The 144,179-nt window shown below is 37.7% G+C and overlaps 1 protein-coding gene and 1 non-coding gene across 2 annotated transcripts; both read left to right on the plus strand.

Annotated features, from left to right (window-relative positions):
- Positions 1-16,961: 16,961 nt before the first annotated feature.
- IBTK (inhibitor of Bruton tyrosine kinase) lies at positions 16,962-96,882 on the plus strand. Its single transcript, XM_015136835.3, has 29 exons — positions 16,962-17,145; positions 24,715-25,394; positions 31,106-31,202; positions 33,456-33,580; positions 37,970-38,080; positions 39,635-39,805; positions 41,103-41,220; positions 41,663-41,843; positions 44,517-44,637; positions 47,069-47,246; positions 48,955-49,129; positions 50,679-51,281; positions 52,837-52,923; positions 54,059-54,141; positions 54,232-54,269; positions 54,732-54,828; positions 60,634-60,735; positions 62,929-63,046; positions 64,084-64,144; positions 64,859-64,980; positions 65,318-65,430; positions 69,117-69,265; positions 70,914-71,077; positions 73,692-73,784; positions 74,356-74,499; positions 85,361-85,510; positions 93,743-93,814; positions 94,660-94,792; positions 95,592-96,882. The coding sequence occupies exons 2-29, from the start codon at positions 25,074-25,076 to the stop codon at positions 95,721-95,723; spliced, it is 4,059 nt and encodes a 1,352-aa protein (XP_014992321.2). The 5' UTR covers positions 16,962-17,145; positions 24,715-25,073; the 3' UTR covers positions 95,724-96,882.
- Positions 55,205-55,307, plus strand: LOC114677831 (U6 spliceosomal RNA). The gene has a single exon (XR_003729270.1). It is a non-coding gene; the product is annotated as a U6 spliceosomal RNA (small nuclear RNA).
- Positions 96,883-144,179: the final 47,297 nt, after the last annotated feature.

Consider the following 144,179-nt stretch of genomic DNA (forward strand, 5'->3'; position numbering starts at 1 on the left):
CCTGGGCAACAAGAGCAAAACTCCATCTAAAAAAATTATTTTATATATATATATATATATGGAATCACATGATCCATACCAGTGGGGAAGTGGAGGGAGTGAGACAGAAAACGGAAGGTTCTAAGTAAGACTTTTGCAGACGGCTGAGTCTGAGTCGGGCAAGCATTACCTTCTCAGCACTTGCAGAAAGCCACAGGGGCAGGCAAACAAGACTTCAGGAGGCAAAGTCTTCAGGCAAAGAAATGCAGTTGTTGGCTGCTAAATTCAGGGTAGCATGCCCTGAAGTGGTAGGGTGAGGGACTGTGGAGCTCAGGACCAACAGCTTCTCTTACACAGGCTTAAAAACAATAAACAGGCTGGGCGCAGTGGCTCACACCTATAATCCCAGTACTTTGGGAGGCCAAGGTGGGTGGATCATGTGAGGTCAGGAGTTTGGGACCACCTTGGCAAACATGGTGAAAACCCATGTCTACTAAAAATACAAAAAATTAGCCGGGTATGGTGGTGTGTGCCTGTAATCCCAGCTACTTGGGAGGCTGAGACAGGAGAATTGCTTGAACCCAGGAGGCAGAGGTTGCAGTGAGCTGTGATGGCACTATTCCACTCCAACCTGGGCAACAGAGCAAGACTCCGTCTAAAAAAATAAAATAAAATAAAAACAATAAACAAGTAACAAGCCAGTGTTCAAATTTTCCTTAGTATGTCATACTATTTGGTTTTACAGCTTCTCTGTCCAAATCATGATTCAAATAAGGTCCATCTATTGTAACTGATTTACCATCACATACTGTAAAACAACACTTTGGTCAAAGACAGCACATAATACAACAGCGGTCCCAAAATATTATAATCCAATTTTTACTGTACTTTTTCTATGTTTAGATATGTTTCCTCACACAAATACTTACCATTGGGTTACAATTGCTGGCATTATCCAGTATAGTAACATACTGTACAAGTTTGTAGTCAAGGAACAATAGGCTATCCCACATGGCCTAGGTGTGTAGTAGGCTATACCATCTAGGTTTGTGTAAGGATACTCTATTATGTGGGCACAATGACAAAGTTGCCTAACAACACATTTCTCAGAATGTGTCTCCATTGTTAAGTGACGCATGTCTGTACATGTTTTTTAAGTCTCTTAAGTCTCTTTTTCTTTCCATTTTTTATGTAGAAATTTTGAAGCATAGAACAAACTTAGAAGAATATTATTGTGAACACCTATATGTCCACCGAGATTAAACCATTAACATTTTAAATATATTTGCCTTATCACATATCTACCCATTTGTTCAAGCCTTTATGCATTTTAGATTTCTTGATGCATTTCAGAGTAAATTGCAGATATTGATCATTTATCCCTAAATACTTTTACCCTGAAACACTTCAGTATAAAAATCATTACTAAGGTTTATATATATATATTTTTATTTTTTTATGTTTTTTTTTTTTTTTTTTTTTTTTTTTTTGAGATGGAGTCTCATTCTCTCACCCAGGCTGGAGTGCAGTGGCGTGATCTTGGCTCACTGCAACCTCCACCTCCTGGGTTCAAGTGATTCTCCTGCCTCAGCCTCCCGAGCAGCTGGGACTACAGGCATGTGCCACCACCCTGGCTAATTTTTTGTCCTTTTTTTGGTCTTTTCTTTTTTTTTTTTAAATTTTTTGTATTTTTAGTAGAGACAGGGTTTTACCGTGTTAGCCAGGATGGTCTCCATCTTCTGATCTTGTAATCCGCCTGCCTCGGCCTTCCAAAGTGTTGGGATTACAGGCATGAGCCACTGCGCCTGGTCCATTTTTTTCTTTTAAGGTAAAATTTGCAACAATGAAATGCACAAATTTTAAGTGTATATTTGTGGAGTTATGATAAATGCATGTACCCTATGTAACCTACCCCTCCATCACGATATGGAATATTTCTACAACCTCAGAAAATTTCCTCATTCTCCTTTTCAGTCAATCCCTATCCTCAACTTCTCAAAAGCAACTTTTTTTAACCTAATGTTGTTCACAATGTTCTCTTACTTTATTTTATTTTATTTTTTTGTTCTAATGTCTGTGGTATCTGTGGTGATAACTACTTTTTCATTCCTGATATTGGTAATTGGTACTCTTCCTGGGAACAAATTTCCTGTGGGTTCCTTCATGTTTCTGCACATTCTGTGAGTACAGGCACTGACAGCCATTGTTCTGGGTTATCTTTTAAAGATGTTTGTATTGCAAATAGCTTGGTAAATGGCCACAGTGGAGCCCTCTAGTGCAGGGGACAGGTATTTTTTTTTTGTTTTTTTGTTTGTTTGTTTTTTTACTTTCTGGTACAATAAAGATAATTTCTGCCTCAGGGGTAAAAGTCAGGCAGGTTTGCGTGCAGTCTACTGTAAAGGAATAAGTTCCTAAGCCTGGGTTTCCTTAACTGAGGTGCCAACCCACTACATTTATAACACCTACCTGGGCCACTCTGTGTCTTTCTCATAGGACTTGAGGGTCTAAAAGAACTAATGCAAATGTGAAGCTCATGCTGCTTGCTGGCTGTGAGTGGTAAAGTGCTAGTCTCTAATTTAGGAATCTCATTTAGCAGGCCAGATTCCATGAAACTCTGGCAGATTAACTCGTTAGCTTTAACAGGAGGGTACAATCTCAGACTCCTCTTGAAATTCTTGATGGTTGTCAATCTTTCTTTCTTTTTCTTTTTTTGAGATGAAGTTTCACCCTTGTTGCCTAGTGCAATAGTGTGGTCTCGGCTCACTGCAACCTTCGCCTCCCAGGTATGAGCAATTCTCCTGCCTTAGCCTCCCGAGTAGCTGGGATTACAGGCACTTCCCACCACGCCCGGCTAATTTGTTTGTATTTTTAGTAGAGACAGGGTTTCACCATGTTGGCCAGGCTAGTCTCAAACTCCTGACCTCAGGTGATCTGCCCACCTCGGCCTCTTTGTAATCCCCTGCTGGGATTACAGGCATAAGCCACCACGCCTGGCCTCTTTTTTTTTTTTTTTTTTTTTTTTAAGTAACTAATTCTAGCAAGGAGTTTATCAATTTTGCTGATCCTTTCAAGGGGCAATTTTCAGCTTTGCTAATTTTTTCTATTACTTTGCTACATTTTAGTTAATTGATTTCTGTTGTTATCTTTATTTCCTCCCACTTACTTTGGGATTTACTTTGCTCTTTTTTCCCTAGTTTATTTATGTGGAACTTTTGGTCATTGATTTTTAGACATCTCTTCTTCACTAACATAAGCATTTAAAGCTATGTATTTCTGAATAGGCATTGCTTTGGATGCATCATACAAATTTTGATATGTTGTATTTTTATTCATTCAGTGTGAAATACTATCTAACTTCCTATGTGATTTCTTCTTTAACCAATGGATTATTTTAAATATCTTGTTTATTTATACATATTTGAAGTTTTCCCAATCTTACTTTTATTGATTTCTAATGTAGTTCCATTGTGATCAGAGAACATGCTCTGTATGATTCCAATTTTAAAAAATTTATTAAGACATTTTAAGATCCACTGTATGGTCTATCTTGCTGAACATACCACATGCACTTGAAAATAAAATATATTCTGGAGTTGTTGGATGTAGTGCTCTATAAACATCAATGAGGTTGTATTAGTCAGAGATCACCAGAGAAAAAGAACCAGTAGGATGTGTAGATAAGAGAGAGGGAGGGAGAGAGAGAGAAAAAGAAAGAGAAAGGGAGAGAGGTTTATTATAAATAATTGGCTCATGTCATTGTGGAGGATGATAAGTCTGAGATCTGCAGTCAGCAGGCTGGAGATCTAGGAGAGCAAATGGCATAGTTCCAGTCCTGGTCCAAAGGCCCAAGAAGTAGAGAGCTGATGTTGTAGTATCAGAATGAAAGCCAGCAGGCTCAAGACCCAGGAAGAGCCCATGGTTAATTCTGAGCCTAAAAGCAAGAAAAAAACCTGATGTCCCAGCTCTAAAGCAGTCAAGTAGGAGGAGTTCCCTTTTGTTCTATTCAGGCCTTTCACTGATTGGATGGGGCTTATTCACCTTAAAGAAGGCAGTCTGTTTTACTCGGCCTACCAATGCAAATGTTACTTGAACCCAGAAATACCTTCACAGACACACACAGAATAATGTTTGACCAAATGTCTGGACACCTTGTGGCCTAGTCAAGTTGACACATAACATTAACCATCATAGAAGTCAAAGTGGTTTATAGTATTGTTCAAATCACCTATGAATTTCTTGATTTTTTTTTTGTTTAACTATTCTATCTATTGCTGAGAGCAGAATGTTAAAATCTCCTGCTGTGATCATGAAATTGTCTATTTCTCCTTTTAGTTCAGTTGATTTTCACTTCATGTATTTGGAAGTTCTGTTATCAGGAATGTAAATCTTTATGATTAGGCATATACAAAGTATTTTTTTTCTTTTACTACATCTATAACAAAACTGCATACACATTACTTCTTCTGAAGAACTGAGCCGCCGCCTTCTTTTTTTTTTTCTTTTTCTTTTTCTTTTTTTTTTTTTTTTTCCGAGACAGAGTCTGGCTCTGTTGCCCAGACTGGAGTGCAGTGACACAATCTCGGTTCACTGCAACCTCTGTTTCCTGGGTTCAAGCAATTCTCCTGCCTCAGCCTCCCGAGTATCTGAGACTACTGGCACATGCCACCAGGCCCAGCTCATTTTTGTGTTTTTAGTAGAGACAAGGTTTCACCATGTTGGCCAGGATGGTCTCAATCTCCTGACCTCGTGATCCACCTGCCTCAGCCTCCCAAAGTGCTGGGATTATAGGCATGAGCCACCACGCCTGGCCAAGAACTGACGCTTTTATTATTATCATCAAATAACCCTCTATCTGCGGCAACATTTTTTTTTTTTTTTTTTTTTTTGAGATGGAGTTTTGCTCTTGTTGCCCAGGCTGGAGTGCAATGGCGCGATCTCGGCTCACCACAACCTCTGCCTCCAGCTTCAAGCAATTCTCCTGCCTCAGCCTCCTGAGAAGCTGGGATTACAGGCATGCACCACCATGCCTAGCTAATTTTGTATTTTTAGTAGAGATGGGGTTTCTCCATGTTCGTCAGGCTGGTCTCGAACTCTTGACCTCAGGTGATCCACCCGCCTTGGCCTCCCAAAGTGCTGGGATTACAGGCGTGAGCCACCGCGCCTGGCTAGTGGCAACAATTTTTGTCTCAAATCTGCTTTTCTGCTATTTTAATAGTCACTCCAGCTTTATTGTGCTTAAATCTTTTTCCATGCATTTCTTTTCTTTTATTTTTTTGAGATGGTCTTGCTCTCTTGTCTAGGCTAGAGTGCGATCTTGGCTCACTGCAACCTCCACCTACCAGGCTCAAGAAATTCTCATGCCTCAGCCTCCTAAGTAGCTGGGATTACAGGAGTGTGCCACCACACCCAGCTATTTTTTTTTGTATTTTATTTTATTATTATTATTATTTTTGAGATGGAGTGCAAAGGCTCAATCTTGGCTCACTACAACCTCTGTGGGCCTCTGCCTCCTGTGTAGCTGGAATTACAGGCACCTGCCACCATGCCAGGCTAATTTTTTGTATTGTTAGTAGCAATGGGGTTTCACCATGTTAGCTGGGCTGGTCTTGACCTCCTGACTTCAGGTGATCTACCTGGAATTACAGGCGTGAGCCACTGTGCCCTAGCTCTGCATCCTATTTTATCAGCAGGTTCTTCCTGTATCTTGTGCCAGTCTCCTATCTCATCCTGAGGCTATTCTTGCCTAACCTTCTGAGGATGCAGCCCAACAGATCTCAGCCTCATTTTACCCAGTCCTTGTTCAAGATGGAGTCACTATGGTTCAAATGCCTCTGATATCCCCCTACATCAGTCAGAAGTTCAGATCTCTGGAACTCCTGACTGATCGGCTTCAAGTTGGGGTTCCCATGACTCCCTCTTTGAGTCCTATTAATTTGCTGGAGTGGCTCACAGAACTCAGGAAATACTTATATTTACTGGTATATTATAAAGGATATTGCAAAGGATATAGATGAAGAGATGCATAGGGTGAGATATGAAAGAAGGGGCATGGAGCTTCCATGTCCTCCCTGTGTGTGCCACCCTCCAGGAATTTCCACATGTTCACCTATCTGGAAGCTCATGAACTCTGTCCTCTTGGATTTTTATGACATCAGTATTCCTTCCCGCAGGGTATAGGGTGGGACTCTCTCATGGGAGGGTCTTAAGACCCAGAGTCAGAAAGGTGGGGAAACATTAGAGTGGAAGAAGGGCAGGAGAAGGTCAGAGGCCTGTTCCTGAGGTCTAACACACCCAACTTTATAACAAATGACTGTAACAAGGGCTATGGGAATTATAAGCCAGGAGCTGTGGATGACAACCAATATGTATCATGACACCACAGGCTGTTACTTCTTCCAATCCAGCCTGTTATTCATTTTTCAAGAACTCTTCATAAGTTCTGGACCTTCAATGGCCAAGGTTCTTTTTTTACAATGCACTGATGATTTTAATTATGTTAAGTCTGTTTTCTTTTCTTTTTTTTTTTTTCTTTTTGAGACAGAGTTTCGCTCTTATGATCTTGGCTCACTGCAACTTCCATCTCCTGGGTTGAGGTGATTCTCCCACCTCAGTCTCCCGAGTAGCTGGGATTACACGTGCCTGCCACCATGCCCGGCTAATTTTTATATTTTTAGTAGAGACGGGGTTGTACCATGTTGGCCAGGCTGGTCTCAAACTCCTGACCTCAGGTGATCTGCCTGCCTTGGCCTCCCAAAATGTTAGGATTACAGGTGTGAGCCACCACGCCCAGCCTAAGTGTGTCTTTTCTATCAGTCCTAGGGATTTATGGCATGAAGAGAAGGCTCCAATCACTATGTATCAAACTCACTCTTTTTCTTTCTTCTCTCTCTCTCCGGGTCAGCGGGACTCCTTCAGGAGACCAGTCCCCTGTCCTCACCCTCACTCCATGAAGAGATTCACCTATGACCTCGGGTCCTCAGACCAACCAGCCCAAGGAACATCTCACCAATTTCAGATCGGATAAGCATTCTTTTCACTCTCTTCTCCAGCCTCTCTTGTTACCCTTCAATCTCCCTGCCCTTCCAATTTCAGTTCTTTTTGCTCTCTAGTAGAGACAAAGGAGACACATTTTACCCGTGGACCCAGAATTCCGGTGCCAGTCATGGCCTCGGGAAGACAGCCTTCCCTTGATGTTTAATTATTGCGGGGACACCTGCCTGATTATCCACCCACACTCCATTGGTTTCTGATCACCGCGGGGATGCCTGCCTTGGTCATTCACCCACATTCCCTTGGTGGCAAGTGAATTGCGGGGACACCTGCTTTGGCTGGTCACCCACATTGCAGCCCAGGGCTGCTCCCCACCCCACTTCTCTATGTCTCTACCCTTCTCTTTAAACTTGCCTCCTTCACTATGGGCAAACTCCTTCCACCCTCCATTCCTCCTTCTTCTCCTTTAGCCTGTGTTCTCAAGAACTTAAAACCTCTTCAACTCTCACCTGACCAAAAACTAAGCGTCTTATTTTCTTCTGCAACACCGCTTGGCCCCAGTAGAAACTCAACAATGTTTCTAAATGGCCAGAAAATGGCACTTATGATTTCTCCATCCTATGAAACCTAGACAATTTTTGTCGAAAAAATGGGCAAATGGTTTGAGGTGCCAGACGTCCTGGCATTCTTTTACACATTGGTCCCTCCCTAGTCTCTCTGCTCCCAATGCGACTCGTCCCACATCTTTCTTCTCTCCTGTCTGTTCCTTCAGTCTCCACCCCAAGCTCTGAGTCCTTTGGATCCTTCTTTTCTACAGACTCATCTGACTTCTCCACTTCTCCTCAGGCTACTCCTCGCCAGGCGGAGCCAGGTCTCAATGCTTCCTCAGCCTCTGCTCCCCCACCCTATAATCTTTCTATCACCTCCCCTCCTCACACCCGGTCTGGCTTACAGTTTCATTCCGCGACTAGCCCTCCCCCACCTTCCCAACAATTTCCTCTTAGAGAGGTGGCTGGAGCTGAAGGCATAGTCAGGGTACATGTGCCTTTTTCTCTATCAGACCTTTCCCATATCAGCCAGTGTTCAGGCTCTTTCTCATCAGACCCTACTAAATATATACAGGAATTCCGATATCTAACTTTGTCCTACAATTTAACCTGGAGTGACTTAAATGTCATCCTAACTTCTACCCTCTCCCCAGATGAATAGGAAAAGTTTTTCTCTAGCGCGGTCTCACGCTGATAACCACCAGCTTCATGAGCCAGACCTCCAGGAAGGCATTAGAGCAGTTCCCCGAGAGGATCCCCAATGGAACCATCAGGCAGATTCCCCAGGTATAGCTAGGCGAGATTACATGGTTTCCTGCCTAGTTGAAGGGCTTAAAAACGCAACTCACAAAGCTGTTAATTATGACAAACTTAAAGAAACTACCCAAGGTAAAGACGAAAACCCAGCCCAGTTCATGGCCCGCTTAGCAGCAACCTTTGGACACTTTACTGCCCTAGACCCAGAGGGGCCAGAAGGCCGCCTTATTCTTAATATGCATTTTATCACCCAGTCAGCTCCTGACATTAGAAAAAAGCTTCAAAAATTGGAATCCAGCCCTCAAACCCCACAACAGGACTTAACCAAGCTCATCTTCAAGGTGTACAATAATAGAGAGGAAGTAGCCAGACAGTAATGCATTTCTTAGTTATAGCTACTTGCCTCTACTGTAAGACAACCCACAACCATGTCTCCAGCATACAAAAACTTCAGAACACCCAAGCCACAGCTCCCAGGGGCTCCTTTAAAACATCCTCGTGGACCTTGCTTCAAATGCCAAAAGCCTTGCCACTGGGCCTCAGAATGCCTGCAGCCCGGCATTCCTCCTAAGCCGTGCAGGCCCCCACTGGAGGTCGGACTGTCCAACTCACATTGCTGCCGCTCCTAAAGTCCCTGGACCCCAAACCCAACGTTCCTCGGCTGACTCCTTCCCAGATCTCCTCGGCTTAGCAGCTGAAGACTGACGCTGCCCGATTGCCTTGGAGGCCCCCTGGACCATCACGGACACTGAGCTTCGGGTAACTCTTACAGTGGAGGGTAAGTCTGTCCCCTGTTTAATCAATATGGGGGCTACCCACTCCGCATTATCTTCTTTTCAAGGGCCTGTTTCCCTTGCCCCCATAACTTTTGTGGGTATTGACAGCCAAGCTTCAAAACCCCTTAAAACTCCCCAACTCTGGTGCCAATTTGGACAACATTCTTTTATGCACTCCTTTTTAGTTATCCCCACCTGCCCAGCTCCCTTATTAGGTCGAGACATTTTAACTAAATTATCTGCTTCCCTGACTATTCCTGGCCTACAGCCACACCTCACTGCCGCCCTTTCCGCCAGTTCAAAGCCTCCTTCGCATCCTCTGCTTGTATCCCCTCACCTTAATCCACAAGTATAGGGCACCTCTACTCCCTCCTTGGCGATGGATGATGTACCCCTTATCATCCCATTAAAACTTAATCACCCTTACTCCGCTCAATGCCAATATCCCAACCCACAGCAGACTTTAAAAGGATTAAAGCCTGTTATCACTCACCTGCTACAGCATGGGCTTCTAAAACCTATAAACTCTCATTACATTTCTCCCATTTTACCCGTTCAAAAACTAGACAAGTCTTACAGGTTAGTTCAGGATCTGCACCTTATCGACCAAATTGTTTTGCCTATCCACCCTGTGGTGCCCAACCTCTACACTCTTTTGTTCTCAATACCTTCCTCCACAACCCACTATTCCATTCTTGATCTTAAAGATGTTTTTTCACTATTCCCCTGCACCCCTCATCCCAGCCTCTCTTTGCTTTTACCTGAACTGACCCTGACACCCATCAGTCCCAGCAGCTTACCTGGGCTGTGCTGCTGCAAGGCTTCAGGGACAGCCCTTATTACTTCAGCCAAGCTCTTTCTCATGATTTACTTTCTTTCCATCCCTCCACTTCTCACCTTATTCAATATATTGATGACCTTCTACTTTGTAGCCCCTCCTTTGAATCTTCTCAACTAGACACCCTCCTGCTCCTTCAACATTTATTCTCCAAGGGATATTGGGTATCCCCCTCCAAAGCTCAAATTTCTTCTCCATCCGTTACCTACCTTGGCATAATTCTTTATAAAAACACACATGCTCTCCCTGCTGATTGTGTCTGACTGATCTCTAAAACCCCAGCCCCTTCTACAAAACAACAACTCCTTTCCTTGCTTGGCATGGTTGGATACTTTTGCCTTTGGATACCTGGTTTTGCCATCCTAACAAAACCATTATATAAACTCACAAAAGGAAACCTAGCTGACCCCATAGATCCTAAATCCTTTCCCCACTCCTCTTTCCATTCCTTGAAGACAGCTTTAGAGACTACTCCCACACTAGCTCTCCCTGACTCATCCCAACCCTTGTCATTACACACAGCTGAAGTGCAGGACTATGTAGTCGGAATTCTTATACAAGGAACGGGACCACACCCTATAGCCTTTTTGTCCAAACAACTTGACCTTACTGTTTTAGGCTGGCCATCATGTCTGTGTGGCGGCGGCTGCCACCCTAATAATTTTAGAGACCCTCAAAATCACAAACTATGCTCAACTCACTCTCTACAGTTCTCATAACTTCCAAAATCTATTTTGTTCCTCACACTTGACACATTTACTTTCTGCTCCCAGGCTCCTTCAGCTGTACTCATTCTTTGTTGAGTCTCACAGTTATCATTGTTCTTGGCCCGGACTTCAATCCGGCCTCCGACATTATTCCTGATACCACACCTGACCCTCATGACTGTATCTCTCTGATACACCTGACATTCCCTCCATTTCACCATATTTCCTTCTTTCCTGTTCCTCACCCTGATCACACTTGGTTTATTGATGGCAGTTCCACCAGGCTTAATCGCCACACACCAGCAAAGGCAGGCTATGCTATAGTATCTTCCACATCTATCATTGAGGCTACCTCTCTGCCTTCCTCCACTACCTCTCAGCAAGCCAAACTCATTGCCTTAACTCGAGCCCTCACTCTTGCAAAGGAATTTTGTGTCAATATTTACACTGACTCTAAATATGCCTTCCATATCCTGTACCACCATGCTGTTATATGGGCTGAAGGAGGTTTCCTTACTATGCAAGGGTTCTCCATCATTAATGCCTCTTTAATAAAAGCTCTTCTCAAGGCTGCTTTACTTCCAAATGAAGCTGGACTCATATACTTCAAAGGCCACCAAAAGGCATCAGATTCCATCGTTCAGGGCAATGCTTATGCTTATAAGGTAGTTAAAGAAGCAGCTAGCATTTGTCCCTCACGGCCAGTTTTTCTCCTTCTCATTGGTCACTCCTGCCTACTCTTCCACTGAAACTTCCACCTATCAAGCTCTTCCCACACAAGGCAAATGGTTCTTAGACCAAGGAAAATATTTCCTTCCAGCCTCATAGGCCAATTCTATTCCATCGTAATTTCATAACCTCTTCTGTGTAGGTTACAAGCTGCCAGTCCGCCTCTTAGAACCTCTCATTTCCTTTCCATCATGGAAATCTATTCTTAAGGGAATCAGTTCTCAGTGTTCCATCTGCTATTCTACTACTCCTCAGGGCTTGTTCAGGCCCCCTCCCTTCCCTACACATCAAGCTGCAGGATTTGCCCCTTCCCAGGACTGACAAATTGACTTTACTCACATGCCCTGAGTCAGGAAACTAAAATACCTCTTGATCTGGGTAGACACTTTCACTGGGTGGGTAGAGGCCTTTCCCACAGGGTCTGAGAAGGCCACCTTTTGTCAGACATAATTCCTTGGTTTGGCCTTCCCACCTCTATACAGTCTGATAACGGACCGGCCTTTTTTAGTCAAATCATCCAAGCAGTTTCCCAGGCTCTTGGTATACAGTGGAACCTTCATACCTCTTACCGTCCTCAATCTTCAGGAAAGGTAGAATGGATTAATGGTCTTTTAAAGACACATCTCACTAAGCTCAGGCTCCAACTTAAAAAGGACTGGACAGTACTTTTACCTCTTGCCCTTCTCAGAATTAGAGCCTGCCCTCAAGATGCTACAGGGTACAGTCCATTTGAACTTTTATATGGATGCACTTTCTTACTCGGCAGCAACCTCATCCCAGACACCAGCCCTCTAGGCGACTATCTTCCAGTCCTCCAGCAGGCTAGACAGGAAGTTTGCCAGGCTGCTAATCTTCTCTTGCCTAGTCCAGATTCCCAGCCATATGAAGACACCCTAGCTGGACGATCAATTCTTGTTAAGAATCTGACAAATGCTCCTTCTAACAATCCCACAATATCACCCCTTACCCCAAAAATCTTTCTTCAGTTGAAGCTCTCCCACTGTAGGTTCCCACGCTGCCCCTAATCCCGCTCGAAGCAGCCCTGAGAAACATTGCCCATTATCTCTCCATACCACCCCCAAAATTTTTCGACGCTCCAACACTTCACTATTTTGTTTTGCTTTTTTTATTAATATAAGAAGACAGGAATGTCAGGCCTCTGAGCCTATGCTAAGCCGTCATATCCCCTGTGACCTGCACCTATACATCCAGACAGCCTGAAGCAAGTGAAGATCCACAAAAGAAGTGAAAATAGCCTTAACTGATGACATTCTACCATTGTGATTTGTTTCTTCCCCACCCTAACTGATCAAGGGTACTTTGTAATCTCCCCCATCCTTAAGAAGACTCTTTGTAATCTCTCCCACCCTTAAGAAGGTTCTTTGTAATTCTCCCCACCCTCGAGAATGCACTTTGTGAGATCCACACCCTGCCCCAAAAACATTGCTACTAACTCCACCGCCTATTCCCAAACTTGTAAGAACTAATGATAATCCCACCACGCTTGCTGACTCTCTTTTCAGACTCAGCCTGCCTGCACCCAGGTGAAATAAACAGCCTTGTTGCTCACACAAAGCCTGTTTGGTTTTGTGTGACAACACAGATTTAATTATTATTTAGCTAAGTAGAGAAGGAATAGGAGCAATTCTCAGTAAGATAGGCTGAGAAAGGAAAATGATACATTTTTCAGTCATAGTAAAGGAAAGAGTTTTGGGAGTTCAGTGTTCTGATTATAACAGAATGCTAAGCCTGCTAAGTTTATAAGTTTGATTTATCTCAAATTTCTGCTTATTTCATTCAGGCTTTGAATTTGCCTTGAATTTCTCCAGTATTTGCCTTGAATTTCAGAGATTTTTTTGGTGGACTATGCTTTTAAACATAAGATTCTAAAGTTATATTCAAATACTGCCACCTTGTGGGTTATTCTTTGTTTCCCCATTCCACCCTTTAATTTGGTGGAAACAGATTCATCCAGAAGTTCATTTCAGGTTATGTCAATTAAGTTGCTAAGAGTTGTACTAAGAGCTTCATATCTATAATATATATATTGTATCTACATAATCTCATTTAAACTTCTTAGGAACTTTATGAAAGCAATACTATTAACCCTATTTCAGAGATGAGGAAACTAGGCTTAAAGGGTTTATGTAACTTGTCTGACATCTCACAGCTAGTAAGCATAGCAGTAAAATTTCATATCCGGGCAGCTTGCCTCTAGAACCCTTGTCTCCATTAGTAAAACTAACAAATCTAAAAATAAAACAGTATGATACATTATATGACTAAGTGATAGAAGCAGTATAAAGGGCATAATTGTTAGGAAAGGCCATCTGGAAAGGCTTCATAGATATGTGGGGAGGTGGCCCTCTGTAAGTAAGGATTGGAAAGATAATGATTCTATAGGAAGAATGCAGCTGGGATCATACACCTGAATCCAGAAGAACACAAACATCCTATGTGGCCTATTGTTTTGTCTGCCGCACCCTGCTTTCTTTTGGAGAATTATTCTTCACTCTGCTTTAACCGTGACTCTAATGGAGGCTGCAATCATGGTATCCTTGATTCCTCACCTAATCCAAGCCGACATGGTGCCTAGAACTTTTGTGCTTGAGATAATAGGCTCAGTGCTATCTTCCCTAGTGGCAAACCTGAGGGGAGATATGTGATTTATGTAAGGTACTTAATTTATGTGCCAGAAAGTTGTAGTCAACCAGTGATGTCCTGTGGAAGATGGTGTGGAGTAGAAGAGAATGAGGCCAAACAATAAGGTTCCAGTCATCTCTAGGCCAGCTGCACTACTGATCATCCTCTAATAATCATTCTTGCAGACCGTAATCAGGTTTGAGTTTCTAATCAAATTCTAGTATTTTCTCTTCCGCCACCAGCACTGTCATTTCCCACTCCTATACAACTTGAAAGACAGCAAAATACACATAATGATGTTAGTACTTTTAATTATAAAGGATAGTACTACCAATTTATTTTGGAAAAATGGTATATGGGGAGTTTATTATAGATGCCATGTGGCTTAGAAACATTTCTGCAGTGCTCCACTCTTGAGGCCTGTGCTATTCTTTTTCTACTCCCTCCCCCCATCACTGCAATCTTTTAAAGCCATCTCTGGTTTTTTATTTTTTACTTTAAAAAATAAAACTACTTTAGAAACTCTAGTCAATTATTTTTCCAAACTTTGATTTTTTTAATCATTCAAGTAATATTTAAATTATTGCAATAAAAATTACAAAAGTCAAAATGATAGAAATTAAGAATCACCCATAATTCCACCACAGAAAAATCATTGTAGATATATTTTGACCTATTCTTTAATGTGTAAACACAAAATTTTTTAAAAAAATCAAACAAAATGGCTCATTTTGATTTCTTCCTCCCTTAACCACATCTACAATATATTTTTCACTTAATTGTATTTCATTTTTAATATTTCCTACTTATTTTAATATTTTGTCTTGCAAATAACCAGTCAGTACTTTTGAAAGCGTCTAACTTTCCCGGGAAAAGGGGAGCAATTCTATATCCCTTCGCTTGGAAGGTTATTTCTTTCCTGCTTCATCTACTTATCTCCTTGTTATCTAGTTATCTGAGTTATCTTCTACTCATTCTTTACTTCATGTGTCACATCTCTTGGAAGTCAGATTAAATCTATCACAGTATTCTTTGTAATACTTATAAATGTTGCAATTTATTATGCTTGGGAATATCTGGATCTACATGTATTTTTGTCCACTGTTGGATCCCCAATGCTTACCACAAATTGTCCGAGACCTGGTAAGTTTTACTTTTATTTATTATTATTTTTTGAGACAGGGCCTCACCCCAGTTGCGTAGGCTTATGCAGTGGCCTGATCTTGACTCACTGCAGCCTTGATCTCCCAGGGCTCAGGGTATTCTTCCACTTCAGCTTCCTGAGTAGCTGGGATCACAGGCGTGCACCACCATGCCTGGCTAATTTTTTTTTAATTTTAGTAAAGGCAGGGTTTCACCATGTTGTCCAGGCTGGTCTTGAACTCCTGGGCTCAAGTGATCCACCGGCCTCTGCCTCCCAAAGTGGTGGTATTACAGGTGTGACTCACTTTGCTTGGCTGTCATTTTTAAATTAATGAATGCCTGCTTGGAATAATTCAGCCACTAAGGTAATACTTCATTTATTAGCACTATTTATGAAGTATTATTGTGCGCTACTAAGGCCCTCTGCTAAGTGCTATATATTATCATTACATTTTCACAACCCCAAAATAGATTATTTCTCCTATTTTGCAAATGAGGAAACTGAGGCTTCAGAAAAGTGAATTAACTTGCCCAGATACAAGAAAGAGAGAGAAAAGTTATGAACTCAGGTCAATGCGTTTATTTACACTAGGAGCTTTATTTGCTTTTATTGGCTTCTTTGTTCATGAACATGAAAGTCATTATATGTAGCTTCTTTTTTAAAAAATATCTGGAGATACAACTTAAGCTTATTTTCAAAATCACTCAATTTTTACATTACTAACTGGTTTTTGTTTTGTAGGAAGTAGGGTATTCAGAATAAAGAGCAAAGAAACAATTATGTGCTGGGAAGGGCAGCAGGAGGGCTGGGTCCTAGTCTCCCTTTCTCTTTCGCTAAGCAGCTGTGTGGCTTTGGGCTAGTAATCTACTCTTCCACAAAAAAAGCTTCAAAAGAGAGCAAGCAGAGCTCAGTGGGCATTAAGACATGCACAACTCCTTTCTTTCAGAGATGAGATGAGGCCAACTCAATGGCTTGTAAAATTCACAACGTGGCAGAGCTGTACAGCCAACTTGTGATTCCTAGTGTCGTTTGTTCTGAGTCACACTACCCCTCCTTGAACAATCATTTACTGAGTGCTTACTATATTAGGCATTCAGCAGCAGTATGTTTCCCATTCAGTACCCTAGTATTGATTATTGGCTACTGTCCCTCCTAGTTTTTTCACTCGACCACTTTCTAAATGGCCTTTAGATTCAGAGTTCAAGTGGAAAAAGCCTAGTGTAAGCCTGGTGTCAGGCACTGAGTGGCGTGACCCGGGTCGGCAGCTAGTCCCACTGTGGTGATCTAAGAGGGCAGTGACGCCTTCTGACCAAAGGAGTGACTGCCAGATAATCCGGGTGTATAGCGATCCAGAGAGGGGTGAGGCTGGGTTTACGTAGACTACACCTTCGGCTTTGCAGTAACCCCACTGCTAAGGCCACGGGAAGAAACTCTTTTGTGCAAGACGCCTATGCACCTGGCTTCTGCTGCGTAGTGACCGGGTGTCCAAGGCATCCGGCCAGGTCTCCTTCTCCACTCCGGTTTAGCCTCCCCTCCGAGTCTCCAGCTGCCTGGAGAGACGTTTCTAACTAGGAGATGGCTGGCCTGGAAAGCGACACTCCCATCACCGCTATTGGCCTAGAGTCCCCCGCTGCGGCCTTTCTCCCTTCCCCGCCCCTGGCCTGAGTCAGCCGCCCCAAGGCCGGCGAGGTCAAGCTCCTTTGGGGCGTCAGGGAAAAAGACCATGGCAGAGGTGCTGCCACGCGAAACCTTCTGGGCAAGCACCAGCCAATCATCAAGAGACATACAGGAGCCCTAGCCAATCAGCGCCCGCCTTATTACTGAGTACCGCCCGCTCGGGCCCTTCCTCCACATCCCCCTTCCCGATTCTTGTAGTCGCGGCTGGGTTGCAGCCGCCTGCCGAACTGACCCGGCTCTGGGGACCGGCCCCTCTGGCGCCGTTCGGTTTCTCTTATTGCCTTCACTGAGGATGAGTCCCTGTGTGGCTCTGTGTGGACCCTGCGGAATCCACCGGCGCAGTTTCATCTAGCGACTGGTGAGGGAGGGCTTGGCGCTGCCCGACTGTGCGGAGCGGCTTCCCTTCAGTCCGGGGGCAGGGGGAGAGTATTCGCCTTCCGGAGGGTGCGGGTGGCTGCGGACGGCTGCGCGGGGGGACCGTAGGGAGGGGACTCTGCGGCCCTGAGGCTGCCGGGCTTCGCGCGAGGCCGCGCGGAGAGGGCCGAGTGGCCAGGGTCCCTACCGCCCCCCTTAGCTAATGAATGGCCTGTCCCGGCGATGCGCTAAGCTCCCGTCCTGCGGGACACGCCCTCCAGCGACATTGCCTTCCTAGTTGTGATAGTTGTGTAGTGTCACTTTCCTTCGAGTCTTGGATTTGAAGCCATTCCTAGGGGCGCTCATGTTCTTTATCCCCTTCCTGGAGTCACAAGTTTGAGTCCACTCCGCGGATACCGACTCTGTCGGGAAGCAGGTGGTGAACTCTGATATGTGGACATTCACTGTTATGTAAAAAGGAACTGATTCTTTTTGGAGGGTGGTGGGGGGTGGTGAGAGAGACAGAGAAGACATGCCTTTTGTTTTTGTAACAGGCAGAGCTGTCTGGCTCAAAGAGTTTTAGTTCAGCTGCGAATTAGGTAACACAGGCCATCCTTGACTCCTATTTTCCAACGTGGTTCATAAAACTTGGCTGTGTTAGCCAGAGATTCATGTAGCACCTTTTAACTTATGCTCGAAGTAGGCCATTTGAAATTTATCAGAAATACTGAAAGGATGTGACTTTTATGAGTAGTAGTGTTTCAATGCCCATAAAGTGGTGTAAATTCACAGACTTGCCAGCCCCCTCTTGATCATTTCTCTTTTTGTATTTTGAATTCCTTAACTTTTATTTGTTTTGGAAATTGAAGGAAGGTAGATGAGGACAGAACTGATTTCTAAAAATAATTACATTTGCAAATATTTGCAGAAACTTTTAGTCAAACCGGAGTTTACTTCAAGAAATTTTTTAGGCCGGGTGCGGTGGCTCATGCCTGTAATCCCAGCTACTCGGGAGGCTGAAGCGAGAATTGCTTGAACCCGGGAGGTGGAGGTTGCAGTGAGTGGAGATCGTGCCACTGCACTCCATCCTGGGCGACAGAATGTGGCTCCGCCCCCCCTCCCCCCAAAAAAAGATACCTGTAATGCCAGCAGTCTGGGAGGCCAAGGCGGGCGGATCACTTGAGGTCAGGAGTTCGAGGCCAACATGGTGAAACCCCGTCTCCACCAAAAATACAAAAAAATTAGCCGGGCATGGTAGTGTGTGCCTGTAATCCCAGCTACTTGCGAGGCTGAGGCAGAATCGCTTGAATCTTAAGCTTCGGAGTCTCCAGCTGCCCTACCAAACTGCTTTTGAATTCAATTATTTTGAATTGAATTCCATGGTACTTTTTTCTACTACATTATACTACTATCATTAAAAGTTTTCTAACTGCCTTTTGGGAGAGTAGTTTGGTAGCCTAGGATAGGTAGGATCAAGAGCACTTTTCTGTTGATATTATTTTAGGTAGGCTTTTAAAATTTTCAGGTGAATTTCCTCATCAGAAAATGAAAGTGATCACATTTACAGGGGCAATAATAAGGCTGAAATAAGGATTATATTTATGTAGAGCACTATCTATAATGTATAAAACAAAATTTCACCTATAATTTTTGTGTTTGTTCTGTTGTTTAGTTTTGTTTTGCTTTACTGACTTCCAAAGTATTGACCCCTTACTCTTCTTTCTAGTTTCTCTATCTGTTATCCAAGCAAGAAACCTGGGAATTACTACGACATCTTGTCTTTGGATTGCCTGCCTTTTTTTTTTTTTTTTTTTTTAATCTCTAAGGAAGGGCACATAAGGCTGTCCAAAATCTGGTCTATCCTCGTGTGTTGTTAGGCCTCACTTCTGTCTTCTGAATTATTTAGAAATTTTGGAATGGACCAAGGTGATTCTAGTTCTTTTATATTTACTATCCCTCTGCTTCAAATGTGCTCTCACCCAGAATTTATCAGGCCATCGCATATGGTACTCTTTTTTTTTTTTTTTTTTTTTTCCCAAAGAGAGTCTCGCTCAGTTGCTCAGGCTGGAGTGCAGTTGCATGATCTTGGTTCTCTGCAGGCTTGACTGACCAATTTTAAGTGATCCTCCCACCTCAGCCTCCAGAGTAGCAGGGACTACAGGGACGTGCCACCACGCCTAATTTTTGTATTTTTTTTGTAGAGACGGGTTTCACCATGTTGCCCAAGCTGATTTCAAAGTACTGGGCTCAAGTGATTTGCCTGCCTCAGCCTCCCAAAGTGTTGGGACTACAGGCATGAGCCACTGTGCCTGGCCGGTACTCATCTTTTAAGTCTTAGTTTATACATAGTTTATATATCTCCTGTAGAAAGTCTTCCCTGGACCCCTCTTCTGCACTCCTCATTCCTGTGTGTCACTTGTTTTATCTTGACCATAGGTTTATAATCATGATATGTTTTAGTTACTTGCCTAAATAAAATTACTCTCTTGAGAGCTTGTTTGGAGGTTCTAGCAGGGGAGTGCAGCTACTCGTATACCCTTGACTGAAGACTGGCCCTCCTCTAGCGGGGATGGTCGTCCTCTTCGACCGTATAAAATTGCTCTCTTATACCAAACTGTGACCCTTTGATAATAGGAACTGTGTAATAGATCATAAGTTTTGTTCAGTTAGTACATATGTTTAACTAGCTATGCATCCACCTGAGTATTATCCATGAACCTGTATTTTATTTTATCTAAAATATTTAGGTCCTAATTATTTTCGTATTCCCAATGCCTTGTGACCTACTGTGGATGTGCTGAAGAAGACAGTGTAGCGTAGCAGAAATAACATGGACCTCATCATTAAACAGATCTGTATTTGAAGTCTGACTCCCTCTTTTCCTGGTGGTATGATTTGGGTGGTTTACTTGACTGGTCTGATGTAAAGCATTCTGTATGTATTAGGTGTTTAAATGCTTATTTCCTTTGCTTTCTTCCCCCTTCAATAAGCAGTTTTTGAATGCATAGATAAGAAGTACAATAGACATTGGAAATATGGGCCTGGAATTTAGGACAAATATGTGAGCAAGAGACAGATTTGGGGATTTATAATCATGTGTATGGTAGAGTTAAAAGCATGAAAAGGATTGAAACTATCAGAGAGAATATGAAGTAGAGGACTGAGGATCATTTGAGAGAAGCCAGTATTTGAAGGCCAGGAGAAGCGATAATGCCCTGGGAAGAAGTGGTTAAGAGAGAGAGAGAGACCATGCTTAAATGCTTCTGTGACTTCCTGCCCTTCCAGTATCTCTTTTAGACTCCTTAAGGGAAAGAGGTTTTAAAGACATAAAAGCAGGGAAAGCAAGTAAGATAAGAATTGAAAATATCCAAAAGTGTTTGGTAATTTGGAGGTCATTAGTAACTTTAGCAATAATGGTTTCTTTGGAGAAGCGTTAACAGTGATAATGAAGCTCAAACATGAATTTTGGAATTAAAATTTATTACCTTTTTGTGACTGAAGAAGCAATAGTAATGAAAACTCTCATTTGTTGAATGCATATTTAGTGCCAGGTACCATGTTAGGTAGTTTCATTTATCATTATAGTAACCCTGTGAAATGGGTGAATTGTCTCTATTTTCAGATGAAGGAACAACTTGGAGAGATTATGTAATTTTTTAGTTATATAACTGATAACAGCTGACATTGCTATATTTGAATCTATATATGTAAAACTCTAAGAAATCCTAGCTCTTAATCGTTTCCATGTTTATGTTCATAGTATTCTGTAGTTGCTGCTTTCTCTGTATGATAGTATGGAATAACTTTTTAACATTCTTGTTTTCCCTTTTAAATGTTTAAATTATATATACTAATGAATTAAGCAATTCTTTTCTGTTGCATCTTAATTCTTTAATGTAAGGTTTGAGGGATTCACCAATAAGTAGTTCCTTCCAGGTATTATGCATACACTGAAAATACAAAGATGGTGGGATTTTAGAGCTTTAAAAGAGTGAAGTTAACTGGATGAACTGTTTTGCCACATGCAATAAATAGTCACTACTTATTCAAGGACACATTCTAAAACCCCCAGTGGATGCCTGAAACTGCAGAGAGTACTGAATCCTCTATATGCTATGTTTTTACAATTTGATAACCAAGAGAGCTACTCAGTGACTATCGAGTTGGTAGCATGTACAGTATGGCAATGCTGGACAAATCGATGATTCATGTCTCAGGCGAGGTGGAGTGGTTTGGAGTGGGACACTATGAGACTTCATCATACTGCTCAGAATGTTATGCAATTTAAATCATAAATTATTTATTTCCAAAGTTTTCATTTAATATTTTTGGACTGTGGTTGATTGTGGGTAATAGAAATTGTAAAAAGCAAATAGATAATGGGTAACTACAGTATCATGCTTTCCATTTTTAACCTTTTAAACTACTTGAGAATTGGTACCTTTTTTTCCTCTTTGCTACCAAATACTTTTTTGTTTGTTTGTGTTTTTTTTTGAGATAGAAGTCTTGCTCTGTCACCGAGGCTGGAGTGCAGTGGTGTGATCTTGGCTAACTGCAAGCTCCGCCTCCTGAGTTCACATCATCCTTCTGCCTCAGCCTCCTGAGTAGCTGGGACTACAGGTGTCCGCCACCATGCCGGGCTAATTTTTTTTTTTTTTTTTTTTTGTATTTTTAGTAGAGACGGGGTTTCACTGTGTTAGCCAGGATGGTCTCGATCTTCTGACCTCGTGATCCACCCGCCTCGGCCTCCCAAAGTGCTAGGATTACAGGCGTGAGCCACTGCGCCCGGCTCACTTTCTTTTTTTTTTTTTTTTTTTTTTGAGACAGAGGCTTGCTTTGTCCCCAGGCTGGAGTGCAGTGGCGGGATCTCGGCTCACTGCAGTTTCCACCTCCTTGGTTCAAGCGTTTCTCCTGCCTCAGCCTCCCAAGTAGCTGGGATTAGAGGCGTGCGCCACCATGCCCAGATAATTTTTGTATTTTTAGTAGAGACGGGGTTTCACCATGTTGGCCAGGATTGTTTTGATCTCTTGCCCACCCCGGCCTCCCAAAGTGCTGGGATTACAGGCGTAAGCCACCGTGCCTGACCTCAAAACACATTTTTATTTGGTTCTGTTATTTTGTTGTTGTTCAAATCAACATTTTAAGGGGGGGATGATTTTTATGAGGACTATATCAAATTACACAATGTATAGATTAGTAGAAACAGATCTGGAGCTATTAAGTTGGTGCAAAAGTCATTGCAGGTTTTGCCATTAAAAATAATTGCCATTACTTTTAGAGGATTGGTTGTTGTGTTGGTGGTGGTGATATAGTTTTAGGGGGTATAGGTTTGGGATCGGACTCTTAAATGTAATTGCCATTAATTTTTTTTTTTTGATACAGAGTTTTGCTCTTGTTGCCCAGGTTGGAGTGCAATGGTGCGATCTTGGTTCACCACAAACTCTGCCTCCCGGGTTCAAGTGATTCTCCTGCCTCAGCCTCTTGAGTAGCTGGGATTACAGGCATGTGCCATCACGCCTGGCTAATTTTGTATTTTTAGTAGAGACAGGGTTTCTCCATGTTGGTCAGGCTGGTCTCAAACTCCCGACCTCAGGTGATCTGCCCGCCTCCGCCTCCCAAAGTTCTGGGATTACAAGCGTGAGCCACTGCGCCTGGCCATTGCCGTTATTTTTAACAGCAAAACCAGCACCTACTTTTCACCAACCTAATAGACAGGATTATAATCATCTAGTTCAATGTTTTCATTTCCAGGTGGCGAAATCAAAGTAGTTTAAGATCAGAAAACTAGTTAGATCTCAGATTTCTGACTCTTGGTGTGGTATGAAGTGGGAGTGGGAAAATACAGATTTAGAATATTTCGGGCCGGGCGCGGTGGCTCAAGCCTGTAATCCCAGCACTTTGGGAGGCCGAGACGGGCGGATCATGAGGTCAGGAGATCGAGACCATCCTGGCTAACCCGGTGAAACTCCGTCTCTACTAAAAAATACAAAAAAAAAAAAACTAGCCGGGCGAGGTGGCGGGCGCCTGTAGTCCCAGCTACTCGGGAGGCTGAGGCAGGAGAATGGCGTGAACCCGGGAGGCGGAGCTTGCAGTGAGCTGAGATCCGGCCACTGCACTCCAGCCTGGGCGACAGAGCGAGACTCCATCTCAAAAAAAAAAAAAAAAAAAAAAAAAAAAAAAAAAAAAAAAGAATATTTCGTACTTCTCTCTAATACATAGAAGCTTTCCCTGTACATATAGTAAACTCATGTATGTCCTTCTGAATAGTCTTCTTATAGCTGATTTTCTCTGCTCCCAAAGACTATACATTAAGGAAGAACTAAAAAGACCATATATATTGAGGGAAAATTTTCTCCTTTTGTCTTTAAAAATTTTTATGTAATTTTTAAACTATTGAATTAATCTTTTATGACTTTTGGATTTCAGATCCTACTTAAAAAGGTGTTTTGTACTCTGTGATTATAAAAAAAGAACCTTCTGTGTTTTCATCCAGTGCTTTCGTAGTTTTGTTTTTTTGTTTGCCTTTGAACCATCTAAAATTTATATTGGTATAAGATATAAAGTAAGTACAGTATCTAAAGTTGTTTTTTTAAAGATAGCTATCCAGTTGTTTGAATACCTTTAATTATCATCTCTTCTTATGATGAAGGATCTTTCAGGCAGAAGTAACAATGTTAACACTGTGCCTGGGTACTTAGTAAAAACGGAATAACTGATGAGAGTGTTGGTTATTGTTGTGTTGGTGGTGGTGATATAGTTTTAGGGGGTATAGGTTTGGGATGGGATTCTTAGAAAGATGGTAGATTTAAGCGTATTCAAAGCTTGTGGGGACATAACTAGTAGAGTGTAAAAATACAGCATAGAAGGAATGAAGGACTGGAAGGAAAAGATAAACTCTAGAGTACAACCAATATAGGTTAACTTTATTTTTTATTTATTTATTTATTTATTTATTTTGAGACGGAGTCTCGCTCTGTCACCCAGGCTGGAGTGCAGTGGCCAGATCTCAGCTCACTGCAAGCTCCGCCTCCCGGGTTTACGCCATTCTCCTGCCTCAGCCTCCCGAGTAGCTGGGACTACAGGCGCCTGCCACCTCGCCCGGCTAAGTTTTTTGTATTTTTAGTAGAGACGGGGTTTCACCGTGTTAGCCAGGATGGTCTCGATCTCCTGACCTCGTGGTCCGCCCGTCTCGGCCTCCCAAAGTGCTGGGATTACAGGCTTGAGCCACCGCGCCCGGCCCAAGGTTAACTTTAAACATGAGAGTGGAAAAATGGAGTAAGGATGATTGATATAAATATAGGTACCATAAATATGAAAGGTCGATAGATTTAAGAAAAAAATGAATTAACCCGTTTATGCCAGAGGTTGCAGATTTTTTTGTGAAAAATGAGACCTTGGCGATGACCTTGAGCATTAGGATATAAATAACTCCCGCAACCTTAGTGTTCCAGTAATGGAACACTAAGCATAAATGGGTTAAGGGTATCTAAATATGGAGGTAGTTGTGTTCTAAAGTACTCAAGGAGAGCGAGAGACAGATTTTGAATTTTTATTTTCTCTTCTTCTCTCATAGGTCACCCTTGCAATTATGGATATTTAAAAGGATCAGATAGTGTGGAGGGGGAGTTCCCCTCCTCACTCCCCCTTGGTGCTTGACTCCAGGAATAATTTATAAACTGTGGAATTTTTTTAAATGAAGAACTTGTATTTGATATGAACTTTATAGAGCTATTTATAATTTTTTTGATTTAAGTGCCAAAAAGTTGTATAAAGATATATAGTTTTATACTATTGTCGTGAGGATTTAAATTATCCTAAAAAGGTCATTTATTCTCGGTAACTCTTCCTCAGTAGCACCTTTGTGTCCTGGCTTTTTCATTTTTTAAAATTAGTTTTCATGATTCTGAAGTAAGCGGTATAAAAACAATTAGGATGAATTCACCCATGCCTGACTGCACATCAAAGTGTCGATCCCTGAAGCATGCTTTGGATGTCCTTTCTGTGGTAACAAAGGGGAGCGAAAACCAGATTAAGGCCTTTCTCTCCAGTCATTGTTACAATGCTGCAACTATCAAGGATGTTTTTGGCCGGAATGCTCTCCACCTTGTTTCCTCCTGTGGAAAGAAAGGAGTGTTAGATTGGCTTATTCAGAAAGGAGTGGATCTGTTGGTGAAAGACAAAGAGTCTGGATGGACAGCATTGCACAGAAGCATTTTTTATGGACATATTGATTGTGTTTGGTCTCTCTTGAAGGTAAGTGTCATTTGTTTATTTTAAACATATTTAGTCTGGAATATGTTTTTCTTAATCATTTTCATACCTCCTACATGCTTTTTGGAAAAGATTTGCCTTTTTTTTTTTTTTTTTTGAGACGGAGTCTCGCTCTGTCGCCCAGGCTGGAGTGCAGTGGCGCGATCTCGGCTCACTGCAAGCTCCACCTCCCGGGTTCACGCCATTCTCCCGCCTCAGCCTCCGAGTAGCTGGGACTACAGGCGCCCGCCACCACGCCCGGCTAGTTTTTTGTATTTTTAGTAGAGACGGGGTTTCACCATGTTAGCCAGGATGGTCTCGATTTCCTGACCTCGAGATCCACCCGCCTCGGCCTCCCAAAGTGCTGGGATTACAGGCTTGAGCCACCGCGCCCGGCCGATTTGCCTTTTTTCTTACTTGTTTGCTATCGCTTACTACTGTAACTGATCTTTGGAATTAAAACTCCATATATCCTTTTACTTAACTTTTTTATGATGTAAAATTTTAAACATTTATCAAAGCTTACTATATATAATGAACTGTTGGCCAATTTTATGTTATTTGTACATCTCATATCATTTTGAACTAAATTCTATACATCATTTGATGAGTATTATACATTATTAAAGGAAATGCTTTACATTAAATAAGCAAAATTTATTTGAGCAAAGAATGATTTATGAATCAGGCAGCGTTCAGAACGAGAAGAGGCTCAGAGAGCTGTGCTGCAGCCTGAGCAGTGAGCTTTCATAGGCCGATGAAGAAGAAAGACAAAGAAAATATATTTAATTGGTTAGATTGGAAAGACCTTAGTTAGAGGTTAGTTGGTAGTTTCTGATTAGTAAAGACTCTAGTTTCATTTTACTGTTTACTGGTTTTCTGTTTACTTACAGATGAACTTAAAGTGCTAGAGCTGCCCCAGTCTGATGGCATCCCATTTTATATTTTCGTAACAATATCTTTTAGTATTTTAAAATGGTTTATTCTTAAATAACTATATTATTAACTTTAAAAGGGCACTAGTTGTTGAACATTATTTAGGAATTGTATTTTTGAGTAGTATGTTTCATTTCTTGTTTAGTTAGCATATGGTGTTTGTAAGTTCTAAAGAAACTGATGAGGCCAGGTGTGGTGGCTCATGCTGTAATCCTAGCACTTTGGGAGGCTGAGGTGGGTCGATCACTTGAGGTTATGAGTTCGAGACAAGCCTGGCCAACGTAATAAAACCCTATCTCTACTAAAAATACAAAAATTAGCCAGGTGTAGTGGCGTGTGCTTGTAGTCTTAGCTACTTGGGAGGCTGAGGCATGAGAATCGGTTGAGCCCAGGAGGCAGAGGTTACCGTTTGCCAAGATTGTGTCACTGCACTCCAGCCTAGGCGACAGAGTGAGACTGTCTCAAAAAGAGAAATTGATAGCCAGGCAAGGTGACTCACACCTGTAATCCCAGCACTCTGGGAGGCCAAGGTGGGTGGATCACCTGAGGTCAAAAGTTCAAGACCATCCTGGCCAACATGGTGAAGCCCTGTCTCTTCTAAAAATACAAACATTATTAGCTGGGTGTGGTGGCACACGCCTGTAATCCTAGCTACTTGGGAGGCTGAGGCAGGAGAATCACTTGAGCCTGGGAGGTGGCGGTTGTTTTGAGCTGAGATCGCACCACTGCACTTCAGCTTGGGCATCTGAGCAAGGCTCCGTCTCAAAACAAAAAAAAAGAAAAAACACTAGTCTTTAAAATTGCTTAATTTATTTAAAATTTTCTTTATAGTAGATTAGGTGTGTTGTACTGACTAGGCAAATAATAAAGTATTTTGAGATGCACTCCAATGTCATTTCACTAATGAATGCAAATTAGAAACTCACTGTAAGAAGTCATAAGTTTTAAATTTAACAATTTTTTTTTTTTTTTTTTTTTTTTGAGACGGAATCCCGCTTTGTCACCCAGGCTGGAGTGCAGTGGTGTGAGTGATCTCAGCTCACTGCAACCTCCACCTCCCAGGTTCAAGTGATTCTCTTGCCCGAGCCTTCCCAGTACCTGGGATTACAGGCACGTGCCACTATGTCCACCTTATTTTTGTATTTTTAGTAGAGACGGGGTTTCCCCATGTTGGCCAGGCTGGTCTTGAACTCCTGATCTCAAGTGATTCACCTGCCTCGGCCTCCCAAAGTGCAGGGGCGTGAGCTACCGCGTCCGGCCTTAAATTTAACAATTTTTTTGTCATGTTTGCGAAGGACCTGGAAAAGAAAAAAACATTTCTGGGCCTTAAGGAACTTCTGGTCAAATTCAGAAGCTTATCTTCAGTGTCTTCATTTAATTTTGACTTAAAAAATATTTCTATAGTGGCTTTTATGTAGTAACATTTACTGATCAGAATAATTTTTAATTATATACTAATAGTAAAATATTCTTTTTTGGAGTTAAACTCCCTACTGATCTACTACTAATACTGCTACTACTACTTCTTACTGAATCATCGTGGACGCGTTATTAAATCTTGAACTTCAGTTTTGTCTATAAAAAGAGAATAATAATAGCCCTTTCCTTATTTTTTTTTTCCCCAGGGACTCTCCATGAAGAAAAGCGTTTTTAAGTTTGTTAATGGTAGAACTGATTCCTCTTATATCTGAAACCTTGGGGTATCTGTTTAATTTCCGTATTGTCATTATAGGGAAACCTAGGTTAGTAAGAGTTAAAGCATCTATCAGCTCCATTCTTACCCTTTTCCAACTGTAAAACCTTGGGTTTTTTTTTCAGTTTCTACTGGAAAGTTGGATGACTGCCAACCCTGTTGAGCTTGAGAAGGTCCCTGGGTTTGGTTTCCTGCCATCCTAGGGGTTGCCATTTAGGTGTTAGCATTTAGGGCTACAGTTTGAAGTAGTTATGGTATGTACTGAATTTTGGTCCTTTCCTTCCTGTGGGATTTTATTGCCCCATTGAAATCCTCAATCACTCTAACCACCTTGGCTAATAGAAGCCTGGAAATTGTGCCTTTGCCACCTTGCCCTTAGCTTGACTGTCTTGTTGGCGTCAGAGCCCTGCTGATCAGTGATAGATATGTAACAGTGGATGTATTCCACTGATGGTTTTCCCCTAAATCCTGTATTGACCCTTCAGCATTCTCATGTTGGTAGGCTGTCTGCTTTTTTGTTCAGCATATTTTTTTCCTTTGACCTTCCAACACTTCTTTAATTGGAAGGGGTGCAGTGATAGGTGTCTTCCTGTCAGTTCCATCTCTGATGCCAGCTGTAGCACTTCAGGTATTATGGATTATCAGGAAGAAACCACACACATTTTAAGTGAATTTGCATTTGATAAAACTTTACAGCTATAACATTTCTAAATTGCACAGTAAATTGTCAGTTTCTTATTGCCAAAGATGTAAAACCTTAGCAGAAACTTGTTGCCTACAAAAAGCTGGAATGGAGACAGATTATCTCATGCAGGTTTTTTGGGGCTTCTTGATTCCATGACAGGATGCATGGCTGGTAAAGACTGTTTATGCTTGTGAAGTTCTGCTGTATCTGTTGTTGCTAAACCATTGCTCTTTTATACTGGTGCTTTACTTACTATGCTGAAAGAACTTGCTTTAATGTTTCCCATTGGTAAATAGAAGACTTAACAGAATCATAGGTTATATGTATTAAATAATATACCATCGGTGAGGTATTTGCAAGAAATATTTTTTGAGTGCCTGATATGTGACAGGCAGTAATCCAGGTGCTAGGGATATTGCAGTGAACAAGACAGAATCCCTTCTTTAAGTTTTTATTCTACCAGGGGGAGATAAACCAAAACCAAGCAATTAAATTAATGAACAATGGCCGGGCACAGTGGCTCACATCCGTAATTCCAGCACTTTTAGAGGCCGAGGCGGGCAGATCACCTGAGGTCAGGAGTTTGAGACCAGCCTGGGCAACATGGCAAAACCTCATCTCTACTAAAAATAATAAAAGTAGCTGGGCGTGGTGGCACATGCCTGTAATCCCAGCTACTGGGAAGGCTGAGGCAGGAGAATTGCTTGAACCCAGGAGATGGAGGTTGCAGTGAGCCGAGATCACACCACTGCACTTCAGCTTGGGCAACAGAACTAGACTCCGTCTCAAAAACAGAAAGCAAAAAAAATTAATGAACAAATAGGAAAATGCTTGATAAATATTGGTATATTCGAATTATTTTTGCATGCAATTGGAACCAACTATGGTAACATAAACAAAAGATATTGAAGGGATATCAGATACCTCACAGAATAAACAGGTCATAAAGAATTAACTGTAAAATAATAAATAACAAAAAATTCCTCAAACTAAAATAGAGTAAGTATAAGCTAAATATAATAAACTGATTTGAAATTTTATGTCTCTCCTTCCCCAGATAGTTTTTTTTTTTTTTTTTTTTTTGAGATGAAGTTTTGCTCTTGTTGCCCACGCTGGAGTGCAATGGTGCGATCTTGGCTCACTGCAACCTCTGTGTCCTGGGTTCAAGTGATTCTCATGCCTCAGTCTCCCAAGTAGCTGGGATTATAGGCATGCACCACCACACTTGGCTAATTTTTGTATTTTTACTAGAGATGGGGTTTCACCATGTTGGCCAGGCTGATGTTGAACTCCTGATCTCAGACAATCTGCCCACCTCCCAAAGTGCTGGGGTTATAGTCATGAGCTACCGTGCCCGGGAGAGTATGGCTCCTCAAACACAAAAAGAGTTAAATGTTTATGTTCACATGTAGTCCCACACAGACACAAACCCAGAGCTAGGGACTTGTAGGGACAATGCATTTATGGGGTGTTAAAGTGGTATCAGACCTGCTTTACCATCAAAAATGTTCACATGGCCGGGAGCGGTGGCTCACACCTGTAATCCCAGCACTTTAGGAGGCTGAGGCGGGCTGATCACGAGGTCAGGAGTTTGAGGCCAGCCTGGCCAACATGGTAAAACCCCATCTCTACTAAAAATACAAAATTTAGCTGGGCGTGGTGGCGGGCACCTGTAATCCCAGCTACTTGGGAGGCTGAGTCAGAAGAATCGTTTGAACCCGGGAGGCGGAGGTTGCAGTGAGCTGAGATCGTGCCATTGCAATCCAGCCTGGGTGACAAGGCGGGACTCCGTCGCAAAAAAAAAAAAGTTCACTTGTAGTTAATTTTTATTTAAAGTGTTAATTTTGTATTTCTTCACATGTTCTGGTCCTTCCTTATTCCAGCAAGAGTTGCATATGTGATTTTTCTTAATTATTCTCTGCAGTATGTGAGAGAAAAATGTGTGTGAATATGAGAGATAAGTGATTAAATTTTTTTTTCAGTGTATTTATGGGATTGATTATCTGACTTTTTGGTGTATAAGAATAGGAAGATGGCCAGGCGTGGTGGCTCACACCTGTAATCCCAGCACTCTGGGAGGCCAAGGCGGGTGGATCACCTGAGGTCAGAAGGTTGAGACCATCCTGACCAACATGGAGAAACCCCGTCTCTACTAAAAATACAAAATTAGACGGGCATGGTGGCGGATGCCTGTAATCCCAGCTACTTAGGAGGCTGAGGCAGGAGAATCGCTTGAACCTGGGGGGTGGAGGTTGCAGTGAGCCAAGATCGTGCCATTGCACCACTCCAGCCGGGGCAACAAGAGCGAAACTCTTTCTCAAAAAAAAAAGAAAGTTACTGATTATAGGTAATTGATTTTATATATATATATTTATGTATTTTTTTGTTTGTTTGTTTTAGCATGGTGTTAGTCTGTATATTCAAGATAAAGAAGGCTTGTCAGCTTTGGATCTTGTAATGAAGGATAGACCAAGTCATGTAGTATTCAAGAATACTGGTAAGAAAATTTCACAAATGGGTTGGGCGCTGTGGCTCACACCTGTAATCCTGGCAATTTGGTAGGCTGAGGTAGGCGGATCACTTGAGGTCAGGAGTTCGAGAATACTGATAAGAAAATTTCACAAATGGGCTGGGCGCTGTGGCTGACACCTGTAATCCCAGTAATTTGGTAGGCTGAGGCAGGCGAATCACTTGAGGTCAGGAGTTCGAGCCTGACCAACATGGTACAACCCCGTCTTTACTAAAAATACAAAAATTAGCCGGGCGCGGTGGCAGGTAATCCAAGCTACTTGAGAGGCTGAGAAGCAGGAAGAATCGCTTGAACCGGTGAGTTGAGATCTCACCACTGCACTCCAGCCTGGGTGATAGAGCTAGATTTCGTCTCAAAAAAAAAAAAAAAAAATTCACAAATGTATTCCATTAAGGTGCAGCTTAGCTTAGAAAATTTTAATGAAATTTTATTCTTCTTAAAGTAGTTGGGAAATTTATTTGTGTGTGGTTATCTGCAAAGAAATTTTACTTTGATATATGTTGGATGTTTTTTGTTTGATATTCAGAACACATTTTGCATTTTAAAATTTGAATCCATATTTATGTCTATAAAAGTACAATCTAAAATGGGAGGACTGTTACAATCATAACTACTGTAAAGTAATTGATATATATTCAGAAAGTAACATCAGCATTGAGGTAGAAGGAAAAAGGAATGGAAATTGTTCTTCCTTTTGTTGTTGTTCAGATAGGGTCTCTGGAAATTATCATTATTTTTGTGGTTGTTGTTGAGATAGGGTCTCGCTTTGTCAGTCAGGCTGGAGTGCAGTGGCATGAACACGGCTTATTGCAGCTTCAGCCTTCTGAGCTTAAGCGATCCTCTCACTTCAGCCCTCCAAGTAGCTAGGAATACAGACCCATGCCGTCATGTTCAGTTAATTTTTTTTTTTTTTTTGAGATAGAGTTTCGCTCTTGTTGCACAGGCTGGAGTGCAATGGTGCGATCTTGGCTCGCTGCAACTTCTGCCTCCCAGGTTCAAGCTGAGAGATTCTCCTCTCTCAGCCTCCCGAGTAGCTGGGATTACAGGCATGTACCACCACACCCGGCTAATTTTGTATTTTTAGTAGAGATGCAGTTTCTTCATGTTGGTCAGGTTGGTCTCGAACTCCTGACCTCAGGTGATCCGCCTGCCTTGGCCTCCCAAAGTGCTGGGATTACAGGCATGAGCCACTGCATGCGGCCAATTTTTATATTTTTTTTTTTATAGAGATGAGGTTTTGCCATGTTGACTGGGGTGACCTGGAACTCCTGGACTCAAGTGATCCTCCTGCCTTGGCCTCTCAAAGTGCTGGGATTACAGGCGTATGCCACCGTGCCCAGCCCCAATTATTCTTTTATTCGCACATTCTCAGATTCACTTATCCCTCCAGTTTGTTTGCACTTTTAGATTTGGAAGTGGGAATTGGCAGAAAAGAAAAGATTTAACTGGGGCAGTGTATAGTTTGCATTTAACTAGTGAGCAAGCTGAGTAAGGACACATTCTGTATTTTCATTTCTACCCTGGATGCTGTGTTGCAGGTAACAGTGATAATTCCATTCTAGGACTTTATTCATCTTCTAAAATAAAAATGAAGATTTATATCATGAACTTAGCTGTGATTTCTATTCCAGTTTAATGGGCTTTACCCTAATCACTATTTTGATTTTGTGTCTATGAAAAACAAAGTATTGAAAATTAGTGTTCCTGTACAAACAATAAAACCACATTTGCTACGTTTAGAAACTTTGTCTGCATGGATTAATAATATCTTACATTTGATATAGGTCTATATATTATTTTCATGGAAACTAAGCAGATATGACCGGTGGTATTTTACTCATTTGGCAGTTAAACTTTAGCTGCTAAAGAAACAAGGAACAGCCTGGGCAGAGTGGCTCATGCCTGTAATCCTAGCACTTTGTGGGGCCGAGGTGGAAGGATCACTTGAGCCCGGGAAGTGAAGACCAGCCTGGGCAACATAGTCAGACCTTGTCTCAATTGTTTAAAAAAAAAGAAAAGAAGCAAGGAACAAATGTTTGATTGCTTGCATTTAGACAGGCCTGTACTATGATTTGGATTTTCTATTTCTAGAATTACCTAATATTATATTAATAGATTCCTTCACAAAAGAGTGTTGGCATCTTTCAAATATTGTAGTTAAATTAGTTCTTATATTTGTTTTAAAATATAAAAAAGTATAAAAACTAATTTTTATTTTAGATCCTACAGATGTTTATACTTGGGGCGATAATACAAATTTTACCCTGGGTCATGGAAGCCAGAATAGCAAACATCATCCAGAGGTGGTGGATCTGTTCTCCAGGAGTGGGATTTATATCAAGCAGGTATTTTGAAGTACAATCTGCATACTTTTAGAGATGAGAAAGAACTTTTGTATTTGATTGTTCAGCTTTTCATGTGAATTATGTAACTTTGTTTAAGGTACGGTAACATTTTAATGTTGTAATCAATCAATAGAACTTTACTAATTTTATTTTAGATATTGTTAGCCTTAACTATATTTAGACTTTGTAAAATACCCTAAAATATAAGATATTTGTGCAATTAGTGTTAGAAATTAGAAAATGTTATACAGATAGTAGTTTAAGAGGGTAGAGCTGCTCTTGATTTTCTAGCTTTTCTATTTAACGAACATTAGAATTCTGTAAGCTGTTTCTCAAGTGAATTTGTTGTTGAAGCTCAGTGTTATTTTTGATAAGTGAACAACAGTTTTTTTTTTTGGTGGCATTAAAACAAAATAATTTCAATTTAGAAAACAACACACTTCTTTCATTTTTCTGTAACAAAATAATGTTTTTAGGTTCCAAGCTATTTATCATGAAGAGAATATGTTTAATCTGATGTGAAGTTGGATGACAGCAGTCTGGAAAGGCTATAGAGTTTTATAACTGACGGTCTGGTAAACTGCCAGTCATTCTGTTTATTTATATTCTCACTGACAAGCAATAAATAATTAAATGTCTAAGTCTCAGTTCTCAGATTGGATAGTAGATAGTAGAACTAAAATTTCATCACTTGTGGAGACAGGTAAGCAATGTTTTGGAAGTGTGGAGTTCAAAAATTTGCCCTCAGGTGCTTTAGGCACGAGGGATGCTTTTTGTGAACCTGAGTTCTTAAATGTAAGTAATTGTAAAACTTTAATAGATACAATTGTAAAGATTTGGTCTGTGGCCTTACATCCTTATAATGCATGATATCTTCTGCTTCCCTAGATACAGCTACTGTTGACAAATCTTTCTATATAACATTGTGTATACTTGTGTATGTATGTGTATCTCTAGCCCCAGTCTTTCTCTTGAACTTTATTTGTCGTACTGTGTCTTTCAAGATATTTAAATTTAGAATATCTAAAGTGTTATTTTTGCCACTCCTAAACTACCCTATTCAATTTTTAATGCTATAAATCTCAATTTATAAATCCTGAAGATGATACCTCAGAGCATGTCTATTTAGTTCTTCTCTGTCTCATGAACCTTTTTTTGGACAGTGACAACAGTGTCCTAATTTGACTCTTTGGCTCCATTCATTTCCAACCCCGATAATGTTCTTCTCCAGAATTATTTGTCTTAAAAAAGAGGTAATTATGTCTTTATAGCTAAATCACCTTTGGATAAAGTCCAAACTCTGTGACTTGGAATGTAAGAACTTTTTCAGTCTTCCTAAATTACCGTTTCAGCTTATATTTCCTACAACTTCCTAGTTATATTCTTTCTGCATTTTGAAGTTCATAAAACTTCTTTGATCCAGAATATGAGCTTGGAGTGTTTTTATCACTATAGTACTGGCTCTTTCTAACTTTCACCTATTATTCATATATGACATATATAACAACACTTAGCTTATATCCTGAGATTGAATTCTTAGACAGTTTTTAGAGCTATTTGACAACATATCCCTAGTTTGCCCAGGACAGTTCTGATTTATGATTATTTTCCTAGTGTAATTGTTAGTATCTTCTTTCATTCTCAAAAATGTTTGCATGATAAACTATATGACCACTATATTTAGGGTTCCATAGAGCACTGTTTTTTAAACTAAAAGTCGCAACCTAATGTATCACAACCACCAATTGAACAAAAAAAGCAATAGAATTCTTAAACTCTAGAGAATATTAAATTTTGAGAGAACAGGAATAAAAGCCCATATAGGAATGAAAAGTGGCTAGAGAAGTAGGGAGTAGAATGGTATCATGAAAGCTAATATTCTAGTGGGTCATCTACATAGACCTGGAAGGAACTTAAGATAATGAAAGGACTTGTAATGGGCAAGAATCAAGCTTGGTGTCCAAGTCTTTAGTGAATGTGAGGGGGGTGAGCAAGATGGTGAGAAATCAGAGCAGGGGCAGCAAGTATACAAGCTGCTCACACCTAGTCTAGAGCTTTTTGCAGACATGCTAATCAAAAAATTTTTTTAATGCTGAGCTTGAGCGGGTCCTCAGACTCCTCCTTAAAATGGTAATCCAACCATTAGCAGCCACTAATGATTGATTGGAATTGTGGCACAAGAAAGACACCTGTTTTTCCTTTTCTGAGGCAGTACGTGATATACCTTTATTTCATGAACCGTTACGGAGCAGGAATTTTAAAGACAAAAGTGAAGGAATCATGATGGCATTAGGAAACCAGAGGGTGATTGAAATGTCTGATTCTAAGAAATATGTAGTTTGGAATATTTGAGTATATTCCATTTGCGAGGGTTGTGAGTGAACTAGTGTACTCAAAGAGAAAGCCACATTTCAGGTAAGGCAAGGCAATGGGTGTATTTTGTGAAGGTATTAAGGATCTAAGGGATTTTATTTACCGCAGAATGAGGGTGAAGCAAGCATAGTGGATAGGTTTGAGAGGAAAGAAATCAGTATAAATTTCAGTCAGGGAAGAGAAAGCAAGTATGGGAATATTAACTGAGTACCAGTTATATAGAGAGCCCCATTAGTTATTGAAAAGGGGCTGATTCTGTATTATGCAGTACCAAATGAATTAACTACTATGAGATAGAGATTATTAATGTTAGTATTATATATTCCAGATAATTAAAGTGAAAATCCATGCTCAGTTCTCATTTAAAAATTCAGGGGTATTAGACCGGGCGCGTTAGTTCACATCTGTAATCCCAGCGCTTTGGGAGGCCGAGGTTTGCAGATCACAAGGTCAGGAGATCGAGATCATCCTGGTAATACAGTGAAACCCCATCTGTATCAAAAATACAGAAAATTAGCCAGGCGTGGTGGTGGGCGCCTGTAGTCCCAGCTACTCGGGAGGCTGAGGCAGGAGAATGGCGTGAACCCGGAAGGCGGAGATCGCAGTGAGCCGAGATCGCGCCACTGTACTCCAGCCTGGGTGACAGAGTGAGACTCTGTCTCAAAAAAAAAAAAAAAAAAAAAAAATTCTGGGATTTTAAAGTTAGATGACTTAAAACTGTCTAGTATTGTAACTGTTGTTTAGTAGTAGAAGCCAGCAACTGTAGGATGGCATTCTAATATTGAATATAAAATTGAATGAAATGTATTCTTTCTCATTTCATAAAATGAATTTCACTGACAAATTGTAAATTTAAAATACAAATTTGGATTTTATTTTTAAACTTTTTAGGTATTTGTGGTACAGCTAAATCAGATAATAATCTTTGCATTACTTTTTTTTTTTTTTTTTTTTTTTTGCTAGCTATACTGTGCTTACAAAATTCCGAGTGGTCTAGGATATGTGTAAATATTTAGAGCTTGTTTAGCTTATAATTTTTTTGTTTTCCAAATCACCTTGACTTTCTGGAAATGATTTTAGGGTTTCTTTATTTCTTACTCATCTTTTTATATCCTAAGTTAGAAATATTTGCAGATGTTGTAAGAAATATGAATGCAAACAATTTTCAAAAATGAGAAGATTTAAAAAATATTATTAAGGTAAAGCGAGTATAATGAATATCAGAGCTTGGAAAATAGCAAAATGTGGCCCGGGGTTAGATATGTAAATATATATATATTTAAAACTGCTGATCATTTCCTGTATTGTGTTCTGCTGAAGCAGTCCAACTGTTTCAGTGTCTTTGTCTTCTGTAGTATGTGAATGGTAAGTCTGTGTATCAGGGGCAAGGGAGGGTACTGAGATTGAGGCAGATAAGGAAAAAGGAAGTGAGAAAGGAAAGAGAAAAACTTGAAAATAAATATAAAATTATTTATTAAAATAATTATAAATGTATAATATTAAAGATGTGTTGATAAAACTAGAGATAAGGTAAAGGACATCGTGCCCCCCACACTATGTATAAATGGCATTATTGTTTTTTAAAAACACTCTGAAGATGTTTCTGTTATTTTTATTAATACCATATATCACTATTCGGTAATCTTATACTTCCTGTTGCACTCTGCTCATTTCTTTCTATTTGATATTTCATGAAATTGGAAAACAATTGGCTACTAAGTTTTGGAATTGAAGATTTAAAATTATATTTTCCTTTGAGTAATCTCTTCTGTGGGTAACATGCTTAATTCTTTCTTTGTTCTGTTTTTTCATGTTAATGTTTTCAGACATAATTTTAAAACAAAGCATATATATCTTTTATTTTTATTACAGAAAACTTAAAATGTGAAAATTTAAATCTTATGAATTCCCCTTGTATCCATTATCCTGTTTAAATAATTAACAATATTCTATTTCTTTTTCATAAAATATATTTTATTCAGAGATGTTTACTAATATTCTCTTGTTTTCCCTTAGGTGGTGCTTTGTAAATTTCACTCCGTGTTTCTCTCTCAGAAAGGGCAGGTTTATACCTGTGGTCATGGTCCTGGAGGGCGATTAGGACATGGAGATGAACAGACATGCTTGGTAATTGAAATGTCATTACACTGTTTAGGTAACTTTAGAAAAGTGCTGATAAGCTGAAAGAAACAGTTAACTAAGTTTTTTTTTTCAACTGTAAGGACGAAATAATACACCAATTGATAATAGATTTTAAAAAATCTGTTTCCTGGTATATCACGTTCAAATTAAGGGTTTACATACAATGCAAAAGGATTAAAAAAGTAATACTTTGGTTATAGCAAATACTGAGTCAGGAGTGTATATAAGCTTTAAAATGTTTCTACAGTTGAAATAAAAGAAGGCAGAGTAGGCCAGGCGCAGTGGCTCATGCCTGTAATCCCAATACTTTGGGAGGCCGAGGCAGGCGGATCACCTGAGGTCGGGAGTTCGAGGCCAGCCTGACCAACATGGAGAACCCCTGTCTCTATTAAAAATACAAAATTAGCTGGACGTGGTGGCACATGCCTGTAATCCCAGCTACTCGGGAGGCTGAGGCAGGAGGATTGCTTGAACCTGGGAGGCAGAGGTTGTGGTAAGCCGAGATCCCACCATTGCACTCCAGCCTGGGCAACAAGAGCTAAACTCCATCTCAAAACAAACAAACAACAACAACAACAACAAAAAGAAGGCATACTAATTGTAAAACACTTTTCCTGAAGTAGTTCTGGTTTTTGTTTTTAACTTTTCATTAAGATTTCTGTGGTCTAAAAACTGAGCCAGTATTTTCATTATATAGTCACAAAATTGATATTAATGCTACTGAAACTTAGTGCTAATTAGAAGAGACCTAGTACATTACCTATCAGAAAATTGGTTCACTAGGTTATTTTAATTTTTTTTTTATGTGGGGACTTCTGGTATACTTATCTATTAAATGGTGCTTTAAAAAAGGGGAAAGCTATAATGATAATAGCTTCCATTTTTGAGGGTTTATTTTGTTCTAAGTATTGTTTGTGCTTTTCATATATAATTATTACCTAAGCCTCACAACAGCCCTGTGAGGCACAAGTATTGTCTTCATTTTATGCATGATGATGATACTAGTAATAGCAATCATTTATTGACTGATTACTGTTTTCAGATGAAGAAAATGAGGTACAGAGAGGTTAAGACATTTGGTTGAGATCAAATAGGTAGTGACAGAAGTAAGATTTGAACTCAGGACATTTAAATGACTCCAAAGGAATATGATACTATATGTTTGGTTACTCCCTGAAGGGAAGCATTGATTCTGTATTTTTGTTTTTTTCAATGTACCAGTGTATACTTTGATGAGTTCCCTTTATTCATACCAAACAAATTTGCACTTGGTGTATGGTAAAGGCTCAAAAATCATTTGTTGAATTGAATTATTTCACTGAAATGTCTTACTGGGCTTTTGTATTTTGCTGATAAACTTACAACCATATTCTTTTAACTCATCTACCCTTTGCTGAAATGTAGAATTTACCTATGATTGATACAGCCATGTATCAGTCATGTCATTTCATGTCATTTTAGATGTAGCATCATCAAATTCTACTTGCATATCTGTATAAATGGTTAATGTAGTGTACTAAAGTTCATTTTATTTTGTAGGTCCCTCGGCTTGTGGAAGGACTGAATGGTCATAGTTGTTCCCAAGTGGCAGCTGCTGAGGATCATACTGTTGTGTTAACTGAAGATGGATGTGTTTATACATTTGGTCTAAACATTTTTCATCAATTGGGAATTATTCCTCCACCTTCCAGTTGTAATGTACCCAGACAGGTAAGCTTTACTCCTTTAAATAATAAGCTTTTACATTTGCAATAAAACCTATATGGACAAAAAAATGTAGGTTATTGACAGAGCAACTTATTTTATTTCTGTTATTTAGCTTTATCTTCAGTGGTATATATTGTCTTTATTATTTATTATTATTATTATTATTTTGTTTGAGACAGAGTCTTGCTCTGTTGCCCAGGCTGGAGTATAGTGGCATGATCTTGGCTGACTGCAACCTCTGCCCCTCGGGTTCAAGCGATTGTCTTGCCTCAGCCTTCTGAGTAGCTGGGATTACAGGCACACACCACTGTGCCTGGCTAATTTTTATTTTATTTTTTTGTATTTTTAGTAGAGACAGGGTTTTGTCATGTTGACCAGGCTGGTCTCAAACTCCTGACCTCAGGTGATCTGCCCGCCTCAGCCTCCCAAAATGCTGGGATTACAGGCGTGAGCCACCGCACCAAGCCTGTTGTCTTTATTTTTAACGGGAGAAATTAAACATAGTACGTATTAGCATTTGTTTGGAGGAAGAAAGAAAGCACTTGGGAAATTCTGCATGTGGGAGATTAGCCACCAAACTGCATCTTTTAAGTATTCATAAGCAAAGGGAGGTCCAGATATTTTGGGTTTGAAACTTAAACACTTTTAGGCCCTCCTTAAGAAAAAATATGAAATTTATCAATACCAAATGGGTTCAGGCAAGTGAGGAACCCAGAGACATAAGTTTTATTTGCTTCATTAAATCTGCCTCTGCATAGATATCACATGTGACAAGTTGATGTTAGGGGACATGGGTTCAAAAACCAGTATTCTTTATTCTACTGTTTTACTCTCATGTGTACAGCCATCTCCAGAAGGTGCACAGTAGTGCACAGGACAATCTCATGACAAAAAAATCATCTAGCCCCAAATGTCAATAATGCCACTGTTGAGAGACCGTGGAAATATCTAATTTAAAAGTACTGTTTTCTATTAAGAATGAGACTGGCTGTTTTGCATATTGCTTGTTAGAAAAAGAAAAATAGCTAAAAGTTTAATAATTTGATTCTTATACCATGCCAATTTTCTGTATGTTAAAACTGCTGACTGAAAGTGGCTGCGTCACAATGTTTTGTGTTCTGAGAAGGATTCAGGTCTTAGTACGAGTGCTGAGATCTATTAGTGACAACTGCCATTTGCACTTGAGGGGTGGGCCACTAACAGCAAGTATACCATATATTTGCTGGTCTGCTAGCTCTTTAAAAAATTGTAGTAGGTCATAGATACATAGTAAATTGCAGTTTTATTTGTCTTTGAATAGATACAGGCAAAATATCTGAAAGGAAGGACAATCATTGGCGTTGCAGCAGGCAGGTTTCATACAGTCCTATGGACTAGAGAAGCTGTTTACACTATGGGACTAAATGGTGGACAACTGGGTAAGAAATCCTTGATGACAATATCTGGAAATTAAATTGGACTCTTTAAAAAATTATCTTTTCTTTTTAATTTTTATTGATTAGAATGAGATTATGAGTGACTTTTTTTGTTTGTTTGAGACAAAGTCTCACTCTGTCATCCCAGCTGGAGTTCAGGGTGCGATCGCGGCTCACTGAAGCCTTGGCCTCCTGGGTTCAAACTATCCTCCCATCTCAGCCTCCCAAGTAGCTGGGACCACAGGCCCTTACCACCATGCTGGGCTATTTTTTTGTAGAGATGGGGTTTCACCATGTTGCACAGGCTGGTCTCGAGCTCCAGGGCTCAAGCGATCTGCCTACCTTGGCCTCCCAAAGTGCTGAGATTATAGTCATGAGACACTGTGCTTGGCCAAATAGCTTAAAAGAGCTATTTTGTGATTTGCTTATTTGTATCATTTTTTAGGTTGTTTGCTAGATCCCAATGGAGAAAAGTGTGTAACTGCTCCTCGTCAGGTCTCTGCCCTTCACCATAAAGACATCGCTCTGTCTTTGGTTGCTGCAAGTGATGGAGCTACAGTCTGTGTTACCACAAGGGGAGATATTTACTTACTTGCAGACTATCAGTGTAAGAAGATGGCTTCTAAGTATGTGTATTTCTGTGAAAGAAACATAACTTTAATAATAATTCAACTCTTCCAGCAAATATCTGAGTGTCAGCTTTAGGCTATGTTCTATAAATGTCAAATGGAAAATATTGAATGAGGAGAAACATCAGGAATTTTTGTCTTTCATTTTTGTCTTTTGGCATGGATCTAGTGAATATATATAAAATTTCTGTGTAAGTTGTAAAGTGGTATTTCTGAATTATGTTTAATATGTAGTTATATATGAGATATATGTTTTTTCTTTTTTTATGCTTTCAGTGCACAGAAATATATTAATCTTAATTCTTGATTTGTGACACTCTTATCATTGGTTTCTCTGTAGCCTTTTTTACATTATACGTGTATTTGTCTTTAAAATATAATCATATGTCATGAGCCCTCTAACCAGACTCAGTGTTTATAACTGATAAGTATATATATATTTAAAAAATGTTATAATGGAATGCAGTAAAGTAGCAGTTGGTTGACAAGTCAAAGCAGAGAATCATAAAGTGTTTTTTTTTCTTTTTAATTGAGACAGGTTCTCGCTGTGTGGCCCAGGCTAGTCTTGAACTCCTGGGTTCAAGCGTCCCTCCTGCCTTAGCCTCCCAAAGTGCTGGGATTATAGGTGTGAGCCACTGCTTCCAGCCTTATAAAGTTTTGAGTATGGGTGGGTGCACCAACTGGAATTCCCTGTCTTTTCATATAAACCATACTCATAATGTGTCATCTGTCATTTCATTTTGAATGATTTAAGGAACCAGTGCTTAAAAACAATTGTGCAGTAATGTAAGTGCAGAATTCTACATTTTTAATACATTTTGAATCTTTTATAATTGATAATTTATTGACAGTTTTTTGCTGCGCATATTTATTGTGTCATTCCAAAGTATTCAACTTTTATAGACAGGTTTCAGACTAATATTTTACCATTTATATAGTGTTTTACTATGAGAAATTCATTATAAATATATACATTATTAGTTTAAATAAATACAAGTACTGAAATAGGTCTTCGTGCAAATATAAATGATTCTTGGAAGTGGATAGCTCAACTAGTGGAAGCAGTTGTGTACAGGATTTCTAGAGAATAGCTGTCTAACTTTTAAAACAATTAGGGATTTAAATTTAAATGCAACAAAATACTTTTGATAATGTAAAACAGATACCATCCATGAAGGTACTCATGAACAGAAAATGTCTATCAGTTTGTAAAAACTTACCTTCTTTGTATAACAGTTCCTTTTTTTTTTTTTTTTTGAGACATTGTCTTGCTCTGTTGCCCAGGCTGGAGTATAGTGACATGATCTCCGCTCACTGTAACCTCCACCTCTCAGGTTCAAGCGATTCTCCTGCCTCAGCCTCCCAATTAGCTGGGATTACAGGCACCTGCTGCCATGCCCAGCAAATTTTTTTGTATTTTTAGTAGAGATGGGGTTTCGCCATTTTGGCCAGGTTGGTCTCGCACTCCTGACCTTTCATGATTCGTCCACCTTGGCCTCCCAAAATGCTGAGATTACAGGTGTGAGCCACTGTACCTGGCAGAAAGTTACTTTTGACTTCAATTTTAGGTTATATTTTAGTTATATAAACATGAAAATGTGAATATGTTTCTTAAAACTGAGTAAATAGATTTTTTCCTGAGTTTGAGGTGATATGTAAGATATTAAGTTGTATTTTTAGTTAACATTTATAAAACTTGCCTATATAACATTAAATCACATAAATATGTTATATCCAAGTTTACATTAAGTAAATTATTTTGTTACAGATTAAGTTATACAATATAGTAATTTTGAAAAGTTTCTTTTTCCTTTAAAAGGGAGAACAGTCATTGGAGTAGCAGCAGGCAGAGTTCATATATTGCTATGCACATCAAATGTGCAGATATAATGAAATGTGTAGCTAATGAATGAGTTATTGAATAGCAGTACAGATGATTTTCATGGTAGCCATATCTGTTTAGGATTAGCCGTTTTTGAAATTAAGCATTTCTATTTTGAGGTTTAAAATTTGTCTTTTCTGTTAAAATACAGATGCACTTAGGAGCTTATAGCTATACTAGTTATTTGTTTATTATTTATTAATTTTTTAAGACAGAGTCTCTCTCTGTCACCCAGGCTGGAGTGCACTGGTGTGATCTCTGCTCACTGCAACCTCTGCCTCCCTGGTTCAAGTGATTCTTCTGCCTCAGCCTCCCGAGTAGCTGGGACTACAGGCGCGCATCACCATGCCCGGCTGATTTTTGTGTCTTAGTAGAGCTTGAGTTTCACCATGTTGGCCAGACTGGTCTCGAACTTCTGGCCTCAAATGATCCACTGGCCTTGGCCTCCCAAAGTGCTGGGATTATAGGCGTGAGTCACTGCACCCAGCCCATACCAGTTATTTAAACTCCAGAGTGAATGTTTGAATTAGCAAGTGGAACTTCAGGCATTTAATGTGTGTGTTTGTGTGGGTAAAGGCATTTGAGGGAAAAAGACTTGCCATAGAAAGGAACAGCCACCTTGTAGGGGAAATTTACAGAATGGAAGCCTAGAGATACCAAAGACCAAATCATTTTACTTCACCTTTCACAATAATTGCCTGTAGATTGTTTGAATAGTAACTTCCTTGAAGTTTAGGCTTGTGTACTTTAGAGAACATATTAATCTAGAATTTTTTTTTTAAATCTAGACAATTGAACTTGAAGAAAGTTCTTGTGTCTGGGGGTCATATGGAATACAAGGTTGATCCTGAACATTTGAAAGAAAATGGGAGTCAAATTTGCATTCTTGCAATGGATGGAGCTGGAAGGGTAAGTATATATTATGTAAAAGTATAATCTTACTCTCGGTTGATAGCTATGGCAGACCTGGTAACATGAAAATGTATTGCTATGTTAGTGACGATTCCTGTTGACTTTGATGATTACTGCTGGGTGCCAAAATAAGTATATTTGAGGCATCCATTACTAATTAGTATGGAGCTGGGATTTAGAGATAGTATGACAGACAACATTTAATCTAATGTTGCACAATACTGATTTGTTAAACTGTAATCAAAAAATTTATTTATTGTGCTTAAAATGAAATATTTTGATGTTATTTACACTGAATACTGATAAATGATGCTGAATTGCATAAATATGAGATATGTAATGTAACTATAAATTTTTTTTTTTTTTTTTTTTTTTTTGAGACAGTCTCGCTCTATTGGCCAGGCTAGATTGCAGTGTCATGATCTTGGCTCGTTGCAACCTCCACCTCCTGGGTTCAGGCGATCCTCATGTCTCAGCCTCCTGAGTAGCAGGGATTACAAGCACGCGCCACCATGCCTTGCTAGTTTTTGTATTTTTAGTAGAGATGGGGTTTTGCCATGTTGGCCAGGCTGGTCTCAAACTCCTGGCCTCAAGTGATCTACCCTCCCCGGCCCCACAGATTACTGGGATTACAGGTGTGAGCCACTGTGCCTGGCCTCACATAACTATTCTTAAAAAAGCAAAGATCAGGCAATATGATACATTTGTTGCATAGTTGGAAATTTTTTTCCAGATTTAATTTTATATAAATGTATGCATTATAATATGTGTATACATTATAACTATCCATATTATATATGAAAGATTTTCAGATCACTAGTGTGTAAGGAATTTCTTATCTCTTAAATGAAAAGTTCTAATTTTAGTTCCTTATGCAAACATACCAATACATTTCTCTAATAAATTTATTAATTTGAAATATTAAAAAAATTTTCTGAAATATATACTTTAATTGATGTATTTGTATATTATATAAAATACATCTCTAAATTTTTTTTGAAGGGTGGGAGAGTGGGAGCCATCTCTAAATAATACAGATTTTAAAAATTATATTTAAAAGTATATATTATACACTAATGATACTGAAAAACACACAGTGTGGGTAGAAAAACACAGATAACTTTCTGGTTTTACTTATAAAATTAAAATAATGTTTTCCAAGGTTTATAATGTGCTGTAAAGTTTGACATTTTAGAAATTGAGGAATTAATCATAAAACTCCACCTACTGGGTCGTTACAGGCATACATTATAGGGATGGAGAATGAAGATGATTTTAATAGTAGTAACTGGGTTTAAATATTAGAGCTCTACATCAGGAAGAATAGCTGTTGGATGGAGGGCGTAATACTTGGGTGATGTGATGCTCTGTGCAGCAAACCACCATGGCACACGTTTACCTATGTAACAAACCTGCACATCCTGCTCATGTACCCCTGAACTTAAAAGTTGAAGAAAAAAAGGAATTAGAGCTCCAATTTGTACTAGTGGAAGGAAACAAATGGGGTTACGTAAAATAGTTGAGTATAAAAAGTTATATTTGATTTTGGGATGTGTATCACTTAAAATGGATATAGCTTATACTTCTGGGTGTTTACTTCCTGCAAACTAGAGTCTCACTAAGAAAACCAAGCTCTAAAAGCATCAGTGTCAATCAGTATAGTCTTTTTGTGTGAATAACTTTTTAGTGACCTTGTCAGATAACCATTTTGTGTTCTAGTTTTCTTAACTTGATTATGAGGGAATTGAACTTTTAAAAATTAGCACTTCTAATTTTTCAAATGAAATTGTGCTTGGAGTACCAGTATATGAAACAGATAAAACAATTGCTACTGTGGATTGGGAAGCCTGATACTCCATCCCTCATCATTCTCCATCCCTTAGCAAGTTCCCTGGAGCTACTTTTCAGGGACTCTGAGGTTTGCAGAACCATTTACAACCATTGAATTCTGTAATGATTTTTCTAAGATTTTGTTTTAGTTATATAATTGAGTTATGCATACATTTACTTTTTTCTTGAGAGTAAAGTTTGGATTTTCATAGGGGGATCATTCTTCTTGTAAAGAGATAGTACTACAGGAAGCCTGACTTGTAAGTTGTAGCTTTAAGATTTTGTTTTTCTTTAGCATTATAGCAGATCAGTTTGCCCCAAACAAGTAATACTGGAAATTGCTACTTCTTAAGAGGAGTGCCTTTGAAATAATTTCTAATGCTTCAGGCTTGCTTAATATACTTTTCTGAAAGATATTTCTTTAAAATCATCTTGATTTTTATTATAGTATTTGTCTTTTCTGTGGAAGAATGAACATTGAAACATACTAATGAGAGCTTTTATTTTAACAGCATTGTCTCTTGGTATCTTGATTTAAGGTTTTGGTTGTTCAAATGCTACTTGCTTTATATTTCAATATGATTTGGTTTTGTTTTAGGTGTTTTGCTGGAGATCAGTCAACAGTTCTATGAAGCAGTGTCGATGGGCCTATCCACGTCAGGTCTTCATTTCTGATATTGCTTTAAATAAAAATGAAATTCTGTTTGTTACGCAAGATGGAGAAGGATTTAGAGGGAGATGGTTTGAAGAAAAAAGAAAGAGTTCTGAAAAGAAAGGTCAGTTCATATATGTGAACGATACGTAAAAGTACCTTTCAATTATCCTTTAATTTGACAAGTATTAGGTTCAACTGACAAGTATTATTAGGTTTTACCTTTATGTATTTATCTTTGTGATTAGTTTTTTTAATGCCTGTTTCCAATTATAGTGTAAGGTTAGTAATGGCAAGGGCCATGAATATTCTTCTATATCCTTAGCCTTTGGCATATTTCCTGGCACATTGTAGTCACTCATTAAATCACCTGTTGTATGAATAACTCAGTTATCGTGTGCCAAAACCAAATCAAGAATGTTTATAATTACTCAGAAAATTATAAATGTGTTCTTCAAAATCATAAAGCCACAGAGAAATGACTTTCGTAAAGTTTAATGATTTAGTTGTATTTCTTTTATTTCTTTATAGATTATTCAAGTCTGTAAACATTTAATATATATTTACTATGTGCCAGATATAGGGGAAAATATTAAAGATGCAAAAATATATAAAATGGGCCTCTATTCTGAGGCACTCATAGGCTTGTAGGGGCAATAGACATGTATATAAATACTTGCAGTTCACTGAGACTAATGTTAATATCCACATAGTAAGTTTCTTGAGAGCATAGAAATTGGAATGACTGAGTATCAGAGGAAGATTAGTAAAGCCCCATATGACTAAAATGAATTAATTTGTGAGAGTAACTAGAACATAGGTTCAACGTATGGAAGTCTTTAGAAGTGTGTCAGACATATTTAGTGATCTGAAACTGAATTCATGATCTCATGCTCCAACTTCTGCTTCTCAGTGTTTTCTATTTCAGTAAATTATTATCTTTGACACTCAGATTTCCCTTACGCTAGAATTAATCAGTCATCAAGTTTTGTTCTCTTTCTCAAATGTTTCTTATATCTTTCCACTTTTTTACAGATTCATTGCTACAACCTAGTCTATATCATCTTTTAATTCTTTTCCTGGATTTACAGTAATTCCTTAAATGGCCTCTTTATATCTATTCTTTGTTTACCTTAAACATTCTTCACACTACAGCCAGAATCATTTCATTCATGTAAATTTCGTATCTTTGTGGAAGCACTGTATCCTTTGCCTTCATAACCTTGATTTTACTTGCAATGATATAATAATTTGTGTAATGTCTATCTTCCCTGCTAGATTGTGTACTCTATGAGAGCAGGAACATGTCTGTCTTCTTCACTACTGTATCACCAGACTGATGATACCACAGTAGCCCTGTTTGGTCACTCACATATTTTCTGAATACATGCAAGAAAGGGGGAAGAGAAAGGCAGGAAGCAAATAAACAAGCAGATTATGAAGACACTAGATTTATATATTTTTAATCCAAGTTGGAGAATTTTTTTCCCTTTGGGCAACAGGAAGTTTAAGTTGAAGAATTTTAAAAGCTATTATGACACTAGATTTGCTTTTTAGAAGGGTAACTTCGGTTGCAGTATGGAAGATGTGTTTGTTGAAAGAGATGGAATCATGGATATTTTAGAATCGATCCACCAAAAATTTCCTATATAATACAACCAATATATTCAGTGCAAAATGTGTTGAAGAGAGGATGTAGTTCTTCAAAAACACTGAATATATATGAAAAAGATTTCCATAGTTTTCTAACTGCTTTTCTATTCCATTTACTTCTCAATCATTTTAGTGGTTTCAGTAAAGCCTTGATTAATGGTAGTTTTTTTTTTTAACAGAGATTTTATCAAACCTTCACAATTCCTCATCAGATGTGTCTTATGTCTCTGATATAAATAGTGTGTATGAAAGAATTCGACTTGAGAAACTTACCTTTGCACATAGAGCTGTTAGTGTCAGCACAGATCCAAGTGGATGCAACTTTGCAATCCTGCAGTCAGATCCTAAAACAAGGTATACTTGTATATATTAAATTTCACTTTTTAGAAGGAACAATCACTGAATTTTCTTGCTTTCAGTAGCTCCTGGTGCAAATTTAATTGAAGAGCTGTTGCCAAGACCTATAGAGACCTTAGACATAATCGTGTTTACAGGGTAATCCAGAGGTAGAATTTGTTATCCTCAGAGTGATGAATATTTCCTTTAGTTTGTAAACTGACATTTATTGAAAATATTGAAAATATCTATACATGCACTCACAAAGTTTATTTTTTTAGTTTTTTTAAGACGGAGTCTTGCTCTGTTGCCCAGGCTAGAGTGCAGTGGCACAATCTTGGCTCACTCTAACCTCTACCTCTCAGGTTGAAGCGATTCTCCTGCCTCAGTCTCCCAAGTAGTTGGGATTACAGTTGCCTGCCACCAAACCCAACTTAATTTTTGTATTTTTAATAGAGATGGGGTTTCGCCATGTTGGCCAGGCTGGTCTTGACCACCTGACCTCAGGTGATCTGCCAGCCTCGGCCTCCCAAAGTGCTAGGATTACAGGTATGAGCCACCGCACCCCGCCTGACTTGTCTTTCATACTTTATGATGTACCCTAGGTTCTCAGATTCTGAAAAATGTATTATAAATATTTCTTAGGCAGTTTGCAAAAATTTCTGACCCTTGAATATGATGAGAATTGGCAAAAGAAGTGTTGTGGCGCCATCTGTAAATCCCAGTGCAAATCTCCTAAGTCACATTAGCAGAGAGGTATCAGGTTAAGATAAACATCAAGGGTACTGTTGAAGAGGGAGGAAATTCTGCAAGTAGGGTGATCATCCATCCTGGTTTGCCCAGGCCTGCCCCAGTTTTAGCGTTGAAAGTCTCATCTCCTGAGAAACTTGTCAATCCAAAGCAAACCACAGGAAGGTTGGTCTTCCTACTGAGAAGGGTGAAATGTTGGTTGGGACAGTGTAATTGCATTCCCATAGTACTGTAAGAACCAGGGATACAGACAACTTAGTTCTTATCATTTTTTTTTTTTTTTTTTTTTGAGACGGAGTCTTGCTCTGTAGCCCAGGCTGGAGTGCAGTGGCCGGATCTCAGCTCACTGCAAGCTCCGCCTCCCTGGTCCACGCCATTCTCCTGCCTCAGCCTCCCAAGTAGCTGGGACTACAGGCGCCTGCCACCACGCCCGGCTAGTTTTTTTTGTATTTTTTAGTAGAGACGGGGTCTCACCGTGTTAGCCAGGATGGTCTCGATCTCTTGACCTCGTGATCCACCCGTCTCGGCCTCCAAAAGTGCTGGGATTACAGGCTTGAGCCACCGCGCCCGGCCAAGTTCTTATCATTTTAATTTGAGAGAAGAATAGAATATAAATATAAAAAGGAATAGAAAACAAATTAAAGGATGATACAGTATCTAGAGCTTTGTGCAATATTCCTGTATTTTAGGAAATGCCATATTTAAAATTTTCTAAATACTGTTTAAAAAATTGCATTTTAAAGGAAAATTGGCTAGGTATGGAAAAGGATTTCCTTCATTTTTTTTGAAGCATAATTTGTTTTTATCTTGTTTCTAGCCTTTATGAAATTCCAGCTGTGTCCTCATCATCCTTTTTTGAAGAGTTTGGCAAACTGTTGAGGGAAACAGATGAAATGGACAGCATTCATGATGTGACATTTCAAGTTGGCAATAGACTCTTCCCTGCACACAAATATATTTTGGCAGTGCGTTCTGATTTTTTTCAGAAATTGTTTCTTTCAGATGGCAGTACTTCAGAATTTACAGATATTTACCGGAAAGATGAAGATTCTGCAGGGTGCCATCTCTTTGTGGTAGAGAAGGTTCATCCTGACATGTTTGAATACCTTTTACAATTTATATACACAGATACTTGTGACTTTTTAACTCATGGCTTCAAACCAAGAATACACTTAAACAAAAACCCAGAAGAATATCAGGGAACTCTGAATTCTCATTTGAATGAAGTGAATTTCCATGAAGATGATAACCAGAAGTCTGCATTTGAAGTTTACAAAAGTAATCAAGCTCAAACAGTTAGTGAAAGGCAGAAGAGCAAACCTAAATCTTGTAAAAAAGGAAAAAATATTAGGGGAGATGATCCTGTAAGAATGTTGCAAACTGTTGCAAAGGAATTTGGCTTCAGTAATTTGAGTAGTAGGTATGATTTCTCCTTTATATCTGTTCCTGTACGTCATTCAGTCCTCCTTTAAAAAATTTCCCACCCTTTTTTCCTTGCTTTTCTTTTCTTTCCCCTCCCGCAGTCACCTCTCACTTGTTCCATCCCCTTCTCTTCTCTTTTCTCTCCTCTTCCTCTCTCTCCCTTTCTCCCTACCCCTCCTTTTTTGGGGGAGGTACATGGATGTGTCTTTCCTACATTTGCTGGCAGAGCTATCTCTGGGACTTCTTGGATTACATTAATGGATGGGAAAGCTGTTATTGGGTTTGAACTCTGGTTTGGTTGGATTACATTAATGTATGGGAAAGCTGTTGGTGGGTTTGAACTCTGGTTTGTGTATGTAACAGGGATCTGGAGTGGCAGGCAGTGCGGTATGCTGGAAAGGTCTTTCAAGTTAGACATACGTGTCTCTTAGCTTTATTATTCCTGGCTGGGACAATTTTCTTTCTTTTACCTCAGTTTCTCAATATAAGAAATGGGAAAGATAATATTTATCTCATATTGTTGGTATGGTTTTGTCATATTTAAATTGCCTAATACCATAGTATCATATTATGAATCAGATTATTTGAAATTCTCTCTCTTTTTAAGGTATTTATGTTGCTTGTGGCAGTTAAACCTTAGTTGTAGGGTGGGAACAGAGGAGGGGGGTGTATCATGTTTTCTGTTTAGAAGTAATGAAGGGGCTGGGCGCGGTGGCTCACACCTGTAATCCCAGCACTTTGGGAGGCTGAGGTGGGCAGATCACCTGAGGTCAGGAGTTTGACACCAGCCTGGCTGACATGGCAAAACCCCATCTCTACAAAAAATTACAAAAATTAGCTCCGCATGGTGGTAAATGCCTGTTGTCCCACTTACTGGGGAGGCTGAGGGAGGAGATTTACGTGAACCTGGGAGGTGGTGGTTGCAGTGAGCTGAGACCACACCACCGCACTCCAGCCTGGGTGACACAGCGAGACTTCATCTCAAAAAAAAAAAAAAAAGGCCGGGCGCGGTGGCTCAAGCCTGTAATCCCAGCACTTTGGGAGGCCAAAACGGGTGAATCACGAGGTCAGGAGATCGAGACCATCCTGGCTAATACGGCGAAACCCCGTCTCTACTAAAAAATACAAAAAACTAGCCGGCCGAGGTGGCGGGCGCCTGTAGTTCCAGCTACTTGGGAGGCTGAGGCAGGAGAATGGCGTGAACCCGGGAGGCGGAGGTCACAGTGAGCTGAGATCCGGCCACTGCACTCCAGCCTGCGCGACAGCGCGAGACTCCTTGTCAAAAAAAAAAAAAAAAAAAAGAAAGAAAAAGAAAAACTTTGTGCTATGGCTTTGATTGTCTTTTGTCAGTAATATTTAATCTATTTTGAATTCTAACTAAAATAGAAGAAAAAGTATGATACTTCTTTATCTCAGAGTAGGGGTTTGTTGAGATACTTTAGGATATAGTATTATATTTAGGTGTAAGCTAATTTGTTGGATTTTTTGTTGTACGTTTATTTTTGTAAGGGAATTATATATATCAATTGTTAATTTTTATCTCTCCTTGATAGGTTAGATGGAGTCAGATTTGAAAATGAAAAAATTAATGTCATTGCCAAGAAAACTGGTAATAAACTGAAGCTAAGTCAGAAAAAATGGTAAGTAAGGAAAGGAAGATTAACATTTCATCTCTAGATTTTGGCATTTAAATGTGGAAATAGATCTCTGCTTACCCACATATGAAGCAAAATGTATGGGTAGATACCCTCTTACCTTTTCTAGTATTCTGCATTTTTGGAAATGTTGGGGAGCTGTTGAAGTAAATTGATAAAATACTAACTGCTGAAGACATCAAAGGAGTTTTTTCTTTCTGATGACTTTCTAATAGAGAGAGGAACTTTTAATTTTTATTTTTTCTTGCCTGAATTTTGTGCCTTGTTATAGTTAGGAAATGTTGTGAGCCCTCAAACCAAATTAATTATATCTCTTCATCATTATGATTATTTCCTTTAGTATAAAAAATGTTTAATAATAAATATACTATTCTAAATATATTGTTAAAAAGTTTTATTTTTAGGGCCTGGCGTGGTGGCTCACGCCTGTAATCTCAGCCCTTTGAGGGGGCCGAGGCGGGTGGATCACCTGAGGTCAAGAGTTTGAGACCAGCCTGATTAACATGGTGAAACCCTCTCTCTACTAAGAAAATACAAAAATTAGCCAGGCATAGTGGCGAGTGCCTGTGATCCCGGCTACTCAGGAGGCTGAGGCAGGAAAGTCGCTTGGACTTGGGAGGCAGAGGTTGCAGTGAGCCAAGATTGCGCCATCGCACTCCAGCCTGGGTGACAGAACAAGACTCCGTCTCAAAGAAAAAAAAGTTTTGCTTTTAGCTATTCATACTTTCTGTGTAAGTGGAAAGATTTTGGAGAAGGATAAACTGTGGCATTGTTTCAACTGTGGTTGGCCCAGATAAGCTACTACAAATAAGTGAATTACAGAGACTTAAATATGATATCACTTAGTATTATTAACAGTTTGTCTGAAATTAGAAAAAAAGGAAAATCAGAAAAATACTTTTTGAATATTTGTATTTGACTCCCTTTTCAAATACTGTCTTTAAGGCCCTTACCTTCCCTAAGGTGGAAGAAGAGGAAGTATTTTATTGTATGTATTCCTGCAAGTTATTTATTCTCTGCCACCTTTAAGAGAAAATTGAAAGTTAAGCCAAATCCTATAATCTTTTTCATTAAATATGTAAAGAAATTGCACTTGCTTCAATTAAACATTTTCTTCCAGTTCATTTCTGTGTGACGTGACCATGAAATCAGTGGATGGAAAGGAATTTCCTTGTCATAAATGTGTTCTTTGTGCTAGACTTGGTAGGTGTACTTTTTAAAGCTGCTAATTTATTTGCTCTATTATTGTTTCACTATTCTTATTGCATTGAACTTTTTTTTTTTTCCTTTTAGAATATTTTCATAGTATGCTGAGTAGCTCATGGATTGAGGTAAGATTTAAGTAAAAAGCGCCTAGGTTGGTAACTATGTTTCTTTATATTTTGTGGAAATTATGTAGTAAAGAAATTCAAAATCAGAACTCGATATTTTAGTTCAGTTCTTCATTTATATTAAACTTTATTTATGCTTGAGGCTGCTGGAAAATAGCAACTCTTAGAATTTAAAATTATTGCCAAGAAGCTACTTAAATAAAAATTTCCCTGTTATTATTTAGAAATGTACTAGGAACACCACTGTGTTTCTTGTTTTCTGAATTTTTTGTTCCTTTTTCATGTTGTGTTTTAAAATTAAATTTAATATTATTTTAGCCATGTGTTTTGTAAATTTTATGTTCTTTTGCATTTGATGTGATTTCCTGTTCAGAGTGTTTTGTACCAATAACCCAAATTAGAATGTAATATTTTATTGTTTACAATGAATTATTTTACTTTATTTTGTCTTATTTTATTTAGGCTTCCAGTTGTGCAGCTCTGGAAATGCCAATACATTCTGATATATTAAAAGTTATTTTGGACTACCTCTATACTGATGAAGCTGTGGTGATAAAAGGTATTAATAAGAGTTAGGACATTGTAGATACTTCAGATATAATGGAATAATGGTAAAATCAACATGAATCTTAATTTCTAATGAACAAAAGCCACCAATAAAGGCTTAATTTGTTTTATTTTTAAAATATTTAATTTATTTTTTATTATTTGTGGAGACCAGGGTCTTACTATGTTGCCCAGGCTGGTCTCAAACTCGTAGGCTCAAGGGATTATTCCACCTCAGTCTTCCAAAGTGCTAGGATTATAGCATGAGCCACTATGCCTGGCCAATAAAGGCTTAATTTAGAATAAGCAATAGGAATGATTGCTAATAGTAGAGGAGCAGAAAAAGAAGGTTTTCAATACCCGCGTGAAAATGAACTCTTTGAGAATTAGTGCTCACTTCGGCAGCAAGTATACTAAAACTGGAATGATACAGAGATTACATGGCCCCTGTACAAGGATGACATGCAAATTTGTGAAGCGTTTCATTAAAAAAAAAAAAAAGGAATTGTATGTAATGGTTGAAATTAGATTTAGCAGTTCAATTTCCAACTACTTCTATGATGGAGGTGAATGAATTGACAACAGGGATAGTTTTGACAAATACTTGCGTTAAGTTCTTTCTTACTTGTTTTTCCCCTTTGTGGTTACACATCTTGAAAGAAACAGATTAAAAATTGTACCAAAATTTATGAAGAGAGGTGATTTATATACTTTGTTAGGCAAAACACTAACTTTTAGTTACAAAGTATGTTTAGTCATTGGAGTGGTACCGGATGTTCTGTCATATTCCATTAGTTTTTTTTAACGCCAGCTGTATATTGGGGATTATAAAAAAGTGAATAGACCTTTTTCTATATTCAAGAAACTCAATTTAGTGGAGAAGACAAATGTATAGAAAACAAATATAATCCAACAGAGTAATTCTCTAAAAAGCTGGTGCATTTTTAAGAAGCTAGCCTCTGAGTCTGCCTAGGAAATCTGGGTAGTCTTGTAAAGGAGATAGAGTTTAACCGAGGACAAGATTTCTGAAGATTTGTATACTTAAGAGTAAGATAACTGAGACATGGTATGTTTTTCTCTACTTCTTTCATTTCTTTTTAAGAATCGAGAAATTATTTGCATGATAAAACTTACACTTTTAAAGCATACAATAAGTAGTTTTTAGTATGTTTACAAATTTGTGCAACTATCATCACTGTATAATTCTAGAACATTTTCATCACCCCAGAAAGATACCTTGTACCCATTAGCAGACACTTTCCACTCTCTCTTATCCCCAGTCCCTAGAAAACCCCTGGTATGTTTTCTGTCTCTATGGATTTGCCTATTCTGGACATTTCATATAAATATAATCAAACAACATGCGGCCTTTTGTATTTAACTCATTTTACTTAAGTACGATGTTTTAAAATTTTTTCCGTGTTGTAGCAGGTACCAACACTTCATTCTTTTTTATTGCCAAGTAATATTTATTATGTGGATATAACACATTTATTCTTCAGTTGATGGATGTTGGGGTTGTTTTTACCCTTGTCTATTAGGAATCATGCTGCTGTGAACACTCATGCCTGTTTTTGTGTGGGCCTATGTTTTCATTTCTCTTGGGCATATACCTAGAAGCGGAAATGCTGGGTCACATGTTTAATTTTTTAGGAACTGCCAAACTGCACAGTGGCTAGCTGTACCATTTAACTTTACCACTGACAGTGTGAGGGTTCCAGTTTCTCCACATCCTTGCCAACACTTACTAATATCAACTTTTTTTATTATAGCCATCCTAATGGGTGTGAAGCTATACAACATTGTGCTTTTGATTTGTATTTCACTAATGACTCATGATGTTGAACATCTTTTCATATGCTTTTTGGTCATTTGCATGTCTTCTTTGGATACATACTCACGTCCTTTGAACACTTTTTTTTCTCAATTATTTGTTTTTTTAAGATGCTGCTAGAGTTCTTTGTATAGTCTGGATATTAGTCCCTTATGGGATATATGATTTGCGAATGTTTTCTCTCCTCTGACTTGTTTTCATTTCCTTGATAAAGTGTCCTTTAAAACACAAAAACTTTTATTTTTATTTTATTTTTGAGACAGGGTCTTATTCCATTGGCCAAGCTGGAGTGCAGTGGCATGGTCATGGCTCACTGCAGCATTGGCCTCCTGAGCTTAAGTGATCCTTCCCACCTCAGCGTCCCAAGTAACTGGGACTACAGCTGTGCACCACCATGCCTGGTTAATTTATAAACAGTTTTGTAGAGACAGAGCCTCCCTATATTGCCCAGGCTGGTCTGGAACTCCTGGCTCAAGTGATCCTCCTGCCTCAGCCTCCCAAAGTGCTGGGATTACAGGCATTTGATGATATCCAAATTATCTATGTTGACTTGTTACTCATGTTTTTGGTGTCATATCTAGGAATTCATTGTCAAATCCAAGGTCATGATGATTACCCTATATGTTTTCTCCTAAGAGTTTTATAGTTCTGTCTCTCACATGTAGGTCTTTGGTCCATTTTGAGTTAATTTCTCCCCCTAGTCTTATTAAGGTGTAATTAACAAGTAAAAATTATGTATAGTCACTGTGTATAACATGATGCTTTGAGATATATATATATAATATCTATATTTATATATAGAGAGATAATTACCACAATCAAGCTAATTAGCATATCCATCACCTCACATAGTTACCTTTTTTTTTTTTTGTGGTGAAAGTACTTGAGATCTAGTCTTTCAGCAAATCTCAAGTATGCAGTACATTAGTATCAGTGTAGTCACCATGCTGTATATAAGGTCTAGATCCTATTCATTCATCTTATAACTGTAATTTTGTACTCTTTGACCAGTATCTCACCATTACCCTAATCCCCTGTCCTCTAGTAACCACCATTCTTATTAAGTTAATTTTTGCATTTGTTGTGAGGTATGGGTCCAAGTTTATTCTTTTACATCTGTATGTCCTATTTTTTCAGTACCATTTGTTGAAAATATGTTTGTTTTCCCATTGAATTGTTTTAGCACCTTTGTCAAAAATCAGCTGACAATAAATTTAAAGTTTTTTTTCTGTACTCTTCAATTCTATTTCAATGAACTCTGTTTATGCCAGTATAGCACTCTCTTGATTACCATTGTTGTAAGTTGTGAAATTGGGAAATGTATGTTTTCTTACTATGTTCTGCTATTTCAAGATTTTATTGGCTATTTTGGGTTTCTTGAATTTTCATGTGAATTTTAGGATTAGTTTGCCAATTTCTGCAACAAAGGCAGCTGGGATTTTAATACGAGTCACATTCAATTGGTAGATCAGCTTGGGGATTATTGCCATTTTAATATTTAAGTCTTATAATCCATTAACACTGGCTGTCTTTCCATTTATTTGTCTATTTATTTAAGTCTTTTATTTCTTTTAATGATTTATGTAGTTTTCAGTGTACAAACCTTGCTCTTTCTTAGTTAAAAATTATTAAGAATTTTTAATGCTATTTTAAATGGAACTTTTTTAAATTTTATTTTTGGATTGTCCTTTGCTGGTGTTTAGAATTACAATTGATTTTTGTATATTGATCTTATATCCTGCAACCTTGCTGAACTTGTTCACTAATTCTCGTAGTTTTTTTAGTGGATTCCTTAGGATTTTCTATATGCAATATCATGTCATCTGCAAATGGAGATGGTTTTACATATGACTTTCCAATTTGGGTGTGCTTTATTTCTTTTTCTTGTTTAATTGCCCTGATTAGATGAATCTCTAGTACTCTGTTGAATAGAAGTGGCAACAGTGGTCATCCTTGTCTTGTTTCTGATCTTAGGAAAAAGCATTCAGCCTTTTTACTTGTGGGTTTTTTGTTGTTGCCATTTATCAGGTTGAAGAAGATTATTTCTATTCCTGGTTTATTGAGTGTTTTTATCATGAAAGGATGTGGGATTTTTGTCAAATGTTTTTCTCTTTCTTAAGATGGTCATGTGTTTATTATGCTTTATTTTTGTGTATTATATTGATTGATTTTTCATATGTTGCATCATCCTTTCATTTTGGATTTATTCTGCTAGGTCATATTATATAATTGCTTTTTATATGTTACTGGATTTAGTTTTGTAGCATTTTTTGAGGATTTTCACATCTTTAATTGTAAGGGATATTGGTTTAGTTTTCCTGTGATGTCCCTGTCTGTTTTTAGTGTCAGCATAATATTGGCCTCCTTGTCTAAGTTGGAAAGTGTTCTTCATCTTCTACTTTTTGAAGAGTTTGTGGAGAATTGTATTAATTTATCTTGTAATAATGCATCAATTATATTATTCATCTTTAAATATTCAGTCAGATTAACCAATTAAGCCATCTAGTCTTGGAGTCTTCTTTGTAGAAGTTTTTTGATCACTAATTCTATATCTTTACTTTACTTACTGCTAATTGTTTGCCCCCAGATAAAAGGCTGTTGTCACTGGGCAAGCTTTGAGTCAGGTCAAATAAAGATAAGCATTCTAGTGGGATTTTCCGGGAACTAGCAGACAGGTCAAATAAGGATACTATTGCTCTACAACTGTTCTGTCTTCTTCTGTGGCTACTAGGCTGTCAATGTGATTCACTATGATTATGGAGCTGTTGGTTTTCAGTACTGCTGTGGAGGAGGGGAGAGGAAGATCTGAATAGGAAAGGCTGCAGTGTCCCAGATCCCACTGTTCTTAACAAGATTCAATTGCTTTTCTTAAGTAAACACTTCCTAGATTATTATAAGCTTTTGGCTGATTTCAGAATTCTGACAAAGTTGATTATGACAATTTTCCACAGTTGTCTTACTGTTTTTTTTTTTTTTTTTAGAGGAGAGAATTAGAAGTTCTTAGTCTGTCATTCCTAGTGACTTCATCTTTGCCTCGTATTTTAAAGCTCTTTTCTATTTCAGATTTTTTTCTTCTTAATCTTTTTTTCCCTTTCTTCTCTTTCTCTGTTGTTGTTATTTTTTTCTTTCAATTTATTTTATTTTGGCAGTGGCTCAGGGGTAAAAAGCCATTAGTAGTACTTAGGACCAAGAAAGTTGTTTTATTTTTTATTATTTTTTATTTTTTTGAGATGGTGTCTCACTGTGTTGCCCAGTCGAGTGCAGTGGTGTGATCTCGGCTCATTGCAACCTCTGCTTCCCATATTCAAGCAATTCTCATGCCTCAGCCTCCCCAGTAACTGGGACTACAGGCATGTGCCACCACACCTAGCTAATATTTGTATTGTTAGTAGAGATGTGTTCACCGTGTTGGCCAGCCTGGTCTCAAACTCCTGGTCTTAAGTGGTACATCTGCCTCCACCTCCCGTAGTGCTGAGTTTACAGGCATGAGCCACTGCACCTGGCCAACAAAGTTGTTTTAAATTAAGGAACTCCTATAGTTACAAAAAAGCACTCTTAGATGACAAATTTTATTTTAAATAAGAAAGCATAAGAGCATTATTTCCCCACCCTATATATATTAAGTATGATGCTGAGATTTGAGTTTTCCCTCTTTGTATTAGTTTGAGAAGTGTTTTTCTAACAACATGGGAGATTATAAACAAGTCAGGCATTCTAGTAGCCTTCTAGACTGAAATGATCAACTTAAGTTGGCCATTTTGTGGTCCTAGTGTGAGACCAAGACATTTTGGTGTAGTTTTGTCAGCTTTCTACCTAAAAGGTAGAAATATATTTTGATGTATTTACTTTTTATTATAGTTGCCCTTTCAACATTTAGAAAATAATCTTAAATTTCTTTTCTAGTGTCCTCATTACTTCAAATTTTTTTTTCTAGATATAATGTATGCAAAGAAAGAGTGATGTGTGTTTTCTTCTTCTTTTTAGAATCTCAAAATGTAGATTTTATTTGTAGTGTTCTTGTGGTGGCTGATCAACTTCTCATAACCCGATTGAAAGAGATTTGTGAAGTAGCATTAACTGAAAAACGTGAGTAATTTTGAATTTGAGTATTAGTATGTTTTCAGGTTCATCAAGGATTACTTTACTTTATTGACTTTATGATTCCATGTATGGTAAAATAGACCATTTTTTTGGTACCATGAAAACCTGCCAAAATATGTAAATTACTACATGCCATCATTTGTAAGTGAACTTTTATTGTAGAAATATGTGAAAGTATATACGACTTAGAATTGAAATGTAATATTTTTATTGAAATGTCATAAAACCTTGAAGAATAAAGATGGTGTCAAGTTTATTTGCTAATTTCCAGGGTGAGAGTTTGAAAGTGAAATTTTCGTACTCTTGCCCTGATCTTGCCTTTAGGTGTTTTTAGCTACCCATTTTCTACTATTTGCAACGATTTTTAAAATTTAACTTTCCCATTATATATCTGAACAAAGCACATCTCTTTTTTTCTTGAACTCTTCTTTCTTACTCTCTTCATTATTTTAGTTAATTTCATGGCTGTCCTCCTGGACACTCTGCTTTGAAATCCAAAATTAGTTTTTCTTTGTTATTTTGGTCCTGACACTCAAATTCATTCAGCTGTCAAAACTTACTCCTCTTAACTGTGTTGGTCACATTTCGCCTACCTTTGGGTTCTTACTGTCACTATGCAGTTGAGGTCACTGTTATCTGTTCCTTCTGTGTAGTGTCACAGTAGTGTTTTAAATGCTCTTTCTCTTGTCTACTTCTGTTTCTTTAAGGAGGTAATTACGTCTTCCCCTGTTTACATATTTATAATTGCTTACTCTAGAGTAAAGGTTAACTTTGCTTAGCTTCCACATGACAGCCTTTCTGGCTTTCTAATCTTCTATCTGTTCTGCTTCATTGCTACTTCAGGAAGTGTAAAGGGAATTCCTGTCAATTTTTTTCTAGTTCATTCTTGCTAGGAGTTTGTCTTGGCTTTGGCATTTTAGTTCTCACTTTTCTTGAGCTCTATGGACTGTCTACTCCTTGGTTATTAAATAGAGAGCAACAGCCCTGATCTTTTAAGCAACAAAAGAAAAATATTTTAAAATAAAGGACACAGCATACAACAGGTATAAGACGTACATATAAGTGATATTTTACACTTGTACAGTTTTTCTTCCTCAATGTTCTTTCATGGCTCTGGCTGCACAGTTGCCTTTATTAATTCCTTGATGTTCCTAGAACCTAGGAAAAGGAGGCTACCACTTCTTTGGTCTCTGATTATTAGGAATATGTGGATACTTGTTCCCAAGTGAACAACTCTAAAGAAGTTTTTATATGATCTGACTTTATCATTCCTTCCATTTCTGTGTTCATCATTAGTTGAAAATGTAGGTTAGTCAGGAGTGAGACAGAGACCATTATTGACTGCAGCAGTTGCAACTTTTGATAGAATTACAGGGGAGAAAGAAAAAGAAATGCAAGAAGCCAAATGTAGAAAACAGCTGTGTTCCCCTATTGGCTGGTACTGATAGAGTAATTAAGAAAAATAGTGGAGGGAACAGGAAGCTGAAAGTTACCTGTTACATAGGTAGAATATTCTGGGAGAGTCTCTAGGAAAATGGGTACTTTATATATAATATTACTAGGATTGTAACTAAATCCAGAATCTTTTGCACAGTATATCAGATTTTTCACTGGCATGAAAAATATTATGGTATGATTGTGATGTACATATTTTCAAAATATGTATATATTTATATACTTCATATATATATAAAAATATACCCACATAAATTCTGATAGATAACTCAATGTTAATATATTTTATAGAATTATTTCATCAGTTTTTCTTAGTTTTATATCTTTTTTAGTTTTATGGAAGAGGGAATAACTGCTATGTAAATGAAAAGGAAAGTTGTTCATTAATGAAAGCTTTTTAATAATATTCAGAAAATGTTAGGTGGAAGATTGTCAGTTCTTATGTGTTTGCTTTTGGGTGGCACTATGCCCCTTCTGTATTTTATTTTGCTTAGAATATTCTTGTGTGTGAGCTTATTTTTCCTCATAGCCAATCTTTTGAAATTATTTTGGCATATTGGGATGGAAGAGTTACATAGCCCCAGAATTGACTTATTTTTGGCAAGAATTTTTTTTTCTTTATTCCAGATGTTCAAATCTTAGAGCTTTAGACATAAATGTATTTTATTTTGCTGTGGTAATGTGCCTTTTATCTAATTTTGCAAATCTTGTCTTTCTTTGTAGTTACCCTGAAGAATGCTGCTATGCTACTGGAATTTGCAGCAATGTATAATGCAAAACAGTTGAAACTGTCTTGTTTGCAGTTTATAGGATTGAATATGGCAGCTTTACTTGAAGCAAGGTAAGTAAGGTACATATATTGTATGATTGTTGCAAAAGGAGATATTTATATATAATAGCAGATATTATTAGTGATTTAAATGTGAACAATGATGTTTACCTGGATGGAAAGAATTTGATAAATGCTGATGATTTAGAAGTTATGTACATTTTAGAATTAGAGAGCGCTTGAAAACTTTTGAAAGTTTTTAACAGTGATCTTTTTAAAATGAAATAAATTTATACTTTTTAAAAAATATAAGGTCAGAGTATTTTACTTGCTATAAAATCATTGACGAGAACAGGAGAATACGGAAATTTGAGATTAGAGTTCCTGGTGTCGGTTTTTATTTTAAAGCTTCATTGTGTAGTTTGTTTTTATATTTTACTTTAATAGTAATGACTATTAACTGTATGCTAGACAGTGTTCTAAAAGCATTACATAGATTCATTTAGTTGATTTTTATGAAAACCTTCTCAAGTAGAGAAGATTCTTTGTACATTAATTTATAATAGTTGCTTGAGGCCGCGTGTGGTGGCTTATGCTTGTAATCCCAGCACTTTGGGAGGCTGAGGCAGGTGGATCACCTGAGGTCAGGAGTTCAAGACTGGCCTGGCCAAGATGGTGAAAACCCTATCTCTAATAAAAATACAAACATTAGCCAGGTGTGGTGGTGTGTGCCTGGTAGTCTTAGCCACTTGGGAGGCTGAGGCAGGAGAATCACTTGAACTCAGGAGGCAGCAGTTGCAGTGAGCTGAGATTGCACCACTGCACTCCAGCCTGGATGACAGAGTGAGACTTTCCCCCCGCCCCCCCCAAAAAAAAAGTTGCTTGAGTTTTATTCAAGATATTTGTGTAATATGTTTGCTTTGCTGTTTATTTGAAATACGTAATATATAACCACATCTATTTCCAAGTTTGTAGCAACTGCTATATATAATGCTTAAAAAACAACTTTGTTACTTATCTGGCAATATGAAATATCTACATATGTGAACATCTTGACGGTTATCAAGTAACTTGAATCTTAAGATAGAATTTTGTATCCTTTATTTTAGGTCTCTTGATGTTTTAAGTGATGGTGTTTTGAAGGATCTTTCTGAGTTTTACCGGAAAATGGTAAGGTTTATGTTTTAATTTTTTTGTGGCTATGATATTACCAGCTTAAGCAGTATATTAGATTAGACTTATCAATGGAATAGTTTCCTAATGACTTCAAGTACATTAAGATCTTTTAAAACTGAGGATATAGGATTCCTTTACAGATCTCACAGATAAGTTTGATAATCAAAATTCAAGATATTTAATAATAAAGTTAATATTTATTAATTTATTTATAAATGAAAGTTACTGAAAGCTTCAGAGTGAGTCTTCTGTTATTTACCAAAGGTCAGGACAGTGCAAAAAGATGAATTCATATGATCCTTAAGAAATGGATTACTCTATGTTTAATAATAAAGTGGAGCTTTTTCTAAAGTTTCTTTTTTTGGCAGGTTTATGGAATAAAGTTTTTATTGAATTGAATCAAAATTCAACCCACTCTTGTAAATTTCGGAAGTTATTGAGCATTTAAGGCTGTTCTAGTCAATGTCACCAAATATGAAAGATAGAATATCTTACATAATTTAAAAAACATCCTTAGGCTGGGTGTGGTGGCTTATGCCTGTAATCCCAGCATTTTGGAAGGCCAAGATGGGAGGTTCGCTTGGGACCAGGTGTTCCAAACCAGTCTGGCCAACGTGACAAGAGCCCTGTCTGCACAAAAAGGCAAAACAAAAACAAAAACAACTTCACAGATTTTGTATTTGAAAAGTGATATCTTCAATTCTGCAGATTCCAGCAATGGATAGAAGAGTCATTACACCATATCAAGATGGACCAGATATTAGCTATTTGGAAGTAGAAGATGGAGATATCTTCTTGAAAGAAGAAATAAATATGGAACAAAATCATTCGTAAGCTCTGTTTCCTTGTTTTTTTTTTTCTTTTCTTTTCCTCCTCCTTTCTTTTCTCTACTGTGTCCCTTCACTCTCATCTTGGGCATGTGATGCTTTTGTGTTGGTATTGGAAGACGAAATTGAGAAATTCTGACATAAGAAATACATATTTATGTTCATTCTTAACTTTGGTATAATACAAAATAAATACATAATTAATATCTGTAGGTCTAACAAATTTAAAATATAAATATTTTAATAAGTAGCCTTCAGGTTAAACATGTTGGGTTAAATAAGTGCATTTATCTTAGTTACATCCCTAAACTCTGCTGAAAGTATGTTTGCTTTTTCCTAGGGAAACTATGTTCAAGAAGGCAAAAACTAAAGCTAAAAAGAAGCCACGTAAACGTTCAGATAGTTCTGGAGGTTATAACCTTTCAGATATTATTCAGAGTCCATCATCTACAGGTTCGTGGAAAGTGAGCATGTATTTCCAGTTCTAATCTTCTGTGTCTCTATTCATACATGTCATCTGCTGGGGCTACTGAAATAAACAGTCCTTATGGAGGTACCAAAAGTGATAGTTTATCATAAGTACTCCAGTTGAAGTTTGCTCTGGGAGCACAAAAAGAGGTACCCAAACCAATCTGAGATCAGGGAAGTCCTCTTAGAGGAAAGCAGTGCTGAGCTGGGTCTTGAAGAATGAAGTTATCTAAGAAAAGGAGGCAGATAGATATATTAAGCAAAGGGGGCAATGTGTTCCCAAGCTTAGTAGTGAGAGAAAGAGTTGCACATTTCTTGTGTATATAGTTCAGTATAGGAGATATGTTGGATAGGATCAGATTTTGGAGACTTATATGCCAAACTAAAGAATTTGTGTTTTAGTCTAAAGGCTATGGGTGGCCGTTGATGATTTAAAACAGGATGTGACTGGATGAGATTTGTTTTTAGAAAGACCACTCTTTCCAGTGGCATAGGGGTTTAGAGGTTGGCAAAACATGACAGAGATAACTATTATCTTGTCGATTCAATTTAAATATGTCAGTACTCCAAGTAAGATGCCATTTGTATGCATAAGGAGGTTATAATCTGGTAGTAGAATATAAAATATATTTAGGCATTATGTGAGCCTGTTTGAAAGTAAAGGTCAGGTTATGTAGTTTTTCTAAAATATTTTTCCCCAGTTTTTTATTTTGAGAATATTTAACTTACTGAAAAGATGAAAGAAAAATACCACGAACACCTATGTACATTTTATTCAGATTTATTGTTAACTTCCCATCACATTTGCATTTTCTTGCAGACTCTTTGTCGCTTACTGTCTGCTCTTTCCTCCATATGTTACACACGCACACACACACACAGACAATACAGAGACTTAAAAAAAACTATTCCACTTGGAATAAGTTGTAGGCATGATCCTTTTCCCGTAAATACTTGAATATGAATCTTTTAAGATGGGAATACTCTTATACACAACCATGATACCATTATCATACCTAAGACAATTGACATTAATTAGTGTTAACTAGTATTACACTCCATATCCACCTTTTCCTAATTGTTGACAAATGTTTTTATAGTCTTTTTTTTTTTTTTTTTTAACATTAACAACAAAAAAAATAGTATTCTATCAAGGTTCATATTGTCTTTGCTTATTAGTATCTCTTTAGTCTCTTTAGTATAGTACCCCTGTACTTTTTTGTTTTTTGTTTTCTGTTTTCCAAAAGGTTAGTCCAGTTGTGTTATAGATTGTCTCACATTCCAGATTCATCTGATCTAGATTAAACTATATACATTTTAGTAGTTTCTTTAGATAAAACATGAAGTGTGACTATAAAATTATGAGACTACAGTATGGCTTTCAGAAATGGTAGGTTACTCTTGTCTATAGCACTAAGACATAACCTAGTATAGTTTCTACCAACAGTACTTCATAGTCAATCAGCTGTATACAAACAACTTTGAAAAACAGAAGAGTACATTGTTTTGTGTTCCTTTGGGGAAAAAAGCTGTTAGGCAGGGCAAAGAAGAAGGATTTTTTTTTATGCTTACTGAGATGCTTCAAATTAAGTGCTTGATATGTTCACTAAAGCTCAAAAGAATGTCAAGAATAGTTTTAGGTAACATAAATATATAAAAAGGATAGTTAATATGCCTAAAATTTATTTATGAAGCACTGAAAATAGGAATCAGGAGACCTAGTAAATGGGAAAGCTGTATCTTAGGACTTTTCTAAATTAAAAATTCTGTGATTTTGTGTTCTCTGTGTTTTATGAATTACCATTAGTGTTTAGAAGGAGGCAGGGGTGGATTGATGGAAGGATGAATAATGGATAGACAGTCTTGAAAGTAATGATTTGCCAGTCACCTAAATGACTTAGGGAAAAGCAGATATTTGCTTTGTTTTAAATAATGTTATTGTTACCATTTGTGTTAGAATCTTAGAATTTCAGAGCTAGAAGTGACATTAGTAATGAAATAATTTATGTCCCTTACTTTAAACCTAAGGAAACAAGCTCAAAAAACATAAGTGATTTGAAGTAGTGACCAAAAGAAATAAAATTTGTTCTCTTGGTTCCAGGTCCATATTTTCCTGGTGTACTGTTCTTTCTGTGGCCAAGATATCTGTAGTCAAAGATAACTAAAAGGTCAAATTTAATTGGAGGCCAAAAAAAACCTGTTAAGGAAGAAAATTTGAGTATGATGCCAATTTCATCAAAGACAGTTGCGTAATAGCTTAATGTTTGTGTCGATCTTAAAGTTAGACAAACGACATTTGGCGAAACTGTTTTTGACCAGAAGTAATTGTTGGCCACATTAATTGTCCTCTTTTTTCTGGATTTATTTCTAACTGACTTTTGAAAGTGTTCTAATATTAGATGTATTCTCTTAGTTGAAAATTTGCCAGCCTCAAAAATATTCAAAAAGAGGCAAGACGTGGTGCCTCCCGCCTGTAATCCCAGCACTTTGGGAGGCCAAGGCGGGCGGACCACAAAGTCAGGAGTTCCAGACCAGCCTGGCCAATATGGTGAAACCCCATCTCTAGTAAAAATACAAAAAAAATTAGCCGGGTGTGATGGTGCGTGCCTGTAATCCTAGCTACTTGGGAGGCTGAGGCAGGAGAATCACTTAAACCTGGAGGCAGAGATTGCAGTGAGCTGAGATCACGCCACTGCACTCCAGCCTGGGCAATAGAGTGACACTCCGTCTCAAAAAAAAATAAATAAATAAATAAAAAAAATTCAAAAGGTTATGTGGAAAAAAATGTTTAAATGTTCTTTCCAAATTGCAGTGATAACAATGAAAGGGACATTTAGCTTGTGAAGGTGATTTACTTTAAAGAGAACAATGTATAAGGGACAGTAGGTTTTAAATCAATTATACAACTTTTAGTTACAACTGAGATAACATCTTTATTTTATAGCTTATTTTGGTGCTTCATTTAGATTCTAATAAATTTGAAATGTGCGGAAATGAACATGTGAATCTAAGCAAAAGTTTGAACCTGGATACCAGGTGTGGCATGAGGCCAGGCATTTAGCTTGCCTAAGAGAAGAAATGATACATACATTTCATAACAACCCTCTTGCTTCAAGCGAGCTGAATCGCCAGAGATTTCAGGGAAGAACACACTTCAAACAGGCCACAGTCGTCTTCTGTGGGAGCCTCTGCTATTGGGTCAGTCAGCTGGCTAAGTGAGAGGCAAAAAGGCCACAGGTTTCCTCCCAGATAGAATGAAGCTACCCTCCTCGCTTGGGTGCAGAGACCACTGTACCAAGAGACAGATGAGAAAAGGAAAAGAGGTCTGGACTTTAATTATTTTCCCTTTCTCCTTTGTCTCTTAGGCGGACAAAAATATTTTCAATCACTTTTTAAAGCAGATCCAAAGAACTATCTTCCTCAGGTTCATTACACAGTTGGTGTGTGATTGTAATGAATAAAACTATTGTTTTATAATCTCTTCCATTTCAGTTTTTCACTTAAACTGATTTCTTTCTCCAGTTAAATTATTAAGATTTTTATACCATAAATATAATTTGAATGTTATTAAGTCTGGATAAATGAAAGTTTTTAGCTGTCTGATTCACTGCATATAATGCATATATGTTTAATGCATATGTGTTTAATTTTTTTTTAATTTCATGTTTTAGGATTATTAAAGTCTGGTAAGACCAATTCTGTGGAATCTCTTCCAGAACTATTGACATCAGACTCTGAAGGAAGCTATGCAGGAGTGGGTAGTCCTAGAGATTTACAGTCCCCTGATTTCACCACAGGATTTCATTCAGATAAGATTGAGGTTTGTTTTTTGAAGCACTGACTCCTTACCTTCAGATTTTAGGTTTATAGATAGTTTATCTTTAATATTTCCTTATTTTTGCCCTAATTTTAAAACAGTCTCCAGGTTGGTATATAAGAATCACACAATATAGTGTTAGTTTTCTTAAATTTGCATAACATTTCTAGTTTTAGAGATTTTAATGGCAGTTTTAAGCCCTTTATGATGTTATTTCTAATATTTATGCAACTAAAATATAATGTTGATGTAAAATATACTGTACAGACATACTGAAAAAATATATTCATAGCTAAATTATTGAAATTTGTCTTGTGAAATGTCAGTTAACATCAGTTAAAAATTGTCAAGGCAAATGATTTCAAAAATAAGCCTGCTTTCAAATTTTGCAGTCTCTTTCCTCCAAGGTATTAACTGGAGCAAAACAATTTGGAAATGATTGAGTTCTTCTCCTAATCTGGCACATTAAGCTGCAGGATTCCTAGCGTGATCAACTCTGGGGAGGACAGTTCTTAGACACTCCTTAAAATTTGATTCCATAGTTGTTAACCTATTAGAGAAAAATGTGTAACTGAATAGAGATAGAGTCACTTTTCCCTAACCCCTACGCATCCACAAAACATATCAGAATTCCTAGGAATTCATGAGACAACAGAAGTTAACCCTTTCTTCTTAGAGTCTTTTAGGCCTCAAGGATTGATTTAATTTTTTTTTCTTTTTGGGGGACAGGGTCTCTCACTCTGGTTGCCCAGGCTGTAGTGCAGTGGTATAGTATCAGCTCACTGCAGCTTTGATTTCCTGGGCTTAGGTGATTCTTCCATCTAAGCCTCCAGAGTAGCTAGGATTATAGGTGCGCACCATCACGTCCAGCTAATTTTTTTATATTTTTGGTAGAGATGGAGTTTTGCCATGTTGCTCAGGCTCGTCTTGAACTCCTGGACTCAAGCAATCCATCCACCTCAGCCTCCTAGAGTGCTGGCATTACAGGTGTGAGCAACCTCACCCCAGCAGGATTGATTTTTTTTAAAATATAGAATAGAAGTTTGGGGGCAATTTATATTCACACTAAGGTTGTTCTGTAAGACAACTGAGGTTTAAAGGAAGGCTCAGGGCATATTGTGAGTGATTTGCAATAACAGAAGAATCTATCCTGGAAGTAGACATACCATTTTAATAACTTCCTTGACGTATTACAATAGCAGTAGTTTTAGGGTTCCTTTCAAGGTGTCAGTATTATTTGACTTTAATTTTATTCACAGTACTTTACATCAGAGTGAGTTATATGACATTTATACAAAACTTTCATTTTGTTTCGTACTCAAGCCATGGATATTAATTTTAAAATTACTACTTCATGTTTTATTTGTACAACTATTACATGTTTACTATTTGGTTAGAGATTTAATATGCTAACTAGTTCCCCTAGAAATTATTCTCAAAGCTCATAATAATTTGGTTATAGTCAACAATGTGATTTGAGAGTAGGCTAAGGCACAAAACTGTAGAAGAACATGATTTGAAAATACTAGATGGCTTATTGTCATAAGATTTTACTCTTCATTATAATGTAACTAATATTTATTAAGTACCAGCTATGTGTTACTGTTCTAGGTGCTCATTAACTTCTTTTATTTTTTTTTTCTCTCCCCAGACGAAAGTCAAACCGTATGTTAATGGTGCATCTCCTATGTATGCTAGGGAAGATTTAAAACCATGGGAAAAGTCACCAATACTTAAAATATCTGCTCCACAGCCCATTCCCAATAACAGAATTGATACTACCAACTCTGCCAGTTGGGTTGCTGGTTCCTTCAGGTAGGGTTTTTATTTTATTCTGTAACTATTAGTTTGAGAAATATCATTCATTTTTAATGCAATTTAATTTTTTAATGATGAACATTTAAGAAATATTAATATAAATTTCTAATGTACAGAAAATTGCCTAAATGCCTACGAATAGCTAACCAACTATATAATAGACTTCCCCCCGCCACCAACCCCAGGCAAAATTTAGTTGCCTTTGTATTATCATCAGTGAATAGTAGCAAATACTATGTTTTACATATATAGAGAGAAACTTAATATCAGCAGTTATTTCTTAGATAATATATATATTGGTTAAAAATGCCACACAGGAAGACCGTTTTGTCAATCATAGACTTTATCTCTTAGAGTATGTGAAGGGGTATTTAAAATTTCACAAAATGTGTAACTATTCAGTTAATTTTCAGATGATATTAATTTAACGTTATACTATCCTTTTAACTTGCCTATATTATATATATATTTTTCTTTTATTTAGAAAAATGAAATGAAGGCTGGGCATGGTGGCTCATGCCTGTAATCCTAGCACTTTGGGAAGCCAAGGTGGGCAGATTACCTGAGCTCAGGAGTTTGACACCAGCCTGGGCAACATGGTGAAACCCCATCTCTACTAAAATACAAAAAACTAGCCAGGTGTGGTAATACACACTTGTAATCTGAGGTACTTGGGAGGTTAAGGTGGGAGAATTGTTTGAACCTGGGAGGCGGAGTTTACAGTGAATCCAGATCATGCCACTGCACTCCAACCTGGGCAACAGAGCAGACTCCATCTCAAAAAAAGAAAAAAGAAAAGTCAAATGAAGGTGCAGGTGTAATTAGAATGTAGTATTCTTTCAAAATGTTAATTGAGCTTGTGCTTCATGTTTATATGCCTACAATGATTGATAAAGTCTAAAACTGTTAGTTGACTTATGGATTATCTTATCATCTGGACTATTTAATTCTTTTGAAATAGGCTATATGTTGCAGAGTTGGAACAAAGATTATGATGTTCCATTTTATGTGCTTCATGGTTTAAAGTTTCGTTCAGAAATTAGTTTTTTTTTTTTTTTTTGCTTAAGTACACAAATTGGTACATATTTAATATGTGGGAACATCTGGCAGCATCTTCTGATTGCTAATGTTAGGATATTTTGTTAAACATGTTTTAAAAATAGCTTGGTCCACAAGATAGATTAGGCTGTTTCAGTACTATGCTCATTGACAAAATGCTTAGCAATAGGCAATAAACATTCTCAATATTAACATATACACAAACATTTCTACATTCATTCTGAAGTATTGCCTAGTATAAATAATAAGTAGAATTTGTTTTTGATGAAAGAAAAAAAGTACAGGAAACAGGTTCCCCTTTAATATGAAATAATACGACTTTTTTTTTTGAGGCAGAGTCTTGCTCTGTTGCCCAGGCTAGAGTGCAGTGGCATGATCTCAGCTCACTGCAACCTCCACCTCCTGGGTTCAAATGATTCTCCTACCTCAGCCTCCCGAGTAGCTGGGACTACAGGCGCGTGCCACTGTGCCCGGCCAATTTTTGTATTTTTAGTAGAGATGGGGGTTCACCATGTTGGCCAGACTGGTGTCGAACTCCTGATCTCGTGATCTGCCCACCTCGGCCTCCCAAAGTGCTGGGATTTCAGGCGTGAGCCACTGCGCCTGGCTGACTTATTTTTATCTGTAGTGTAGATTTCATTTAGGTCAAAAATCATCTATTTCTTTTTATTTTCTTTTGAGGCAAAGTTTCGCCCTCATTGCCCAGGCTGTAGTGCAGTGGTATGATCTCAGCTCACTGCAACCTCTGCCTCCCAAGTTTAAGCGATTCCCCTGCCTCAGTCTCCCAAGTAGCTGGGATTACATGCACCTGCCACCACCCCTGACTAATGTTTATATTTTTAGTAGTGATGGGGTTCCACCATGTTGGCCAGGCTGGTCTTGAACTCCTGACCTCAGGTGATCCACCCACCTCGGCCTCCCAAAGTACTGGGATTACAGGCGTGAGCCACCACACCTGGCCAGAAACCATCTATTTATAATGATCGTAGAATTTTTTCCTTATTATGGTATAACTCCCTCTGGTGGGTCTCCAATATTGTTTAGTATCCCCAAGTTTTTCTATTAAATGTTTGTTTTTGTTAATATTAAACAGTAGAATGAGTTTTGTTTGTTAAAAATAGAAAGGAAAGAGTATAATTTTCAAGCTTCATTCAACCTAAAAGTAAGAATTTAATTAGAACTTTGGTGAGGTTTTCTGCCTAATTTAGTAGAGAATCTTTCTATTGCTTGGCTTTTTAAAAAAATGTTTTTTTTTAAATATAGGAATTTCAGTTATATCACAACATTATGACTTTGGATACATATTAGTTGTTATTTGTATATGTGCTGTATCACTTAACATTATGACTTTGGATATATGTTAATATTTATATGTGTATATATAAAAGTAACTTTTACTCAAAATATCCTTTTTGAAGCTGGCTCACAGCTGATAATTCTAAATTATACTCTGACTATTAATCTCACATTTCACTTATGGTTTCAGTGAAGTTGGGGGTTGGGCTTTATAGGTAAATGAATGCCTTGCAAAGTAACCTTTTATGTCTTTTAGTCCAGTCAGCCCTCCTGTTGTGGATCTCAGAACCATCATGGAAATAGAAGAAAGTAGACAAAAATGTGGAGCTACACCAAAGTCACATTTAGGGTTGGTTAAAAAATTATAAAAGATCATTTCATGTTATATTTCTGCCCTAAGAATTGGACAGACTTATTGCATCTTTCCTATTATTTTTCTGCATTTGATGTTATAGTTAATTATACATCCTTTTCTGGTCAATTTAGCCTCCATAATATTATTTCTTAAGTATGTGCTGAAGATAGAGTTGAGCTGATAGTCCAGCTCTTGTAGAATACAGTATTACATCCCAGAAACTTGACTCTAAATTAATAATTGTGGACTATTGGCTACAAAAGCCAAAGAGTTAAGGCTTGTCATGCAAGTTCTTGAAGTTTGTAATATGTTGGAGGGCTCATATGTAGCTATTACTTGATCATTGTTAGTATAAACTGATATTTTCATTGTTGAAACTTGTGAGCATTTTGATCCAATAATGGCAAAATAACATCAAATAAATAGAAAACATTATTATTACCAGTAACCTTTATTAAGCAGAAATTAATGTTAATTGATTTAATTTCTAGCAAAATCATTTCTCATGGAATTAAACTTTGTCAGAAGAAACCACTGAAACTAATTGTTTTAATTTAATTTCTAGCAAAACAGCTTCTCATGGAGTTAAACTTTCTCAGAAGCAACGAAAAATGATTGCATTGACTACCAAGGAAAACAATTCAGGAATGAATAGCATGGAAACAGTTTTATCTACTCCTTCGAAAGCCCCCAAACCAGTGAATGCATGGTATGCTCCTATTTTTATTAAAATTAATATAGATCTGTGCATTTGCTTTTAAGGTAGTACTTGACTTTTGAGTTCCTTCCTACTTCTAGTGTTTCTAAAGTCTTTTCAAATATTTCATCTCCCCTTCTGTTTTCAAGTTAAAAATTGAAACTTGGGAAGCAAACACTTTTTTTGTTGTGTTTATTTTCTTTTAATTTGGGGTGTTTTGGCGTACACATCATGATGACGTACATCATCATACACTTCAAAATGTGGATATATTTTTCATATATAGATATAATTTCTTCTTGATATTCTAATTAGATTTTCTTGCTAAAGTGATTTAAAATTTAATTTTTAAAATTTTTTATAAGAAATTAAATATATCAGACACATATAAAAAGAAAACTTTATTTATACTACACTAATTTTTTTGTCCTTCTGCATGCTACATAAATATCTTTACATGATTATAATCATAGCTTGTTATTTTTCACTTTGTAAAACAGTGCTTCTTACTTAATGTTGTGTTTACATTTTCTCCATTGGAATTTACACATAGTGGCAGCATTGGAATAGTCTCCAAAGAGGTCAGATATAATTTTGAGATGTGTAAAATAGGTTGTACTCCAGCTTCCCTTCCATCCTTCCTTTTCTTTGTAACTTAAAATATCTGGAAACCAGTACTGGAGAAGTACATGGAGAATGTGAAGCCTTATGAAGAAATAAGTAGAACTCTCTTTCTCTCACAAGAATTGGGGAGGATCTTGGCAACTACCCATGGTTTAGGGGAATCCCTTCAATGTTTCTAAGGCCACATTATTCTGTTTGTAAGAAGGAATATTTTTCTCAATTAAAATGTTAATTATTTTGAAGAAAGTAGCAAATAATTTTATTCTAAGTGTTACCAGTGGAACTAAATCAGTGCCTGTTATGGTTACTAGTAGGTCCAAAGCATGGTTACTGAAAAAGTAAAATAAGAGGTAAGAATACCCAAGGAAAAGAGAAAAGAGTGCAAAACTGGAGAGGATGAGCTTAGCAGAATTTTAAAATTTATCAGTATTTTTTAAGCCCCTTCTAAATGTAAGGAACTGTGCTAGTTTCTGTTGATAAGGCAATGAACAAGACAGATTTGACCATTACCCTTGTAGGGTTTATGATTTGACTGCTACAACACTGAGATGTACTTTCTTTGAACAAAAGTATGGAAAATCCAAAAAGGGGGAAAAGTTATTGGAACCACTGTCATGTACTAAATTGCAGTTTGAGAGAATTAACTAAGCTCATGATGAAGCCTTGGACTTGGTAATATAGCTATAACCATGCCATCAATCACTTTCCTTAAGCAAAAAGTGAATGAGTGAAAATTGTTTCACTTATTTTTTTGGAGGCATATTCTTTAGAGTCCTGTGTTCTTCTGAGATCTGAACTGGGTCTTTTCCAGGCTTGCTGAATATCTGTCATCTTGAGATTTTCTTTAACTGTTGTCTTGCAGATCTTCCCTTCTCTCCAGTGTTTGATCCCCAGTTTTCTTGATCTTGTGGCTTTGTATTTCTTGATACACTCCTTGTTTTGATGAATCACAACCCAGTAGGTTTCTGATAAAGAATGGATAGGACATATATTTTTGGAGCTCGCATATTCATGAAAATGTTTTTATTCTAGCCTTCATTCTTCTTGACTGATAGATGGGAACGAGATTCTAAATTGGAAATCATTTGGAGAACTTATTCAATGCCATTTAATTCCTAAATCTTCTTATGTTACCTTTTGTTTTCTTCTCCACTTTTTTTTTTTCTCTGAAAGTTTATAGGGTCTTTTCTTTATCTCTAATGTTCTGATATTTTACAGTAATATAATGTAGGTCTTTTTTGATACATGCTGGATACTTGGGCTTTTTGAATTGGCAACAGCATGTCTTTAAGTTCTAGGGAAATCTTATGTAATGTTATATTACTTTGATACTTTTTCTCCTCACTGTTTTCTCTACAAATCACATTAGTCAGATATTGGTCCTCCTAGGCCTCTCTAAATTTCTTACTTTTTCTTTTTTTTTTTTTTTTTGAGATGGAGTCTCACTCTGTTGTTAGGTTTGAGTGCAGTGGTGGGATCTCAGTTCACTGCAACCTCTGCCTCCCAGGTTCAAGTGATTCTTCTGCCTCAGCCTCCTGAATAGCTGGGATTACAGGTGCCTACCATCATACCCGACTGATTTTTATATTTTCAGTAGAAACATGGTTTCACCATGTTGGCCAGCCTGGTCTCGACCTCAAGTGATCTGCCTGCCTCAGCCTTCCAAAGTGCTGGAATTACAGGTGTGAGCCACCACACTTTTTCTTTTCTATTGTCCACATATATGCCTTCCAATTCTACTTTCTGGAATATTTGCCTGACTTTTTTCAACCATTAAAATCTTTATCAAGAGGTTTTTTTGGTTGGTTTGTTGATGATATCTTTTTCTATAGTATTCTGTTTAATATTCTAATGTTGAAGATCTCTGCACTCTGTAGACATTTTCAGTCTTCAGTATATACCCAACAGAAACATACACACATATGTACCACAAAACATGTATAAGAATGTTCATAATTTATTATTTGTAATAGCCCAAAATGAAAACAACCTAGATGTCTATCAGCAGTCAATGGATAAATTATTTTTATAGTAGAATACTACAGAGTAATGACAAAGAATAAATCATGACTAAATACAACAGTGTGGATGAATCTTACCAATATGATATTGAACAAAAGAAACCACTCAACCGAAAAAAAAAAAAGAAAGCTAAGATTGATTGACACTCTTGTTTTATTCATTCTACCTTATATATATTTTATTTTACTTCATTTTGTCAATTGATTGATTGATTGATTTCTCTTAAGTTCTGATTGGAAGCTCTGTGTGCCTGTGTGCTACAAGTAGACTGATAGATGTGATTATAGGGTAACGTATCAGTTTCCTTAGGGACCCCCGAATCTCCCCATATGTTGATTATCTACATGTCTTTTCTCCTTGGTCTCTTTAGTCTGTCAGTTTTTCTAAAGAGCAGCCTTTTAATTTTTTTTTGCTGGTAAGGTGTACATTTGGTTGCTAGCATTCTGGAAACATATCTCAGTGTAGGGAGGTTAGAGCTGGGACTGAGCTTGTCACCATTTGTAATAGGTTTTCACATTTAGTATATAGACTTTGTACACAACAGTTCACTCCCGCCGTCTTCTATTACTAGTGACTTTGAATCAAATTTTCCTTCTGCCAGAGTAGAGGAGATGTAGTCATGTGACCATACAGCAATAGGGAGTACATCTGGCAATCTGAGCCCCTCCTTAAATAAACTGAAACAATTTTCACACTTTCATCCTCATGTCAACTTCAGGATTCGATACATACTCTGTCTCCAGTATATGCCCCTTTCCAGAGTTCTCAGCTTCCCTCCTTACCATCACCCACCTGATGACTGTTAGTTTTTCTTTTTGTCCACTCAGTGGCATCAGTTTTATCATTCTATCTCTTTTGCTATCCTTCAAAAATGTGTTGCTTTTTAGACTGCCATTGTCCTAATAGTTTATTATTTTTGCCCTTGTGGGTTTATACCTTTCTGATTACTTTGCTGTACACTTTAGGATTTCAGAGGAAGGTATTCAAGTGGTCATTTATCTGAAACTTCTGACTAATTTTCAAACATAGGAAAAATTTTTCCTTGGTAATTATTAGCAACGTGAGCTTAGAGTGCCACATTGAAGGGACTATCTATCCAAATTTTAAAAGGAGTCTATTATGGCATATTAAGGAGAATTCTAGGAAGATGGGAGGAAAGATGCCATAAATTTTGACCCAAAACATAGGGTATTTTTCTTTGAAAAGAATTTGATAATTATCTGGGTGGGCATGATGGCTCACGACTATAATCCGAGCACTTTGGGAGGCCGAGGCAGGCAGATCACCTGAGGTCAGGAGTTTGAGAACAGCCTGGCCAACATGGAAAAACCCCGTTTCTACTAAAAATACAAAAATTAGCTGGGTGTGGTGGTGGGCGCCTGTAATCCCAGCTACTTGGGAGGCTGAGACAGGAGAATCACTTGAACCCAGGAGGTGGAGGTTGCAGTGAGTTGAGATCATGCCACCACACTTCAGCCTGGGCAACAGAGCAAGACTCCTTCTCAAAAAAAAAAACAAAAACAGAATTTGATAATTATCAAATAAAAGTGATATTTGTTATACATTTATTTTATGAAAACGTGATTGGAAAACTTAAGTACAAACATGAGTAATGAGTTTTATGTATCTTAGGACACCAAGAAAATTTAAACTGACCAATTATAGATAATTATAGATGTTATAGGTATTCTGAATTATTATCATCAAGGTGAGAGGTGTCTGAATTGTCTACAATTAGTAGTTTATGCTCTTTTTATGGCTTCTTAAGACTATACAGGCATACTTTGGAGATACTGCAGGTTTGGTTCCAGACTACCTCAATAAAGCAAACATCGCAATAAAGCAAGTCACAAGAAATTTTTGGTTTCCTGGTGCCTATAAAAGTAATGTTTATACTATACTGTAGTTTGCTAAGTGTGCAATAGCGTAATATCTACAAAAAAAACTTTAATGTAAAAATATTTTATTGCTAAAAAATGCTAATGGTCATCTGAACCTTCAGTGAATCATGTTTTTATAGTGGAGGATCTTGCCTTGATGTTGATGACTGCTGAGTGATCAGGGTGGTGCTTTCATCACTAAGCTTAATCGTTTCTAGCTTTTGATTTAAAGTGAGAGACGTGACTTTTTCTTTCTCTTGAACACACAGAGGCCACTGTAGGGTTATTAGTTGGTCTAATGTCAATATTGTTGTTTCTTAGGAAATAGGGAGGCCTAAGGAGGAGAGAGAGAGAGATGGGAGAACTGCCAATTGGTGTAACAGTCAGAAAACAAACATTTATCAATGACGCTTGCCACCTTGTGTGGATGTGGTTCATGGTGCTCCAAAACAATTATAATAGTAACATCAAAGATCACCATAGATACGATAATAATGAAAAAGTTTGAAATACCAGGAGAATTACCAAAATGTGACACAGAGACACAAAGTGAGCATGTATTGTTAGAAAAATGGCAGGATATACTTGTTCCATGCAAGGTAGCCACAAACCTTCAACCTGTTTAGAAACACAGTTAACTATGAAGCACAGCAAAGCACAGCAAAGCAAAACACTTCAGTATAAATTGAAATTATTATTATTAAATTGTTGAATAATTTTCTTTCTTGAATTCTTACGAGACTACAAAGTATTTATTTATTTTTTTATTTTTTATTGCATTTTAAGTTCTAGGGTACATGTGCACAATGTTCAGGTTTGTTACATATGTATACATGTGCCATGTTGGTGTGCTGTACCCATTAACTTGTCATTTACATTAGGTATATCTCCTAATGCTATCCCTTACCCCCGCCCCACAGCAGGCCCCGGTGTGTAATGTTCACCTTCCTGTGTACAAGTGATCTCATTGTTCAGTTTGCACCTATGAGTGAGAACATGTGGTGTTTGGTTTTCTGTTCTTGCAATAGTTTGCTGAGAATGATGGTTTCCAGCCTTATCCATGTCCCTACAAAGGACATTAACTCATCCTTTTTTATGGCTGCATAGTATTCCATGGTGTATATGTGCCACATTTTCTTAATCCAGTCTGTCATTGATGGACATTTGGGTGGGTTCCAAGTCTTTGCTATTGTGAATAGTGCCGCAGTAAACATACGTGTGCATGTGTCTTTATGGCAGCATGATTTATACTCCTTTGGGTATATATCCAGTAATGGGATGGCTGGGTCAAATGGTATTTCTAGTTCTAGATCCTTGAGGAATCGCCAAACTGTCTTGCACAATGGTTGAACTAGTTTACAGTCCCACCAACAGTGTAAAAGTGTTCCTATTTGTCCACATCCTCTCCAGCACCTGTTAGAAAATTTTGGACTTTTTAACGATCACCATTCTAACTGGTGTGAGATGGTATCTCATTGTGGTTTAACTGGTTCAGCATACACAAATCAATAAACATAATCCAGCATATAAACAGAACCAAAGACAAAAACCACATGATTATCTCAATAGATGGAGAAAAGGCCTTTGACAAAATTCAACAGCCCTTCATGCTAAAAACTCTCAATAAATTCGGTATAGATGCAACATATCTCAAAATAATAAGAGCTATTTATGACAAACCCACAGCCAATATCATACTGAATGGGCAAAAACTAGAAGCATTCCCTTTGAAAACTGGCACAAGACAGGGATGCCCTCTCTCACCACTCCTATTCAACATAGTGTTGGAAGTTCTGGCTAGGGCAATCAGGCAGGAGAAAGAAATAAAGGGTATTCAATTAGGAAAAGAAGAAGTCAAATTGTCCCTGTTTGTAGATGACAAGATTGTATATTTAGAAAACCCCATTGTCTCAGTCCAAAGTCTCCTTAAGCTGATAAGCAACTTCAGCAAAGTCTCAGGATACAAAAATCAATGTGCAAAAATCACAAGCGTTCCTATACACCAATAACAGACAAACAGAGAGCCAAATCATGAATGAACTTCCATTCACAATTGCTTCAAAGAGAATAAAATACCTAGGAATCCAACTTACAAGGGATGTGAAGGACCTCTTCAAGGAGAACTACAAACCACTGCTCAGTGAAATAAAAGAGGACACAAACAAATGGAAGAACATTCCATGCTCACGGATAGGAAGAATCAATATTGTGAAAATGGCCATACTGCCCAAGGTAATTTATAGATTCAGTGCCATCCCCATCAAGCTACCAATGACTTTCTCCACAGAATTGGAAAAGACTACAAAGTATTTTAACCTGAACTCTAGATATAACATTAATCATTGAGTGAATATAATGTGATATAATTTTTCATGTCATTTTAAAATTATGAGATAACCATAATTCAGCATATCACTTGATTTTTAATCAGATACACATAGAATGTAAATACTTGTAAATATATGCTTGAAGTAAAAATGGAATAGATTGTTTTCCTGAGGACATATCTCGTATGCATTGGTTTAAAAAAAAAATTGGAACTTTTTTTTGTTTTTGAGACAGGATCTCATTCTGTTGCCCAAGCTGGAGTGCAGTGGTACAATCTTGGCTCACTGCATCCTTGACTTCCTAGGCTGAAGCAATCCTTCCACCTCAGCCTCCTTTGTAGCTGGGATCACAGGTGTGCATCACCATGCTCAGCTAATTTTTTATTTGTTGTAGAGATGGGTCTTCCTGTGTATCCCCGGCTGGTCTTGAACTCCTGGGCTCAGCAGTCCTCTTGTCTCCACCTCCGAAAGTGATGGGAATACAGGCGTGAGCCACTGTTCCTGGCTGAAGTTAACTTTTAATCAGATTTACAGATTGTTATTTACAGAATATATTCATGACTATGGTGATTTATCTTTTTTTTTTTTTTTTTTCCTGAGACGGAGTTTTGCTCTGTCGTCCAGGCTGCAGTGCTGTGGCACAATCTTGGCTCACTGCAGCCTCCGCCTCCTGGGTTCAAGCACTTCTCCTGCCTCAGCCTCCCGAGTAGCTGGGATTACAGGCGCATACCACCATGCCCAGCTAATTTTGTATTTTTGGTAGAGATGGGGTTTCACCATGTTGGACAGGCTAGTCTCAAACTCCTGACCTCGTGATCCATCCACCTGGGCCTCCCAAAGTGCTGAGATTACAGGTGTGAGCCACCGTGCCCAGCCAATTTAACTGTTTTTAAAATCCTTCTTAAAGGTACATCATTACCTGAAGTATCATCTAATGAGATTTTACTTCTTCAAAAGATTTTTAAAAATATGTTTATGTTAATATTAAGGTTAATGTGCAATTCATTAGCAAATCACAAATTAGCACTCTAAATGTACTTGTGGTTGTGGTAGGATTTTCACTAGTTTGTTCACGCATTCATTCACCTAGTCTGTACAAATTTCCAGTGTATATAGTTGTACTCCTGCTGCTGGCAGTTAGGTGTGGCAATGGAAAGTATTAGAGATAACTGGGTTTTTGCATTAGATTGAAGTTCCAACCAGGCAAATTTTAAATTTAATGTGAAAACACTAAGTATGTATGGTGGGATTTGGCTACTTCTCAAAATTAAATGTTTTACTTGGAGAAATAATAGAACATTTCTCATCAGTCATCTTCAGTGGAAGAATACATGGTCTTTGTGGCCTGGCTTGATGTTTGAAAGTAAATTCTTTCAAATTCCATTTAGAGCTAACACATGCAATATAAAACAATTTCAATTATTTAACATTTTAAAGCTAAAAATATTATTTAGAGTAAAATTACAGGACTTCTTTAGCGGAGGAACAAAATTCTGGTTAATTTTTATTTAGGTTCAAATGTCTAAAATGCTTCTCCATAAATTTTCTGTGGCTGTAAAGGTAGAAAATAGCTGGAGCTTGTGAGTTAGGAAGGTAAAATTGTGGGAAATCAGACACTCTTTCAAATTATGGCATAGTCGATGGAAAGAACAATAGAACATATTTGAAGAAATCTGTTTGTCAATCCTTATGCCAGTATCACACGGTCTTAGTTCATTTTGTGCTGCTGTAACAGAGCGGGTAATTTATAATGAACAGATATTTATTGGCTCACAGTTCTAGAGGCTGGGATGTCCAATATAAAGGTGCTGGCATCTGGCGGAAGGCTTGTTGCTACTTCATAGCATAGTGGAAGGCATATGCCAGCAGGGTGAGAGAGCACAAAAAGGGTTGACCACTCTCCGTGATAATGGCATTAGTCGGTTTGTGAGGCACCCTCATAACTTAAACACCTCTTAAAGGTGTCATCTCACAATACAAGCACCATGACATTTACATTTCAACATGAGTTTTTGGAGGAAATACATTCAGGCCTAGCATATACTATCCTGATTACCGTAATTGGTTTTGTCTTCTTCCAACTTTGTATTTTTTTTTAAAGAATGCTTTGGCTAATCTGGGATTTTTTATTCTCATATAAATTTTGGAATCAGTTTGTCAATTTTTGCAGTTAAAAAACCTGGTGAGATTAATTCAATTTTTAAAATAGCTACAGTCTATATAGATTTTCTGTTATTTTCAGTAATTTGGTTTTTTAAAAATGGTATTTGTCTATTCCATGTAAATTGTCAAATTTATTTGTGTTAAGTTGTTTATAACATTTCTATCTTTTTTTTTTCTGTTTTGTTTTTCATTTTTTGAGACAGAGTCTTGCTCTATCACCCAGCCTGGAATGCAGTGGCTCAGTCTCAGTTCACTGCAACCTCTGCCTCCCAGTTCAAACGATTCTCATGCCTCAGCCTCTTGAGTAGCTGGGATTACAGGTGTGCGCCACCATGCCCAGCTAATTTTTGTAGAGACAGAGTTTCACCATTTGGCCAAGCTGGTCTCAAACTCCTGGGCTCGAGCGATCCACCTGCCTTGGCCTCCCAAAGTGTTGGGATTACAGGTGTGAGCCACTGTACCCGGCTCTATAAGATTTCTTTATTACCCTTTTAATTTCTGTAATTATTTATTGCTTCCTAACAGATTATGCTTGAACAACATCTTAAAACAACCAACATTTATTATCATAATTCCTTTGGGTCAGGAATCTCAGCTGAGTGCCTCTGACTCAGGATCTTCCACAGTGCTTCAGTCAAGGTTTGGCCAGGGCTATAGTCATTTCAAGGCATGACTTGAAGAGGACCTACTTTCAAGATTACTCACATAGATATAGAATTCTGGATTGACATTCTTTACCTCTTTCATCATATTAAAGATTCCCTTCCATCGTCTTTTGGGCTTCATTGTTTCAAATAACAAGCTACTCATTTTCATTCTGTGTTGCGTTTCTCTGGCTGCTTTCAAGATTTTCTATTTAGCTTTGGACATTTCAGCTGTTTATTTATTATGTGCCTAAGTATGGTTTTCTTTGTTTTATCTTTTTTTGGGTTTCCCAAAATTCTAGAGTCTTTAAATTTATATCTTCTACCAAATTTGGGGAAATTTTGGCCATTGTTTCTTTTTCTCTGCCATATCTCTCTTCTTTATTTCTGGGACTTCAGTTACACATATGGCAGACCTTTTGATTTTATCTTATAATTCATTATGGGATAATTTTCTTCAACTTCTCTTTTTTGTTTTTGAGATTCAAAAATTTCTTTTGGTTTATCTTCAAGTTTACCAACTCTTCAATCTATACAGTGAATTTTAAAAAATATATTTGGCCGGGCGCGGTGGCTCACGCCTGTAATCCCAGCACTTTGGGAGGCCGAGGCGGGCGGATCACAAGGTCAGGAGATCGAGACCACGGTGAAACCCCGTCTCTACTAAAAATACAAAAAATTAGCCGGGCGCGGTTGTGGGCGCCTGTAGTCCCAGCTACTCGGGAGGCTGAGGCAGGAGAATGGCGTGAACCCGGGAGGCGGAGCTTGCAGTGAGCTGAGATCCGGCCACTGCACTCCAGCCTGGGCGACAGAGCGAGACTCCGTCTCAAAAAAAAAAAAAAATATATATATATATTAAAAATTCTTGAATTTTCGTTTTGTTCTTTTTTTAATAGCTTCTTTTGCTGAGCTTACCTATTTTTAATGAACTTTTGTTGTCATTATCTGATGCATAATTATAATATCTATTTTAATATTATTGCTGATTTTAACATCTAAGTTATCTCTAGACTTGGTCTTCATTGATTGCTTTTTCTTATGGAATAGTTTTGGATATTTCACAATTGGCATCAAGAATCCAACATCACACTGAAAACTGTAATTGTATATTGTAAAATTTTTAGTATACATTCTCTTATTGTTCTCTTATGACTTCCAGCAATGCCCTTTTACAAAATGGATGTTTTAACATGATCTTTGCTTTCTTTTGCAGGGCATCTTCTCTACATTCAGTTTCATCCAAGTCATTCCGGGATTTCTTACTAGAAGAAAAAAAGTCTGTTACTAGCCATAGTTCAGGCGATCATGTCAAAAAAGTTTCTTTTAAAGGAATTGAAAATTCTCAGGCACCAAAAATTGTCAGGTAATAAAACATACTTAAAACTAATACAGTTTCTACCTTAAAATAGTCTGTGGTGGTTTTATGTTCTGAAATAATATTTAAAACTTTATGAGGCAGATTTTTTTGTACACTCTTTTACATTCAGAATTAAAATTAGCATGTGTAAATTCCTTCCCTACTTAAAAAGTAGGTGGGAACTGAACAATGAGATCACTTGGACTCGGGAAGGGGAACATCACACACCGGGGCCTATCATGGGGAGGGGGGAGGGGGGAGGGATTGCATTGGGAGTTATACCTGATGTAAATGACGAGTTGATGGGTGCAGCACACCAACATGGCACAAGTATACATATGTAACAAACCTGCACGTTATGCACATGTACTCTAGAACTTAAAGTATAATAATAATAAATAAATTAAAAAAAAAAATTGAAACAGTTATTGAGATATAATTGACTTAAAATCAATTGCATCTATTTAAAGTACACATTCTGTAGTTTCAGCATATACATACACCTATGACACCACTACAACATTCAAAATAGTGAACATAAGCATCATTTTCAGATGTTTTGTCATGACCCTTTGTAATCCCTTCCTCTCTTCCTTCTGTTTCCCCCTCCCAAGCAGCTACTAATCTGCCAATACAGACTGGCTTGTACATTTTAGAGGTTTATATCAGCAGGGTCGTGCAGTATGTACCCGTAGTAAAAAGTCTTCTTTTACTCAGCATAATTATTTTGAGATTTATTCATGCTGTTATGGGTATCCATTGATTCTGTTTCATCGCTGAATAGTATTTCATTGTAGGGGCATACCACATACAATGTGTTTATCTGTGCATCTGTTGATGAACCTTTGGGTATTTGCAATTTTTTCTCTAACTATTTTTTAATTTTAATTTTCATGAAAGTAGAGATGGGGCTCTCATTATGTTGCCCAGGCTGGTCTCGAACTTCTGGCCTCAAGCAGTTCTCCCACCTCAGCCTTCCAAAGTGCTAGGATTACAGGCATGAGCTGCCACACCTGGCCTAGCTATTTTTAATACTGCTTTAGAAAGTCCAATGTATTTTAAAGAAAAAAGTTTCATATTTTAAATGCCTACATGAAGCATCAAAATCTATAATTTAAAAGCAGTATTTTCAGTGAGCTGTGATTGAACCACTGCACTCCAGCATGGGTGACAGAGTGAGACCTGGTCTCAAACAAACAAAACAAAATAAGTAAGGTATGTTATGTCCAATTCAAGTGCATCAAACAGATAATATAAACTTTTCTGACTGAAGCACGGAATGGAGACTGGGGAGTTATACTAGTTTAATGTCACTTTACCTGCCCTAAGGAACTATCAGAGTCTTCTGACAACAGTGTTTGGAAACTCCTGATTTAGATTAAATGTTTAGGCGTATTTTCACTGTTAGTATTGTGACTGTCTTCTTTTTTACAGATATTTACTTTTAGGAGGAAAGTTCTTGAGCCTTAAAAGATCTGAAGTCATCTCCCTAACTTGTCTAATACTTCTAGCATTAAAATACTATTTTAAAATAAAAATCTTAGGCTGAGTTTGGTGGCTTAATGCCTGTAATCCTAGCACTTTGGGAGGCCGAGGTGGGCAGATCACTTCAGTCCAGGAGTTTGAGACCAGCCTAGCAACATGATGAAACCCTGTCTCTACAAAAAATAGCAAGAAAAATAAATTAGCTCGGCTTGGTGGCATGTGCCCATAGTCCCATCTATTCAGGAGGCTGGGTTGGGAGGATTGCTTGAGCCTGGGAGGTAAAGGCTGCAGTTAGCCTTGATTGTGCCACTGCACTCCAGCCTGAGCAACAGAGGGAGACCCCATCTCAAAAACAAACAAACAAACAAAACAAAACAAAACCTTAAATGGAATACTAACACATGAAGCAGATTAAATCTTTTTGCATATTAATTTATACAATTATAATTATGATAGGCTTATAAATATAAAGCTAGGTACATAGTCTTCAAATTGGCTATCAAACATTTATTGATTATGAACTTTGTATCAGACATTATGCTAAGTACTAGAGTTACAGTGGTGAACAAATTAGCCCCTGCCTATATAGAACTATGCTCCTTTCTTGTTTTGCCATAGAAAAGTTCTCTCTCTTATCTTAGGCCAATACCTGTGCTTTTATCTTAATGCTTCCCACTTCAGAAGCCTGAAAACTATTAATTATCCCTTTCCTTTCTTGTGTAAGATTCAACCTTTTCCTTTTAACTAGATTTTTCCCCTCTGGTTTTGAATGTGCTCAGATCTCTCATGTGGTCTGGGTACACTTTCTTCTATCAGTTGTCCTGTCATTACCAATTCTCCATCTCCTTCACAGCCAGATTTCTCAAAAGAGTTGTCACCTCCCACTCAGTCCGTAATTCATTCTGTCTCCCAGCCCCATTACTAATATCTCTTGCCCGTATGTATCATCTGGGCTTTAGACTTAATTATCTCTTACTGACCCTACCATTCTATCTGCATGTTCAGAAACACCGCAAACTTCATGTCCAAAACGAAACTTAATGTTTTCCTCATACCCCTCTCATAAAACCAAAATCAAACAAAAATATAGAAAAACATAGCATAGCCTATTCTTTCGGAATTTTCTTCCTCAGTAAATAGGAAGAATTTGTGTCTTTGGCACTTCCATTTTCTTCACAAGTATTCAGTCTACTGTTAGAGCATTCCAGTTTTATCTCTTAAATATTTCTCAAATCCATATACTAAATTTTATCTCCAGTGCTATCACCTCTGATTCAGTTTACTGTGATACTTCACCCGGGCCACCAGAGTTGCCCTACTGACTGGTCTTGCCTTTCTTTCCTCCAATATATTAAGCCAGTGTGTTCTTTTTTAAAATTTGGAGTTTACTGCTTTTAAGAAAAAAGCTATAGCATTCTTAATATGGCCTTCAAGGCCTACATAGTCTGGCTCCTGCCTACTGTCTTTAACTTGATTTTGTAACCTGATCTCTGTGTTCTAGTCATCTTGGCCTTCTCTTAGTTCTCAAATGCACTTTCCGTCTTTCTACCTCCTTACCCTTTGACAGACTGACTCTGACTCTTCTTTCAATATCTATTCAGTTATATTCTTTGGAGAAGTCTGACTTACTGGGGCAGTTTACTGTCGTATGTTCTCATGGCACTTTTTTATTGTACGTTTATTAGTGTGATTCTTTAATACTTGTCTACTCTAAGTATTTTCATGTCTGTATGTTTAATTATATGTTCAATGAGAGCAAGGAGGTTTGTCATTGCTCATCATTTTACTACCAGTGTTCAGACTGGCTCCTGGCATGTAGTAGGTGCTCCGTGAGTCTGGTGAATGACTGAATGAGTAAATTAATTAAAATTGTTACCCTGTTTGAAGTAACATTTGTTTCTAATGTAGTGATTTGTATTGCATGTCTTAGATATATCAATTTAAAGGTATGAAAATAAAGATAATTTTTGTATTTTTATATTTTAAATATTAATATTCATTGAAACTTTAAAAAAATGTCTTTAGATATATAACGATTTGTCATGGAACTTAAAATATGGATCTGCGGTTTCATAGTTGATCACTAGAGTGTGCTATAACATCAGGGCTCTTTATAAGTGTGCCCCCTGTTATACTGCTTTGGAAGTTTGACTTAATGGAGTTTATGACAGTATGACATATCCATAGCTTCAGTATTTTTGGTATGGGAGTTAATGTTTTAAATAACTGTGGCTATCACTGATAGTGATTCTGAGAAAGAAAACATATAGCTTTGAGTTTCAGGGTTTTTTTCTATCATAGAAAACATAATAAGTATGCTTTTTTAAAAAGGAAATATAAAACATTACAGACAAACTAAAATATTCATTAATTTGCAAATTATGGGCTACCTGGTACTGGCCTCTGTTGGGTATATATAAAAGTAAAATGCATAGGCGCAGCCTTTCATGTGTCTGAAACCTAGTTGATAAATATTAATGTACATACATGGACGTTAAATGACAGAATAAGAATGAAATTACGATACAAGGTCCAGGCGCTGTAGCTCACGCCTGTAATCTCAGCACTTTGGGAGGCCGAGGCAGGTGGATCACTTGAGGTCGGGAGTTCAAGACCAGCCTGACCAACATGGAGAAACCCCATCTCTACTAAAAATACAAAATTAGCCAGGCCTGGGGTGGCACATGCCTGTAATCCCAGCTACTTGGGAGGCTGAGGCAGGAAAATTGCTCGAACCCAGGAGTCAGAGGCGGAGGTTGCGGTGACCCGAGATTGCGCCATTGCACTCCAGCCTGGGCAACAAGAGCGAAACTCCATCTCAAAATAATAATAATAATAATAATAATAAAAGCCAGGCATAGTGGTGCATGTCTGTAATTCCAGCTACTAGGGAGGCTGAGGCAGGAGAATTGCTTGAACTGGGAGGTGGAAGTTGCAGTGAGCCAGGATCATGCCACCATACTCCAGCCTGAGCAACAGAGTGAGACTCTGTCTCCAAAAATAACAGCAGCAACAACAAAAAAAAAAAAAAAGAAAAAAAAAATTACGATACAATATAGAAGTATTAAAGAGATTACAAAATGATGAAGTACCAAATGAGTGGTTCTGAGAAGGAAAACCGAGCATGGGCTGGTGTCAGAAAGACTTCATTGCAGAAGAGCTTGAGCTGTGTTAGTTCATAAGCACTTTTTATATTCATTTCTAAATATTATTATATTTATAAGCATGTGAATAATATTAGAAAAAAAGAGATCACTTAATTCTTGATCCCTTTCATTGTCATAAGCTTTTGAATACAGGATGGGATTTTTAAAAGAAGAAGTAAGAGAAGATGGGGCAGTATAAACAGGAAATCGTAGGAGTTAAGAAGATAGGAATGCTTATGGTCCTTTGGGGAGTTAGGGTGCCAGGGGTTGGGGACTCATCTCAGGAAATTCCACAAATTATACATTCTTGTTTAAGTTGTAGAAAATTTTGTTTTTTCCAAGATTAGGGCAAGAATGACCATGTTATTTGAGGGTGTTAACATCTAAAAGTGAGCAATTTGTACAATTTTTATTTGTTTATTGTTGCTTAGGTATTCTTTTTCATTTCATGTGCTTTTATTTCCTATTTTTCTTTCACTGAAATGTCCCCTTACGTAATTCTGGAAAGAAAATGTAAGCTGTGTTTCTTTTTTTTTTCTCGAGACGGAGTCTTGCTCTTGTCGCCCAGGCTAGAGTGCAAGGGTGTGATCTCTACTCACTGCAACCTCTGCCTCCAGGTTCAAGTGATTCTCTTGCCTCAGCCACCCCAGTAGCTACAACTACAGGCGCCTGCCACCGCGCCCGGCTGATGTTTGTATTTTTAATAGAGATAGGGTTTCACCATGTTGGTCAGACTAGTCTCGAACTCCTGACCTCAGGTGATCTGCCCACCTCAGCCTCCCAAAGTGATGGGATTACAGGTGTGAGCCACTGCACCCAGCTGAGCTTGTTTCTAATTAGTGAGAAAAACTACTTGTAAGGCAAAAATTATTCTATGATTGTATCAGCTCTAATCTTATATAAAAATCTTTCTAATTAAGCTAGTACATTTTTTTTTAAGGCCAACTGAGCAAAGAATAATTTAGTTCCTTTAAAGTGTAAATGTGACAATATTAATGTTTTTTGGTTTGAACAAAAATCTTTTTTTTTTGAGACGGAGTTTTGTTCTTGTTGCCCAGGCTGGAGTGCAATGGCGTGATCTCGGCTCACCGCAACCTCTGCCTTCTGGGTTCAAGCGATTCTCCTGCCTCCGCTTCCTGAGTAGCTGGGATTACAGGCACGCGCCACCAAGCCCAGCTAATTTTGTATTTTTAGTAGAGATGGAGTTTCTCCATGTTGGTCAGGCTGGTCTCAAACTCCCTACCCCAGGTGATCCTCCTGCCTTGGCCTCCCAAAGTGCTGGGATTACAGGCGTGAGCCACCGCGCCCGGCCTGAACAAAAATCTTTTAAGGAAAATGTCAGTTAACCTTTTTATGTTGCTGTTTATTTTCAGAAGGCTAAATTTTATACAGATTGTCTCTTGAGATACCTACTTTTATGTTGCTAATGTCGAAAACTCAATAATGCTATATTTATTATTTGAAAGTGTAGAATGTTTTTGATATTTGTTTAATCATAGCTCTATTTTATTTGACAAATTTGGTTCATTTTAAGACATTTAAGACACACTACACGTTGTTTGGATAAATTTGTAATTAATGAAATTATCCACTGAAAAATCAGTGGAAAAAGTTATGGAATTGTAGTCTTAGGAAACATATTTGAGATTCAGTATAACATTATACAGCTCTTTCTGAATCTTTCTGTATCTCAGTTTCATCATATGGAAATGAGAGTAGTAATACCATGCAGGTTTACTACAGGGCTTATATCAGTTTGTAATTCAGTAGCTATATCTCTAAGAAAAGTTATCAGTAATTTAAAGCAATAAAGAACCTAAAAACCTCTGCTTTTCATTATTGTATACTAAAAAAATCCTTTGAATTTCTGTTTCAGTCATTAATTTTCTAATTAATTTTTCATAAACAAGTATTTCCAAGTATTCTGCTGGACACTGAGATACAAAGATGAATGAAGCAGTCCTGCTCCTCAAGAGACTAGTCTAGCAATTAAGGTTGACATGTAAACGATAATAACAGTGTGTGATGCTTTATCATAATGATTGAAGTTTTGTAGGAGGAGAGAGAAAATGACATTTGAGCCAACAGTATAACAATGAGAAGACATTTGAAGTGGAATGTATTCCAGAATAAGGGGGATAGTAGAAATAAAGGCGGCTGTGTGATCATGGAAAAGACACTGTACTCTAAATCAAAAAGACCAGATTTTTGTTATCTCTCTGCTACTTATCTAATTTGTGAATCAGACAAATTATTTAATATTCTTTGAGTTTGTTTTTTCATCTCTATAATGGGTTAATATATGCTTTCTTCACAGGGTATTGCAAAGATTAAATGGGATAATACACATGAAGTACTTAGGCTCTTAGTAAATTTGTTTGCCCACACATCAGGGCTTAACATTTTAGCTTTCAGTGCATTTTGTACTCTGGCCCTACTGTTTCTTTTAAACTTTATTTCTCTTTAAGTTTCTTCCTTGCCCTGAATTCAGACATTCTTTGCTTATTGAAGAGAACAGCCTGCCTTTACTTAAAGCACTGAAATCTTTTATAGGTCTATGTATTTGTACAACCAAAATTCTTTTTAATTGTCCCTCTCCTCAGCTTTAATGTCATTTCCTCAGTGAAGCCATCAGTGTATACAATCTTCCATATTTTAGTTTTTCTCCTGTGCATCCATAGTACTGTATACATTGTTTTATCATTGTTTAAGTATATTTTTAAATCTTTCCCATCAGAATTTTTTGAGGGGAGAAGATTGGGTTTTAATCAGCTTGATTTTCAGCACCTACGATAATCCTGACATGCTCAATAAATGTGTGTAAATGAGTCATGAAGTCAATATTTTAGGTCCTGTTAATTTACTCTCTGACTTTGTGTTGTTAAACCTGTCTAGTCCTCAGTTTGCTCATTGCTGAAAGAGAGCATTGGAGTGATCTGGATAATCTCTAGATCTAATTTCTAACTGTAAAATTCCACAATTAGCTCGTCTGCATTATACCTTTTTAAGTTTTTCTCCTTACTGGAATGCTTCTTATTGCTTTCATCATATACCTCTTTTTTATTATCTTCTCAAGTTCATTCTTCTCCATGAGGCCCTCTCAAATGATTAAATATTGTGATTTGTATAGTTCTTATAGCCAGTATAACTCAATTTGTTATACTGTCTTAAATTCTGTTCTATTATTTTATATGTCATTTTGTATGTTGTTTCCTCAACTGGCTTGTGAATTCTTAGAAGGTAAAGATCATATTTTGTATTTCTGTCCTATCTGTAATTCTTTGCTCATAAAGTATATTAGTTCCTCACAAAATTTGGCTGTTAATTATCTGATTTAGAGATTATTGGTTTATCTGGTATATATATAATATTATTAGAAATAGGCTATTTATTACAATATCTTTCTCTATGATATTTTATACAGAAGGTTTTATAAATATATGTAGATTATTTTGTTTACTTATAATTTTAAAGGTAAGCTTGACTGCACTTATTTAATTTGCCTCTGGAGTCGGGAGTTTACAGTTTTTCCTCTGTATATATTAATAAGCAGTTTGACTAATATTACTAGAAGCTTTAATCTTTAATTTTGGCATTTGTTTTGCAGATGCTCTACCCATGGTGCCCCAGGACCAGAAGGCAACCATATTTCAGATTTACCACTTCTAGACAGTCCCAAGTAAGGTTAATTGATAAGTTATGGGCCTCCAAAGCTAAGTTGCTGCTTAGCATTGAAAACATTAAGGCCGAGTGCAGTGGCTCACACCTATAATCCCAGCACTTTAGGAGACTGAGGCGGGTGGATCATCTGAGGTCAGGAGTTCAAGACCAGCCTGGCCAACATGGTGAAACCCTGTCTCTACTGAAAATACAAAACTTAGCTGGGCATGGTGGCGCACGCCTGTGATCCCAGCTACTCATGAGGCTAGGGCAGGAGAATCGCTTGAACCTGGGAGGCAGAGGTTGCAGTGAGCCAAGATCATGCCATTGCACTCCAGCCTGGGTGACACAGTGAGACTCCGTCTCAAAAAAAAAAAAAAAGAGAATAAGAGAATGTTAAGAAATTGGGAATAGTATGGTGTTGAGTAGAATGTATTACTTGAATCCTCTCTGTACTGTAGTTGGAGTTACCTTTCTGTTCAGTTATGTTGTTTCTGCTCCCTCCCCATTTCCTGGTACTTTCCAAAATCTTCTCTCTAACACTGGTCCAAATAAAATGTTAGTTCTCCTGTTTTTCTGTTTCTCACCTCATCATTCTGTAATCTTTGTGAAAGCTTCCAGGTTCGCTCATTGTAGGTCACTGGAAAAAATTGTAGCATTGCTAAAGAGTATTTCAGAGAAAATTTTGCAGGCAAAAATTTAGGAAGATGAGTGAAACTCATTCTGTAATCTGCGAAAGCTTCCAGGTTCACTCATTGTAGATCACTGGAAAAAATTGTAGCATTGCTAAAGAGTATTTCAGAGAAAATTTTGCGTGCAAAAATTTAGGAAGATGAGTGAAACTCATTATTATTATTCTTTCAGTCCCTGGCTATCTTCTTCAGTGACTGCTCCATCCATGGTAGCCCCAGTCACTTTTGCATCTATTGTAGAAGAAGAACTACAACAGGAAGCAGCTCTTATTAGAAGTCGAGAAAAACCCTTGGCTCTGATTCAGGTAAATAACACACTTAGTAGGGTTTAATTGAGAGAACAACTATATTTCCTACTTAGGTTTTAAGAAAATCATGTTTGTTTGCTTTGAAAAGGTGCCTGTATCTATGAAATTAAAATGTAAATGCCAGGTAAAATTGAACTGAGGCATCTAGCAGTGTATGTATTAGTTGTAGATATTCAGGACAATTAATTTATGACTAATAAATTATGATAAAGCTTATATTTTTGCTTTGGTGATACTTTGGATTATTTGTTTTTAAAAATGACCAGTAGAGAATTTGGCAGTATTCTCTAGTGCTACACTTGGCTTCTGTATCAGTAAGAATTCTGAGATTGTAAGCAACAGAAGCCTACTCTGGCTAACTTAAGGAAAACATAATTTATTTGAGGGCTATTAAGATTCCATAGACTTAGCTGAAAGACCAGACAGCCAGGCTTGGAAACAGAAAAGACCCATAGTAGCACTGGAAAGCTCAGAAGCAAGATTTAGACGACTTGTACGATAGCAGAAAGTATCTCACAGAATAAAGCTATTGGAATGAATGAATTTCAGCAATCATTTTCAGTTTCTTTTTCCTTCTGCTCAAGATTCAAATTCAAGAGCCCATGAGTATCTCATGATTCTACCTCAGGCCCCAAGCTTTCTCCTTGCCACAGAGATAGCAGGATACTTGATTTAATTTCACTGTATTGTATCCATGGAAAGTGGTAGTACCTCAAAAGGAAATTGGAAGGCAAATACATCCTGCTTAGTTTATAATTAAAAGAGTAAAAAGTCTTCTTTCCCTTCTTCCTTTCAGATTGAGGAGCATGCCATACAAGATTTATTGGTTTTCTATGAGGCATTTGGCAACCCTGAAGAGTTTGTCATTGTTGAAAGGACACCACAGGGACCACTGGCAGTACCTATGTGGAATAAGCATGGATGCTAGTTCACCGTGGAGTTGAGATGCATTTTTCATAATTATGAGTTTGTTCATATAAAGAAAAGCTCTGGAAAAGAGTCTTAGAGATTTTATAATATCATTCTAAATAGATTAAGAAAGGATATAATTTCTTTACTGCAGTTAAATCATATAATGTTTGTATGATTAAAAATAAATTTCTGAGAATTGTGATTTTAGTAACTTTATATAAAATGTGTGAGACAAAAACTTATTAAGGTTAAGTAGAATTGTTTCTTCTGAATAATCTAACAAAGGAAAATATAAGTGATTGAATCATAAGATATAAGGGGAGTGAAGTATTAAAAATAACTTTTTTGTTTGAGAACTTGAGAATTTAGAAGATTTTGCCAAGTATGTGTTGTTGCTTGACTTTTAAGTATGGCATTGATGAATTTAAAGTAGGAGCATCAGTTATTACTTCTGATTCATTAATGGCCAGAATTTTGTGTTTGGTCTAATAGTTGTGTCAACATTCTTGTTGCTTTTTAAAAATCAGGCTATGCCTGTGGTCCATGTCTATTCAAAGCTTGACCTGCACAAATGCCGTATTTCTGTTTGGACCACATATTCTCCATTTTGCATTAAGCAGTAGAGTACAGTGGAAAGGGAATAAGAATACTGATTATTCTGGAAAAAAAAAAAAAGATTTGGAATCATTGTGGGTTATTTATTTTTAGTGGGATGGAGGATCTTAAAAACACCTAGTTGTGAGAGAATCAATTTCTGAAAGTATTAAAATTTCTGAAAATAAATGCTTAATTACACATACAGGAATTAAACAGTTTGGAAGAGGGTTGGACTGTCATTACCTTTGTAATACTGTATAATCAGAAGTTCTCTGAACCTCAGTTATACATCTAGACATAAAAATTGTTTTCTTTATAGGATGTTGTTTGGTTTGTTTCTGAGTGTTTAAATTTTTGAAAAACAAATGTTAAATTTGTGCTTCAGTACCTAGATAAATTGGAAAGGTTAATGTTCTAGTTTCTGGAAGATAAGTCTGGAAGACACATAAGCAATTCACTGCTATAATTTAGTTGATGTAAAATGGCAGAAACTGACTCAATATTTCAGGTTTAGCTCTACCCAAAAGCAGCAGACATGTAAGCAGATGTGCAATAAAAAATGATCTTGATCCATTTCACTAATGTGTGCTTCACATTTTTTACCATATTGACATTTATTATGGAAAGAGTTAATATTTTTTCTGATGTGCTACACTAATAGCCAGTACATGGTTAAGTTGATGCTGCATTTATTCTAAGACAGATTTAAAAAGGCAGTTTTCTAAATATGATGTTGTGAATTTTTATGTGTGTTTGAGTAAATTGAGAAATGAATTTTATAAATGTTTTATCGTTGTTGCTGTAAAGAAGCCTTTGAAGTAATTGATTTCATTTGAAACTTTGATTCTGCTGTATATATTGACATCTTTAATATTTACAGATGCTATAAAGTGATGATTTTCTTGCTGTCTTCCATGCTGCCTGGGAAGCAGTCTTGGGGGTCTTTGTTGGATGGGGTGTGAAAGAGGGGCATGAACTGAACCGAGTCTGTGAGGCTTTAGGCCGTTACAAACCACAGCCAGAGCAGTTGCACTTCATGGTCTGTATTATGTAGTGAGGTATTATATATAATTTTATTGGGAAAAAAGGAGTCCTTTTGCTAGTAAAGTTAAAGAGAAACACTGCCATAAACTGTATTTCTTCATAAAGAATTCCATGAAGGTAGCTGTCTGACACATTGCTGTCAAAAAGCCCAGGAAAGTGATAGGGGTTTTCTTTCTCCCCTAACAAAATAACATTATTCTGCTACAGTATTCATCTCTAATTCCATAACTTCAAAAATACTTGATAGAATTGAAGAAATACTGGAAATGACAAATTTAAAAGATCAGTGGGATAGAGAGATCTTTAAGATTTATGGAAACACTTACAGAACTTTTTTTTTTTTTTTTTTTTTTTTTTTGTCTTGAGGCACAATCTCACTCCATCACTCAGACTGGAGTGCAGTGGCACGATTTTGGCTGACTGCAACCTTCGCCTCCTGGCAGAACTGTTCAGCCTGAAAAAGTGATGGTTCCGTAGGACATTGGGATAAGGGCATGTCAGAGGCAGAATATGCTTAAAATTTGCAAAATCAAGAAGACTGCAAAGTCAAATTTGTTGACAAGATATTGAGATTCAGGACTCTTTTTCAGGTCCTAAAGAGATGGTTTTTAAAATAAATTTAAGAAAACTTGGCTTTATATAGGAGCAATATCCAGTCATTTGAGAAAGTTATTGCTAGTTATGTCTGGGTTGATTCCCTATAGCTGTTTTGGAGGCCAGGGTGTATATATTTGTTCATGATAAGGTGTAAGTAGCTCTTTCATATAATTTTAGATCTGAAGCCTTATTGATTCATTTTATGTGTATTCTCTTCATTTTATAAATTGAAGAAAGCTGACCAGGCGTGGTGCTCATGCCTATAATTATAGCACTTTGGGAGACCAACACTGGTGGATCACTTGAGACCAGGAGTTCAAGACCAGGCTGATCAACATGGTGAAACACCATCTTTACTAAAAATACAAAAATTAGCTGAATGTGGTAGTGGGCACCTGTAATCCCAGCTACTTGGGAGGCTGAGGTGGGAGGATCACCTGAGTCTGGAAGACCGAGGTTGCAGTGAACGAACATCATGCCACTGTGCTTCAGCCTGGGTGACAGAGTGAGACCCCATCTCAAAAAAAAAAAAAAAAAAATACTGTACGTATAGTGGTGGAGCCAAACTAGACCTAATGTTTCTCCCAAATATGCTTCAAGCTTTGCTCATGCAGATCTCTACCTAAATTTTTCTTTCTCTTCAGATAAAATTCTACCTATCCATAATTAAGGCAATCAAAATTCTCTTTACTTTATAGTTTTTCTGGTTTCCCTCCATACACCCTCAAACATAAAGTAACATAAAAATAGTAGCATACATGGATCACCTATGTTCTCATTTCCTTGTAACCGTATACCTTTTAGGGTACTTGTCATATTCTGCCATTACTTTTGTTTTTCTATTGATCTGGTCTTTATTACTAAATTACTTGTACTTTGAGGACATAGACTAGGCATTTTTTTTCTTTGTTGTATAATGTGTATGTTTAAATCTTTTAAAATCTTGAACCATAACATAAAGAGATAAGTGCACAAGACAAAAATATTTAGCTAAGTAATTTACCAGTAAGTCAAGAAGTGGACCATGATAGCACTTCAGAAAGAGGTCCTGGATTTGATTTGCTAACATTTCAACGAAGACTTTTGCATCTGTATTTATGAGGGATATTGGTCTGTGGTTTTCTTTCTCTTTTCCTTTTTTTCCCCTATCTTTTACTCTGATATCTCTTTAATACTAGCCTTATAGAGTGAATTGGGAAGGATTCACTTTTATAGAAGTGTTCATAAATGATTGGTATTATTTCTTATTTAAATTTTGATAGAATTAACTAGTGGAATCATCCAGGTATGGGCTTTTCTTTGTGGGAAGACTTTAAATTATTATTATTATTTTCTATTCCTTTACATATTACAGGCCTGTTGAGATTTTTTATATGTTCTTTATTCAGTTTCAATAATTTATTTATTTCTAGGAATTTATCCAGTTCATCTCAGTTGTCTAGTTTGTTCATAGTAGTGCCTTACAGTCCTTTTAATTTCATAAGGTTTGGTAGTCAAGTTCCTCCCCACTTTTGTAATTTTGGTAATCCTTATTTTCTTTCTCTCTCTCTCTATTTTTTTTTTCCTTAATCATATCACTCAACATTGAAGTTATCAAAGAAGTTATTGAAGTCAAAGAACCAACTTGGGGTTCATTGATTTTTCTGTATTTTTCATTGGTTTTCATTGATTCTGTTCTCTTTATTATTATTTTCTGCTTCCTTTAGCTTTAATTTGCTGTTCTTTTTCTATGTGTTTAGGCTTAGAGAGTTCTCTTTTTCTCAAGTACAGGAATGTAGAACTATAGATTTCCCTCTAAGCACTGCTTTAGCTGCATCTCATAAATTTATATATGTCATGTTTTTATTTTCATTCAGTTCAAAATATTTTTAAATTTCATCTTGATTTCTTTGAATTACTTAAAAGTATATTGGTTAATTTTCAAATATTTGGGAATTCTTACCAAATATCCGTTTGTTATTGATTGCTAATTTAATTTTGTTAAATTTGGAGAACATATTTTGTATTGTTTCAGTCCTTTTAAGTTTGTTGAAATATCTTTTATAGTCTAATATATGATCTGTCTTGGAGAATGTTCTATGTGTACAGGAGAAGAATATGACTAAATTGACATCAATCTTATGAAATAGTAGCTTGTAGAACTTTGTATGTTTGTATGTTTCCTGTGTTGAGGACATAAATGTGTCTACCTAAATAAAGGATAAGAATCTGAGGAACAAGAAAGATGGACCATACGGTAAGAGATACTGCTTATTTGCAGATCCATTCTTTGTTCTCCACTATATCTTGTGAGAGTAATCTCTAGGACTTTACCAACCAGCTTATTTTCCCTCTGACAGCCAGTTATTGCCCTCCAGGTGATTCTGATGGGTACTAAAGTAGGTATTTTGAGTCATAAGAGAAGGAAAGATATGCACAGGCTTGATAGCCATTTGGAGCACTAGCAGAATATTGGCATGTTGGCAGGAGAAAGAGAATGAAGCTTTTTTTTTCTGCCCTCTCTCATGATGTTGTTATGAGCCACAATCATGGGAAGGTCACAGCTCCTGTTGGGCAGCTGTCTCCATACAACAATCTCTCCAGCTTCTGGGGATGTTGCTTTCCCTCACCCTCAGGCCTAAGAATGGCAAAAGATCCCGTGTTATGTCTAGTCCAACTAACTGCAGTATCCATTGTGGTTTTCCTACATCCTACCCACACTTTTATAAAGAATTTGATAATAATTCTCCCAAGTTGAGAGTGTTGTCTGTTTCCAGCTTGGACTCTAATTGATTGAAATATGACCTAAGTAATGGAGAGAAGTAATAGAATGTGGAGATTTTGTTGATTTTTTTTTGAGACGGAGTTTCGCTCTTGTTACCCGGGCTGGAGTGCAGTGGCGCGGTCTCACCTCACTGCAACCTCTGCCTCCTGGGTTCAAGGATTCTCCTGCCTCAGCCTCCCAAGTAGTTGGGATTACAAGCATGTGCCACCACGCCTGGTTAATTTTTGGTATTATTATTCTTTTTTAGTAGAGATGGGGTTTCACCATGTTGAACAGGCTGGTCTCGAACTCCTGGCCTCAAGTGATCCACCTGCCTCAGCCTCCCAAAGCACTGGGATTACAGGTGTGAGCCACTGCACCTGGCTGAATGTAGAGGTTTTGGTTCAAGGATATTTTACCTAGAAATTTGGCAGTGAACAGATTTATGAGAGACATATAACTTTAAAATAGATGGTGCATTTGTTTTATATATATTTTTAAAAAGAGGTCTGTGCATCTAGAAGGCAGAAAGGGAGGAGTCAATGCACATAGAAAGAGACTGCGATGCTGGAAAGACAGAAATAATGGTAGAATGAGAATGAAGATAAAACCAAGAGTGCAAAGTTAAACTTGTAGGAAAGGAAAGAAGTGCTACTTAATTTTCTTAAACTGAAGGAAAGAAATTGAGGATAATTTTATTGATTCCTGGAGTAGCAACATCAACATCACTGGGAACATGTGATAAATACAAATTCATGGACTTCGCCTGTACTGAATTGGAAACAAGAAGGGATGCCTAGCAATCTGTTTTAACAAGCCCTCCAGGTGATTCGGATGTGTGCTAAAGTAGATATTTTGAGGCAAAAGAGAAGGGAAGATACGTACAGGCTTGGTAGTCTAGAAATGTTTTCTATTGCATAGTGAGGGTTGGTAACTGGAAGAAAATGGAAAACATTTGCTATACAAATTTAAAAGCCTCAATTTTGTTTATTAGGAATGGGAGGCTTTTCCTTAATTGATAGTGAAAGGGAGATGTTTGTAAGTTGCTTACTTTTAAAATCTCAAACATTTAGTACAGCTTTAAAAGATTTTGAGATTTCCTTGGGTGCCCTAGAGTTCACTGATTTTAATTATTTATAACTTCTGTGAGGAAAACAAAAGTTTTTCCAGCTACATGGTCTGTTAGAAAATGAAAATTAAATGGCTCAGACTAAGAAGATGTGGAAGAAATTATAGGGCCAGACTCATTTTCAGATACTCACACGATCAATTGCCAAGTAGTGAAGTACCTTTTTTACATTCTCTCACCTCACCCATTCTTTATACATTTAATTATGTGTATGTGCTTTTTAGATCCCATACCTGTATAATTATCTTTAATTTTTAGTTTAATTTGGATAGGAAATGAACTGGATACATTTAAAAAATTTTGTTTTGAATATGAATTTATACTGCAGGTATTTTTCAAAATACTTACAATGTACTTTAGCTATGGTGCTCAACTTAGGATGTATTTGGAACCCCTAAACGATAAAATCTGATGAATATGCTCCCTTTAAAACAAAAGCCATATGAAATAGAACATATCCATAATACCCTTTTAAAAGACTGAAAAAAGGGAATTTCCAACCCCTTCGTCTTCATGTGAAAAGGTGAAAGAATTGGAGACAATACACCTTTTTCCTTTTTAGTAGAGACTTTGAGGCACAATTTAATGTGCAGTAGGATTTCTTTTTTTCTTTCTTTTTTTATTTTATTTTATTTTTTGAGACAGAGCCTCACTCTTCTTCAGGCTGGAGTGCAGTGGCACAACCTTGGCTCACTGCAGCCTCCACCTCCTGTGTTCAAGCAATTCTCCTGCCTCAGCCTCCCAAGTAGCTGGGATTACAGGTGCCCACCACCACACCCAGCTAATTTTTTGTATTTTTTTAGTAGAGACAGGGTTTCACCACGTTGGCCAGGCTGGTCTCGAACTCCTGATCCACCCACCTCAGCCTCCCAAAGTTCTAGGATTACAGTCGTGAGCCACTGCGTCCGGCCACAGAGCTCTCTATTAAGTACAAAGATAGAATAAGGGTGTTTTCAAATAAAGTCTCTAATAAACCTACCATATGCCCTTTCTTAGAGGCTACTGGAGAATGTACTCCACTAAACGAAGAAATAGATTGAGAGGAAGACATTATATCCAGGAAATAGGGTAACCAACAATGAAGAGGGGGAGATACAAGTGGAAATCTCAGGTTAATGGTGAAGGGAAAGTTTGTCAGACCCAGAGAGCAAACCATTCTGGTGAACTGGAGAGGATGGCAGGCCCTAGAAGGTGACTCGAAAAGTGACAGTTGGGTTATCTGACAGGTTTGACAGATGGAAAAATGTGGAGAGAAGCTTTACAGAACTGTCAAAGGTTGGCTAAATATTTTATCCAAAGAGTTAACAAAAAGCAACATACTAAATTATCTAGAGATAGCAGAAAACAAAGCACAAAGAAGAAACCTTTAAAGAGTGGAAGTTGATTGGTTCTGGGCTGAAGTCAGGGGACAACTGTATTGGTTTAAATTTTTTTTTTTTTTTTTTTTTGAGACCGAGTCTCACTCTGTCGCCCAGGCTGGAGTGCAGTAGCACGAATCTCGGCTCACTGCAAGCTCCGCCTCCCGAGTTCATGCCATTCTCCTGCCTCAGCCTCCTGAGTAGCTGGGACTATAGGTGCCCGCCACCAGACCCGGCTAAATTTTTTTTGTATTTTTAGTAGAGACGGGGTTTCACTGTGTTAGCCAGGATGGTCTCGATCTCCTGACCTCGTGATCCGCCCGCCTTGGCCTCCCAAAGCGCTGGGATTACAGGCGTGAGCCATCGCGCCCGGCCACGACTGCAGTCTTTGTTAACACAGCAGTATAAATTCATATTCAAAACAAAATTTTTTAAATGTATCCAGTTATTCATTTCCTGTGCAAATTAAACCAAAAATTAAAGATAATTATACAGGTATGGGATCTAAAAAGCACAAACACATAATTAAATGTACAAAGAATGGATGAGGTGAGAGAATGTAAAAAAGGTACTTCATTACTTGGCAACTGATCGTTTGTTTTGAGCATCTGAAAATGAGTCTGGCCCTATAATTTCTTCCACATCTTCTTAGTCTAAGTCATTTAATTTTTATTTTCTAGCAGACCATGTAGCTGGAAAAACTTTTGTTTTCTTCACAGAAGTTATAATAATACCACGCCCAGCTGGTTTAAATCTTTTAAAACAAGGTTTGACTTTTTCAAGCTCTGCAAATATATCACTTTTATAATTAAAAACATTTAAATTATAAGCTCTAAAATGTAAATAGATGGCCTTATAGAAAAGAGAACCAGACATAACTCTTACTCATATAAATTTTAACTTTATATTTTTAATATTTTAAAATTGGAGACTATAAAGCAATCGCCTTGAGCTTAGTTAACATGAAAGCTCTAATTATTATTATTTTTGAGATGGCGTCTCGCTCTGTCGCCCAGGCTGGAGTGCAGTGGCACGATCTCGGCTCACTGCAAGCTCCGACTCGCGGATTCATGCCATTCTCCTGCCTCAGCCTCCTGAGTAGCTGGGACTACAGGTGCCCGCCACCAGGCCTGGCTAATTTTTTTTTTGTATTTTTATTAGAGACGGGGTTTCATCGTGTTAGCCAGAATGATCTCGATCTCCTGACCTCGTGATCCGCCCGCCTTGGCCTCCCAAAGTGCTGAGATTACAGGCATGAGCCACCACGCCCATCTGAAAGCTCAAATTATTAAGCCAAATTTCCTTCATGAAATAAGCCCCAGTTTTTGAAAATGCATCTATCTTCACCCTGTCCTATAACTACCAGATATTTTAAGACAAAGTCTGTGGTGGAATATAAAGTAAGCCTTTAGGTTATTTACATATATTAACTCTTGTTTTATAGGATTTAAACTTGTTTCATATTTAAAACCTATTTAAGTTACAAATTAAACTTATTAAAGGTAAACCTTTGAATCCATTATGATGTGTTAACGTGAAGAGTCAAGTTGTGTATTCTGATAAATGACCAATGTAGGCCATATAGTTATAGCACATTTGAAGAAATCCGATCCTAATACACATTAATTGCTGAGTTGTCTTAGCAGCTGGACTTATTAACTGGCAACTTAGCAATTAGTAACTTAGCAACTTACTAACTAGACTACCAGGTAAATAAATTGATTTGAAGGAGGATAACAAAATTAGTTAAGATTTATGAATGCTTGTGCCAATTTCTATTAAAGTTTAATACTTTTAAAATTGGTTTTAATTTTGTGCTTCACTGGACCTCAAATTCTTTGGAATCACAAGAACATATGAATCCTAAACGTATTCTGAAAGTAGAAATTAGAGCTTTTTTACAAGTTACTGGTTGTTCAGAAATCCAAATTTTCATGCTTTAATGTAATAAGAGTTTCCAAATATGGCAACATTTTTAGATTCATAGCAACAGATGGCATGTTAGTTTAGAATTTTAAGTTGTGAATTGTATTACAATTATTAGCTTAAGATTGGAAAGGTAATGGCATTTTTGTATTCTGTATGAAAACCTCTAGAGTTTCTAGGTGGACAAGTGTTTAAACAGAATTAACACAAAGTACATTTGTCAATTGTCTTTCATTTTCATTGTATCATGACTTGAATAAGCTTTAAAATGTTACAAAGTTAGAAGGCAAAGTAAACTTTGGGTTATTTTTAAACCAAATCATGAACTTCAGATTAAACTAAATTTTGTTCCACTCTAGTGTGTAGCATACTCTAATGACTCAGTCTTAAAGTTTTGGGAAATGGTAAGTTCTAGTATATTATAAAAGTATATTTTATGTACTTTAAGTCGTTTAGGACACAGAAAAAGTAGTATTCACCCACTGAAAAAAATTAGTAATAAAATAGCAAATAAAAACCTCTTAATTTAGTTTGTTTGATTAGTAACAATTTGTGCCTGACAAATGTCTTAGTTTAGAACATTTAGAAGTATTCTATAGGTAGAAAATATAGATGGTTCTATTAAAGATAAGTGTTGTCTTAGTTATTATAGCTCAGTTTGGCATTTCTTATATTTAGATAAAATAATTTTAATTAATTTTTGGAGAAAATGAGTTTTAGCCATTGCGTCTCTAACGTGCTGTTTGTTACATAGCTTACTGACCTCAAATCATTTAAAGGATTTAAAAATATCTTTAAACAAAGTACTAATTACACTTATCACTAGAAAGAGAAAAACATTTAAGTTTTTTAACTCTAGTATTCGTTTTATTTATAGCCTAGTGAAATGGAAATACCAGGTAAGCTGGAATGGAAAGATGAATTTTCTTTTTCCTTATAAGAATAACATAGCAGTGACCAGCCTAGGTTTGCTCATTACTCTATGCTGTGACTATAAAATAGAACAGTGTATTTGACTCATTTTGCAATTGTATTAAAAATGAAAAACTGATATGATTAGGCTTTGTGTCTTTACCCAGATCTCATCTTGAATTATAAACTCCGTAATCCGCACGTGAGGGAAAGACCAGGTTGAAGTAATTGGATCATGGAGGCGGTTTCTCCCATGCTATTCTCGTGATAGTAAGTTCGTACTCATGAGATATGATGGTTTTACAGGGGACTCTTCCCTCTTTGCTCGGCACTTCTCCTTCTTGCCACCTTGTGAAGAAGGTGCCTTGTTTCCCCTTTGGCTTCCACCATAATTGTAAGTCTCCTGAGGCCTCCCCAGCCATGCTGAACTGTGAGTCAATGAAAACTCTTTCCTTTACAAATTACCCAGTCTTGGGCAGTTGTTTATAGCAGTATGAAAGGGGACTAATACTAATACAAAGACATTTAGAAAAAAAAGACACTTAGTATGACATTATGTTAGGTGTATGTCCATAACTTTGCATCTAAAACTATCGTTGTCATTATCATCACACCCATTACCAAGCATTTGTTTAAATATCTAGCTGACAGAGGGTAGAGTTCAAGGACAGGGAATAGAAAGTGTAGGCTCTGTCTAGAAACTGACTTTTGAGCTGAGAGTGGTAGGTAATAACATAATGTAGTATGTTACATGAACCGTGTACAGACACAGGTAATAAGTACTAAAATTAAAACCAGCAACTGAGATTTAAAGAAAGTAAATTCTTTAGTATATGTTAAATCCTATTTTGAACTAGTTAAATAGACACCCCCCAACCAATGACCTTGTTTTCTTAAACTTTTCACAATAGTATGCTACTCAAGGTGAAAATCAAGCTCATTAAGGAGATGTTTGGTTTTTTTTAACAGCACTTGCCTTCAGACTTGGTGTAAACTTTCTACTTCTCTAGGGTTATCTTCAGAAACCAAAGGAACACAAACACACACCCCCACACCCACGCACCCCCCCCCACACACACACATTTTACTACTTTTGTCATAGGGATTATTATCTCTATTGGTAAGATGCCATAATGCCATATAAATGAACTAACTGTTCATTGAGTTCTTGTAACATAGTAGCACTTTGGTACCTTTCTTACAGGATTATATAGTTTATAGAAATATCAGGTATCTTAAAACAGGGCAGAATGTATGTTCAGAACAGAGTTCCCTAAAACATATGCTGTGGAATTATGGAATGCTGGCTATGAGGAGTGCTGATTGTGTTTTTCTAAAAAGCCCTATGGCTAAATTAATTTGCAAAATGCTGGGTTAAACGATGACTTCGCTTAGCAGGACTTCTTGGAGGCTTTAGTATGCTAATATGCATTGAAAACTGTCAAGAAGGGACTTCTACAACATACTTTATTTTAAAATGTATACTAAATTCACTTAACCAACGAAGGCTTTTGTCAAGCAATTTATCTAGGGACTGAAATTCTATGGCAATTATTCTGGATCATAGAGGCATCAGCATTAGATATAAAAACTGGAATTAGACATACTAGAAAGTTATTTTACTTTTTTGAGTCCCAGGTTCTTATCTGTACATTAGGAATAATAATTTCTACCTAATGAGAGTATTACAGATTGCTAATTCATTAGAGATTGCTCGAACATAGCGAACATAGCTTATAATAAACACTAAAAGATGCTTACTTATCAAAACAGCATTAGTTGCTGAAGCAGAGATCGCAGCCAATATAATTCCTTGACACAATGTAACAAGCCTAGATAAACTGAGCAGTATGTCACCAAAGACAACTGTGATGTAATAGAAAAACTTGATCCATTTTATATTAAAATATAAATTCTTCTTTGGTTTATGATTCATATTTTTGTGATATATAATAGATGTACTTTTTTTGGGGTACATGATGTTTTCATACATTCATATAATGTATGAAATAGGATAAATGGAATATTTATCACCTTAAAATTTTTTCTTTATGCTGGGAACATTTGGATTATTCTCTACTAGCTGTTTTGAAATATACAATAGATTATTGTTTACGATAGTCACTCTACTGATTTATTGAACACTAGGTCTCAATTTATCTATTTAACTGTATATTTGTAACCATTACCGACCTTTCTCTTCATCTTTCCCCATCCACACACACACCTTGGCCAGTCTCTGGTAGTTATTATTCTACTCTCTACACCCATATTAACTTTGTTAGTTCTCACCTATGGATGAGAATGTGCCATATTTGTCTTTCTGTGCTTAGCTTATATCACTTATCATAATGACCTCCAGTTTCATCCATGTTGCTACAAATTATAGGATTTCATTTTTTTTAATTTCCAGATTTTTTTCAATAGTTTTTGGGGAACAGGAGCAGTGTGCACTGTACCCAATGTATAGATTTTTATCCCTAAACCCCCTCCCACCCGTCTCCCCGAGTCCCCAAAGTCCATTGTATCATTCTTACACCTTTGTGTCCTCATAGATGAGCTCCCACTTATAAGAACGATGTTTGGTTTTACATTCCTGAGTTACTTCACTTAGAATGATGGTTTCCAACTCCATTCAGGTTGCTGCGAATGTCCTTATTTCATTCTTTTCTATGGCTGAGTAGTATTCCATGGTGTGTGTGTGTGTGTGTATAACATATATATATAACCACATATAATCACATATATATCATATATAAAATATATCACATATTTATCATATATAAGATATGATATATATATCACATTTTTTAACTACTTGATTGATGGGCATTTGGGCTGGTTTCATATTTTTGCAATTGTGAATTGTGTTGCTATAAATGTGTGTACAAGTGTCTTTTTCATATAATGACTTCTTTTCCTCTGGGTAGATACCCAGTAGTGGGACTGCTGGATCAAATGGTAGTTCTACTTTTAGTTATTTAAGGAGTCTCCACATTGTTTTCCATAGTGGTTGTATTATATTCCCACCAGCAGGGTAAAAGTGTTCCCTTTTCACCACATCAACACCAATATCTAGTATTTTTTTTAAAAATTATGGCCATTCTTATAGGAGTAAAGTGGTATTACATTGTAGTTTTGATTTGCATTTCCCTGATAATCAGTGATGTTGGGCACTTTTTCATGTTTATTGGTCATTTTTATAACTTCTTTTGATAATTGTCTATTCATGTCCTTATTCCCACTTTTTGGTGGGATAATTTATTTATTTTTTTTTGCTGATGTGTTTGAGTTCCTTGTAGATTCTGGATATTAGTCCTTTGTCAGATGCATAGTTGTGAAAATTTTCTCCCACTCTGTGTGTGGGTTGTCTGATTATTTCTTTTGCTATGCAGAAGCTTTTTAGTTTAATTAAGTCCCATATATTTATTTTTGTTTTTGTTGCATTTGTAACCATTAACCAACCTCTCTCTTCATCTTTCTGCATCCACACACACACCCTGGCCAGTCTCTGGTAGTTATTATTCTACTCTCTACCTCCATATTAACTTTTTTAGTTCCCACCTAAGAATGGGTTCTTGGTCATAAACTTTTTGCCTAAGCCAATGTCTAGAAGAATTTTCCCGATGTTGTCTTCTAGAATTGTTATGGTTTCAGATCTTAGATTTATTATTATTATTATTATTATACTTTAAGTTCTAGGGTATGTGTGCACAACATGCATGTTCGATATATAGGTATACATGTGTCATGTTGGTTTGCTGCACCCATCACCTCATCATTTACATTAGGTATTTCTCCTAATGCTATCTCTCCCCCAGGCTCTCACCCCCCAACACGCCCCGGTGTGTGATGTTCCCTGCCCTGTGTCCAGGTGTTCTCGTTGTTCAATTCCCACCCATAGGTGAGAACATGTGGTGTTTGGTTTTCTCTTGTGATAGTTTGCTGAGAATGATGGTTTCCAGCTTCATCCACGTCCCTGCAAGGGACGAACTCATCCTTTTTTTATGGCTGCATAGTATTCCGTGGTGTATATGTGCCACATTTTCTTTATTCAGTCTATCATTGATGGACATATGGGTTGGTTCCAAGTTTTTGCTATTGTGAATAGTGCTGCAGTAAACATATGTGTGCATGTATCTTTATAGTAGCATGATTTATGATCCTTTGGGTATATATCCAGTAATGGGATTGTTGGGTCAAATGGTATTTCTAGTTCTAGATCCTTGAGGAATTGCCACATCGTCTTCCACAATGGATGAACTAATTGACACTCCCAACAACAGTGTAAAAGCATTCCTATTTCTCCGCATCCTCTCTAGCATCTGTTGTTTCCTGACTTTTTAATAATCGCCATTCTAAATGACGTGAGATGGTATCTCATTGTGGTTTTAATTTGCATTTCTCTGATGACCAGTGATGATGAGCATTTTTTCATGTGTCTGTTGGCTGCATAGATGTCTTCTTTTGAGAAGTGTCTTTTCCTATGCTTTGCCCACTTTTTGATGGGGTTGTTTGTTTTTTTCTTGTAACTTTGTTTAAGTTCTTTGTAGATTCTGGATATTAGCCCTTTGTCAGATGGGTAGATTGCAAAAGTTTTCTCCCATTCTGTAGGTTGCCTGTTCACTCTGATGGTAGTTTCTTTTGCTGTGCAGAAGCTCTTTAGTCTAATTAAATTTTGTTAATTTAAAACAAAATTTGTTAATTTTGTTAAATTTATCAATTTTGGCTTTTGTTGCCATTGCTTTTGGTGTTTTAGTCATGAAGTCCTCGCCCATGCCTATGTCCTGAATGGTATTGCCTAGGTTTTCTTCGAGGGATTTTATGGTTTAGGTCTAACATTTAAGTCTTTAATCCATCTTGAATTAATTTTTATATAATGTGTAAGGACGGGATCCAGTTTCAGCTTTCTACATGTGGCTAGCCAGTTTTTCCAGCACCACTTATTAAATAGGGAATCCTTTCCCCATTTCTTGTTTTTGTCAGGTTTGTCAAAGATTAGATGGTTATAGATGTGTAGTGTTATTTCTGAGGCCTCTGTTCTGTTGCATTGGCCTGTCTCTCTGTTTTGCTACCAGAACCATGCTGTTTCGTTTACTATAGCCTTGTAGTATAGTTTGAAGTCAGGTTGCGTGATGCCTCCAGCTTTGTTCTTTTTGCTTAGGATTGTCTTGGAAATACGGGCCATTTTTTGGTTCCATACGAACTTTAAAGTAGTTTTTTCCAATTCTGTGAAGAAAGTCATTGGTAGCTTGATGGGGTTGGCGTTGAACCTATAAATCACCTTGGGCAGTATGGCCATTTTCATGATATTGATTATTCCTATCCATGAGCATCGTATGTTCTTCCATTTGTTTGTGTCCTCTTTTATTTCGTTGAGCAGTGGTTTGTATTTCTCTTTGAAGAGGTCCTTCACATCCCTTGTAAGTTGGATTCCTAGGTATTTTATTCTCTTTATAGCAATTGTGAATGGGAGTTGGAGTTCACTCATGATTTGGCTCTCTGTTTATCTGTTATTGGTGTATAGGAATTCTTGTGATTTTGGCACATTGATGTTATATCCTGAAACTTTGCTGAAGTTGCTTATCGGCTTAAGGAGATTTTGGTCTGAGATGATGGTTTTTTTTCTAAATATACAATCATGTCATCTGCAATAAGGGACAATTTGACTTCCTCATTTCCTAATTGAATACCCTTTATTTCTTTCGCTTGCCTGATTGCCCTGTTCAGAACTTCCAGCCATATGTTGAATCAGAAAGGACATCCTTGTCTTCTGCTGGTTTTCAAAGGGAATGCTTCCAGTTTTTGCCTGTTCAATATTATATTGTCTATGGGTTTATCATAAATAGCTCTTATTATTTTGAGATACGTTCCTTCAATACCTAGTTTATTGAGAGTTTTTAACATGAAGGGCTGTTGAATTTTGTCGAAGGCCTTTTCTGCATCAAGAGATACTCATGTGATTTTTGTCACTGGTTCTGTTTATGTGATGGATTACATTTATTGATTTTTGTATGTTGAACCAGCCTTGCATCCCAGGGATGAAGCTGACTTGATCATGGTGGATAAGCTTTTTGATGTGCTGCTGGATTCAGTTTGCCAGTATTTTACTGAGGATTTCCGCATTGATGTTCATCAGGGATATTGGTCTAAAATTCTCTTTTTTTTGTTGTGTCTCTGCCAGTCTTTGGTATCAGGATGATGCTGGCCTCGTAAAATGAGTTAGGGAGGATTCCCTCTTTTTCTATTGATTGGAATAGTTTCAGAAGCAATGTACCAGCTCCTCTTTGTACCTCTGGTAGAATTCGGCTGTGAATCCCTCTTGTCCTGTACTTTTTTTGGTTGGTAGGCTATTAATTATTGCCTCAATTTCAGAGCCTGTTATTGGTCTATTCAGAGATTCAGCTTCTTCCTAGTTTAGTCTTGGGAGGGTGTATGTGTCCAGGAAATTATCCATTTCTTCTAGATGTTCTAATTTATTTGCATAGAGGTGTTTATAGTATTCTCTGATGGTAGTTTACATTTCTGTGGGATCAGTGGTGATATCCCCTTTATCACGTTTTATTGTGTCTATTTGATTCTTCTCTCTTTTCTTCTTTATTAGTCTTGCTAGTGGTATATCAATTTTGCTGATCTTTTCAAAAAACCAGCTCCTGGATTCATTGACTTTTTGAAGGATTTTTTGTGTCTCTATCTCCTTCAGTTCTGCTCTGATCTTAGTTATTTCTTGCCTTCTGCTAGCTTTTGAATTTGTTTGCCCTTGTTTCTTTGGTTCTTTTAATTGTGGTGCTAGGGTGTTGATTTTAGATCTTTCCTGCTTTCTCTTGTGGGCATTTAGTGCTATACATTTTCCTCTACACACTGCTTTAAATGTGTCCCAGAGATTCTGGTATGTTGTATCTTTGTTCTCATTGGTTTCAAAGAATATCTTTATTTCTACCTTAATTTCATTATTTACCCAGTAGTCATTTAGAGTAGGTTGTTCAGTTTCCATGCAATTGTGTGGTTTTGAGTGAGTTTCTTAATCCTGAGTTCTAATTTGACTGCACTGTGGTCTGAGAGACAGTTTGTTGTGATTTCTGCTCTTTTACATTTTTGCTGAGGAGTGCTTTACTTCCAATTATGTGGTCAGTTTTAGAATACGTGTGATGTGGTGCTGAGAAGAATGTATATTCTGTTGATTTGGGGTGGAGAGTTCTGTAGATGTCTATTGGGTCTGCTTGGTGCAGAACTGAGTATCCTGGATATCCTTGTTAATCTTCTGTCTCGTTGATCTAATATTGACAGTGGGGTGTTAAAGTCTCCCATTATTATATATGGGACTCTAAGTCTCTTTGTAAGTCTCTAAGGACTTGCTTTATGAATCTGGGTGCTCCTCTATTGTGTGTATATATATTTAGGATAGTTAGCTCTTCTTGTTGAATTGATCCCTTTTCCATTATGTAATGGCCTTCTTTGTCTCCTTTGATCTTCGCTGGTTTAAAGTCTGTTTTATCAGAGACTAGAATTGCGACCCCTGCCTTTTTTTTTTTTGCTTTCCATTTGCTTGGTAGATCTTCCTCCATTACTTTATTTTGAGCCTATGTGAGTCTCTGCACGAGAGATGGGTCTCCTGAGTACAGCACACTGATGGGTCATGACTCTTTATCCAATCTGCAAGTCTGTATCTTTAAACTGGGGCATTTAGCCCATTTACATTTAAGGTTAATATTGTTATATGTGAATTTGATCATATCATTATTATGTTAGCTGGTTATGCTGCCCATTAATTGATGCAGTTTTTTCATAGTATCAATGATCTTTACAATTTGGCATGTTTTTGCAGTGGCTAGTACCGTTTGTTCCTTTCCATGTTTAGTGCTTCCTTCAGGAGCTCTTGTAAGGCAGGTCTGGTGGTGGCAAAATCTCTCAGCATTTGTTTGTCTGTAAAGGATTTTATTTCTCCTTTACTTAGGAAGCTTAATTTGGCTGGATATGAAGTTTTGGGTTGAAAATTCTTTTCTTTAAGAATGTTGAATATTGGCCCCCACTCTCTTCTGGCTTCTAGGGTTTCTGCCAAGAGACCCGCTGTTAGTCTGATGGGCTTCCCTTCGTGGGTAACCCGACCTTTCTCTCTGGCTGCCCTTAACATTTTTTCCTTCATTCCAACCTTGGTGAATCTGACAATTATGTGTCTTGGGGTTGCTCTTCTTGAGGAGTATCTTTGTGGTGCTCTCTGTATTTCCTGAATTTGAATGTTGGCCTGCCTTGCTAGGTTGGGGAAGTTCTCCTGGATAATATCCTGCAGAGTGTTTTCCAACTTGGTTCCATTCTCCCTGTCACTTTCAGGTACACCAATCTTGGGCTTTTCACATAGTCCCATATTTCTTGGAGGCTTTGTTTGTTTCTTTTTACTCTTTTTTCTCTAAACTTCTCTTCTCACTTCATTTCATTAATTTGATCTTCAATCACTAATACCTTTTCTTTCACTTGATCAAACTGGCTATTGAAGCTTGTGCATGTGTCACGAAGTTCTCGTGCCATGGTTTTCAGCTCCATCAGGTCATTTAAGGTCTTCTCTACACTGTTTATTCTAGTTAACCATTCGTCTAACCTTTTTTCAAGGTTTTTAGCTTCCTTGCGATGGGTTAGAACATGCTCCTTTAGCTGGGAAAAGTTTGTAATTACCAACCTTTTGAAGCCTGTTCAGCTTTGTTCTGTTGCTGGCAAGGAGCTGCAACCCTTTGGGGGAGAAGAGGCACTCTGGTTTTTAGAATTTTCAGCTTTTCTGCTCTGGTTTCTCCCCATCTTTCTGGTTTTATCTACCTTTGGTCTTTGATGTTGGTGACCTACAGATGGGGATTTGTTTTAAATGACCTTTTTGTTGATGTTGATGGAAACATCTAACAAACAGAAAGACTGTTTGTTAGTTTTCTTTCTAATAGGCGGATCCCTCAGCTGCAGGTCTGTTGGAGTTTGCTGGAGGTCCACTCCAGACCCTGTTTGCCTGAGTATCACCAATGGAGGCTGCAGAACAGCCAATATTGTAGAATGGCAAATATTGCTGCCTCATCTTTCCTCTGGAAGCTTCATCCCAGAGGGGCACCTGCCTATATGAGATGTCTGTCGGCCCTTACTGAGAGGTGTCTCCCAGTTAGGCTACAGAGGGATCAAAGACTCACTTGAGGAGGCAGTCTTTTCATTCTCAGAGCTGAAACACCATGCTGGGAGAACTACTGCTCTCTTCAGAGCTGTCAGACAGGGACATTTAAGTCTGTAGAAATTGTCTGCTGCCTTTTGTTCAGCTATGCTCTGCTAACAGAGGTGGAGTCTATAGAGGTAGTAGGCCTTGCTGAGTTGCTGTGGGCTCTGCCCAGTTCGAGCTTCCCGGCTGCTTTGTTTACCTACTCAAGTCTCAGCAATGGCAGCTGCCCCTCCCAGAGCCAGGCTGCCGCCTCGCAGTTTGATCTGAGACTGCAGCGCTAGCAGTGAGCAAGGCTCTGTGGGTGTGGGACCCGCTGAGCCAGGCACGGGAGAGAATCTGCTTGTCTGCCAGTTGCTAAGACTTTGAGAAAAGCACAGTATTTGTGCAGGAGTATCTCGTTTTTCCAGGCACAGTCTGTCATGGCTTCCCTGAGCTAGGAAAGGGAAATCCCCTGACCCCTTACACTTCCTGCGTGAGGCAACACCCTGCCCTGCTTGCCTCACTGTGGGCTGCACCCACTGCCCAACCAGTCCCAATGAGATGAACCAGGTATCTCAGTTGGAAATGCAGAAATCACCTGTCTTCTGCATCAATCATGCTGGGAGCTGCACACTGGAGTTGTTCCTATTCAGCCATCTTGGAATGGCTATCTTCAGGTCTTAGATTTTAATCCATTTTAATTTGACTTTTGTATATTATGAGAGATAGGGATCTATCTTTTGCATATGGTTATCCAATCATTCTTCTGCATGTGATTATCCAATTTTCCCAACACCATTTTTTGGATAGATTGTACTTTCCCTAATGTATATTCTTGGTATCTTTCTCAAAATGAGTCAGCTATAAATGGAGGGATTTATTTATAGGCTCTCTATTCAGTTCTGTTGGTCTATATGTCAGTTTTTATATCAGTACCATGATATTTTGGTTACTACAGCTTTATAGTATATTTTGAAGTCAGGTGTTGTGATGCCTCCAGCTTTGTTCTCTTTGTTCAGGATTGCTTTGGCTATTCAGGGTCTTTTGTTGCTCAGTACTTGTTTTAAGATTTTTTTTTATTTCTATGAAAAATGTCATTGGCATTTTGATAGGGATAGCATTGAATCTGTACATTGATTTGGGTAGTACTGACATTTTAATAATATTAATTCTTCCAATTCATGTTCATGGAATATCTTTTTATTTTTTTTCTGTCCTCTTCAATTTCTTTTACCAGAGGTTTTACTTTTCCTTGTAGAGATCTTTCACTTTTTTGTTTACATTTATTTTTAGGTATTTTATATTTTTTCTAGACATTTTAAATGGCATTGCTTTCTTGATTTTTTTTAGATTGTTCACTCCTAGTGTATGTAAATGCTACTGATTTTTTTGTACATTTTTTTAATCCTATAGCTTTACTGAGTTTGTTTTTTAGTCCTAACAGTTTTTTTGATGGAGTCTTTAGGGTTTTCTAAATACAAGGTTATGGCTTCTGTGAACAAGGATAATTTGACTTCTTTATTTTCAATTTGGTTGCCTTTTCCTTCTTCTCTTGTCTGATTGCTGTGGCTTCAACTTCCAGTATTATGTTGAATAAAACTGGTGAAAGTGGGCATCCTTGTCTTATTTCATATATTAGAGGAAAGTCTTTGGATTTTTTCCTGTTAAGTATGCTGTTAGCTCTGGGCTTTTCATATAGGTCTTTATTGTCTGGACCTGTGTTCCTTTTAGATCCATTTTCTTTTTTGGTGGGGAGAGTGGGGGGTTGTTTACAATAAAGGGACGTTGAACTTTATTGAATGTTTTTTTCAGCATCTATTGAAATGGTCATATGGTTTTCCTTCTTAGATCTATTAATCCAATGTATCACATTGATTTATTTGTATATGTTGAGCCATCCTTGCATCCTTAGGATAAACCCCACTTAATCATGATAAATAGTCTTTTTAATATGTTGTTGAATTTGGTTTGCTGATATTTTATTGAGGACTTCTGCAACTGTCTTCATCAGGAATATTGGCCTGTAATTTTTTTTGTTGTGTCCTTGCCTGATTTTGGTATCAGGGTAATGCTGACCTAATAGAATGGGTTTGGAAGTATTCCCTCCTCTTCAACATGTTTGAAGAGTTTGAGTAGAATTGATATTAGTTCTTTAAATGTTTGATAGGATTTATCAGTGAAGTCATCAGTTCCTGAGCTTTTCTTTGATGGAAGATTTTTTTTCTAATTGTTGCTTTACTGTCATTACTTACTGGTTTATTCAGGATTTTTATTTCTTCTAGATTCAGTCTCGGACAATTATGTGTGTCTGGAAAGTTATTCGTTTCTCCTAGATTTTCCAGTTTATTGGCATATAATTGTTCATAATAGTTTTTAATAATTCTTTGTATTTCTGTGATATTGATTGTTATGTCTTCTTTTTAGTTTCTGATTTTATTTATTTGAGTCTTCTCACTTACTTTCTTAGTCCAGCTAAAGATTTGTTGATTCCGTTTATCTTTTCAAAAACTGACTTTTTGTTTTGTTGGTTGTTTGTGTTTGTTTTTTGGTTTCAATTTCATTTGTTTCTGCTCTGATCTTTATTATGTCCTCTACTAAATTTGGATTTGGTTTTGTTCTTACTTTTCTAGTTTCTTGAGATGCGTTATTAGCATCTCAAGAAATCTTCAAATCAGTTTTTAATAAAAAAACTGATTTGAAGACTTTCTACATTTTTGATGTAAACATATACTGCTATAAACTTCCCTTTCAGCATTGTTTTTGCAGCTGGATATGAAATACCCATGTAATTTGATATTATTTCTATTGGTTGTATAATCTGGTTGTATTTCTATTTTCATTTGTTTCAAGAAAATCTTAAATGTTTTTTCTTAATTTCTTCAATGATGTATTTATTATTCAGGAGCATGTTGTTTAATTTCCATGTGTTTGTTTAGGTTCCAAGGTTCCTCCTATAATAATAACTAGAAATATCTAATTTCTAGTTTTACTCCATTATAGTAAAAAAAATACTTTATATGATTTCAACTTTTTTTGAATTGAGATTTGCTCTATGGCCTAACATATGGTATATTCTGGAGAATGTTCAATTTGCTGATGAGAAAAAATGTGTATTTTGTAGCAATTGGGTGAAATGTTCTGTAATTGTCAGGCCCATTTGGTCTAGTGTGTAAATTAACTCTGATTAACATTTGCTTTTATACTTGTGTGCTCCTGTGTTGGATGTATAGATATTTATAATTATTATGTCCTCTTGCTGGATTGACCGTTTTATCCTTATATAGTGACCTTCTTTGTCCCTTTTTACAGTCTTTAGCTTACAGTCTATTTTATCTAATATAAGTATAGCTACTCCTGTTCTTTTTTGGTTTCCATTTGCATGGAATATCACTTTTCATTTCTTCATTTTTACACGGTGTGTGTCTTTATAGGTGAAGTGGATTACTTGTAGGCAGCATATATTTCTTATTCTTTATCTGTTCAGCCTATGTCTTATTTCTTTTTCTGTTCAGCCTATGTCTTTTAATTGGTAAATTTAGTCCATTTACATTCAATGTTACTATTTATAGATAGAGACTTACTACTGCCATTTTAAATTTAATTTTTGGTTGTTTTGTAGATTCTCTATTTCGTTCTTCCTTTCTTACTGTCTTCCTTCGTGATTAAATGATTTTCTCTGGTAGTATGTTTCAGTTTATTGCTCTTTAGTTTTAGTGTATTTATTTTAGCTTTTGGTTTTGTGGTTACTTTGAGGCTTACAAAAAACATCTTAGAGATGTAACAAATTATTTTAAACAGATTACAACTTATATTTGATCACAAAGAAAAGAACAGAAATAGGTCAGACATGGTGGCTCATGCCTGTATTCCCAGCACTTTGGGAGGCTGAGGTGGACAGATCACTTGGGGCTAGGAGTTTGAGACCAGCCTGGCCAACATGGTGATAAACCATCTCTACTAAAAGTACAAAAATTAGCTAGGCTTGGTGACACATGCCTGTAATCCCAGCTACTCAGGAGCCTGAGGCATGAGAATCACTTGAATCCAGGATACAGAGGTTGCAGTGAGCCACAATCATGCCATTGCTCTTCAGGTTGGGTGATAAGTGAGACTCTGTCCAAAAAAAAAAAAAGAAGAAGAAGAAGAGAAATAGAAAAACTACAAACACTCTATAATTTCACCCCCCCCTCACATTTTGACTTTTTGTTATTTCTCTTTTTTTTAGAGAGACTTTTTGTTATCTCAGTATAAGTATTTTATATTGCCTATCTCTTGATAGATTGCTATTGCTATGGTTTTTGACATATTTATCCTTTGGTTTTCATATGAAAGTTAAGAGTTGATGTTACAGTATTAGAGTATTCTGAGTTTGTGTCCTTAATTTTACCAGTGGGTTTTCTACCTTCAGCTGTTTACTTTTTAAACATTAGTGGTCTCTTCTTTCAGGTAGAAAAACAACTTTTTATCATTTCTTGTAAGACAAATCTGGTGGTGGTAATTCTCTTAGCTTTTATTTGGAAAGATTTCATCTCTCCTTTATAATTGAAGAATAGCATTGCGGGAAACAGTATTCTTGAATGGCAGGTTTTTTTCTTTTAGCACTTTGAAAATGTTGTCCCACTCCCTCCTAGCTTGTATAGTTATGGTTTCAATTGAGAATTCTGTTGCCTGATGAATTAGAACTCCTTTATATGTTATTATCTTTTCTCTTGTTGCTTTTAGGATCCTTTCTTTTTCCTTGAGAATTTGATTATTAAATGCTTTGGGAAAGGTTTATTTGGATTTAATCTGTTTGGTGATCTCTGACCTTCTTGTCCCTAGAATTTATATCTTTCTCAAGTTTTGGAAAGTTTTTCAAATAACTGTTTTTGTTGTTGTTTTGAGGTGGAGTCTCACTATGATGCCCAGGCTGGAGTTCAGTGGTGCTAACTTGGCTCACTGCAACCTTCAGCTCCTGGGTTTGAGCAGTTCTCCTCCCTCAGCCTCCCAAGCAGCTGGGATTACAGGTGCCTGCCACCACGCTTGGCAATTTTTTTTTCTATTCTTAGTAGAGTTGGGGTTTCACCATGTTGGCCAGGTTGGTCTCAAACTCCTGACCTCAAGTGATCCACCTTCCTCAACCTCCTAAAGTGCTAGAGTTACAAACGTGAGCCACCGTGTCCTGCCAAGGTTTTTTTTGGAGACATGGTCTGGCTGTGTCGCAGGATAGAGTGTAGTGGCACGATCTTGGCTCACTACAGCCTCTACCTCCTGGGCTCAAGCTATCCTCCGACTTCAGCTTCCCAAGTAGCTGGGACTACAGGTGCATGCTACCACACCTGGTTAATTTTTATATTTTTTGTTAGAGATGGGGTTTCACTATGTTTCCCAGGCTGATCTTGAACTCCTGGCCTGAAGCCATCTACCCACTTTGGCATCTCAAAGTACTGGGATTATAGGCATGGGCCACTACACCTGGCCAAAACTGATATTTATTTATTAATTATTATTATTATTATTTTAAATTAAAAGAAAGAGAGGTGAGGGTCTCACTATGTTGCCCACGCTGGTCTCAAACTGAGCTCAAGTGATTCACCTGCCTCGGCCTCATAAAATGCTGGGATTGTAGGCATGAGCCACCGTGCATGGCCCAAAACTGAGTTTTTGTAATTCTTGTTCAGAGCGGTTGCCTATTGCCATCTTGTTATGGTCAGTCACTGCTTCCTTGCATTGATTCTTTGGGGAAGTCATGCTTTTCTGTTTGCTGTTGTTATGGATGTACGTGAATGCCTTTACAGTGAAGAATGGGCTATTTATTCTAGTTTTCTTTTGTTTTCTTATTGCATGTGTTTCCTTAGAGATTTTTTTTTTTTTTTTTTTTTTGAGACAGAATCTTGTTGTGTTGCCCAGGCTAAAGTGCAATGGTGTAATCTCAGCTTACTGCAGCCTCTGCCTCCTGAATTCAAGAGGTTCTGCCTCAGCCTCTTGAGTAGCTGGGATTACAGGTGTGCACCACCATGCCTGGCTAATTTTTGTATTTTTAGTAGAGACAGAGTTTCACCATGTTGGCCAGGCTGTTCTGAAACTCTTGACCTCAAGTGATCCACCCGCCTCAGCCTCCCAAACTGCTGGAATTACAGGCATGGACCACTGCACTTGGCCTGGCCTGCTTGGAGATTTTTTAAATAATATACCTGTTGAACTTTTCTTCACACTATGTTGCTGCCTCCTTTTCAGCACTAGATGGCACCTTAAGCCCAGGTTTGCCTCAGCTATTGCCAACTTTGGAGCATTGTCCATCCTGACACACAGGAGGTCCCCAGGGGGATATCCTGACAGTGTGGGAAGGCTGTTCTTGCCCAGGGTACCTGTGGAATGTACCTCCTAATGCATGGTGCCCAAGACACAGAGCAGAGTTTCCTGGTCTGGGGATGCTTGTCCCACCTGCCTACTCTTTGTCTCTGGCTCTCCTCAGGAATTTTTCTCCCTTCAGGCATCCTTGATGTGTTCCCTGGGTTGAGGCAGAGACAGTTCTTCTGCCAAGGAACTCAAGGTGATGGGGAAACTGGTTGGCTACCTTGATCTCACTTTTTTCCAGTTTAATAACTGTAAGTTGAGAAATTTATGCTTAGTAAAAAAAAGTCAATCTTAAAAGATTACATACTATATAATTCCATTGATATACCATTCTCAAAATAACAAAAGTATAGAGATAGAGTACAAATTAGTGGCTTGCAGGGGAAAGAGACTGAAGGTGGGGAGGGGGTCATTGGGAGAAGGGGGCACAATACAAAGAAGTAGCACAAAGGAATTCTTTTCTGGTGATGGAACAGTTCTCATCTTGATTGTGGTGGTTGTTACATGAATCTACATATGGTATAAAATTGCATAGAACTATATGCACATACACACACATAAATGAATTTAGGTTAAAAAATCAAAACCGTAAGGTCTGTATTCTAGTTAACAGTAATACACTGTTGTCGACTTCCTGGTTTTCAGATTGTACTATATCACTATATATTGTACTGTAATTGTGATATTGTACTACAGCTATAAATTTTTTTTTTTTTTTTGAGACGGAGTCTTGCTCTGTTGCCCAGGCTGGAGTGCAGTGGCGCGATCTCAGCTCACTGCAACCTCCGCCTCTTGGGTTCAAGCGATTCTCAGGCCTCAGCCTCCTGAGTACCTGGGATTACAGATGCATGCCACCATGCCTGGCTAATTTTTATATTTTTAGTAGAGACAGGGTTTCATCATGTTGGTCAGGCTGGTCTTTAACTCGTGACCTCATGATGCGCCCACCTTGGCCTCCCAAAGTGCTGAGATTACAGGTGTGAGCTACTGTGCCCGGCCCCATAGCTATACTTTTTATATTAACAGTTAGGGAAGTTGATTGAAGACTACATGGGACTCTTACAACCTTCTGTGAGACTATAATTATTTCAAAATAAAAAGTTTTTTAAAACTGTGCATGTGAGATGGGAGAGATTATTGCTACCACCTCAGAGACAAGTTGCACACACCTCCAGCTAAATGAATAAATAGTAGTAGGGAGACTTAGAACTTGGGCCTCTGGAGCCAGGAAACTCAGATCATGATCCCAAATGATATGCCTTTATTTCGTTGAGAGTACAAGGACAGAAGTCGTACGTAGCTCTAGATATTTGTTGGCGAAAACCATTAGGGCTCTTTCTCCATTAACTCAGGCTCAGGATCTAGCACCTGTCTTTGAGGGTAAAGAGTGTACTAAATAGGGCAACTAACTGGCAAAAATTAAAGGGGGAACCTAGGCAGAGACCCAATACTGTAAACAGACCAAATTGGGGAAAAGAATGGACAACGTGGGGATTAGGCAGAGCCAAGGAGTTTTTGCAGCAAGTAACCTGAGCAGGGATAATCTGAACTAGTGAATCCTGTGTTGGTCAGTGGAACTTCTTACCAAATCCTACATTGTGGCTTCAGAGGCAGATGAAATGTACAGACTCTTGAAAGATCTCTCAAATTAGGACAGACCTGAGCCCACAGAAGATGTCATGGTAAAGGGCTAGTGAATGCCCACAGTGGAAACCAAGCAAGGGTCAAAGCACAATGAGAAAATAGGCACTTCCCTTTCCCCAAGGAATCCTAAGTTTTATGTCTTTAAAAAAAAAAATTTTTTTTTTAACCATTGCATCTTTTGCACATGTTTTCAATTTAGAAATGACTATGTGCCAGCTGCTTGGGAGGCTGAGGAGGGAGGATCACCTTAGCCTGGGGAGGTCAAGCCTATAGTGAGCCACGATTGTGTCACTGGACTCCAACCTGGATGACAGAGTGAGATCCTGTCTCAAAAACTAAAAACAAAACTACAAAGCACTACACAGATTGTCCCAGACTTATGACTGTATGTCAATGGATTTACAATTTGTTGACTTTGTGATGGTATAAAAGTGATACACATTCAGTCGAAACTGTAGTTAAAATTTTGAAGTTTGATCTTTTCTGGGGCTAGCCGTGTGCTCCATGATCTTTCTTGTGATGCTGGGCAGCAGTGAGTTGCAGCTCCAAGTCAGCCATTATATCACGAGGGTAAATAACCAGTACTCTACAGTGTAAAGTGTACTCTGTACCAGATGATTTTGTCCAACTGTAGGCTAATGTAAGTTCTGAACACCTTTAAGTTATGCTAGGTTAAGCTAGGATGTTCAGTAGATTAGGTGTATTAAATACATTTTTGACTTATGATATTTATCAAGACATAACCCCATTGTAAGTTGCGCAGCTGTACTTTTTACAAAACAAGGGTACTAATTTACTAGAAACGTTAAGTTTATACTTAGATGGACTCAAACCACATATGGTGACTGAAATCACCTAATTTCTTTGAGGAAGGAGCTTTACTGCGTGGCAATGTGCTTTATAAACACTGTTTTTGCTTTTTCTTTGAAGAAAGAAGAGCATTTAAAATAATCACAATGTAATCCCCCCAAAAGCTATGCCAATAAATTTAAGCATTTGGGCTTAAAATTTTTCCTAAGTAGTAGCTCTCTTGTTCACTGTCTAAGATAGTAAAATGGTGAATTTAAAAAATTTTTTATTTTCAGTCCCTCCTTGCACCTCAGGATACTATAGATCAGTAGGTTGAGTTACTGTTTTCAGTAATTGTGAATGGTCAAGTGAATAAATGCTGACTGTCTTATTTTGAGTCCTTTCCTTTCCACCCCATCCTTGAGAAGAATGTTTTCTACAAAACTAGCTCCATAGTCCTGCAGTTGCCCAACTCTATGCTCTTTATACCCCCACAGAACTGCCACTCAAACCCCTATTCCCTCGTGAATGTTAGAAATGTCAGGTACTTGGCATATACTCTCTGCACTAGAAAAATGTCAATAAGAAGTATGTCCACAGAAGGAAATGTGTCTAAACACTTACCATGTGCATCCTCCTTACTATATTCTTTGGAGAGGAGGGAGTGGAAGGAGAAACTTCATAAGCAGGACCAGGAGGAGAATGGAAGCAGTGTTGTTCTGTTATAGCTACCAGAGCTGAAAAATGGTTAAGACAATTCATTCTGCTCCCCACAACTGCCCTGATGTCATCCTGTTATTCTCAGGCTGTTTCTTATCCCTACTCGCAAAACAAATCTATAAGGTAAATCTACCTCACCTAAGAAAACTTAATTGTGTTATTCCTGTGTTACTGGAAAGTTCTTCTCACACACACACAAAACATCTATTGGGATGTCATGTAAACATATGCAGAGCAGCCAGATGATTTCTAGAGGTAAAAATCAATTTGTCCATTTTTCCACACAGAGGAGAGGCCTGTTTTCATTGACTACTGAGTACACAGTGCTTTGAAATCGTGATTTAGTTTGGAACACTATTTAAATGTATACTCTTAGTTAAACTAAACACTTGGAATAACAAAGCCCAAAGCAATTGTGAATAATACTTTCAGTGAGGAATGCACTTGCTCAACTGAACATAATATGACTTTTAAATTTGACATTTATTTTATACAAGTATATCCATTGGAACATGATTCTATGGTACCAACTCTCACAATAGCTGTGTTTTAACAGTGACAATAGAGGCTCTAAAGGCTGGGGTTTCAACTAGCAAAAGTTTTATACACTAATTTAACAGGAAGATGATTCTGAATTTAGTTTCACATATTGAATAAGTGTGTTGCCTGAAAGCATGAAGTGATGCTTCAGCAGGAAGCCAGGCTTTTGGCACATGGACTGGAAATTAGGACTAATTATTGTTCAATTGTACTGCAGTATGCTTGTTGGCATACCGCGGCCTTCCCTGCCTAGTATTGCAATCTTCCAATAAGAATCTTGTTAACACCTTTTCCTTATTTCAGTGGGTTGCCATCAAAGTTAGTTGTTTTTTCTTTAATACAAAGCTCTTTGAACCTCTTTGACATAAGTGGGACTTATTTTTTATTTTCTATTTGAAAATAAGCCTAGGAAAGGAAGACACAGATCTGGGCCCAGGCCATAGGGAATAAACAGCTAACAGTCCCCTTCACACATTGTGCAGAAAGCACAGACTTGGCCAGACCCTAGCACTAGAAACCTCAGGAGGGAGCCAGTATGATAAACTGCTGTCAGAACAACCAAAACTATTTTCTATTTTGATAGAAGAGATCTGAAAATACTTTTTATTAGAAAAGGAATATACTTAAGAGCTGTGCCTGTTTTATATTTGACCCTGAAATCTTGGTTTCATGACTCTTGCCTACAAAGTATCTTTAAGTAGCTTCTAAAGAGATTTGAATGACTGGCTCTGCTATTGCCAGGCTCTGCTAATCACTGCATATTTTAATGGAAGAGAAAATATGGATACCGTTTGCATTCTGAAAGTCAGTGAAGAATTAATCAGACTTTGTTCTGAGCATTGAGTAAAGGTGTTAGTAACCAGGCAGGGAGTGGAGTGGACTTCATTAACACACCTTCACTGGGGCAACTTTTACTTGGGCTAAAACCACCAGGAAGAGATTTGGAATTGGCAGCAAAATGTGTAGGATAGCACCAATGTAGGATATTTTGATGAGGTAATATAACAATGTCTTCTTTGTCATTATAGATATGTTTACATTCTGTAGATGACGCTGCAGTTGATCTTGTGATGAGTTTGCAGGTCTTTTATTGCAAGATAATATGGTAAGTAATGCAAAACAGTAATTTGTCTCTGCCAGAATACACTGACATACACTAGGTGGTCAAAAACTGCTTGATATTTCTGAAAACATCCTTTAGATGGCAAGCCTGACACGAAGAAACGAGTGAAGGGATTAGTTGTTTCTGCAATAATTAATATGGATAAGAAACAAGGTAGAACCTCGGGAAGACTAAAGCTCTTAGTTTTGGTAGTGAGGACTGCAGGTGGTTTTACTTGTGTTAATGAAAGCCAGAAACATTGATGATGTGGCTCAAGAAGATGTTTTGACACCTGAAGTGATTTATGGTGTAGGGCTTTAGGACTTCCTATGAAGAACCAGTTTCTTCTCCAGTGGCTTTGTGTCACCTCCTGTAAAATGTCAAGTGGAAGCTTTCAGCCACATTAACTGTTTGAACACTGTAATCTCAATGCATGGTGACCACAGCAGTTTTGGCCAAAGGCCTGGATAGAGAACCCTGGCAACTCAAGAGATCAAGTAACCTGAATGGTTTGGACTCTCTAGGAAAGTATTCAGAGGGTCTGCTTCTTTGGACATAAAACAACCAAACTCTTCTAATTTCCCACTGAACCATCATTGTTAAGGGCTCCTGGTGTCCTCTCTGTCTGTTCACCTTAAGAGAGGGGCACGGAAGCCTGCACTTAGCTGCTGTTTCTGAGCCACATTGTGCGGAGGAAGGAGGGTACTCAGGCAGACAAGGCTCACTAACCAGTTTTTGCGCTGTTACAAATTGGGACGAGCCCCAGGCATCTTTCCTAGCACCCTTGAAATAGCATCCAATTTTTGGCTAATTCCAGGTGAGGTGAAGAACCATGGTAAGCAGTAGCATCATCACCATGCAAAACCAAGGCATATGGGAAAAGTTAAAGATGTGGTGTTCTTGTAACTGTGGCTTATAATCAATGTAAGTAAGGCCCCTATTTACCAATAGTAAAGAGCATTTGTGTTTAGACTTCAAACTGCAGCCCTTCCTGAGTTCTGCTTAAACTTGATTTTTAGAATCTTGAAGTGGTTTTGGAATTATAGTTGAGATAAAGATAGTAATATCACAATATAGATTTAGCTTTTAAATTGCATTAAGTAATATTGGAAGGTTTTAAAACTTACTTTAATACTCAAGCATAGAACAGGATAGACTCAGACTATTTATACTTTCCCTTTGGAGCTTGAATTGCGTACATTTATGTAGGTGAGTGTTTTGAATGTTTTCTACTAGGTTTTTAGCTACGATAGCGCACATCGACTTATTTACACTCCAGCATAGTGAGCAGCAGCATAAGCCTTGGATCTGATAAAGTCGTGATTCTGTGGGAACATTTCTATCACGTTTTCTGTCTCTCCTAAAGGGCGACTGAGGGAACCGATCCCTCTGGGACTTTTCTGTGAGTCATTCAGCAGTCAGCATCGCTGCTTGTGAGCTACTGACAGGCACTAACCGCCCCCCCCCACCATCATTCCCTGTTCTGAGAATCACACCTTTATCACTTCCATGCATTTCTTCTGTTCTGAATTTTTTTTAACAGAAGATATGTGTGTGTGTGTGTGTGTGTGTGTGTGTGTGTGTGTGTGTGTGTGTAGGGTGAGAGAGGAAGAACAGGTGATTTATATGTTATAAATTCCTTTTCATTTTGCAAGGAGATCACATGCCATTTCTAAGACAGAGACATCCCGTGAGAAACAGATTTCATTAGAGAGTCTGAAATGACAGGAATGGTTTAAATTTAGCATCGAGGAAGGGAATGCTGCCTCTAGGTAATGCACAGCTAAAGTGGTTCCAAATGTTTTATCTGATGCCAGCTGTGCAGCCTTCTGGATAAATCATTTCATATCATACACTTCAGAGCATCCAGTACAGATGTATCCCCTGCCACAGAGATCCTTAGTGGAAACAAGCGGCTACTGCACTGCTACAGCCCCAAAAGGAGCTGCTTCTTCATCCCCATCCGTTTCAGCATTTCCAGCACCATCACCTCATCCCAACAGCTCCGTGACGGAACTCAGAGTAATGCAGACCAATAAACTCTGTCCATTGGGACTGAGTTTCCCTGAGTACACTAGCCATTCACTTCTATTTATTTTCCTTTAGACCTGGTGAATCATCTTTTGTGCCGTCTTACATTGTGTGACTCATTGCAGTCTATTTTCTGCCCAGGCTCAGCCCAGTGGCTCATTTCTGGAGAGGCCCCTTCCTTGTCTTAAATGTCATGGATCACAACATTGCACTTTGTAGGAATCTCAAGCTCGCCTCACTGGAGATTAGTGTAGTTAAACAGTAAGAGGATGATAAAGAAATTGCCTTTGTATGGGATAAACTACCCAGGCCTCTCAGACCCTTATTTTAAGGCCATAATTTGCATATTGCTTTGTGGTGATGACAGTGTTGGACTTTGAAATTTCATTCCTTTTGCTTTTATCAGGAGACACATGTGTATCAAATGCAGCACGTGAAATCAACATCTGCTTAAAGAAGTTTACAGCGCAAACCTTAGCTGGTGGTGGTGGCCTTTCCTAATGGCCTCCCTTCCCCTCCCCTCTGCTCTTCCACTTACCTTTTCTCCATGTACATGCTGGAGCAACATAATTTTTATTTCTTCTTGATGCCCTTTCTAATTTATGACAAAATAGCTTTTCCAGATGACACATTACTAGTTAAATCAGAAAAAAAAGAGTTTGTCCAGTATACTTAGAAATGATAAACTTCACATTTTCTGGAGATTTGAGGAGATTTTGGTGTCTGTCTTTGATAGTAAAGAAACCAATAGTAGTCTCTGCTTCTCCTAAAGGGCCAGGAGGAGAGGCAGCAATGTCTGGTGTCTGTCAGGTGTGAAGGGATGAGCTTGGCTGCCTGCATACCTTGGCCATGATTCCTGATGGCTAGGCTGGCTGTGGCCATTGGGCAAATGTTGAATCTTCTCAGCAGAACAAAGCAAATCTTTTCCCAATTGTTTTGTTTAATCACATTTGTTTTTCAGGGCAAATTTTGGGTTTATTCAAGGGTAAGATTCAGCTTTTCCTGGATTAGGAAACGGATTGTAAAATATTTTGCTGGGTCAGTACACAAAATACCTCACCCTGAGATGAGCTCAGGCTCTTGCTCAAGGCCCAAATGCCTCGAAAGTTTAGGTTCTGAAGAAAACGTGACAGGAAACAATTGCATCTCCATGCTAGACAGTTACCTAATGAACAAAAGAGGTCCTATGTAATCCATGCAACAGTCCTGGTGAATGGAGCGTGTTGCTTTTAATAAAGCGCTCTTGACAGAGCCATCATGTGGGCTTAGAGATATGCAGCCACTCCCACAGCTGCAGCCCAGAGAACGTAAGGCATGCCATGCTTTTGCTGTGTGTTTTAAATTAGCTTAGTCAAGCTATAAATATTTTTGGTAATTTCTAAAAAACGAAATGTTTCTATCTAAGCCAGAAGACTGGGTTGTGCAATACAAATTAACTTCTTATGGAATTGAGGTCTGGAAAAGAGAATGGAAGCGTGTTTCTGACCCTGGCTGGTCCAATAGGATTAATTATAATTGGTCAAATTTGCTCTAACAATTTCTCAGTTACTTCAGGAATGAAATTCATATTTCTGCCCATGAACTCTAATGACCTCCATGGAATGCCCATGCCAGCTTCATATAAGTGTCTTCATCTCTTGATGCACACCTTCATGAGCTGCTTCTGATTGGTTTTGCCTCATCTCAATGTACTTTGTCTAACTAGGGTAATTTCTGTCTTCCTTTCTGCCATGTCCTGGGTCTTCATTTCACTTGTCAGCACCAGTTGAGACTGTATTTATTTATTTATTTATTTTCTGTGGGGACAGGGTCTCACTCTGTCACAAAGGCTGGAGTGCAGTGGGGCGATCTTGGCTCACTGCAACCTCTATCTCCCCGGTTCAAGCAATTCTCGTGTCTCAACCTTCCGAGTAGCTGGGACTACAGGTGTGCACTACCACGCTTCGCTACTTTTTGCATTTTTAGTACAGATGAGGTTTCACCACGTTGCCCAGGCTGGTCTTGAATACATGTGTTTAAGTGGTTCGCCCTCCTTGGCATCCCCAAGTGCCAGGATTACAGGTGTGAGCCACCACACCTGGCCCCAGTAGAGACTTATTGTAAGAACCTATTCTGAAGAAATTTGAACAATTTCTAATCATTTATGCTTACTCCTGTCTTTTCATTCTGTAATGATTATATAGACAGTAGACCATTGGTGTTAACTAGAGATCCATTCTGATGGCCATTGGAACAGGAAAATGCACCCATACCATATGGTATTAGAATGATGATGATTGAGAGCGTGGAAATGAAATGACATATACATAGCATTTATTCTCTTTCCACTCTCCTTCTATTGCCTCATCGCATGAAAGAGATAAGGAATCATCAAAGGTGAAGTACTTGATCTGGACACACCTGCGCTGGAAACATTGGGCTAACTGAGTGATGCTGAGATTTTTCTAGACTTTGGAACTAGTTTTGATGCCTTAACTGGAGCTCTGGTTAACCAGACTTCTACTGGGGCTGTGGCAGCATTACCTGTGGGTATTGTTGGAAGTACCCACGTTAGGGTTGTGTGGGAAGGATACAAAAAATAAAAGAAACATAAAATTCTACCATATTCAGATCATCTTTTTTTTTTTTTTTTTTGAGACAGGGTCTCACTCTCACCCATGCTGGAGTGCAGTGACATGATCACAGCTTACTGAAGCCTCGACCTCTTGGGCTCAAGCCATCTTCCTGCCTCAGCTTCCCAAGTAGCTGGAACTACAGGCATATGCCACCATGGCCATCTCATTTACATTTTTTTTGTAGAGATGAGTTCTCATTATATTGCCCAGGCGTATCTTAAACTGCTGGGCTTGAGCAGTCCTTCCACCTCGGCTTCCCAAAGTGTTGGGATTACAGATGTGAGCCACCATGCCCAGCAGATTATCAAATCTTTATAATCTGTTGGGTTGTGTCCTGTGCTGTGATGGATACCATCCAGTAGCAGTTATACAACTACACGTTTTTGGTCCTAATGATTGAAAGGGGCACAATGTTATAGGAATTGAATTGAAGAAGTCAGTTGGGTATGAGAATTTAGATGTAATAACAGGATGATGAGATGTAGACAGCTTGAATTGATTGCAGGTGAATGGCTGGCAGGAAGGGGAAGGCTGGTCTGGGCTGCCATTTACGCTTTCCTCCTGGGAGACAGAGTGGATGCTGGTGTCATTCAACTGAGGAGAATACATCAGCCTAAATACAGCACTGGAGCCTTCCAAGTCTGCATTTACTGGGACTACTAAAGACATTGCAAACTTAATATGGCCAAACCAAAGCTCTTAATTTCTATTCCTCACCCCTAAACCTATTTCTTGATCATTTTTCTCTATCTCAGACAATAGCATCCACCCTATCAAAACCTCAGGGTAATTCTTGGTTCTGTTTTTATTTGCTTTTCCTTCAACAATAACATAAGTTGGTCCACTTCAAAAATATATCCCAAAGACATGCCTTTCTCTCTATCTCCATTGCTACCATGTGTCTACCTATCATAGAAGGTTAAACCAATAGTGTTTTAATGGCATAATCTTAATTCTCTTTTCTTTGAACAAAAACAGAAAACTACCATCAGAATGTGGGGCTATGAAGTCTGGGGGCTCAGGTACATTACAATGTCTAATACCCTCTTCTTTTCCAACTCTACATCCTTGAAGAGTCACCAATGGACAGTATTATGTATGCGAAATCTCACCTTGACCGGGGAAAAAGAAGACACAAGAGGACATTGTGTAACTTTGGGGAAGGCACAACTTTTTTCCCATGTATTGTGGTAGGGTTTATGAGGTTATGTCTGTATTTTTGTGAGCTTCTAGAGGAATGCCCTCTTTTTCTCCTTCCCTTTTTCCTTTCCCATCCCTTCCTATCCCAAAATCTTCCCATGAGTCCGTCTCCTACCCTTAACAAGGGAATCTCAGAGTGCAAATCTTACGGTAGGTCCCTTTGCCATTGTAAGCTATTCATCTGGGATAGTTCTGTCAGAAAGAAGAGAAAATTGAATAATTCCTTCTCAATCTCAGGGAAATTCAGGGTAGAGACAAGATGAGTCAAATTTTTTTTATATATATATTTCTTTGGAGTACTAGATTGTAATGAAATTTTGTTAAGATTTTATTTCAAAGTACCTGCAATTTTAAAAACTCTTTTGATAAAAGCACATTTGATCTATTTAATTTTAACTTCAGCTCTAATAGGCATGGAGACTATTTTCTAAGACAGCCCTGCCTCCGGTAAAGTAAGTCAAAATGGTAACCAGTCATGCTATTCACTTTTTACCAAGTAGATTAGGAGTCAAGAATTTTTTGAACAACATTGACTGTTAAATTATCCTATTTCTGAGAAATTCAAAATATTTCAAAGGATTCCTAAAGGCATTTTAAAGAAAAAAGTCAAAAATGTGAAGTCTAAAGAAGAAAAACAAATTGATGCAGCTTTACAAAATTGACATAGCTTCCACAAAAATGCCCAGGATTCAGTGCTTGTTCTTTATTCATTCCATCAATACATGCATCTTCCATTCTTTCTGAGTTCCAAATAATTTTAACACACTTTGTTTTTCCTTTTAGTTAGGGCTGAATTTAATAACTATATAATTTTTGATGTGTACTTTGTGAGAAAAATTGTATAAAAAGTCTATTCATTACCTTATAGGCAATTATCTTTTTGTGTTATTATAAATGTTTATGCACAAAAGACTCGGATTACAGTTAGAAAACTTGTCCTGAAATTCTTTTTAGGACACAAAGAGAAAGAGAAAAGTCTACATGACAGAAACATAAACTCACCCAAACCCATTTGTGAACTTTTTTGGTGACATTATTTACTATTAAATAGCAACAGAAACTGGAAAATTTAAGCTCCAGACCTATTTGTGATAGCCATCTGGACCAATCTTACCCCCACATCTCAAGCAAGACATAATCAAATTCAATCAATAATTTTTTTTTTCTAAACCTGCTCTACAATTGATGCCTTATTACAAAACTCAGCATACAATAAGAGAGAACCTGTAGTCCCTTCAGGATCACAGTCCAAAAACCTAAAATATGAAAATTTTGTATTAGAAAGTTGCAGGGGAACATAAAGGATTAAAAATAAAAGACACACATTCTAATGTAGCTGTCCTAAGTTTGACCTAGAGGAGAGGGAATGAGTCAATTAGCTTCTAGAAGTCTCTATTATATGTTTTATTATCAAAATGTATGTTTTTATATGCTGTTCATTGTACACATAATGCCCATTATCAATAGACCATGTTACTTATCAATAGTTTATTTTTTGAACAGTACAGTAGACACATTTATACCCATCTTACTATATTGTTGGCAAAAAGTTGGTGGCTGACTTGCTATGAGACAAGTAGAGTTATTTGATCTTTATGAGATGGGCATCCTTGATCTGAGACTCATAGCAGTGCTTTGTTAAACCAGTTTCTGTTGTCTTTACAACAGCACCAATTATTATTCTAGCAATTCAATATTAATATGTTCATTCATTTTGTTATTCAATAAGCATTTATTTAAACACTTAACTGCATGCCTGACACTATTCTGGGCACAAAGGGTATAGTGATGAAGCTGTTCTTGTCCTCGAAGAGTTTAAAAATCAAGAATTATAATACAGTGAGAAATTTATTTTATGAAGATATGTGCAAAGTACAGTCAATATAGAAGCCCCTATTTTCTCTGAGATATTTAGAGAGGACTTTACACTGACAAAGATGCTTATTGAGACTTCAAGGATGAAGAGTTTTCTTGTTACATAAGAAAGGAAAGTCCACATGAAAGACAGACACAATGTGCAAAGGAGTGGAAGCATAAGAGAGCATGATGTGTTCTGTACAAATAGTTTAATATAGTGAGAAGGCAAAATTAGAGTGACGAGAGATGAAAGACAGAAGATGAGAGTGAACATGTTGTTAGAGTTCAGATAATGAAGGTCCATGTGTAAATTAAAGGAATTCAGTTTCACCCTTTGGACAATTAGAGCCAGTAAAGAATTTTGAGCCAGCGTGTATAATAGAAAGGTCTCTCCACAAAACCCGGGGAAGATAGATTAAAGGTGTGTAGGAGGATCTAGAGACAAAGAGAACATTCAGGGTTACTGAATGTACAGAAAAGGATGATGGTTCTTGAATGAGTGAGTAAGGATTTGGAGATATTTAGGAAGGAGACTCACAATACTGAGCTTTTATTAGAGAGGGTAGAGGCAATGGAAGAATGTAATATGACTCGCAGCAATCTAGTCTGGATTTATCAGTCGTGGACAATGGCAGTATAGGTGCAGTAGCTTGGGGGAAAGATAATGAATTATAGTTTGGAGATGCTTGGAAGTCATTAATGTGTAAATTTATAAAAGACAAGTGTATATATAGGTCTGGAACTAAAAATAAGTCTTGGCTGGAGATAAATAATTGAGGATTATTTGCATTTTCATGGAGAGCAGACCATGAAATATTTACCAGTCCACACTGCATGACCCTGGGAACAGTCGTCTGCATGGTTTCTCCTGGAGGGGGGTGGGTGTTCCCTTTGATAAGAGATACAAGAAGAGATCCTACTACCAGTCTTTCTGCCTTTGAACTACATTGAATGAGGAAGTGACGCCTTGGGATGAAGGCTAACATGGTGAGGATGGCAGAGTGGAATGATGGGAAGAAGTTGGGACCTTGATGCCATCAGTTACTGCATTGACCTTTAGACTTCGTGCTTCTTGTTCTATGAGTTTATATATTCTTGCTATTTAAACCACATTCATTTTACTATTGTGGTACTTACAGCAGAACTTATCCAAACTAAAAGGCTTCTCTTTGTGAGATATTGTGGAAAAAATTAAAAATGGATGGACAAGCACCTTATTTTGTGCTAGATGGGCAGTAGACTGAGAGAGCATTCTTTTTTTTTTTTTTCCTGTGGTTTCAGAAGCTAAATGATGAGAGAGGAGATGACATTGAGGATTGATGACAATGATGAAGGCAATGGGAGGGGATCTGTCTGGAGACATGCAGTAAGGTTGTTGTTTGTTTGTGACAGGGTCTCTCTTTGTCACCCAGGCTGGAGTGCAGTGGCATGATCACAGCTCACTGCAGCCATAACTTCCTGGGCTCCAGTGATCCTTCCACCTCAGCCTCCTGAGTAGCTGGGACCACAGGCATGCTCCACTATGCCTGGCCAATTTTTTATATTTTTTATAGAGATGGGGTTTTGCCATGTTGCCCAGGCTGGCCTTGAATTCCTGAGCTCAAGCGATCCACCCGCCTCAGTCTCCCAACGTGCTGGGATTACAGGTGTGAGCCACCGTGCCCAGCCAAGATTGTCAAACAGTATGTTGGGCATAGACAAGTCCAAAGATCACATGAGACAATTTTTGTATAATTGCATAATTTTCTCCATGTTGTCTAGGGTGGATGGGAAGGAAGTATGGGTGGAAGAACTGATATACTTTTGAATCATGTAGTCAAGGGCCTGGAGAACATAATGAACAAGTGATCCAGTGAAGGGACTACAGGGATAAGAAATTATGGCCACAGAATGGGCTGTTGGGGCCTATAAACATTCAACAGTGAAAATAGGTCCAAGCTGCCCATGTATAGGATGTGGTTAAAAAAATAAAATCTGTATGTCTGAAATGTAGAGAATAAAGGGGAAGTGAAATGAGGTAATAATGGAGAAGTGGACATAAGCCAGATGTTGGTGGGCCTCCATCTAACATCTAAAGTTGAGGTTTCTTTTTTTTAATCTAAAGGAGCTAGGAAGCCAATGAAGGGAGTTAGGCAGGTCAATGACATGATCTGATATTTTTAAAAGATCACTCTAGAGGTTTGTAAAGAATGAATTATAGTAAGGCAAAAAAGAAATCAGGATGACAGTTGGTGATTGCAGTAGTTTAGGCAAGAGATAATGATGGCTTGGACGTAAGGGTGATAATGGAGGCAGACAGAGAAATGAATAGCTTTAGAATGTAATTGGAAGATGGAACCAATAGAACTCACTGACGGATTAGATTACTGGGTAAGGAAAAGCAAAAAGTCAAAGGTAATCTCCAAATTTTGGTCTTAGCAAAGTAATATATAGTGATGCCAATTACTGATAAGGGAATATTAGAGGAGAAACCAGATTCAGTGAGGGCATATGGTAGCAAGAGAGGGTTAGCTTGGTCATGTCACATGGAGATGTTAAATATAGTCATGCATCACTTCATGAGAATATATTCTGAGAAAAGTATCATTAGGTGATTTTTTTAATGGTGTGAACATCATAGAGTGTACTTACACAAAAATAGTTGGTATAGCCTACTAAACATCTAGGCTGTATGGCATAGTCTAGTCTACACACCTGTACAGCATGTTACTGTGCTGAATACTGTAGGCAATTGTGACACAGTCCTAAGTAAGTATTTGTGTATCTAAACATGTCTAAACATAGAGAAGGTACAGTAAAAATATAGTATTATAATGTTATGGTACCACCATTGAATATGCAGTGTGTTGTAGACTGAAATGTCATTATATGGCACTTGACTATTAACAGTTGGATACTTAAGTCTGGAGCTCAGAGGAGAGAAAAAAATAAAGCATCATTTTGGAATATTATGTATGGTTATAGTGGTTACTTCCCCACCATCCCCTTTTTCCTACCACTATTGTGTGACACCCATATTATTTGGAGGGAATTGACTCCTCACCTGGAGTCTGGTGTAGATATTGATTGTGAATACTCCTTCTGCTTCCACATTATGGTTATTTATTTTTGAGACAGAGTCTCACTCTGTCGCCCAGGCTGGAGTGCGGTGGCGCGATCTCGGCTCACTGCAACCTTTGCCTCCCAGGTTCAAGCAATTCTCAGCCTCCTGAGTAGCTAGGATAACAGGCATGTGCCACCATGCCCAGCCTATTTTTTTTTTTCTGTATTTTTAGTAAAGATGGGGTTTCACTATGTTGGCCAGGCTGGTCTCAAACTCTTGGCTTCAAGTGATCTGCCTGCTTTGACCTCCCAAAGTGTTGGAACTACTGGTGTGAGCCACTGTACCCGGCCCACATTACATTTATTGTTTAAAGTAAACTAGGTTTAAGTCATTCTGCACATGGCATTAATCTTTCCAAAGAGACTGGATTAGGAGTAGGTCTGTAAAACATTTGGGCAAATAGGACATGTAGAATCTCATTTTCTGGGATCTTCTAAAAAATAATATTTTATTTCCTTCGGAGAACGCTGAAAAATCTACCATAAATCAAATATTCCTCTCATTATGGATGATATGATTTGTGGATGTGAAGCCTGGAACTGTTGCAGCCACTTTGTCAACATAAGGGACATTGCTATGAGGATGAAACTAATAAAATAAAAGGCAGGACAGAGAGCCAAAAAAAAAATTGATCCTCGGATGACACCATTGGGCCTTCAGGATTATCTTGCTTGAGGAATTTTCAGTTATGTGAGCCAAAAATCCTTTATTATTTAGGACAGAGTTTGATTTTTGGTTATTTGCAGTATGAGAGTCCTACTTGATGACTCCTTAGTCATTGGAACATAAATAGCATTAAAAGCCATGAGATTTGATGAGATAACCCAAGGAGAAAACATATAGTAGGAAGATTGAATCTTGAGCCCTTCTAATCTTAGAGATTGGGCCAAGGATGAGTAGCACATAAAGAAAGAAAATAAATGGCAGAGACATAGATGGAGAGTAAGGAAATTATGGACTCATTGATTCCCTAAGGAAAGTGCTTCAAGAAGAAGGGAATGGTCACCTGTTTGAGAGCTACTGAGAGTTTATATAACATGGTGGCAGATAGACCCTTGGAAGTGCAACATACTATGGTGACCCTGGACAAAGCAGTCAGTGGTGTGTAAGATGAAAGACTGATAGGAGTGGACTGAAGGTTAAAGGGGGTTAGGAAGTGAAGACTGTGAATGGATGGATACAAGTTCGAGAAGTTTTTCTGTGAAGAGGAGCAGGGCAGTAGGTCAGGTATCGAGGGTTCTGTGGGATCTAAGGGAGTTTGCTTTCATTGCTATTGCTATGTGTTTTTTGAGAGTGGACAACAGGAATATGTCCATGTGCCAGTGTGGGATCTAAGGGAGTTTGCTTTCATTGCTATTGCTATGTGTTTTTTGAGAGTGGACAACAGGAATATGTCCATGTGCCAGTGGAGTGATCCAGAGGAAAAAAAGTGAGTAGAGGATGCTGGAAAGAAGAAACAATTGCAAAAGTAATGTCCTTGTAAAGGTAAAAGGGGATGAACTCATTCTTTTTTATGGCTGCATAGTATTCCATGGTGTCTATGTGCCACATTTTCTCTATCCAGTCTATCATTGATGGGCATTTGGGTTGGTTCCAAGTCAACATACTAGAATCTTTGGGACACAGCTAAAGGAGTGTTAAGAGGGAAATTTACAGCTCTAAATGCCCACATGGGAAAGCGGGAAAGATCTGAAATTGACACCCTAACACCACAATCAAAAGAACTAGAGAAGCAAGAACAAATTCAAAAGCTAGCAGAAGACAAGAAATAACTAAGATCAGAGCAGAACTGAAGAAGAAAGAGACACAAAAAACCCTTCAAAAAAAAAAAAAAAAAAAAAAAGAATGAATCCAGGAGCTGGTTTTTTTAAAAAAGATTAACAATATAGATAGACCAGTACCCAGTTATTTTCTTTCTTACATGAAATTCCTATTTGTCTCAGCAAGTTTGCTTACGACTGCGGTCTTTGTTTGTTTGTTTGTTTGTTTGTTTGTTGAGACGCAGTCTTGCTCTGTGGCCCAGGCTGGAGAGCAGTGGCGCGATCTCAGCTCACTGCAAGCTCCGCCTCCTGGGTCCACGCCATTCTCCCGCCTCAGCCTCCCTAGTAGCTGGGACTACAGGGGCCCGCCACCTCGCCCGGCTAATTTTTTGTATTTTTTTTTTTTTTTTTTTAGTAGAGAAGGGATTTCACCGTGCTAGCCAGTATCAATATCCTGACCTCGTGATCTACCCGCCTTGGCCTCCCAAAGTGCTGGGATTACAGGCCTGAGCCACCGCGCACAGCCACGACTGAGGTCTTTGTTAACACAGACTTAGCCTTTTCTTCTTTCTTTACATTTCCTCCAGTTCTTTGGTTGGAAGAATTTTGTTAAAAGTCAGAAAAATAATTTATAACACTTATCCAAAGCTATAACTAAAATGTATCTTCTTAATAGCCTAGATAAATACTAAAATATCATATTCAATTTTTCTGGACAGTTTCATAATAAATATCAAGTGGTGAAACTGCATGATGTTTCAAGATGATTGACTGTGACTTCTAAGTTGTAAGTTAGGAAGTTTTCATTATATTGCAATGATAGGTTTTAGCTAACAAAATAATTTAATTAGACTACTATGAAGACCATCTAGAGGAGGAAAGAGTGTGAGTTACGGTTTTGTGAACACTGCTGGGTTTGTGCCTATTTTAGGCAGTATGAAATAACTTGTGTTGCACAAAGCTACTTAAGGGACTTGAAATACTTCTTTTGTGTCCCGCCTCTCTAGCCATTCATTTCTGAAGAGCCAGCGAATCCATCATATCTACCTAAAGAATTGGTTTTAAATCCTGATGACACATGGCTCAGAACAAGGACTAGTTTCATTCAGGTAAAGTCAAATCTAGGTCAAACCCATTGTTCATGAATCAAATAACCTTTTTGGCAGAGATGAAAATGCAAGACTTATTAGTTGTGTTGTTTAAAACATGTGGCCCAGGAGAGAATAAAATAAGACATTCATAAAACACAATCACTGGGCCAGTCCCTGGCTCTTTAAAGGGCACCAGTTAAAGCTACCTTAAAGATGCTTTATTTAAATAGAAGATTTCAATCATAGTCTCTAGCTATCAACGTGTAGCTATTATATAAAATTATATATATACATAAAACGTGTTATGTTAAATTCTATGACATATAATTTTAAGTTCAAATTTATGTGAGTTTTAAGTTATATAACAGCAAGTGTCTATATATATTAAATATGTATGTGTATATGTATACACACACACATATATACATATATACATACATGTATACACACATATATACACACACATATATCAACATATATATACACACACACACATATATATACAACACATGGAGCTCAATCCTCAAAGTAGCATAAAGAAACCAAACACTGTATGTGTGTGTGTATGTGTGTGTGTGTGTGTACAGTGTAATGTAACTTTTAATGAAGGGACTTTCTTTTTTTTGAAACAGAGCATTACTCTGTCACCCAGGCTGGAGTGCAGTGGCACAATCTCAGTTCAATGCAACCTTTGCACCCTGGGTTCAAGTGATTCTCATGCCACAGCCTCCTTAGTAGCTGGGATTACAGGCGTGTGTCACCACACCCAGCTAAACTTTTTTGTATTTTTAGTAGAATCAGGATTTCACCATGACTCTACTACACGGCCAGGCTGATCTCAAACTCCTGGCCTCAAGTAATCTGCCCACCTCAGCCTCCCAAAGTGCTGGGATTACAGGCGTGAGCCACCACACCCAGCTCTAATGAAGGGACTTTTAATGGTGGGGGAGTGAGAGATAAGATAGAGTCCAAATAACTGTGATGTTTTCAAAACTGATTTTGAAAGTCTTTTTCTTATTGCACGGAATGGGTCAACAGTCTTAAGTTACGAGTATAAAGATATTCCTTAAAGAAGAGGAACCTGATGAGTGATCCTTATTCCTGAAATGTTTCATATGTATTTGTTGGGATGGAGTTGTTCTAGGGATTGTTAGTAAAAAATTTAATGTGCTTTGAACTTTTAGTCAGGAGAGTTAAGTTTAGGATCAGTAATTAGCCAATTAGTAATTAACATACCTACTATTTTTATTTTTCTTAATTGGGACAAGCTACCTCTGTCCCCTGCCTGGTACACAGAAGTGAAAAAGCCAAGGGCAAGAAGAGGGAAAAGAAAAGAAAGTCTCAGTCATTAACCTTGGATTTGTGCCTTTTCACTTGAATCTTCTTTTTTTTCAATAACTGAATGCCATGTTCTATCATTGGGATTTTGAAGCCTTTGACCAGCTTTGTTATTGGTTCAGATATAGCCCATAGTCAAGTAGTTATTTGGACAAAATGGTTTGCTTTTCATCAAGTCATTCAGATCTATCTGCAGTGGCATATTGGCAGGGCCAAGTGGGGACGTGTACATAGCCCTGTCAGAAAAGATGAGCCAAGTGCTGTGAAGAAGGCAGGGCATTGGTGATCTGCGTTCACTTACAATGCATGGAGCTCAATCCCCAAAATAGCATAAAGAAGAAAACCAAACCAACAGTGTTCTCTTCTTCCAGATGCAGGCAGATTTCTATTTTCTCTTGAGTAAGTCTGACAATCAGAATTTTCAGGCAGAAGATAATGGAAGATTTAATGTTTCTCTTCTTTTAAAAATATTTAGGCACATTAAGCTAGAGAAGTGAAATTTTGGACAATTCTACAATCCTTATTTTATTTACTGTTTTTCCCAAATTGAAAGAAAAGTCTAAATTATAAGTGTAACAGATTTGGGATAGAATCCAAGATTTGTTTGTGGTATAATTTTGCACTGCCCTGTGGTTCTGGTTCCTTCTTCTACCATGGGAAACGCAGGGTGCCCTAGACCCAGAGAGATTTTCATCTTCTGTGTCCCTAGTATGGGGTTTCTCAAAGTGTGTTTCTAGAACCAGTTGTGCTGAATGCTCCCTGTGGCGGGTTATATATCTTCATGATTTGCTTGATCCACATGACTTGCTTCAGTCAATGAAATGGCATACAAGGTGCTAGTTGCTACCTCCAGCAAAAGCCTTAAACCATCACATGGTTCTAGCATTTTCTGTTTCCTCCTCCATGAGACTGGCAATAACCAGATGGGAAACTTGGTTGTTTAAGCTTGATCCAAGAGTGAAGAAAATGCTGAATAGAGCTTCAGCCAACTAACAGTTGCCATGTAAAGTGAACAAGAAATAAAGCATTGTTGTTAGAAACTACTGAGATTTGTGTGTGTGTATGTGTGTGTGTGTGAGATTTTGTTACTGCAGCATTACCCAACTCATGCATCCTTACAGGTACTTTCTTAGAGAAACGGGATTACAGGCACATTCCTTGAAAAAAGGGATTCTTTGTGTCAAGTAAATTTTGGAAAAGTTGCATATGTTATACCACTCAAAGGAAATAATGTACATTGGCGTCTTAAAGGATGTTAAAAATCCTGCAGAAAAGAACTTTTTACCACTGTGAATCTAGCATTTTCCCAACTATCTTGTTTAAAAAGTTTTAAAATGACTTTTTGTTGAACACACTTATTGAGAACAGCCTTAATGCATGTTTTTTTCTTTTACCTAAAAGATAGATTTAAGAAGCTGGTGGCTTTTGTGAACTTTTGCCAACTAGTGATTACTAGCTTCATTTCTTTGTTATTTCATTCATTCATTCATTCACTCATTCATTCAATAATAAAGAAATATACGAGGTACTACAGTTGGTAATGGTAATACAAAGGTCTCCCACTACTGTCTTATGGGATGTGCAAGAAATATCACTGTCATTAATTTCCATAACTCAATTTCTGACTGCATTTCTAAGCTTTCACATAGTATGATGTTTCAGGAGTGTGATTACTGCTGGTTACTGCTCAGATGTCCCCAATGGTCAATGCTCAGATGTTTATTGCTCAGTTCCACTTCAGTACTTGGGGCTTTGACATTGACATGCTAGTTTCATGCAAACTGGGGCCATGTGGGAATCTTCGCTTGACTCCTTAAGATCCTTTGTTCTTGGGTACATCACCCAGCCATTGCCTCCATAACCCCGATGGTGCTGCCAAGAAGCAGGGCTCAGTTCCTTGCTTTGGTACTGTAGTAGACAGAATTCTGTGATGGCCTTCAAGATCCCTGTTGCCAGGGGTCCACCTACTTTTCTCCTAATTATTCAACAAGCAATAACCTAAGTACTGCTGTAAAGGAATTTTGCAGATGTAATTGAAGTCCCCAAATCAGAAGACCTTAAATCAGGGAGATTATTCAGATGAACTGGCCTAATTACATAAGCCCTTTAAAAGTCGAGTGTTTTTTCCTATTGGTTGCAGAAGAGCAAGTCAAAGATTCAAAACATGAAAAGGATTCGATATATCATTGCTGGCTTGAAGATGGAATGAGCCATATGGCAAGGAATTCAGCTGGCCTCCTGGAGCTGAGAGAAGCCCTTCCTGACAGCAAGCAAGGAAATATGGACCTTAGACCCACAACCTCAAGAAACTGAGTTCAGCCAACCTGAAAAGCTTCGAAGCCGATTTCTCCCCAGTGTCTCCACACAAGAACTCAGCCTGGCTAACACCTTGATTTCAGCCTTGTGATACTCTGCACAGAGAACCCAGCCACACTGTGCTCTACTTACAGAGCTGGGCCCATAGAACTGTGAACCAGAGAGCTATAGAGCATGCTGCATCTATAGTACTGAGAGCTAAGAAATGGTATTTTAAGTTGCTATGTTTGTGGTGATTTGTTATACAGCAATGGAGAACTAATTCCTGTATAGGCACCAAAGGCTTTGCTCGCTCTTTCTCCTTTTCTGCCTGAGCTTTCTGTTTCCAATTTGGAGAAGTCAGAAAGGGGATCCTTTGTTTCTCTCAGGCTTTATACCCTCTTCCTTTCACTTTCTTCAAAACCCCTGTATGTTTTCTTAAAAGTTTAGACTTTTAGAATGCAAAATCCAGAGATACTTGCAGGCTGTTTCTGATACAAGCTCTTCCCTTCCTCCTCCTCCAAAACACACTCAGAGCCCCACCTGCTATCCTAAGACCACAAGACCAGAACCTACTACTGG

This window comes from Macaca mulatta, chromosome 4 (genome assembly GCF_049350105.2).
Source record: "Macaca mulatta isolate MMU2019108-1 chromosome 4, T2T-MMU8v2.0, whole genome shotgun sequence".
NCBI lineage: Eukaryota > Metazoa > Chordata > Mammalia > Primates > Cercopithecidae > Macaca > Macaca mulatta.

Coding starts and splice junctions, on each gene's coding strand:
- IBTK (XM_015136835.3), top strand. CDS start 25,074: ATGAATTCACCCATGCCTGACTGCACATCAAAGTGTCGATCCCTGAAG. Junction 31,203..33,455: donor TGTAGTATTCAAGAATACTG/GTAAGAAAATTT, acceptor TTTTTATTTTAG/ATCCTACAGATGTTTATACT. Junction 51,282..52,836: donor TTCAGTAATTTGAGTAGTAG/GTATGATTTCTC, acceptor TCTCCTTGATAG/GTTAGATGGAGTCAGATTTG.